Source organism: Oreochromis niloticus, linkage group LG3 (assembly GCF_001858045.2).
Source record: "Oreochromis niloticus isolate F11D_XX linkage group LG3, O_niloticus_UMD_NMBU, whole genome shotgun sequence".
NCBI classification, from domain to species: domain Eukaryota; kingdom Metazoa; phylum Chordata; class Actinopteri; order Cichliformes; family Cichlidae; genus Oreochromis; species Oreochromis niloticus.
In genome coordinates, this window is record NC_031967.2 from 52629926 (window position 1) to 52772396 (window position 142471).

General features: G+C 40.7%; 10 protein-coding genes and 1 long non-coding RNA gene across 17 annotated transcripts; 2 read left to right on the forward strand and 9 right to left on the reverse strand.

Annotated features, from left to right (window-relative positions):
• Window positions 1-5981: 5981 nt before the first annotated feature.
• Window positions 5982-9414, reverse strand: LOC109199313 (nuclear factor 7, ovary-like). The gene is made up of 2 exons (XM_019354608.2): window positions 8868-9414; window positions 5982-8649 (listed from the first exon to the last, which is right to left on the reverse strand). Exons 1-2 carry the CDS (start codon window positions 9403-9405, stop codon window positions 8465-8467), a joined length of 723 nt encoding a protein of 240 aa, XP_019210153.2. The 5' UTR covers window positions 9406-9414; the 3' UTR covers window positions 5982-8464.
• Window positions 9415-18852: 9438 nt separating this feature from the next.
• On the reverse strand, window positions 18853-23151 carry LOC112846437 (hepatitis A virus cellular receptor 2 homolog). Its single transcript, XM_025905965.1, has 3 exons — window positions 22973-23151; window positions 19466-19810; window positions 18853-19227 (listed from the first exon to the last, which is right to left on the reverse strand). The coding sequence occupies exons 1-3, from the start codon at window positions 23031-23033 to the stop codon at window positions 19121-19123; spliced, it is 513 nt and encodes a 170-aa protein (XP_025761750.1). The 5' UTR covers window positions 23034-23151; the 3' UTR covers window positions 18853-19120.
• A 6824-nt stretch (window positions 23152-29975) lies between these two features.
• LOC109199340 (programmed cell death 1 ligand 1) lies at window positions 29976-39708 on the reverse strand. Of its 5 annotated transcripts, XR_003219382.1 has the most exons (4): window positions 39399-39708; window positions 37752-37977; window positions 37515-37607; window positions 35918-36094 (listed from the first exon to the last, which is right to left on the reverse strand). XR_003219382.1 is itself a non-coding variant. In XM_025905948.1 (3 exons), the coding sequence occupies exons 1-3, from the start codon at window positions 39526-39528 to the stop codon at window positions 30015-30017; spliced, it is 666 nt and encodes a 221-aa protein (XP_025761733.1). In that variant the 5' UTR covers window positions 39529-39708; the 3' UTR covers window positions 29976-30014. The 5 variants fall into 5 exon arrangements, 3 of the variants coding, with proteins under 3 accessions (XP_025761733.1, XP_019210184.1, XP_019210183.1); XM_025905948.1 differs by lacking the exons at window positions 35918-36094; window positions 37515-37607; window positions 37752-37977 and adding exons at window positions 29976-30202; window positions 30441-30788; XM_019354639.2 differs by lacking the exons at window positions 35918-36094; window positions 37515-37607; window positions 37752-37977; window positions 39399-39708 and adding exons at window positions 29976-30202; window positions 30441-30788; window positions 33987-34227.
• Window positions 39709-39730: 22 nt separating this feature from the next.
• LOC112841623 (programmed cell death 1 ligand 1-like) lies at window positions 39731-44841 on the reverse strand. Of its 2 annotated transcripts, none has more exons than XM_025905960.1 (3): window positions 42872-43471; window positions 41019-41369; window positions 39731-40777 (listed from the first exon to the last, which is right to left on the reverse strand). In XM_025905960.1, the coding sequence occupies exons 1-3, from the start codon at window positions 43026-43028 to the stop codon at window positions 40686-40688; spliced, it is 600 nt and encodes a 199-aa protein (XP_025761745.1). In that variant the 5' UTR covers window positions 43029-43471; the 3' UTR covers window positions 39731-40685. The 2 variants fall into 2 exon arrangements, with proteins under 2 accessions (XP_025761745.1, XP_025761746.1); XM_025905961.1 differs by lacking the exon at window positions 42872-43471 and adding an exon at window positions 44593-44841 and having other exon boundaries at window positions 39734-40777.
• A 6442-nt stretch (window positions 44842-51283) lies between these two features.
• Window positions 51284-56211, reverse strand: LOC109199343 (V-set and immunoglobulin domain-containing protein 1). Its single transcript, XM_019354644.2, has 3 exons — window positions 55985-56211; window positions 52438-52788; window positions 51284-52196 (listed from the first exon to the last, which is right to left on the reverse strand). The coding sequence occupies exons 1-3, from the start codon at window positions 56043-56045 to the stop codon at window positions 52105-52107; spliced, it is 504 nt and encodes a 167-aa protein (XP_019210189.1). The 5' UTR covers window positions 56046-56211; the 3' UTR covers window positions 51284-52104.
• A 7311-nt stretch (window positions 56212-63522) lies between these two features.
• On the reverse strand, window positions 63523-67905 carry LOC109199341 (programmed cell death 1 ligand 1-like). Of its 2 annotated transcripts, none has more exons than XM_019354642.2 (3): window positions 67703-67905; window positions 64155-64502; window positions 63523-63913 (listed from the first exon to the last, which is right to left on the reverse strand). In XM_019354642.2, exons 1-3 carry the CDS (start codon window positions 67761-67763, stop codon window positions 63822-63824), a joined length of 501 nt encoding a protein of 166 aa, XP_019210187.1. In that variant the 5' UTR covers window positions 67764-67905; the 3' UTR covers window positions 63523-63821. The 2 variants fall into 2 exon arrangements, with proteins under 2 accessions (XP_019210187.1, XP_019210186.1); XM_019354641.2 differs by lacking the exon at window positions 67703-67905 and adding an exon at window positions 65982-66227.
• A 6404-nt stretch (window positions 67906-74309) lies between these two features.
• Window positions 74310-80494, reverse strand: LOC109199342 (programmed cell death 1 ligand 1-like). The gene is made up of 3 exons (XM_019354643.2): window positions 80306-80494; window positions 75526-75888; window positions 74310-75284 (listed from the first exon to the last, which is right to left on the reverse strand). The coding sequence occupies exons 1-3, from the start codon at window positions 80364-80366 to the stop codon at window positions 75193-75195; spliced, it is 516 nt and encodes a 171-aa protein (XP_019210188.1). The 5' UTR covers window positions 80367-80494; the 3' UTR covers window positions 74310-75192.
• A 5141-nt stretch (window positions 80495-85635) lies between these two features.
• LOC109199311 (programmed cell death 1 ligand 1-like) lies at window positions 85636-88345 on the reverse strand. The gene is made up of 3 exons (XM_019354606.2): window positions 88140-88345; window positions 86918-87268; window positions 85636-86679 (listed from the first exon to the last, which is right to left on the reverse strand). Exons 1-3 carry the CDS (start codon window positions 88198-88200, stop codon window positions 86579-86581), a joined length of 513 nt encoding a protein of 170 aa, XP_019210151.1. The 5' UTR covers window positions 88201-88345; the 3' UTR covers window positions 85636-86578.
• Window positions 88346-91848: 3503 nt separating this feature from the next.
• LOC109199310 (hepatitis A virus cellular receptor 2 homolog) lies at window positions 91849-97288 on the reverse strand. Its single transcript, XM_019354605.2, has 4 exons — window positions 97154-97288; window positions 93413-93766; window positions 92326-92403; window positions 91849-92232 (listed from the first exon to the last, which is right to left on the reverse strand). Exons 1-4 carry the CDS (start codon window positions 97221-97223, stop codon window positions 92222-92224), a joined length of 513 nt encoding a protein of 170 aa, XP_019210150.1. The 5' UTR covers window positions 97224-97288; the 3' UTR covers window positions 91849-92221.
• Window positions 97289-118784: 21496 nt separating this feature from the next.
• Window positions 118785-119556, forward strand: LOC102080736 (uncharacterized). Its single transcript, XR_267064.4, has 3 exons — window positions 118785-118874; window positions 119107-119256; window positions 119340-119556. It is a non-coding gene; the product is annotated as an uncharacterized LOC102080736 (long non-coding RNA).
• A 4187-nt stretch (window positions 119557-123743) lies between these two features.
• On the forward strand, window positions 123744-124465 carry LOC109199316 (low affinity immunoglobulin gamma Fc region receptor II-like; the record flags this gene model as incomplete). The annotated part of the gene is made up of 2 exons (XM_025905155.1): window positions 123744-124110; window positions 124190-124465. Coding segments are annotated over 2 exons (636 nt in total), but the record flags the coding sequence as incomplete, so codon positions are not given.
• Between the last annotated feature and the right edge of the window lie 18006 nt (window positions 124466-142471).

Below are 142471 nucleotides of genomic sequence, written 5' to 3' on the forward strand. Positions count from 1 at the left end.
AAATAAAGAGACCACAAATATAATCACATGACACATAGGTCACATGGTTGTAATGTGAGTCTCATGAGGAGGATTGCTTTTTGTAGTTGTACCTTGTCATGCCCCTTTGTTTAGTTGCTTTTTTATAATTCTGTGTCTCTGTATTGTTGTTTAGTCTCCCTGTGTTTTGTTTCATTTATTGCTCTGTTTCTGTTTTATTTTTTTGTTTCCTGTAACTAAGCCTTGTCATTCTGAAACAAGAAAAGGCAGTTGTAGGACCTCCTCAGCTGAGGTTGAGGTGGCTGAAAAAACTGCTTGCAGAAAAACAGCAACAGTCTTCAGGGTAGAGCAGCCTGTAAATAATTTGTCTTTTAAAACATTTGTCAACCCTTCATAGAAGGGTAACAATTTCACTTTATGTGTGCTTTAACTGAGATCAGCTGAGATGACCAATATTTGGATGTCTTCTTCTGATGTTTTCCTCACAGCTCATCTGACTGTGAGTCCCAGCAGCTCTCAATTTTTCGAAAGAGACTTTGTGACTCTGAGCTGTGAGGAGGACGACAGCTCTGCTGGATGGACTCTGAGGAGAAACACAAGCAGAGACACCAGAGCTGAGTGTGGAGATCACAATCAAGAATGGGGAGAACCAACTGGTTCTTCCTGTAACATCAGCTACACTGACCGATGGGACAGTGGAGTTTACTGGTGTGAGACCAGAGAGGGTCCCATCAGTAACATGGTTAACCTGACAGTCACTGGTAAGCTGAGTGTGTGGAGTTAGTGTTGATGAAGCTGTGTGTAAATGGATGAAATGCTGTAGTTTGTCTCTGTGTTGAGGTGGATCAGTGATCCTGCAGAGTCCTGTCCTCCCTGTGATGGAGGGAGATGACGTCACTCTGCTCTGTAAAACAAAGACCACTCCCTCCAACCTCACAGCTGCTTTCTATAAAGATGGCGTCTTCATCAGGAAGCAGCCTACAGGTCACATGACCATCCAGCATGTTTCCAGGTCTGATGAAGGCCTCTACAAGTGTGACATCAGCGGTCATGGAGAGTCTCCATCCAGCTGGATCACTGTCACAGGTGACACACTCACCTGTCTGTGTTTGTGTATTCAGTATTTGAACATTCAGTGTATGAAAATAACTTCATGATTTTCTTTGGTTCATTTAGAAAAACCCACCACTCCAGCTCCGCCTGCACCCACCTCTCGTCCTGGTTTACCTCATCTACTTCCTGTGTTGGTCTTTGGATCAGTCTGTGTTTTGTTTCTGCTGGTGTTACTGGTTCTACTGATGAGGGACTGTGTCTGCAGAAAACTTGAAGGTAAGACTCAAACTTCTGGATTTTGCATGTGTGGCTTAATTTTGCTAAATGGTTTGTACATTTAAACAATTTATTATATGTATATTTTTGTGTCTACATTGTGCGTGCATGTTGTCACATTACAGTTCAAACACTATGGTGTAAATTCCCAGCATTTATCATGTTTGGAATCTACAGTGTTATTTTCACTACCTGAAAACATTCACTGCTTCCTTACCCTGTTTCATATGTAGGTTACAGTAAATGCCTTTTTAACAACATATCCCTCATTTAGAAGAAACACATGGTCGCTGTTAGCAACTTACAAAATAAGTTAGTGGTTGTGTTATGAAGTGTTACTTTTATCATCATGAAATATTACTCTGTGACCTTTAGGTATGGTTAGGTACTAATACTTGCTGTGAATGTTGCATTCTAACAACTTATTATATTATAGTTTATCCTAATGTCCATTTTCACTTTGTTACTATTTGCAGTTCAGCCTGTTTTTATAGACTCTCCTAACCTCCCCTTCTTACTTTAGGATTATTCATTGTTTCAAACAGTTAAATATGTTTACTGGAATCTAAACCCTAAATTTAGAAGACACCTGTGCTACATGGTAGATTAGGGTTCTTCTAAATTGAAGGCTCTATTATAAAGTGCTAATATTATCATTTGATTCTTTTAGTTACATTTATTAAGAAAGGCCCACTCTGAGTTTTTTCAATTATGTTTTACTTTATTTTGGTTCAGCTGATCAAGAAGCTGGAGAAGATGCCATCACAGATGACACCACGTACAGCGACATCAAAATAGCACAGGAGCCTCAGCAACCAGTGAGAGAGGCCAGAGGTAGTATTGTTTTTGTTTGTCAACTTTTAGGGGATATTTTTATATCTCTGTGAGGAGCAATGCTAGTTTGAATAAATCTTGCACAAATGAGATGTGGTCATTGTACACATCTGTCCTGAGGATAAGGTTAGTAACACAGTAAAAACAAATCCTAAATGTTTGGTGCTCAGTGTGAGATTTTTGGATAAGTTAAGCAAACGAATGCATTATGTCAGCATGGGTGCTGCACAGATGCCCATTTCCTCTGCAGTATTCTACATATTATAAAACATTAATCATAGGGAATGTCTACATATTTTAAAATACCACAAAATCAAGGAAACATAACAACATCTTTAAAAAGAAAATAATAATGCTAATGTTATAATAATGATTGAAGGTATTCTGAATCTTTTTAAAAAAAAGTTTCTTAGTTATGTGTGGAGGGAAACGTGATGAAGTGAAACAAGGAAACCAGCATTTATTATTGTGAGGCCACAGAGGTCAGAGGTCACTATAATTCCTGAATCTGCACCTTAGATTGTCATGTGGGAGTATCAGGAGCTCTTCTGCCCTTAAACAATACAGATTTGTGTTGCAAAGGTTGAATTCATTTTTCTACAACTGTGTTTCATGTTGTTTGAATTGTGTGTGTCTTTGTGATCAGAGACGCCATCAAAGCCAGAGGTCATCTACTCTTCAGTGAAGAAGTTCACCCGTCCAACCACTGACGACCAGGCCATCAGACCGGAGTGCATTTAATTCACCTCGAGTTACTCTTAGCTGTAACTTCACTCTAATTTATATATTTTAATTGTAGTTTGTGTTTGTTTGAATGTGCAGTTGTTCCTGCAGCAGAGATCTGGTTTCTCTGCAGGATCAATAAAGTCTTCTTCTCACTTGCTGATTTTCTTGTGTGCCTCTGTGGGTTTTATCAGGTCATCTGATGTGATGAATCTGAGCTGCTCCTGTTTTGTTGTGGCAGGCTGATAATGATCTTGAGTGATGGTAGCAAAGATTAAAGATAAACAAAACCACAACTGTGGATTATAATGAGCGCGCACATCAGTGAGTGGCTCTAAATGTAACACCAGAAAGTTTCAGTTCAGTGTTTGTGTGTATGTGTCTACTTAACCCTGAAACCAACATAGAGGAAATGATGCGTCAACTATTTCATATTTCAATTTGTGTGTAACTTTTAACAAAAAAAAGTGAACATATAATGATTTTTTTTTCATTTTTCATCTTTTCAAACTTTAAGTGCGATTTTGACAAAATTATAATTGTATTAATCCAAATATTCAGACCAACAAAGAGCAGATTAAAGCTGTAGCTGACAGTAGGAAATCATATTTGCTGTGTTTTAAATGTTCGTCCTCCAGGGAGACGTTTACAGTCATTCACTCGGCCGTCTGACATGAAAACAGAGACCTGAGGTGTTTCGGTCTCTGACAAATATCAAAAGTGACTCAGACTGGAGTTCTGGATCTCATCAACTCTAATTCTGCTGCCATCTATTGGTAAACCTGGTGTATTACAACACAGCTGCAACTTTATGCCAAATGAAGACACTTGGACATTACTTTAAAACATCGAAATTATTGTAAATCATCATGACATCAGGACATTAGTTGTTAGCAATTAATATATTAATGATCCATATTAAAATATTTACAAATAATTAAGATTTTTTTACTGTTGTGAACTTCAGAAATCACTCAGATGTTTAATTTACTTTTTAATGAGTGTGAAGCAAACAAAACTACAGTTTCTTGTCTCCAATGAATCAGAGGAAAACTGTTCACTTTGGATCAAAGTGTTCTATAAATGTAACCAGCAGGTGGCAGCACAGCTTCAGTTTGTTCAACAACACATGATGGTTTCCACTCTGACCTTTGACCTTTGCATGGGATTCATATTTTTCTTACTCAGCCAGTGTTTGCAGGTCTGTTGAAGCCACTGCATTTTAATCCAGTCAACGCAGACATGAAAATATATGTAAAAAAAAACTTCACACACAGTTAACGTCAGGTATTTATGAACAGTGCCACTCAGTGTTTCTTCATAAACATTCATTAAATAACATAAAAGTAAATCTTAACCAGCATATAAAAATAAATATAAATGAAGCAAATTGATCACTACCGATGTTAGTCTTTTTTTTTAAACAATGTCTTTTTATTAAGAGTTTTTTTTCTTTCATACATACAAACAGGAGAAAAAGAAAAGGATTGCAGATGATCTGTACATTCGGGTTAAGTAGCCCGTACATTTAGGCTGTGAAATAAAAGGGGAAAAAAGAAAAAGAAAAAAGGGAAATAAAGAGAAGAAAAAAAGAGAAATATAAACATATGTATGATGCTTCCCAAAGTAACATAATCCCTGCCAAATAATCCCGTTCATTCCCACCCAGGTCACTGCCCTAGACCTGTACACTGTATTTCCACATCTGACATAAAACAGTTTGCTGGAAAATTCTCATAGATTTTGAAATGCATCCAGGAAGGGACCCCACATGCTTTGAAATTTCCCAGTAGAGTTCTGGAGTGAGTTTCTTATTTTTTCTAGTTTTAGACACACCATGAATTGATATAACCACTGTTTGTGAGTGGGAGGGGCAGCGACCCGCCACCTCAGTAGGATCGCCCTCCTGGCCAACAGGGAACAAAATTATAATGCCTGTCTTTTAGAAGCCAGTAGAAGCACCTCATCCCCACTGATGCCAAACAGAGCAAGAAGGGGGCCAGGGACCAACGTCACACTGAGAGTCCTGGAGAGGGGATGAAAAACATCTGTCCAGAACTGAATGAGACTGGGACAAGACCAGTACATGTGGATCAGTGAGGCTTCAGCAGTTTTGCATCTATCACAATATGGAGTGATTTCAGGATAGATATGAGATCATCTGGATTTTGAGAAATGGGCTCTATGCACCACTTTGAACTGGATTAAAGAGTGGCGGGCACATAAGGATGTTGTGTTGACATGTTTGAGTATAGAAGCCCCAGAGATTTTGTCATGTTTAAGTCTTCTTCCCACAGTGTCTTGGATGAAGAGATATGTGTTAAATTTAACATTTTATTGTAAAGCAGGGAAATCAGCCCTCTATTGGTTGGATTGAGTTGTAGGATAGTTTCTAATATTGTATGCTCTGGTGGAGGGCTTGAGCCTGAAGTCTGGGAAAAAAATAGCAATCACTTCAGGAATGCACTCACATTTTCTTTGAAAAGGTTTACTTTTTTTGTCACTGTGATTCCCAAATATGTATTTTTTTCCTTTCAACTCTGAAGGGCAAGCTGGAGAAGTCTCTCTCTCTCTGCAGCTCGTCCAGAGTCACCATGGGCCTCTTGGCTGCATTTCTGATCAGCGCTCTCCTTGTTCGGCCTGTGAGTTTAGGTGGACGGCCTTGTCTTGGTAGGTTTACAGTTGTGCCATATGATCGCTTGAACAGTGCTCCGTGGGATGTTCAAGGCTTGAGAAATCTTTTTGTAGCCTAAGCCTGCTTTGAATTTCTCAATAACTTTATCCCTGACCTGTCTGGTGTGTTCTTTGGACTTCATGGTGTTGTTGCTCCCAATATTCTCTTAGACAACCTCTGAGGCCGTCACAGAGCAGCTGTATTTGTACTGACATTAGATTACACACAGGTGCACTCTATTTAGTCATTAGCTCTCATCAGGCAATGTCTATGGGCAACTGACTGCACTCAGACCAAAGGGGGCTGAATAATTACGCACACCCCACTTCGCAGTTATTTATGTGTAAAAAATGTTTGGAATCATGTATGATTTTCGTTCCACTTCTCACGTGTACACCACTTTGTATTGGTCTTTCACGTGGAATTCCAATAAAATTGATTCATGTTTGTGGCTGTAATGTAATAAAAAGTGAAAAAGTTCAAGAGGGCCGAATACTTTTGCAAGCCACTGTATCTTGGCTAATATTTTAACGTCTGTGTTCAATAGGGATATGTGTCTATAAGAGGCACATTTCAACGGCTCTCTTCCTCTTTGTAAAGTGTAATACAGGCTTCATAAAATGACTGAGGAAGAGATCCTTGTCTGATGCAGTCCGTGAGGGTTGCACTAAGCTGCGTGAACAATAATGAAGAGAAGTGTTTGAAAAATTCTGACGGAAAGCCAACTGGACCTGGACACTTGGCAGATTGCAATGAAGCTATAGCTAAGGAAACATCTGAGAGATGGGTTCGTCCTGCCTTGTTTTAAGTTCTGGTGGAATTTCAGTAATGTCAAGTTTAGCTAAGAACTTATTAGTTGCATTGCAGTTTGGGACTCTGAGGTGTAAAGCTGTGAGTAAAAATCCCTTGTTGTTGAATTTTAACAATACTTAGCCTTGGCCTAAAACCTTTTAGAAGGCTCACCAGTAATTTATCAGGTTTGTCACCATGCATATAAAAGTTTGATTTGCCATGTAAGAGTGAACGTTCAGTTGAGTAGGTTGTGAGTAGATCAAGTCTTGTTTTAAGACTTTATATTATGCGACAAGGCTGGAAGTCTCTGGGGAAGAGTTGGTGGCAAAGTAAAAGCGTATCTCATCCTGGATAAACTTTACAAAATTTTTATCTGACAGAAGGGTTGAATTGAAACGCCACTGTGCAGCTTTAACAGGAGGATGTGGAAGAGACAGAGTAAGAGGGGCGTGATCTGAAATAACTACACTATGGTAGGCACAGGAGTCGACCTGCTGTAGACAATTAATGACAATGATAAAGTAATCAATTCTATGTATGGTGCATATGTGTGTTTATGATGATTTAGGGTACACCAAACATCACACATTCCATATTCTGATAGAAAGGCATGAATGACAGATGCAGATTTGCTTTACTCTTAGTGGAAGAGCGATCCTGGGCTGGGTCTAACCAGCAGTTAAAATCACCCCCCAGAAAAAGAGCAGATATTTAATTCGGGTAAAGAGGAGAATAGTTGTTTAAAGAAATTCTCGTCATCTGTATTAGGAGCATACACATTTACTAGGGCAATGAGACGGTTATACAGTTTACCACTGAGTATGACATATCTACCATATTTGTCTGCTAAGACATTGTGGGCCTCAAAGGGAATGTTTTGCCTGACCAATATAGGGACCCCACGTGCCATAGCTTGGAAAAGTGAGTGAAAACACTGGCCCCTCCAACGTGAGAAGAGACAGACAATATCAGAGGCCCTGACATGAGGTTCGTAGCAGTGACCCTTACCCTCCCCTGAAAATGAACAAGAACAAGCAGCTAACTCTTCACGTAACATATTTTAAGTGTTACTCCTGACTATGATAGCGACAACCTAGGTGTTGAAGCAATCTAACCACTGCTCCGGTGACCATAAGATAGTAAGGTGAAGCTGTCACAGCAGGGTGCACCGGTGTGTTTGTTATAAGACAGTCACAGAGAGAGAGGTTGCAAGTGTTAACAAAAAGCGAGGAACTAAAAACAATGAACAAAGAACACTGGACCCTTTCAAAGTAAAACAGGAAACATGGAAACGTAGACATGACACAAGGAGAACCAGAAAAACCATCAATTAAACTGCAAACTAGGCATTACCGCTTTTAACTAGATAACTGAAAAGAGACTGGAATACAGGAAAAAACAACACCAAAATAACATCAAACTCAGAAACACTGGGTCGCATGACCCAGGCCCATGACAGAAACCCCTTATCTAACTGTTAAGTTTTGAAACTGTGTATCAGCCACCAAGTTCAAATGTAATTGTTGGAGTGTTTCAGAGCAGTCCAAGTATGTAAACAAACAAACACAAAAAGGCAGATGTAGTTCAATAAGTACTGCTGGCATAACTGAATCATTGAATGAGAACAGACAGAAGGCTACGGAGAGATAACAAACCTCCCCATCTCCATGCAACAGGTATTACGTCATTATAGAGGTCAATGAGGTTAATGAGGTCACCTTCTTATTTGTCTATGAAAAAAAAATAAAATTATGGAGTTAAAGAGTATTAACCAGCATTTCAGTACTATAACATTCAGACTATATAGCTGCACTCGGAGGGGAAAAGCAGTGTTATTCATCTTGTGTACTGTGTAATAAGATTCAGCATTTATTATTTACTGTTACCTGCGCATATGTTGGATGTTGCTGTAATTTTGCTACAGCATTGTTTTTCTTTTTGCTTGCTGTTTTTGTTTTTCTTTCCTTGAGCAGGCGGTGAAGCAGATTTTCATCGTCCTTTCTCTCCATCCCCTTTCTCCTATTTTCCTTTCCCTCTCCTTCTCTTAACTTTCTTCCTAACTTTTCTTATTGTTTTTCTTTCCAGTCCCCGAGTCCAGTCCAGTCTGCCTACAATAATTTAGAATAAAAATAACTAATTCAGATCAAATAAACTATGACAATCAAGTGGACCAGTATAGCAAAAGGTGCACTTGGGAAAGTAAATGTTAGGCACATTCTTGTTGGCCAGACAGGACGAAAAGAAAGAAAGAGCGAATGAAAGAAAGAACGAAAGAAAGAAAATCATCTTCAGCTCATCTGCTCCAGTGACACTGACACCTTCAATGGCAGCACATTTAGATTATTCCAACTTTCAAAATATGGAAACATCCTGTGAGTAAAAGTGTGTGTGAAGGTGTGTATGTGTGTGTTGGTATCAGGATCAGAGAACGACAGCGTTCCTCTGTCCCAGTCCAGATTCACTCTGATCCTCTGGAGCTTCTTCTGAAATGTGAGAGGAGTGGATTGAGCTGATGGTGAGTGTGTTGAGTATTTACCTAAAAAGAACCGTATTCTCCATAATCCAGACTCTGTGTCTCTCTTCCTCTTTACAGACTTTGATAACACACCCAGGTCCCACCATGTACTGTCTCTAACCTCAACATCCCAGCTGTGAGTTCCTGAGTTAAAGCCCTCAGAGCCCAGGACAGAGCAGGAACGATCAAACCTCTCTGGAATATCAGGAAGCTGCTGCCTCTCTTTTCCTTGTCTTACGCTGGTCAGATCTTCAGACAGGATGAGGTCTGGATGAGCAGTGTTTGGGTCTAGAATGAGAGGAGTGTAGGAGACCATGTCCTTCATGTTGTTCCAGATGTTGAAGGTCAGGTTGCCCAGGTGTTTGGCCTGGTCTATCAGAGCTCCTGGGGGCAGCTGTGGATCATCCAGCAGGGGGCAGCGCTGGACTCTTTCCTCTGCAGCCTTGTAGTTGCGCAGGAGTGAGACGTCTTCAGTTTTCAGCTCCTCCTCTGTGGCTCTGACTATGTCTGAAAGAGCTGCTATCTCTCTGCTCAAAGCCTCCATCTTCTCCTTCATCATTCCACTCTTCTGCTCCTCTTCTTCTTTCAGTGCAGCCAGCCTGGCCTCCTCTTCCTCTGCTAGAAACTGGTGAAGCTTCTTAAACTGCTCCTTAATCTGCCTCTCTGTGTGTCGGGCCTGGACCTCAATGTGTTCTGCTGTTTGATCAAACTTCACTTGAACGTCTTCACAAACCTTTAACTTCTTCTTTATGGGCTTCAGAGTTTCCTGATACTTGTTCCGTAAGAATAATTCACAAGCGTTCCCTAAAAATCTGTTTGAAGGTGGATTATCCTCTGAAGATCTTCTCTTACAAACTGGACAGTCGTGTATTGTTCTCGCTCTCCACCATCGCTTCAGACATTCTTCACAGAAGTTGTGGCGACATGACAGGATAACAGGATCTCTGAAGACCTCCAGACAGACCGGACAGCAGACATGCTCCTCTAATATGGAAGCCATTGAGTCTGTGAGTTAGGCTGAAAACAGTAGAGAGGAAGTACAGTCAATCAATGCTCCCCTCCCTCCTGAAACTTCCTTTGAGTTGTGTTTTTGCTCAAACTCACATTCAGTGTGTGGAGCGTCAGCTTGAAGCAGCAGTGTTGGAGTTTTGTCTCTTGTCTCTCCTGTAGCTGGACTCACTCGGAGGAAGATGCTAGTTTGGTCCAAACTCAGTCTGATCGTCTGTGTGTCTCTCTTTACTGAGGAAGAAGATCACCTTGTTTCCTGATTTGTCTCATGTCCGTGATGTGACGGGCGGAGCTTCATTCATTTCCCTTTATAGAGGCTGTTGCTTCCCCCATAAACAAGGGTGTGATTCATTCCAGAGTTTAGTCGTTTACCTGCCAGCAGCTGTGAAACATCTCACAACATGTAGTGTGACTCAGTTTTTCACCTGTTTGTCAGCTTTTATTTTGGACTTTGTTTTTGTTATTTGTCAGGTTTCCAGCAGTGGGAGTGCAACACAGTCACACACGGCAACTAGAAATGTTTCACACAGCATTGTTTGACAGAAATGATGGAGAAATATGATTTTGTTCATCTTTTTGTTTTTATATGAGCTTCGTTTGATTTGATAAGTATCTGAGGCTGAGACCACAGGGCTGTAAAAACATGATTGTTGGGCTTCATTTCTGTACTGAACAGTCATTTCAAACTTAGCTAGTAAATAACAATTAGCTTATGTTGTTCATAAGGCTAAAGTCATCTCCCTTTGGTAATGTAAAGATAATGTGGCCAATATTAAAGTTATTATAATATTAATCATAATTGCAGCAGTAACTTGAACTCTGTGTCAAATACTGAGCGTCAAGAAAGAAGCACCAGTTTCAGTGCACTGGGATAGAAACAAGAAGCGACAAACCGTAAATCCTCTCAGTCTAAGGAGCTTGGAAAGAAAAGCGTCTGGACTTCTTTAAGTTGCTTGAATTCTTTAAGTTGCTTGAAGACGTTTCACCTGTCATCTGAGAAACTTCTTCAGTCCTCGAAAGAGTGACCTTTGTCCTTTAGATGTGATGGACAACCGAGTCTTGCCCTGTGGAGGTGCCTCTTCTATGTTGTGCCATGGATTTTTCGAGGAAGCCAATGTACATATCTTGGACAGAGACGACAGATGGTTTGAAAGACGAGTGAAAGAAGCCATCTATGTCCACTGTGAGCGACCATCTTTGAACAGAGGCGGTGGTTAAAAACACCAACTATCTGCCATCTACAATCCAGTTTTGTTTCCTAAATGAACCTCTGTCCTCCCTCACTCCCCCAGGTCTTACTGCCCGCCTACTTGCCTTCAGTGAAGAACCAGGTGAGTTTTGTACCCTCCGATCTGCAGAGAAAACCTACGCTTTTGACAAAAGGGGTTCTTCTCGTCCATGCCTTTCACAATCAAAACTCTTTACATATCTGTACTGTGTTCTTGCACTAGCAGAAAATGGCTTACAGAGGTAACATCCCCCTTGGCTTGCTGCATGTACGTTGGGGTTCTTTCCAGTGGACGAGAGGGTTAGTTCCCTGCGCCCTGAGGTAGCGGTATGCTTTATCGAGCTCCGCCGGAGATTTAACTATTTCTAGGCAATTTCTTGCCAAATAACTCATAGAGAATGTTAGAAAGGTGAGTGGTGCGCCCACTTCCAGTGTCTTCAGGGAGGACGCGGATGCTCTGACACCTACTACAGCTCTCCGGGATGGTGACTTTGTTCTTTAGCTGGCTGCTTTCTTCACGAAGAGTGCCACACATGCTATCAGTGACTCGTTGGCTCAGGTTTTCAGTTACAAGCTCCAAGGACAAAACTCTCTCGGCCTGTTCCTATAGGGCTTGTTGTAATTGGTCCAGTTTTAATTCGAGGGCGTTAAATGAAGGTTTAAATTCAGATGTTAACTCATCTTGGTGCTGCTGGAGCAGTGTGGTGATAGCCTCCAGCGTTAAGCTAGTGTCCTCCTTTTTGTTCGCTTTTGCACTCTTAGAAGCAAGTGGAAAGTGTCAAAAAGTGTTCAAAACACTAGAAAAGTGTTTGTGAGTGTTAGCGACTTAAAGGTGGCAATTGGAGGGGTGAAACTGGTCAAAGCAGAGTTAAATTCACCGTAGCAGTTATTTCCTCTGACTACTCAGGTCGCATGCTGACCAGAAGTGATGTTAGAGTCTTTGAATGTAATGCGATATTAAACATGTCAGCGTCATTAAAAGAAGCCTGTAGGTGCCGGTACAGGAAACGTAAAGGTGTAAATGGACTGGTTCTTATAGAGCACTTTTCTACTCTCACTGAGCACTCAGAGCGCTTTATACAACTCGTGCATTCACCCAATCACACAAGCACTTTATCTAAGGTCTTTAGTGCTTCTATCTAACATTCACGTGCATTCACGCTCCGATGGATGCATCCGAGACCAACATGGGGTTAATATCTTGCCTAATGATATTTGCATGCAGACTAGAATCAAACCACCAACCTTCCAGTGAGTAGGTGAACCGCCCTGAGCTACAGCTACCCCAAAGAGTTGGGGTGTAAGAGGTGTAAGGAGTAGTGTATCCTGTAAAGGAGCAGACAGAGCACTCCAGAGTCACTGAAGGTGCTAAAGGAACCAAGAGAAAAGCTCCTGATTGTTCACTCGGGGTAGAAAACAGCTGATCTTAGGTCTGTGTGTGAGTCTACTGAATGAAAGAGGTGTTGGCTCCTTGCACACAACCACTTCCTCTAACTGACATCAAATGTGAGCACTGGGAGTTTGCGAAAGCAGACCATGAGCTCATCCTCTATCATGCAGACACAGATCGCAGCCTCAGCAGTGTCTCTTGCAGAAATGTGGATCTTCTCCTGCTTCCTCATCGGCTCCATGGCCTCTTCTTTGCAAGGTGAGCTCCGTGTGTGTTCATGCTGTTTGCTTTGTTTCACTGATGCTCCTTATCAGTTGGACCATTTATAAGGAGAATCAGCACTTATTCTCAGGAGAGAAAAGTTGAGACACTAGGAAGCTAGGAGCTGCTTTTCATTGTATTTCAGTAATCTGAAGGCAGTGTGGTCTGTGCTTGATTTCAGTCAGAATCAGAAACACCACAAAGATGGAGTTCTGCACATGTTTGTGCAAGAATTCTTATTTTTTCTTGTGTTTTCACACAATGATCAAGGTTTAAGATGAAGCCGAAAATACAGTCAAAAGATCAAATATGCAGGAATAACGTTGTTATTGTGGGTCTGTATTTCTTGCTAATGCTCTCTTTGAAAACCAATTTTTCTGTGACGGAAGGTCTTGTTGATCTCTCACCTCAAACATAACTTGTTTCAGAGCGGATTCGGTTACCACGGCTCCTGTTTGTACTGAAACACTGTAACCAAATAATTTCCCCAGATCAATAAAGTATTCTGATAAGAAAATGTTTAAAATACTGAAAACAGCCCCCAGAATAAATCCTGCTTGAAAATAAAGGCAGGAAAAACGCACTGAGTAAAAGACTATAACCAGTGGAACACAAAGACATGCTGGGTTTGCTGAACATACTTTGCAGCACAGGATCAGGGATGTAATGGGCTGAATGATTTCACTACACTGACATGTGGACCGCAGCATGGAGGTTGTAAATGATATTAGATTTTTTGTAGCTTCTTAAAGCCATAGCTGTTTCGGTAACAACAACTTGTCCTCCACATTTTCATTTTGTTATTATAATAAAGTTTTGTGAGTTTTCTCTGAGAGAACTTTCTGTTGCACTTTCCAATAAGCACGAGGAGGAAACAGATGTGAGGTGTCGCAGGATGTAACTTCGTGGGTGGATGGTTCGACACAAATGAGCAATTTAGCCAGATGCTGTAATTCTACCAAGGAATTGAATTTCTACTATTTCAGCTAAGTCAGATTACAGTGATGCAGCAGCTGGTGTCTAAATTTCAGATGGCTGCAGCGATGAGCTGCACTCACTGCTGATGGCTTTGAGTAGTGTTCCCGAGCCTGTGCCATGATTCCAACGATGCAGTGCTGACTGAAAGCCTCAACCCCAACAGCATCCAATCTTAGTTTTCAGTCTTGACTCTTTTCTGCATACATACAAATTCTAAAAAAAAATCCTATTAGTGGAGAACAGAGATGGTTGTAACAAAGGGCATTGCTTTCACCAAGAAGGGATACATAAACAATTGTGTAATCGGGTCCAAGTGTTGCACTTCCCTACCCGACCTTGCATGTGAAATTGCAAAGCTCTCTAAAGAAGGTCTCATAATTTAAAGGAAAATCACTGATTTCCACGAAGATATGATGGAAGTTGTATTTTTGTAAAGAGATGTGTCATAGGTACAAAGTGAGGCATTTCATCTATGCTTATTTGAAACCATCGTGCTGTGACAGGAAGCTAAAGAGAGGCTGACAGGGGTGTGAACAGCTGTAACACCTTAAAAAAAAAAGGTTTAAAACTAATCCCAAGACAGCGAGGGGGGAGAGAAGATTACCACTGTGAAGGGGTTTAAAAATTACACAGTTCCTCTTTAAGCCAGGTGCACATTTTCCAGCAACAGGTGACCATGAGTTGAAAGTCAGAGATGATAACATCTAAGCAACATTGTCAAACATGAGGCCTGAGGGCCAAAATTGGCCAATCCGCATTTGCCCCCACAGTCTTTCACAGAATGGAGAGCCCTTCCCAAGCTTGACTTCTGTTGAGGTGGATCAGTGATCCTGCAGAGTCCTGTCCTCCCTGTGATGGAGGGAGATGACGTCACTCTGCTCTGTAAAACAAAGACCACTCCCTCCAACCTCCCAGCTGCTTTCTATAAAGATGGCTCCCTCATCAGGAAGCAGCCTACAGGTCACATGACCATCCAGCATGTTTCCAGGTCTGATGAAGGCCTCTACAAGTGTGACATCAGCGGTCATGGAGAGTCTCCATCCAGCTGGATCACTGTCACAGGTGACACACTCACCTGTCTGTGTTTCTGCAGGTTTGAATGAGACAGTTACAAAGACACCAACTGCGACGCCTTCGCCCACAGCCGCCTCCACCTCTCTTTATCTTCTGATGTGCGTGTTGTTGTCCGCTGGGTCAGTCTGCCTTGCGCTTATGCTGTTCTTAATGGTTCTGCTGGGGAGAAAGTATGTTTACGATAAACCAGGTGAGAACCAGAATAATTCATTTAAAATTTCAAAACCATTTTAGAAATGTTTAAAAGTTTTTTAAATCCGTTATTATTGTTTACAGTTTGCTGCATTTCAGCTTGTAAGAAAAAAACTCGACATCAGATAAACAACTACTGTGACATCATAAGGTCAGACTGTCAAGAGCAGCCAATCAGATGGAGCACAGGTACTTTTTCATGCACCAATGGTATCTTTGAGGATTTCTTCAGTTTTAACCAACCTGTTAAAAACGTTTCATCAAACAACACTTTACAGAATCCACTTCCTTAAATATTTCCAATCCTGCATTGGTTACATCCCTATTTTGTGAAAACCTCAAAAACAGGTGCTGGGCAGAGTCCAAAGGTCAAACTGCATCATCTTGATCATCATTTTCTTTTATTTCCCAACTTTCCCCACAAACAGCAGCTTTGAAACAGTGACATGTTTTTCATCCTGTCCTGTTCACAATGGAACAAACAATCACCGTTTCATTCAACAGTCTTTTTTTCTTTCATGTGAATAATAACTCAGATCTATCACTTTATACCCTTTAAGTCCCTCCTCCACGGATCTGCCCATGCTTTAATCAGCCTTTTGTTCACCACATATTTTATTTGTAGGTTTCATTTTGTACTTCGTGTAACATCCTGACATCCTGACCAGCTCATAAAGCCATTCCCTGATTCAAAGGAATCCCTGTGTTTGCATGTTTTTTGTTTAATTCATTGTCCTTTTTTCTACCAACACACTGACCGTTGTCTTCTTAATGTTTCCTGCAGTTTCTATACCAGTGGCCACTGATTCAGCTGCAGGTCATTCAACAGTGAGAACAGAAGATGTCAGTTATGCGGAAATCATCATAAAAGACACGGGAAACAGGTCAAAGATGAGAGGTATGGTTACTATGCTTTGTCTCCTCTGTCTGTGGCTCCTGTTGTGTGCAGTGGTCAGCTAGGGTCAGACACAGGGAGGTCAGAGCAGCCGTTCTCTGCCCGTCACTGGTATCAAACTCATTTTACATCGTGGGCCAAAAATAGTCATGTGATCATCGTGGAGCAGTGAAACTCAACTTTCTGTCAGTGTAAAGAAACTTAATTAAACAATTATACCCATACATACATACATACATACATCTGTAAAAAGGAAGCACTGAGTTTCACTTGTGGGACTTTGAAACTGTTCAGTGAAACTGTCACTGAGTTTAGAATTTAAAGTGCTGGCTTAATGCAAACCCGGCCACATAAAGAGGACCACCATATTATTTTAACTCTGGTTGGTCTGGTAACTTTTCGTTATGATGACAACTAAACTTTTTGTTATGTTTTGGTAAAATAACTGGACATAAATATAATTTTAAGAGAGCTTTTCTGCAGACCTGGTTATTTTTTCACCTCTTTCTGTTTTTTGCGTGTGTTCAGAGTTTCAGCCGGAGCCAAATGTCATCTACTCTACTGTGAAGTAATCCAACCACTGGGGTCCATGTGGTCTTCGCCGGCTCTGCCAATCAAACCAGAGGGCATTTTCTTCTTAATTTTCTGTCTGTGTTTGTTTTTAATCAACTTACCTTCATGAGCCAGTCCATAACACTCATAACACAAGACACATTTTTCACATCAATACATTTTGTAAAAGGTAGTAAAAAAATCAAATAAAACATTAAAATCTTGAGCTTTCAGTCAGCTTTGTCTCAGCAAACCTCGTGCTTTGCATTTAGCATCCTGAATAGCTCCGGCTTTCAATACAGGAGAAACGTTGCTTTCACTTCTTCTTCTGTGGTATTTTCATGAAGATGTCTGATGGAAAATGTGAGTTGTTGTGGCTAATCAACATGCATCTGCCTTTGGAACAGATAAAGAACAAAAACAAATAGTATCTGCAGCCACAGACTATACCGAGTAGAAACATCAACCAGTGTGGAAACTTCAGAAATGTATAGACTGGTATGTGGGAGGAGGCAACTTTCACATTAAAACCATGCAATATATAAAATACTATAAATACTATAAAAGCTGAGGAGCAAAATTACACATAAGCCAACTTCCATTAGATAGCATACATTTGAAATTTTATATATTCCAGGGAGGCATTTGGGGTGAGAGCTGAACAATGACTGAACAATCCCATGTTGTCTCTCATCCTTCATGCACTTCTGTTAAAAAAATTCAGTTAATGATAACAGCTGAAACTTCCTGCCATCAACTGGTGATAAATGACAACCTGACACTTTCCAGAGACATGCAGTTTGTGGGATTAGTTTAATCGGTGAATATAATTGGCACACAGCTGTGAATGTTAGTGCAAAAGCTTGTTTGTCTCTCCAAGGTAGCCCTGCTATAGACTGGTGCCCTGATCCGACTTTCAAGCTATGACAAGTGAACCAGGCACAGGGAGGGGCGGCCATCTGCTGCAACTGGATTTGATTGAGGGGAGGAAGACGGGACAAAGACCTGCAAATGTTAGTAAACAGTGTTTAAAATCATGCCAAGTCCTGAGTGTCAAATTTCCCCATGCAGGGTGATAACAAGTTGGATTACAATCACACATCAATCTTTTTCCATTGAATCCTCTAATAATATATCTTTTTTCAAAGCTGTGATTCTATCCTGTATCTTTTTTTGAATAACCAGGACAGAAGTGAGCTACAGTACATGATTAATGGAAGAACAAATCAAAACGAAAAAATAAATAAGATTATCTACTTTTATCAGAATGAAACCAGGCCTGGAGCTTCAAAACAGAATCAATGTCTGATAAAGATTCAGCAAAAAAGGAAGACATCTCACAGGATTATTTACTTTATTTATTTAACAGTCTTCCTTTGATTTGAGGCTAAGAGTGTGTGCAGTGCAACGAGACCAGATAGTGGGAAACTGAAAGGAGGGGGGAGAGACACACGTCTGGCAAGACGTGATCATCCTGGCAAGTAAATCCCCAAAAGTTGATTCTGTTCATCTGGACGTAGCGTTTTCAGTGGGAGAAACATTTTGTCACTCATCCAAGTGACTTCTTCAGTCTCAGCTGACTGCAGGTTTCCCAATCTTATAAACAGTACATTTGCATAATGACTGAAACCAGCCCACTGAAGGAACAATGGGCTGGGAGGTCAGTTCCTTAATCATAATTATGCAAATTCTCATGATCATTGATCAACAACCACTCTTTCAATGATGAGGATGTTCACATCCTGGACAGGGAGGAACGCTGGTTTGAGCGTGGAGTCAAGGAGGCCATTTACGTGAAAAGGGAAAGACCATCTCTGAATCGAGGAGGGGGCCTAAGGGTACATCTTTCACCATCTAACAATGCTGTGATTGCAGCCATTCCCCAACTCTCTGTGAATGGTACTCATGGGCTTTGATCAGTGGGTTTTGATCAACAGTTGGCTTTTTTTTTTTGGTGATTTGGCGCTTTAAAAATAAAATAGAATTGAATTGGTTATTGATCAATCGTCATTAGAATTTGCATAATTATGATGAAGGAACTGACCTTCCACTGAAGGATCAGTGGGCTGGTTTCAGTCATTATGCAAATGTACTGTTTATAAGACTGGGGAAACCTGCAGTCAGCTGAGACTGAAGAAGTCTACTGAAATCGCTATGTCCTGATGAACAGAATCAACTTTTGGGAGTTGTTTTTTTTACAGATTTGTGTTGGAAACCTCTTTTTTTATTTTAAGATCTATCAGGGATTAAATGTATAGTGAAACTATAGTGGAGTGGAGTTTCACTCATCTAATCCACTTGGGTTGTTGGGAAATCAGGGACTTCTCTTTGGTGTAGTATGAATGGCAATGCAGAAGCTTTTTATCAACACAACAACTTGTTTAAAAAAGAGTTACATTTCTATTTTCCTTCTTATGTCTAGAACTGCAATTTTAGTGCTTAAATTTTTCTTTTATATTTATATATTTATTTAACCTATAGTGTTAGTGTATTATACTCAATACTATTATTAGTGTGTATTGTATTACACTGCTCAAAGACTTGTCTTATGCTCATCTAACACATTTCATTACAGTGTTGAACCTGTGGTAACGTGCATTTCACAAATAAAGCTGAAAGCTGAAAACAAAAACAAACAGAGAAATTTCAGACATGCTGGTTCAGTTGAGTCTGCTTGTCTTCATGTTTTCTGTAGGTCAAAACCCACCAACAAGAAGCACAGCAGAAATTGAATGAGCGACTATGAGTCCAAATGGAGCATTTATCTTCTCTCCCACGCTGACCTTTTCGATTATTAGCTGACCTGTAGGTGAGAAACAGGTGTGAGGTGTCAGCTGTCAGGTAGGTGATGAGTGAAGAACAGAACAGAATCCATTTCCTCTTCAAACTGCTGTCAGACATTATCTACTGCACTCTGATCACATCACTCAGACCAGCTGCTTTCTACAAAGTCTCATCAACAACATCTTTAGAAACAAACATCAACAACCAGGAAGCAGCTTCACCTCTGATCACACACACACTCAACTCTACTCACTCACCTGGAGGATCAACAACACTCAGGGTGATGATGTTGTTGGGGCCACCTTCATGAATACCTCTGCTCTTTGACTCCCTGATGCGACACTCGTATGTTCCACTATCAGCAGTCGTCACATCCTTCAGAATCAGAGACACGTCTCCATCCTTCATCTGTCTGTCCTGCAGATCCACCCGGTTCTTGAATGATGGATGCTGACTGCCTGGATCAAAGTGCCCATCCCGGTACAAAAGGACATATTCTTCATTTAGATCAGGTCTGCTCCACTCTACACCTATGATGGTGTTTAAAGCTTGACATGGCAGAGTGACGTTCTTTCCAGACTCAGCTGTGATGTTTTTCTTATCTGAAAGAGGAAACAACACAGAGCAGAGAGACTGGAATTTTCTCTTCTAAGGCAGCCAATCAGAGTGAGATCAGTAAGAGATCATTGGCCTACAGTTTTCTTTCTTTCTTTCTTTGTGATTCAGTGTCAGTCCTGCACTTTGTCTGCAAAACATTCATCAGAATCAGAATCGTGTTTATTGGCCAAGTATATGTGCAGACACATACAAGGAATTTGGTTCCGGTAGATGGTGGCTCTCAAGCACAGCAATGTAAATCACACACACACACACACACACACACACGTGTCTATATATACATTACACATGCATAAACATACATACGCAAAGCTGTATAAACCAACAATAAATAACCAATCTAAACTTATAAAAATAAAATACATAAATGAAATGAGGTGGAATGAATTCTTCAGAATTGCAGTCTGGCAGTGGGAGCAGTGTGACAGGTCAACTGTTTAGGAGGGAGATGGCGAGGGGAAAGAAACTGTTCCTGTGTCGGGTGGTCCTGGTCTGCAGGCTTCTGTACCATCTGCCAGAAGGCAGCAGATCAAAAAGTCTGTGTCCAGGGTGTGAGGGGTCTGTGATGATTTTGCCTGCCGTTTCCTGGATTTCGAGAGGTACAGATCCTGGATGGAGGGCAGGGGGGTGCCGATGATCCTTTCTGCTGCCCGTACAGTCCGCTGCAGTCTGCTCCTGTCCTGTTTACTGGCTGCACCATACCAGACTGTGATGGAGAAGCAAAGGACAGACTCAATGAACACTGTGTAGAACTGGATCAGCAGCTCCTGTGGTAGACTGTACTTCCCCAGTTGTCTCAGGAAGTACATCCTCTGCCGGGTCTTTTTGAGGATGGAGTTGATGTTGCTCTCCCACTTCAGGTCCTGGGAGATGGTGGTACCCAGGAACTTGAAGATCTTCACAGTCGACATGTATATGTTTAGTCCACCGTCTTTCACTAAAAAGCCAATCTAGATCATGTTGGAATGGAATTATTTGAAGTGCCTCAATTCTATGCTTTATATTAACCAAACTGCCATATATTATATGGCATATAATATGCTTTGGAGTTTGTACATACTTTGTCTCAAGGGGCCACCGTATGTATTTATATATAAATACATAAATAAAACCACAGGTTTTTTTTTTTCTTTTACATTAGTAATTCCTTTTGTGCATAATTTTATATTGTTGTTGATAATTAATTAATTAAAGCAACAAATCAACCTGAAGAGCCAGTTGGGAGCCGAAGGAGCCGGCTCTTTTTAGTGAGCCGAGCCAAAAGAGTTGGTTCTCTAAAAAGAGCTGGAAATCCCATCACTACTGTCTGGCATATTGTCAGACAGACCCAGAGGCTAGTGGTTCCAGGGCTACATTGCTTAATGTTCAAGCACTACACAACATTAAAGCTGATAAGCAAATACATGAAAGCAGAGAAACTATACCAAACACACTGTGGGAATAAACAGTGAAGGGGAGATTTAGCTGGCGGCTCATGCCAGCTTACCTGATAGTAATTGTTTCTGGGTTAGCATGTGGCCCCGCCCCCTTGCTTAGGCAGAAGTATGGAAGCCCATACATCCCAAAATTGTTTGGAGTATGACATTTCGATGCCGATAGAGGATGGATATGATCAGTGTGTGTTGTGCTTGTCCCCAGACCATGCTTTATTATCCAGAGAAACCCCTGAACCCTGCATGAATTGCTCATCTTGCCAGCATGGACTGCAGAAGCCCTTGGTGATTTGCCTCTAACGTGATCCCTCCTGGGGAGGCTGTCGGGTGTCAAAGCAGTCTGATACATCAGCCGTCAAGCGTGAGTTCTCCAGCCTGCAGCACTGGCTCCTTCTCCAGTGTATTGCCTGTGGGTCGCTGGTTTGCTGACCCGGCATGGGCCCCCTCAATGAGCTGAGCTTCCTGGCTGCACCAGTTCTTATTCGAGTTTACTCTTCTGCTGCGAACAGCATGGAGCAGCTGCTGGATGCTGCGGACGGACCTTGGGTTCACATCCCTAGCTCGGCCCTCTACTTCAGCGGCTGCGCTGCTGCTGCAGGCTGTGTTCCCCTGGAGTATTGCCTGCGGTTTGCCAGTTTACGTGCCAGTCAGACCTCGCTGTGTCTGGTACATCAGCAGGCAGGTGAGTTCTCCAGCCTGAGGCGCTGGCTCCCTGTCTGGTGTATTGCCTGTGTGTCGCTGGTTTACACGGCCAGCAGGGGCCTGCTCAGTGAGCTGAAACTTCCTGACTGTCCACGAGTGTCTCGTTCGAGTTCACTCTTGCTGCTCCCCTGTCTGTAGATGGCACGGAGTGGCTGCTACGCCCTGGTGATGGACCTTTGGATCACAGCCCCACTTGGACCCTTCACTCTTAGTGGACTAAGCCACCAGCCCATCCCCAGTCTTCGGATGTTGTGGGTCGGCTGCTTGGCTCTGAGGACAGAACTTGGCCATCCACTCCGCAGCAGTGGCGGGCTGACCTGAAGTGGCCACTCAGTTACAGTCCTTGCGTCCTACGGGACTTGCTCAGGCTAGTCTTGCGTCTGGCAGACTGATGCTTCCGCCCCCCGGCTCGGCCTTTGTGTCTGGCGAAGCCCTGACCGAGGTGGCATGTATATATGTATATTTGTAAATAGTTCATTGGTACTTTCACTCTGTGATTCAGGTGCACTGTCTGCTCACAGGGTGTCTGTCTTATATAGTTACCCTGTACATATAGAATATGTGACGGAGTGGAGAGATAGTCTCGATATGAGAGAGAACGTACAGTTACATTGTAACCTTGGCTCTCTGAGTGAGAGACTCTCTCTCTCTTCAGGCTGCTTGGAGATGCATTCTGATTAAACTATCACCAGTGTTTGCACAGCTGTTTTTTATACGTAAGCTGTGGAGAGTATCCACATGCCACGACCAAGGTCATGCCCCGTACATGTAGAATGTAACGTCGTGGAAATAGAGTCTCTCACTCAGAGAACAAAGGTTACAATGTAACCATATGTTCACTCAATGCTCAGTAAACATCAGGTTCACAGAATCTGTTACTTGTTTTAAAATAGTCTACTCCATGTCCACCAAGCCTCTTACTTCCTACTTAAACACAATCAGTCAATCAATAGTTATTAGTGGTAGTGTGTTAAAAGTGTTACAAGTGAACTGCTGTTAATTTGTACTTACCTGCAGACACACAGACAAAAAGCAGCAGAGTACAGCAGAGCGACTCACTCACTGCAGTCATTTTCTCCTTTATCCAGTTCAAACTCCAGCTGTTAAAAATCCAAGGATGCTGATGTTTTCAGGAACAAAATCTGAAACTGTAGATATCAGGTAACTTGCTTTTAACAGTCTTTGTTTGATTTGAGGTTGAGGGTGTGTGTGCAGTGGAAAAAATACAGTCAGTGGGAAGGCAGGAGAGATGCATGTCTGAGCATGAAAGTTAAATAAAAGTGAAATAACAGCAGTAACTAGGAATGTGGGCTTGACTGAGGACTCAGCTCTGCTCCTGTTTTACATATATCATAAATACACAGAAAGTAACGAGGGAAGGGGAAGCACATGGGGAACACAGCTGAGGACAATTACACATGACAGAGTGGGAAGGACACGAGACTAAAAACGCTGACACCAAGACACAGATCTTAAACATAACACAGACAGTACACAGAGACAGCAGAGAACACGATTGAAAGAGCAAAGCACAATAACTCACATCACCATATACACAGTTGCACAGAGGACAACACAGGGGAGAAATCGAATAAACAATACTGAACAGAATATCCTAGGAAACCTCAACATAACGCAAAATATGACAGAAAACGCAGGACACTTAAACTGTTGGGTCAAAATGACCCAGGACCATGACAGGAACATCAATGAACGTATGTTAGGTTTTATTACACTACCCTACATTGAGAAATAACAATTCAGCTGCTTTCCAAAATATAACTGACATAAGCCCATTCAGTGATGTCCAGAAAGTACTAATAAAATATTCTATCATGTACAGTTTTGCCCCCAAAATGTAATTTTTTAGAAAGAAATTTTCATTCAAAATCAGTTTTTTGTGCTTTCTCAAATCCTAAACAGTGGCAGTTTAATAATCTGGAGACAAAACATCATCAGGCACGTCTGATTTTTTTGAGTAGATCTTTACAATATAACCCATGCTGAGATGGTTTAGGGGATTATTTGCCCATATCAGGTTACCTGGTCATTCTTAAAACTAACTTGAACAACATTTTAAACATTGCAGCAAAATGAACAGGGTCTACATGGCCTACTGTACATAAAAAGAAGGGAGACTAACTGATCCAAATGCCTGCAGGGAAATTAAAGTGATATGACTTCATTAGAAAAAGTGCACATTTCACTGGTGCCTACAGGCACAGTCCTGTCTGGGCTTGAGCTGTTCTCAGTTTCTGTAGTTAGTTTCAGTCTCTGCTGGTTTAACAAACATTAAAGGAGAGCTGAATAAAAGTTACAAATGCTGGAAACATCTCTAATAACAAGATTAAAAGAATGTTTCTTCCTCTTTGAAATCTTTGGTGTCAAAGGTCAAACTCAGCTACAGATCTGAGTACAGTACAGCCATTCACCAACTGTGACAAACGTCCAGTTTTACATTGGTACTCTTCACTCTGTAATAAGAGCTTCCTGCGGTTGTCTTTAATCACAGATGCATGTCTGAATGGTGACTTAGAGCCAAGCCGACTTCATAATCCTGGATTGATGAATCCAGGATTCAGATCTAAGTCTAAATCAGATGAAGCATTCAAGGAAAAAAAGACTTCTCACAGCATTATTCACTTTATTCAACTGTTGCTTTCAGTACACAGTAAAAAAATAAATAAATGTAGGACACAGGTAAGACTGCAAGACTTTTGATCCCATTTTAATGGCTTGGAACAGTGCACAGAATAATGAACATTAGGCTGGACTTTAAATGTAAATACAATGTAGAAAGAATCATGTTTTACTCAGTCCTGCATTAATCTGGGGACCAGATATAGACTTACATTTAGAACTACTCCTCATCTTGTAAGATTTGTACACGGCCTCGATCATGAAGCGGCCATGTTTTGTTTTTTTCAGATGTGGGAGTGTCCTGCTCAGGTTTGAACTCAGGATCAGAGCTGCTAAACTGAATATATATAAAAAATGTGTTGCTCCGCTGAATTAAAAGACAAAAATTCCACAGTTTGCTAAAAGTGAATTTTCTATTATAAAACCACCCATTGCTGGTTGATGAGCATCACAATGAGTTGGTTTGACATTCATTGGAATCTTTCCAGTTCTGGGAATATTTCAAATCCTCGATGAAAACAGTGTCGACTCAGAGTTCAGCCGGAAACTCAGAGACCTTTTCTATAGATCAAAACTCACCAAAAAGAAGCACAGTAGGAACTAACAGAGCAGCCATGAGTCCAACAGATCCAATCTTCTCTCCTCCATTCTCTGTGTGTTCTCTTGACTGATCTGCAGGTGAGAAACAGGTGTGAGGTGTCATCAATAACTTCTTTAGAAAAAGCATCAATAACCACGAAGCAGCTTCGCCTCTGATCTCTCTCACACACACACACACTCAACTCTGCTCCCTCACTTGGAGGAACATCAACACTCAGGTAAATAATCCTGATGAGGTCAGTCTTCAGATGAGTTCTCTCCCTGCGGCTTGTTCTGGCTGACACGACACTCATATGTTCCAGCGTCTGCAGTTATGACATCCTTCAGAATCAAAGAGATGTCTCCATCCTTCATCCGTCTGTCCTGCAGATCCACCCAGTTCTTAAAAGATGGATGCTGGTAATCTGAAACAAACATTTCAAATGCAGATATTCATCTTTAAGGTCGGCTCTGCTCCACTCTACAACAATGATGGGATCAATTTTATTTTGAACTCGACATGTCAGAATAATGTGTCGAAACAAAAGGGCAAGTGTCCTGCAGCTTTCGAACACCGAGTAATAAACAGACTGATTTTAAAAGTTGAAATGATTAACTTTGTATTCAAGTCTCAAAAGTATCAAACTTAAGAACACATTGACAGAATGAACATATAGAGAATTTCAGTGTTTTCAATCATATTTTGACTGATTGGGACTGTTTATAATGACCTGCCTGGACCATCAGACTGAAGCTGCAAAGTATTTTTAAAAGGTCCACTCCTTTTAAAAATAAGTAATAAAATCTTCATTTTTAAGCAATGATGAGTATATCTCCATGGTAATTGATAATTGGGAACTGATGACCAAGATGGCGGCGCGTGAACAACGCGAGGCTCAGTGTCTCTCCAGAATCTGCTATTAAGCATATATATATATATGCTTAATAGCAGATTATATATATATATATATATATATATATATATATATATATATATATATATATATATATATATATATATATATACATATATATCGCATTCCTAATATATATTTGTAATATATCTATATCATGGCTAAAGCACTTCTGGATGGATGCAAACTGCATTTCGTTGCCTTGTACTGACATGTGCAATGACAATAAAGTTGAAATCTATTCTATTCTATTCTAGTTCATTCTCCATACCAAACAGTTTAGATTCAGCATATACAGATGGGCACAGAAACAAAAACTACTTTCAACCCAGTTCACTTTAAAACAGCAATATGTCCAACTCATTTTACATCGATGGCCAGATATGGTCCACTTCAGCTTCAAGTGGGCCAAATGAGTGAAAGTCCACTTTCTGTCGCGGTACCTGTGTCTCCCCGGCCAGCTCTACTCAGAAATGCCACATGTGTTTTGTTGTTTCTCTCACTTGTTCTCTCTTGAATCCTCTCAGCCTGAGTGGAGCTCAGCACGTGTTCCCGCCTTTGGCCCACGCACCTGCAAGCGATTACTGACCTGCGGCTCGTTATCCTGCTTCTCCAGGCCGCTACTTAAGGCAGTGGCTCAGTGCTTCTCGTCGCTGGATTATTGTACAACTCATGTTAGTGTAGCCTGGCTCTAACCTTCTCTTGTGTTTCCCTGTGATGTCCTGGTTCTGGTCTCCTCGTCTGTTTGCGTACATAGATTCCCTTAACCTGTCCTTGTTTCCCTTCCTAGGATTCCGTGAGTGTTTGGCAGAGTGACGTGGCGTGTTTGGAGAAGGCCGTGCAGTGTGGCAAGAATGGAGCGATTGGTTTTGGCAGAAGTGGAGCGTGGTGTCCCTGTCCCTCCTTACCATGGATACCTGGAAACCCTAACTCCCTCACATTTGTGAATATTCACTTGGTGCTGTAAGTAAATCCTTGTTGAACTTTTTCCCTGAGTCTGCGCTTGAGTCTGTTTAGTCAGCCCAGACACTATTTGTCAGTGTAAAGAAGTTTATCTACACATTTTCTATCTTTATATCTTAATAAAAAAGGCACAATTCCAACAGCACATATGAGTTTTTCTACATGATAGATGTGTGAAATTACAGAAAAAACAATTCTAGTAGCTGTTACACACTCATGAATAAATGAAGATTTTGTAGATTGATCATTTTGTTGTTTTATGTACAGTAGACAGTAAAAAACAGGAACTTTTCTGTGATGTCATTATTTATTTCTTAACTATTTTGGTGTTGTATGAATGGCAATGCGGGAGCTCTTTCTAACTGTACAAGTTTTGCAAATAGATCTGGGACTCTCCACCCTGAGACTGAAGAAGCCTCTTGGATGAGAGGTGAAACGTCTTCAAGCAACTTAAAGAAGTCCAGACGCTTTTCTTTCCAAGCTCCTTAGACTTTTGAAAATAGAGTTCAGTCAAAAAATTCTACCATCATTCATATTTTCCAAAGCTGTCCAGCAGACAGCATTGGAGTCTATCCTGGCCCGGAGGCCTCGTCTTTGACACCCCTGCTGTCTGTTAGTGGTTCAGTGTGATCCTATCCAGCTTCTTTTTTGAACAAGTAGGACAGAAGTCAGCAGGATTACAAGATCCTACAAGAAGAAATAACAAAAACAAACAAAAAAAGAAAAAATATTTTTTTATCAGGATGAAACCAGGCCCTGGGGGCCCGTTCTTCGTACCTCGCTAAGTAAGTTAGCCGGATTTGAATGTTGACGATTTCGCGTGATCTTGGATCGTTCGGTTCTCCGAAGCTCATCTGGGACTTGCTGTCATAGCAACAGATCCGTAAGCGTTTATGTAAACAGGATTAGATCGCGGCCACTCAGGTATGTCCGCTGCAGTTATATGAAAGCAAGAGCGATATTTCGCCACTGTTTTACCATAAATAAATATTATCAATGTAACTAAAGATAATGCAGCATTTGATTCTTTTATTGATTTCATACAGATACATACAGGTCATTTCCGAAAAAAAGGGAAATGTACTATTAATCATTCTATTACATGTAGTAGATTATGTCAGATGTAATTCATATTTTAGAGTAGTAATAGTAAATTACTACGTGCAATCAAGATGAGAGACCACGACTATAAAAGCGAAGGTGGATTTGGGAAGTCTGTCGCAGCCATGTCCTGTCCGTTTGTACGCGAGCAAGGAAGGTGCAAGATTGATAAGGAGAGTTTACAGAATTTAGCGTATATTGCGGGATAGACAGGATCCTTTAGCTCAGCGCGACGGTGTGCTCATAGAGAGATATCGATTCTCCCGTGAGGGTATTATTTACTTTCTTCCTCTCTCTCTCTCTCTCTCTCTCTCTCTCTCTCTCTCTCTCTCTCTCTCTCTCTCTCTCTCTCTCTCTATATATATATATATATATATATATATATATATATATATATATATATATATATATATATATATATATATATATATATATACTTACTGTACTGTATATACTTACTCCCGACTTACTGTGCATGCTTCAGTCACCCCTTGCATGGGAACAGGTAAAAGTGATGGAGTGTTATGTCAAACTACACACAAAAAAACCCACAATGTCAATAAATGTCACAGTACAAAAAGGGGTGTGACGAGGGGGTGCAGGACCACCACCTGTCTTTATTTGCTCTGCCCTTTTCTTGGTTGCTGTTATAAACAAACAAACAGATTATTCCAGGGTCTCTCGTCATAGACTAAAAGCAATATAAGTGATAAATATTACCATTCTGTAGAATATTTTTATATTCCACTTTTACTTTTTCCCATGTTCTAGTGGGTCCTGTTGTGGCTCTAATGTGAAAGAGGATATGATGTAATATAATATAATGTGGTATAATATAATATCACATGATATAATGTAATATCATGGATCACTTACGAGTTTAATTTGTCAGCAACTTTCTGCCAGCCCTCTCTCCTTGCTTTTGCAGCCTTTGCAGTGTTCCCCTGCGTTTTAATTAAACTCTGAAACTCCTGATATCCCTCAATCAAGAGTTCTTGGTCTGCTGCCGTGAAATACTGAGCGCGCTCCTTTGACATCTTCGCCGACCAATCACAGGGTTGCCGATCAATGTTTCTACTATCGATGCGTAGCCCCTTTTAAGCCACCCAGTGATCTCAGATTACTTCATCCAGCTATACTAATCGTCAACAACAGGTGTGTTCGGAGAACCGGATTAGCGAGCTCAAAGTTAGCGCGATGATTTGATCTTGGATGTAGTAAGCGAGGTACGAAGAACGGGCCCCAGGCCTTCAGAACAAAGCAAATGTCAGATAAAACATTCGGAAAAAACAATACTTCTCACAGCATTATTCAGTTTGATTAACTGTTGTTCTTAGTACTCAGTAAAAACAAAATGTGACATACAGGTTACCTTAAAGTTTGTCACAAAACACAGAGTAATGAACGTTAAGCTGGACATTCATAGTGTTAAAAAAAAAAACAACAACAAAGAAACAAAAACATCAGAGAAATTTCAGACAGGCTGTTTCAGGTGAATCTGTTTGTCTTCATGTTTCTGTAGGTCAAAACCCACCAACATGAAGCACAGCAAAAACTGACAGAGTGATGATGAATCTAAATGGTGCAGTTATCTTCTCTCCCATGCTGACGCTTCCTAGTAGGGGTGAGAAACAGGTGTGAGGTGTCAGCTGTCAGGTAGGTGATGAGTGAAGAACAGAACAGAATCCATTTCCTCTTCAAACTGCTGTCAGACATTATCTAGCAGTTATGCTGTTTTCTGAAGAGGATGACGATGAAACGGTTCATTGTCAAATATTATAGTGAAATCGTGGATCCTTCTGAAGTGTTGGTGTCTGTTTTCAGATCATTTGTCTTTGTGTTCAGCAGCAGAAGATTCAGACTTCAGACATTTCAGTCGTTGGTTCTGCATTAGAACGATGTGAATCCAGACTCTGTTGTTTATATCGTCTGTAGATCACAAAAACAACAACAACAACAACAAGAAAAACAACAACTGACAGACCAACTATCAGTCCAACAGATCCACTCTTCCCTCCATCCTCTGTGTGTCCTCCTGTCTGACCTGCAGGTGAGAAACAGGTGTGAGGTGTCAGCTGTCAGGTAGGTGATGAGTGAAGAACAGAACAGAATCCATTTCCTCTTCAAACTGCTGTCAGACATTATCTACTGCACTCTGATCACATCACTCAGACCAGCTGCTTTCTACAAAGTCTCATCAACAACATCTTTAGAAACAAACATCAACAACCAGGAAGCAGCTTCACCTCTAATCACACACACACTCAACTCTACTCACTCACCTGGAGGGACAACACTCAGGTAGATGCTGCTGATGGGGCCACCTTCGAGAATACTTCTGACTCTCTTCCTGATGCGACACTCGTATGTTCCACTATCAGCAGTTGTCACATCCTTCAGAATCAGAGACACGTCTCCATCCTTCATCTGTCTGTCCTGCAGCTCCACCCGGTTCTTAAAAGATGGATGCTGGCTGGCTGGATCAAAGTGCCCACCCCGGTGCAAAAGGACATATTCTTCATTTAGATCAGGTCTGCTCCACTCTACTACTGTGTTGGTTTTGTTCTCATTTGGAGCTCGACACGGCAGCATGACGTTCTGTCCAGACTCAGCTGTGATGATTTTCTGATCTGAAAGAGGAAACAACACAGAGCAGAGAGACTGAAATTTTCTCTTCTAAGGCAGCCAATCAGAGTGAGATCAGTAAGAGATCATTGGCCTACAGTTTTTTTTTTCTTTCTTTCTTTGTGATTCAGTGTCAGTCCTGCACTTTGTCTGCAAAGCATTCATCAGAATCAGAATCGTGTTTATTGGCCAAGTATATGTGCAGACACATACAAGGAATTTGGTTCCGGTAGATGGTGGCTCTCAAGCACAGCAATGTAAATCACACACACACACACACACACACACATACACACACACACACGTCTATATATGCATTACACATACACACACAAAGCTGTGTAAACCAACTATAAATAACTGATCTAAACTTATATACATAAAATACAGAAATGAGGTGGAATGAATACTACAGAATGTACATAAGGTGCAGTTGCAGTCTGGCAGTGGGAGCAGTGTGACTGGTCAACTGTTTAGGAGGGAGATGTCGGCTGGTCCTGGTCTGGAGGCTTCTGTACCATGTCCAGGGTGTGAGGGGTCTGTGATGATTTTCCCTGCCGTTCCCTGGTTCTTGAGAGGTACAGATCCTGGATGGAGGGCAGGGGGGCGCCGATGATCCTTTCTGCTGCCCGTACAGTCCACTGCAGTCTGCTCCTGTCCTGTTTAGTGGCTGCACCATACCAGACTGTGATGGAGGAGCACAGGACAGACTCAATGACTGCAGTGTAGAACTGGATCAGCAGCTCCTGTGGAAGACTGTACTTCCCCAGTTGTCTCAGGAAGTACATCCTCTGCTGGGTCTTTTTGAGGATGGAGTTGATGTTGCTCTCCCACTTCAGGTCCTGGGAGATGGTGGTACCCAGGAACTTGAAGATCTTCACAGTCGACATGTATATGTTTAGTCCAACACAGCTTTCACTAAAAAGCCAATCTAGATCATGTTGGAATGGAATTGTTTGAAGTGCCTCAATTCTATGCTTTATATGAACTAAAATGCCATATATTATATGGCATATAATATGCTTTGGAGTTTTTACGTGCTTTGGAATTTGTATGTGCTTTGTCTCAAGGGGCCACCGTATATATTTATTTATAAATACATAAATAAAACCACAGGGTTTTTTTTCTTTTACATTAGTAATTCCTTTTGTGCATAATTTTATATTGTTGTTAATAATAAGTTAATTAAAGCAACAAAACAACCTGAAGAGCCGGTTGGGAGCCGAAAGAGCCGTCTCTTTTTAGTGAGCCGAGCCAAAAGAGTCGGTTCTCTAAAAAGAGCTGGAAATCCCATCACTACTGTCTGGCATATTGTCAGACAGACCCAGAGGCTAGTGGTTCCAGGGCTACATTGCTTAATGTTCAAGCACTACACAACATTAAAGCTGATAAGCAAATACATGGAAGCAGAGAAGCTATACCAAACACACTGTGGGAATGAACAGTGAAGGGGAGATTTAGCTGGCGGCTCATGCCAGCTTACCTGATAGTAATTGTTTCTGGGTTAGCATGTGGCCCCGCCCCCTTGCTTCGGCAGAAGTATGGAAGCCCATACATCCCAAAATTGTTTGGAGTATGACATTTCGATGCCGATAGAGGATGGATATGATCAGTGTGTGTTGTGCTTGTCCCCAGAACATGCTTTATTATCCAGAGAAACCCCTGAATCCTGCATGAATTGCTTATCTTGCCAGCATGGACTGCAGAAGTCCTTGGTGATTTGCCTCTAACGTGCTCCCTCCTGAGGAAGGTGTCGGGTGTCAAAGCAGTCTGATACATCAGCCGGCAAGCGTGAGTTCTCCAGCCTGCAGCACTGGCTCCTTCTCCAGTGTATTGCCTATGGGTCGCTGGTTTGCTGACCCGGCATGGGCCCCCTCAATGAGCTGAGCTTCCTGGCTGCACCAGTTCTTATTCGAGTTTACTCTTCTGCTGCGAACAGCATGGAGCACCTGCTGGGTGCTGCGGACGGACCTTGGGTTCACATCCCTAGCTCGGCCCTCTACTTCAGCGGCTGCACTGCTGCTGGAGGCTGTGTTCCCCTGGAGTATTGCCTGCGGTTTGCCAGTTTACGTGCCAGTCAGACCTCGCTGTGTCTGGTACATCAGCAGGCGAGTGAGCTCTCCAGCCTGAGGCGCTGGCTCCCTGTCTGGTGTATTGCCCGTGTGTCGCTGGTTTACACGGCCAGCGGGGGCCCGCTCAGTGAGCTGAAACTTCCTGACTGTCCACGAGTGTCTCGTTCGAGTTCACTCTTGCTGCTCCCCTGTCTGTAGACGGCATGAAGTGGCTGCTACGCCCTGCTGATGGACCTTTGGATCACAGCCCCACTTGGGGCCTTCACTCTTAGTGGACTAAGCCACCAGCCCATCCCCAGTCTTCGGATGTCGTGGGGCGGCTGCTTGGCTCTGGGGACAGAACTGGGGCTGCATCTCTACCTCGGCCATCCTGCGTCCCTTACTTGGCCATCCCCTCCGCAGCAGTGGCGGGCTGACCTGAAGTGGCCACTCAGTTACAGTCCTTGCGTCCTACGGGACTTGCTCAGGCTAGTCTTGCGTCTGGCAGACTGATGCGCCCCCCGCTCGGCCTTTGTTTCTGGCGAAGCCCTGACCGAGGTGGCGTGTATATATGTATATTTGTAAATAGTTCATTGGTACTTTCACTCTGTGATTCGGGTGCACTGTCTGCTCGCAGGGTGTCTGTCTTATATAGTTACCCTGTACATATAGAATATGTGACGGAGTGGAGAGATAGTCTCGATATGATAGAGAACGTACAGTTACATTGTAACCTTGGCTCTCTGAGTGAGAGACTCTCTCTCTCTTCAGGCCGCTTGGAGATGCATCCTGATCAAACTATCAGCAGTGTTTGCACAGCTGTTTTTTATACGTAAGCTGTGGAGTGTAAGAGTGTCTTAAAGAAATATCCACATGCCACGACCAAGGTCATACCCCGTACATATAGAATGTAACGGCGTGGAAATAGAGTCTCTCACTCAGAGAACAAAGGTTACAATGTAACCATATGTTCACTCAATGCTCAGTAAACATCAGGTTCACAGAATCTGTTACTTGTTTTAAAATATAGTCTACTCCATTTCCACCAAGCCTCTTACTTCCTACTTAAACACAATCAATCAGTCAATCAATAGTTATTAGTGGTAGTGTGTTAAAAGTGTTATAAGTGAACTGCTGTTATTTTATGCTTACCTGCAAACACACAGACAAAAAGCAGCAGAGTACAGCAGAGCGACTCACTCGCTGCAGTCATTTTCTCCTTTATCCAGTTCAAACTCCAGCTGTTAAAAATCCAAGGATGCTGATGTTTTCAGGAACAAAATCTGAAACTGTAGATATCAGGTAACTGCTTTAAACAGTATTCATTTGATTTGAGGTTGAGGGTGTGTATGCAGTGGAAAATCAGTTAGTGGGAAGGCAGGAGAGATGCATGTCTGAGCATGAAAGTTAATTAACAGTGAAATAACAGCAGTAACTAGGAATGTGGGCTTGACTGAGGACTCAGTTCTGCTCCTGTTTTACATATATCATAAATACACAGAAAGTAACGAGGGAAGTGGAAGCACACGGGGAACACAGCTGAGGACAATTACACACGACAGAGTGGGGAGGACACGAAACTGAAAACACTGACACCAAGACACGGATCTTAAACATAACACAGACAGTACACAGAGACAGCAGAGAGAGAGAGAGAACACGATTGAAAGAGGAAAACACAGAACACAAGGAGTGGGAGCAAAGCACAATAACTCACATCACCATATATACAGTCGCACAGAGGGAGACACAGGGGAGAAATCTAATAAACAACACTGAACAGAATATCCTAGGAAACCTCAACATAATGCAAAATATGACAGAAAACGCAGGACACTTAAACTGTTGGGTCAAAATGACCCAGGACCATGACAGGAACATCAATGAGCGTATGTTAGGTTTTATTACACTACCCTACATTGAGAAATAACAATTCAGCTGCTTTCCAAAATATAACTGACCTAAGCCCATTCAGTGATGTCCAGAAAGTACTAATAAAACATTCTATCGTGTACAGTTTTGCCCCCAAAATGTGATTTTTTTTAAAAGAAATTTTCATTCAAAATCAGTTTTTTGTGCTTTCTCAAATCCTAAACAATGGCAGTTTAATAATCTGGAGACAAAACATCATCAGGCACGTCTGATTTTTTTGAGTAGATCTTTACAATATAACCCATGCTGAGATGGTTTAGGGGATTATTTGCCCATATCAGGTTACCTGGTCATTCTTAAAACGAACTTAAACAACATTTTAAACATTGCAGCAAAATGAACAGGGTCTACATGGCCTACTGTACATAAAAAGAAGGGAGACTAACTGATCCAAATGCCTGCAGGGAAATTAAAGTGACATGATTTCATTAGAAATAAAAGTGCACATTTCACTGGTGCCTACAGGCACAGTCCTGTCTGGGCTTGAGCTGTTCTCAGTTTCTGTAGTTAGTTTCAGTCTCTGCTGGTTTAACAAACATTAAAGGAGAATTGAATAAAAGTTACAAAGGCTGGAAACATCTCTAATAACAAGATTAAAAGAATGTTTCTTCGTCTTTGAAATCTTTGGTGTCAAAGGTCAAACTCAGCTACAGCCACAGATCTCAGTACAGATAGATATTCAGAGTATCGTCAGAGCAACAACTTTAAAATCGATTGAGTACCAGGGCTCAATCTGTTTAACTGAAAAAACAGCCATTCACCAACTGTGACAAGCGTCCAGTTTTACATTGGTACTCTTCACTCTGTAATAAGAGCTTCCTGCGGTTGTCTTTAATCACAGATGCATGTCTGAATGGTGACTCAGAGCCAAGCCGACTACACAATCCTGGATTGATGAATCCAGGATTCAGATCTAAGTCTAAATCAGATGAAGCATTCAAGGAAAAAAAGACTTCTCACAGCATTATTCACTTTATTCAACTGTTGCTTTCAGTACACAGTAAAAATGAAATGTTACAAATAAAAATAAATGTAGGACACAGGTAAGACTGTAAGACTTTTGATCCCATTTTAATGGCTTGGAACAGTGCACAGAATAATGAACATTAGGCTGGACTTTAAATGTAAATACAATGTAGAAAGAATCATGTTTTACTCAGTCCTGCATTACAGGAAGTTACAGGAGACCAGATATAGACTTACATGTAGAACTACTCCTCATCTTGTAAGATTTGTACACGGCCTCAATCATGAAGCAGCCATGTTTTGTTTTTTTCAGATGTGGGAGTGTCCTGCTCAGGTTTAAACTCAGGATCAGAGCTGCTAAACTGAATATAAAAAAAAAAAATGTGTTGCTCCGCTGAATTAAAAGACAAAAATTCCACAGTTTGCTAAAAGTGAATTTTCTGTTATAACACCACCCACTGAAAACTTTCCAGTTCTGGGAATATTTCAAATCCTCGATGAAAACAGTGTCGACTCAGAGTTCAGCCGGAAAATTAAAGATAAACATTTTTTTTAAACTCAGAGACAATGTTCCCTCTAATTTTTCACGTGTCTGAGCGAACACACAAACTCCCTGAGCGGACACTTGGACCACTGTGAGCGACATCAGACATGTGCACTGTGGTCACGCCAGCATCAAATCCATCCAAGTTACATGGTTTATTAAAATAATCAAAATGCAGCCAAGGCGTTTTTAAATAAACATTATAAAATATTTACAGAACAATCAGCTGTTCTGCATCAAATCTGATGCCACACAAATTATTTGTGCCACTCCAAAAACTAATTTCTGTCCACTATGAGATAAAGGAGAACAACAGCCTGATACCTGCAGGCCTGACAGCAGGAGATGTATCACTCCTGTAACACCTGTAACATTCAGCAGTCGCCTCATTGTTCTGACACACACAACAAAACTATTGACTACACTACACACTAACTACACAAGATTTGCGCTAAACGTCTCAAATCTCTCACATCTCAAACACCGCCGTCACTCCTAAAACTTCCCCCCGTTTCTTAACAACTAGATGCCACGTTGCCATATCATTTTTGGATTGGTCGACATGGTACTTTTCGGACGAATAGGAAAGTGAGAGGGGGGTGGGGTTTGTGTTTGCTCACAGGCGGAGAGTGCTTTCGAGCCTTTTTTCTTATAAAACGCCGTTTTTACCGTTTCTTCCCGCAGTAAATATAAACAACGATAGTATTCAGGAAGGAAACCAAACATTGTATATATTTTTATGATAACTCTGGTTTTACGTGGCCTATCAACACAATTTAAAAACTGGTATAAAGTCCACACTTTTTCTGTCAGTTGTTCCGTCTGTCCTGCTCACATCTCCAATGGTTGTACACGTTGTCATTAATGTGGCTCCACTCCACATCAGCCACGCCGCTTTGCTAGCTAAAACACCGGTGTCGGCACATAAGGACGCTGTCATAGCCTGTCAACCACGTTGATTAGCTGCGTATATACGAATGTGAACCGCATTATTGGCTGGACTATAGGATAAGGTGGCATTGTTCTAATCCCATACGGGAGCAGCCAGTCACTTACTGACTAACACTGCAAAAAAGAATTGTTAAAGTATTAATTTTAATTTCAATTTAGGTTAGATTTTTTTTGTGCGCAACACAGATTTTCTGTGCGCAGAGACCGTGCCAGCAGTGCGCAATTGCGCATGTGCGCAGCTTAGAGGGAACATTGCTCAGAGACCTTTTCTATAGATCAAAACTCACCAAAAAGAAGCACAGTAGGAACTAACAGAGCAGCTATGAGTCCAACAGATCCAATCTTCTCTCTTCCATTGTTTGTGTGTTCTCTTGACTGACCTGCAGGTGAGAAACAGGTGTGAGATGTCATCAATAACTTCTTTAGAAAAAACATCAACTACCACGAAGCAGCTTTGCCTCTGATCTCTCTCTCACACACACACACACACACACACACACACACACTCAACTCTGCTCCCTCACCTGGAGGAACATCAACACTCAGGTCGATAATGCTGATGAGGTCAGTCTTCAGATGAGTTCTCTTCCTGTGGCTTGTTCTTCTCTGGCTGACACGACACTCATATGTTCCAGCGTCTGCAGTTATGACATCCTTCAGAATCAAAGACACGTCTCCATCCTTCATCCGTCTGTCCTGCAGATCCACCCGGTTCTTAAAAGATGGATGCTGGTAATCTGAAACAAACATCTCAAATGCAGATATTCATCTTTAAAGTCGGCTCTGCTCCACTCTACAACAATGATGGGGTCAATTTTATTTTGAACTCGACATGTCAAAATGACGTGTCGAAACAAAAGGGCGTGTGTTGCTGCAGCTTCCGAACGATCTTCTGATACACTGGTCTTTCATTCATCTCTCTCCCACATGGGATTTTTTTTCTAAAGGTCCAACTTGGACAAAGTTGAAATGTCCCTTCCTCTCCAGTTCTGTTGCAGTTTCTTTCTTTTAAAAATACTTTTTCCTTCCCACTGTTGCCAAAGTGCTTGCTCTTAAGTGGTTATCGGATGGTTTTCTGTGTATTATTGTAGGGTCTTTACCTTCCAATATAAAGCACCTCTAGGGGACGATTGTTGTGATTTGGTGCTATATAAATAAAACAGAACGTAACCATTGGACCCAACAGTCCCAAGATGGCCATCAGTACCCTGAGGGGAGATTACATCCTGACGATTCACCCATCAGTATCCCTGGACTTACTGACAGGCTATATATATAGGCCTCTGGAAAATGGCTCACCCCGATAAAGTCTGCTACTGACCTGCTACTGAGTCAGCCCAACAACCTGAGACAAGCCTGAGAGTAATTTACACTGAGATGTAAAAGATTGGGGGAGGGGGGCATCTTACTGAACTGTAACAAAGAGAGAGTAATAAACAGACTGAGTTTAAAAGTTGAAATGATTAACTTTGATACTTTTGAGACTTGAATATAAACTTCAGAACTCATTGACAGAATGAACATAAAGAGAATTTCAGTGTTTTCGATCATATTTTGACTGATTGGGACTGTTTATAATGACCTGCCTGGACCATCAGACTGAAGCTGCAAAGTATTTTTAAAAGGTCCACTCCTTTTAAAAATAAGTAATAAAATCTTCATCTTTAAGCAATGATGAGTATATCTCCATGGTAACTGATAATTGGGAATTGATGACCAAGATGGCGGCGCGTGAACAACGCGAGGCTCAGTGTCTCTCCAGAATTTGCTATTAAGCATTTTGGTTTTTTGTTTTTTTTTAATCTATTTTTGACCGGATTTATCTTGATACCATGTACATTGTAACGTACCCATAATAGACCCATTTTTGTAATATATCTATATCATGGCTAAAGCACTTCTGAATGGATGCAAACTGCATTTCGTTGCCTTGTACTGACATGTGCAATGACAATAAAGTTGAAATCTATTCTATTCTATTCTAGTTCATTCTCCATACCAAACAGTTTAGATTCAGCATATACAGATGGGCACAGAAACAAAAACTACTTTCAACCCAGTTCACTTTAAAACAGCAATATGTCCAACTCATTTTACATCGATGGCCAGATATGGTCCACTTCAGCTTCAAGTGGGCCAAATGAGTGAAAGTCCACTTTCTGTCACGGTACCTGTGTCTCCCCGGCCAGCTCTACTCAGAAATGCCACATGTGTTTTGTTGTTTCTCTCACTTGTTCTCTCTTGAATCCTCTCAACCCGAGTGGAGCTCAGCACGTGTTCCCGCCTTTGGCCCACGCACATGCAAGCGATTACTGACCTGCGGCTCGTTATCCTGCTTCTCCAGGCCGCTACTTAAGGCAGTGGCTCAGTGCTTCTCGTCACTGGATTATTGTACAACTCATGTTAGTGTAGCCTGGCTCTAACCTTCTCTTGTGTTTCCCTGTGATGTCCTGGTTCTGGTCTCCTCGTCTGTTTGCGTACATAGATTCCCTATTTGTCAGTGTAAAGAAGTTTATCTACACATTTTCTATCTTTATATCTTAATAAAAAAGGCACAATTCCAACAGCACATATGAGTTTTTCTACATGTTAATGTGTGAAATTATAGAAAAAACAATTCTAGTAGCTGTTACACACTCATGAATAAATGAAGATTTTGTAGATTGATCATTTTGTTGTTTTATGTACAGTAGACAGTAAAAAACAGGAACTGTTCTGTGATGTCATTATTTATTTCTTAACTATTTTGGTGTTGTATGAATGGCAATGCGGGAGCTCTTTCTAACTGTAAAAGTTTTGCAAATAGATCTGGGACTCTCCACCCTGAGACTGAAGAAGCCTCTCGGATGAGAGGTGAAACGTCTTCAAGCAACTTAAAGAAGTCCAGACGCTTTTCTTTCCAAGCTCCTTAGACTTTTGAAAATAGAGTTAAGTCAAAAAATTCTACCATCATTCATATTTTCCAAGGCTGTCCAGCAGACAGCATTGGAGTCTATCCTGGCCCGGAGGCCTCGTCTTTGACACCCCTGCTGTCTGTTAGTGGTTCAGTGTGATCCTATCCAGCTTCTTTTTTGAACAAGTAGGACAGAAGTCAGCAGGATTACAAGATCAATGGAAGAAATAACAAAAACAAACAAAAAAAGAAAAAATATTTTTTATCAGGATGAAACCAGGCCCAGGCCTTCAGAACAAAGCAAATGTCAGATAAAACATTCGGAAAAAACAATACTTCTCACAGCATTATTCAGTTTGATTAACTGTTGTTCTTAGTACTCAGTAAAAACAAAATGTGACATACAGGTTACCTTAAAGTTTGTCACAAAACACAGAGTAATGAACGTTAAGCTGGACATTCATAGTGTTAAAAAAACAACAACAACAACAAAGAAACAAAAACATCAGAGAAATTTCAGACATGCTGTTTCAGGTGAGTCTGTTTGTCTTCATGTTTCTGTAGGTCAAAACCCACCAACATGAAGCACAGCAAAAACTGACAGAGTGATGATGAGTCTAAATGGTGCAGTTATCTTCTCTCCCATGCTGACGCTTCCTAGTAGGGGTGAGAAACAGGTGTGAGGTGTCAGCTGTCAGGTAGGTGATGAGTGAAGAACAGAACAGAATCCATTTCCTCTTCAAACTGCTGTCAGACATTATCTACTGCACTCTGATCACATCACTCAGACCAGCTGCTTTCTACAAAGTCTCATCAACAACATCTTTAGAAACAAACATCAACAACCAGGAAGCAGCTTCACCTCTGATCACACACACACTCAACTCTACTCACTCACCTGGAGGAACAACACTCAGGTGGATGATGTTGTTGGGGTCACCTTTGACAATACCTCTCCTCTTTGACTCCCTGAAGCGACACTCGTATGTTCCACTATCAGCAGTTGTCACATCCTTCAGAATCACAGACACGTCTCCATCCTTCATCTGTCTGTCCTGCAGCTCCACCCGGTTCTTAAAAGATGGATCCTGGCTGGCTGGATCAAAGTGCTCACCCCGGTGCAAAAGGACATATGTTTGATTTAGATCAGGTCTGCTCCACTCTACTACTGTGTTGTTTTTGTTCTCATTTGGAGCTCGACACGGCAGCATGACGTTCTGTCCAGACTCAGCTGTGATGATTTTCTGATCTGAAAGAGGAAACAACACAGAGCAGAGAGACTGAAATTTTCTCTTCTAAGGCAGCCAATCAGAGTGAGATCAGTAAGAGATCATTGGCCTACAGTTTTTTTTTCTTTCTTTCTTTGTGATTCAGTGTCAGTCCTGCACTTTGTCTGCAAAGCATTCATCAGAATCAGAATCAGAATCGTGTTTATTGGCCAAGTATATGTGCAGACACATACAAGGAATTTGGTTCCGGTAGATGGTGGCTCTCAAGCACAGCAATGTAAATCACACACACACACACACACACACACACACACACACACACACACACACACGTCTATATATGCATTACACATGCATACACATACGCACACAAAGCTGTGTAAACCAACTATAAATAACTGATCTAAACTTATATACATAAAATACAGAAATGAGGTGGAATGAATACTACAGAATGTACATAAGATGCAGTTGCAGTCTGGCAGTGGGAGCAGTGTGACTGGTCAACTGTTTAGGAGGGAGATGTCGGCTGGTCCTGGTCTGGAGGCTTCTGTACCATGTCCAGGGTGTGAGGGGTCTGTGATGATTTTCCCTGCCCGTTTCCTGGTTCTTGAGAGGTACAGATCCTGGATGGAGGGCAGGGGGGCGCCGATGATCCTTTCTGCTGCCCGTACAGTCCGCTGCAGTCTGCTCCTGTCCTGTTTAGTGGCTGCACCATACCAGACTGTGATGGAGGAGCACAGGACAGACTCAATGACCGCAGTGTAGAACTGGATCAGCAGCTCCTGTGGAAGACTGTACTTCCCCAGTTGTCTCAGGAAGTACATCCTCTGCTGGGTCTTTTTGAGGATGGAGTTGATGTTGCTCTCCCACTTCAGGTCCTGGGAGATGGTGGTACCCAGGAACTTGAAGATCTTCACAGTCGACATGTATATGTTTAGTCCAACACAGCTTTCACTAAAAAGCCAATCTAGATCATGTTGGAATGGAATTGTTTGAAGTGCCTCAATTCTATGCTTTATATGAACTAAAATGCCATATATTATATGGCATATAATATGCTTTGGAGTTTTTACGTGCTTTGGAATTTGTATGTGCTTTGTCTCAAGGGGCCACCGTATATATTTATTTATAAATACATAAATAAAACCACAGGTTTTTTTTTCTTTTACATTAGTAATTCCTTTTGTGCATAATTTTATATTGTTGTTAATAATAAGTTAATTAAAGCAACAAGACAACCTGAAGAGCCGGTTGGGAGCCGAAAGATCCGGCTCTTTTTAGTGAGCCGAGCCAAAAGAGTCGGTTCTCTAAAAAGAGCTGGAAATCCCATCACTACTGTCTGGCATATTGTCAGACAGACCCAGAGGCTAGTGGTTCCAGGGCTACATTGCTTAATGTTCAAGCACTACACAACATTAAAGCTGATAAGCAAATACATGGAAGCAGAGAAGCTATACCAAACACACTGTGGGAATGAACAGTGAAGGGGAGATTTAGCTGGCGGCTCATGCCAGCTTACCTGATAGTAATTGTTTCTGGGTTAGCATGTGGCCCCGCCCCCTTGCTTCGGCAGAAGTATGGAAGCCCATACATCCCAAAATTGTTTGGAGTATGACATTTCGATGCCGATAGAGGATGGATATGATCAGTGTGTGTTGTGCTTGTCCCCAGACCATGCTTTATTATCCAGAGAAACCCCTGAATCCTGCATGAATTGCTTATCTTGCCAGCATGGACTGCAGAAGCCCTTGGTGATTTGCCTCTAACGTGCTCCCTCCTGAGGAGGGTGTCGGGTGTCAAAGCAGTCTGATACATCAGCCGGCAAGCGTGAGTTCTCCAGCCTGCAGCACTGGCTCCTTCTCCAGTGTATTGCCTATGGGTCGCTGGTTTGCTGACCCGGCATGGGCCCCCTCAATGAGCTGAGCTTCCTGGCTGCACCAGTTCTTATTCGAGTTTACTCTTCTGCTGCGAACAGCATGGAGCACCTGCTGGGTGCTGCGGACGGACCTTGGGTTCACATCCCTAGCTCGGCCCTCTACTTCAGCGGCTGCGCTGCTGCTGCAGGCTGTGTTCCCCTGGAGTATTGCCTGCGGTTTGCCAGTTTACGTGCCAGTCAGACCTCGCTGTGTCTGGTACATCAGCAGGCGAGTGAGCTCTCCAGCCTGAGGCACTGGCTCCCTGTCTGGTGTATTGCCCGTGTGTCGCTGGTTTACACGGCCAGCAGGGGCCCGCTCAGTGAGCTGAAACTTCCTGACTGTCCACGAGTGTCTCGTTCGAGTTCACTCTTGCTGCTCCCCTGTCTGTAGACGGCACGAAGTGGCTGCTACGCCCTGTTGATGGACCTTTGGATCACAGCCCCACTTGGGCCCTTCTCTCTTAGTGGACTAAGCCACCAGTCCATCCCCAGTCTTCGGATGTCGTGGGTCGGCTGCTTGGCTCTGGGGACAGAACTGGGGCTGTGTCTCTACCTCGGCCATCCCGCGTCCCTTACTTTGCCATCCCCTCCGCAGCAGTGGCGGGCTGACCTGAAGTGGCCACTCAGTTACAGTCCTTGCGTCCTACGGGACTTGCTCAGGCTAGTCTTGCGTCTGGCAGACTGATGCGCCCCCCCGCTCGGCCTTTGTTTCTGGCGAAGCCCTGACCGAGGTGGCGTGTATATATGTATATTTGTAAATAGTTCATTGGTACTTTCACTCTGTGATTCGGGTGCACTGTCTGCTCGCAGGGTGTCTGTCTTATATAGTTACCCTGTACATATAGAATATGTGACGGAGTGGAGAGATAGTCTCGATATGATAGAGAACGTACAGTTACATTGTAACCTTGGCTCTCTGAGTGAGAGACTCTCTCTCTCTTCAGGCCGCTTGGAGATGCATCCTGATCAAACTATCAGCAGTGTTTGCACAGCTGTTTTTTATACGTAAGCTGTGGAGTGTAAGAGTGTCTTAAAGAAATATCCACATGCCACGACCAAGGTCATACCCCGTACATATAGAATGTAACGGCGTGGAAATAGAGTCTCTCACTCAGAGAACAAAGGTTACAATGTAACCATATGTTCACTCAATGCTCAGTAAACATCAGGTTCACAGAATCTGTTACTTGTTTTAAAATATAGTCTACTCCATTTCCACCAAGCCTCTTACTTCCTACTTAAACACAATCAATCAGTCAATCAATAGTTATTAGTGGTAGTGTGTTAAAAGTGTTATAAGTGAACTGCTGTTATTTTGTACTTACCTGCAAACACACAGACAAAAAGCAGCAGAGTACAGCAGAGCGACGAACTCACTGCAGTCATTTTCTCCTTTATCCAGTTCAAACTCCAGCTGTTAAAAATCCAAGGATGCTGATGTTTTCAGGAACAAAATCTGAAACTGTAGATATCAGGTAACTGCTTTAAACAGTCTTTGTTTGATTTGAGGTTGAGGGTGTGTGTGCAGTGGAAAATCAGTTAGTGGGAAGGCAGGAGAGATGCATGTCTGAGCATGAAATTTAAATAACGGTGAAATAACAGCAGTAACTTAGGAATGTGGGCTTGATCGAGGACTCAGTTCTGCTCCTGTTTTACATACAGGGAGTGCAGAATTATTAGGCAAGTTGTATTTTTGAGGAATAATTTTATTATTGAACAACAACCATGTTCTCAGTGAACCCAAAAAACTCATTAATATCAAAGCTGAATGTTTTTGGAAGTATTTTTTAGTTTGTTTTCAGTTTTAGCTATTTTAGGGGGATATCTGTGTGTGCAGGTGACTATTACTGGGCATAATTATTAGGCAACTTAACAAAAAACAAATATATACCCATTTCAATTATTTATTTTTACCAGTGAAACCAATATAACATCTCCACATTCACAAATATACATTTCTGACATTCAAAAACAAAACAAAAACAAATCAGCGACCAATATAGCCACCTTTCTTTGCAAGGACACTCAAAAGCCTGCCATCCATGGATTCTGTCAGTGTTTTGATCTGTTCACCATCAACATTGCGTGCAGCAGCAACCACAGCCTCCCAGACACTGTTCAGAGAGGTGTACTGTTTTCCCTCCTTGTAAATCTCACATTTGATGATGGACCACAGGTTCTCAATGGGGTTCAGATCAGGTGAACAAGGAGGCCATGTCATTAGTTTTTCTTCTTTTATACCCTTTCTTGCCAGCCACGCTGTGGAGTACTTGGACGCGTGTGATGGAGCATTGTCCTGCATGAAAATCATGTTTTTCTTGAAGGATGCAGACTTCTTCCTGTACCACTGCTTGAAGAAGGTGTCTTACAGAAACTGGCAGTAGGACTGGGAGTTGAGCTTGACTCCACCCTCAACCCGAAAAGGCCCCACAAGCTCATCTTTGATGATACCAGCCCAAACCAGTACTCCACCTCCACCTTGCTGGCGTCTGAGTCGGACTGGAGCTCTCTGCCCTTTACCAATCCAGCCACGGGCCCATCCATCTGGCCCATCCATCCTCACTCTCATTTCATCAGTCCATAAAACCTTAGAAAAATCAGTCTTGAGATATTTCTTGGCCCAGTCTTGACGTTTCAGCTTGTGTGTCTTGTTCAGTGGTGGTCGTCTTTCAGCCTTTCTTACCTTGGCCATGTATCTGAGTATTGCACACCTTGTGCTTTTGGGCACTCCAGTGATGTTGCAGCTCTGAAATATGGCCAAACTGGTGGCAAGTGGCATCTTGGCAGCTGCACGCTTGACTTTTCTCAGTTCATGGGCAGTTATTTTGTGCCTTGGTTTTTCCACACGCTTCTTGCGACCCTGTTGACTATTTTGAATGAAACGCTTGATTGTTCGATGATCACGCTTCAGAAGCTTTGCAGTTTTAAGACTGCTGCATCCCTCTGCAAGATATCTCACTATTTTTGACTTTTCTGAGCCTGTCAAGTCCTTCTTTTGACCCATTTTGCCAAAGGAAAGGAAGTTGCCTAATAATTATGCACACCTGATATAGGGTGTTGATGTCATTAGACCACACCCCTTCTCATTACAGAGATGCACATCACCTAATATGCTTAATTGGTAGTAGGCTTTCGAGCCTATACAGCTTGGAGTAAGACAACATGCATGAAGAGGATGATGTGGACAAAATACTCATTTGCCTAATAATTCTGCACTCCCTGTATATCATAAATACACAGAAAGTAACGAGGGAAGTGGAAGCACACGGGGAACACAGCTGAGGACAATTACACACGACAGAGTGGGGAGGACACGAAACTGAAAACGCTGACACCAAGACACGGATCTTAAACATAACACAGACAGTACACAGAGACAGCAGAGAGAGAGAGAACACGATTGAAAGAGGAAAACACAGAACACAAGGAGTGGGAGCAAAGCACAATAACTCACATCACCATATACGCAGTCGCACAGAGGGAGACACAGAGGACAACACAGGGGAGAAATCTAATAAACAACACTGAACAGAATATCCTAGGAAACCTCAACATAATGCAAAATATGACAGAAAACGCAGGACACTTAAACTGTTGGGTCAAAATGACCCAGGACCATGACAGGAACATCAATGAGCGTATGTTAGGTTTTATTACACTACCCTACATTGAGAAATAACAATTCAGCTGCTTTCCAAAATATAACTGACCTAAGCCCATTCAGTGATGTCCAGAAAGTACTAATAAAATATTCTATCATGTACAGTTTTGTCCCCAAAATGTGATTTTTTTTAAAAGAAATTTTCATTCAAAATCAGTTTTTTGTGCTTTCTCAAATCCTAAACAGTGGCAGTTTAATAATCTGGAGACAAAACATCATCAGGCACGTCTGATTTTTTGAGTAGATCTTTACAATATAACCCATGCTGAGATGGTTTAGGGGATTATTTGCCCATATCAGGTTACCTGGTCATTCTTAAAACGAACTTAAACAACATTTTAAACATTGCAGCAAAATGAACAGGGTCTACATGGCCTACTGTACATAAAAAGAAGGGAGACTAACTGATCCAAATGCCTGCAGGGAAATTAAAGTGATATGACTTCATTAGAAAAAGTGCACATTTCACTGGTGCCTACAGGCACAGTCCTGTCTGGGCTTGAGCTGTTCTCAGTTTCTGTAGTTAGTTTCAGTCTCTGCTGGTTTAACAAACATTAAAGGAGAGCTGAATAAAAGTTACAAAGGCTGGAAACATCTCTAATAACAAGATTAAAAGAATGTTTCTTCCTCTTTGAAATCTTTGGTGTCAAAGGTCAAACTCAGCTACAGCCACAGATCTCAGTACAGTACAGCCATTCACCAACTGTGACAAACGTCTAGTTTTACATTGGTACTCTTCACTCTGTAATAAGAGCTTCCTGCGGTTGTCTTTAATCACAGATGCATGTCTGAATGGTGACTTAGAGCCAAGCCTTCACAATCCTGGATTGATGAATCCAGGATTCAGATCTAAGTCTAAATCAGATGAAGCATTCAAGGAAAAAAAGACTTCTCACAGCATTATTCACTTTATTCAACTGTTGCTTTCAGTACACAGTAAAAATGAAATGTTACAAATAAAAATAAATGTAGGACACAGGTAAGACTGTAAGACTTTTGATCCCATTTTAATGGCTTGGAACAGTGCACAGAATAATGAACATTAGGCTGGACTTTATATGTAAATACAATGTAGAAAGAGTCATGTTTTACTCAGTCCTGCATTACAGGAAGTTACAGGAGACCAGATATAGACTTACATGTAGAACTACTCCTCATCTTGTAAGATTTGTACACGGCCTCAATCATGAAGCAGCCATGTTTTGTTTTTTTCAGATGTGGGAGTGTCCTGCTCAGGTTTAAACTCAGGATCAGAGCTGCTAAACTGAATATAAAAAAAAAAATGTGTTGCTCCACTGAATTAAAAGACAAAAATTCCACAGTTTGCTAAAAGTGAATTTTCTGTTATAACACCACCCACTGAAAACTTTCCAGTTCTGGGAATATTTCAAATCCTCAATGAAAACAGTGTCGACTCAGAGTTCAGCCGGAAAATTAAAGATAAACATTTTTTTTAAACTCAGAGACAATGTTCCCTCTAATTTTTCACGTGTCTGAGCGAACACACAAACTCCCTGAGCGATCCCTTGGACCACTGTGAGCGACATCAGACATGTGCACTGTGGTCACGCCAGCATCAAATCCATCCAAGTTACATGGTTTATTAAAATAATCAAATTACAACATTTACATTTATGTTAGACTACTTTTAATTAACTGCTTTAGCCCACTTACAATGAAAATGTAAAAAAAAAAATCTATTCATTGACCTGTGTAGTATGTTAACACTATTGGAAGTAAAAATAACTTGAACTCCAATTTTGAAAACACAACTTTCTTTCTTTTTTAAAAAAACCTCTGACTTGTATTATGAGTCTGTGGTCTGGGAGAGAGTCCTGTAACTCTCTGTCTGCAAAATACAGTATATAATGACCAAAGTTGGGCAATTAATTATATAGTTACTACTTCAAAAAAGTAACTCAGTTTGGCAAACAAAGTTTTTTGCAGCTATTTATTTTTTTTAATGCAGCCAAGGCGTTTTTAAATAAACATTTCAAACTATTTACAGAACAATCAGCTGTTCTGCATCAAATCTGATGCCACACAAATTATTTGTGCCACTCCAAAAAATAATTTCTGTCCACTATGAGATAAAGGAGAACAACAGCCTGATACCTGCAGGCCTGACAGCAGGAGATGTATCACTCCTGTAACACCTGTAACATTCAGCAGCCGCCTCATTGTTCTGACACACACAACAAAACTATTGACTACACTACACACTAACTACACACTAACTACACAAGATTTGCGCTAAACGTCTCAAATCTCTCACATCTCAAACACCGCCGTCACTCCTAAAGCTTCCTCCCGTTTCTTAACAACTAGATGCCACGTTGCCATATCATTTTTGGATTGGTCGACATGGTACTTTTCGGACGAATAGGAAAGTGAGAGGCGGGTTTTGTTTTTGCTCACAAGCGGAGAGTGCTTTCGAGCCTTTTTTCTTATAAAACGCCGTTTTTACCGTTTCTTCCCGCAGTAAATATAAACAACAGCTCTTAAGTGGTTATCGGATGGTTTTCTGTGTATTATTGTAGGGTCTTTACCTTCCAATATAAAGCACCTCTAGGGGACGATTGTTGTGATTTGGTGCTATATAAATAAAACAGAACGTAACCATTGGACCCAACAGTCCCAAGATGGCCATCAGTACCCTGAGGGGAGATTACATCCTGACGATTCACCCATCAGTATCCCTGGACTTACTGACAGGCTATATATATAGGCCTCTGGAAAATGGCTCACCCCGATAAAGTCTGCTACTGACCTGCTACTGAGTCAGCCCAACAACCTGAGACAAGCCTGAGAGTAATTTACACTGAGATGTAAAAGATTGGGGGAGGGGGGCATCTTACTGAACTGTAACAAAGAGAGAGTAATAAACAGACTGAGTTTAAAAGTTGAAATGATTAACTTTGATACTTTTGAGACTTGAATATAAACTTCAGAACTCATTGACAGAATGAACATAAAGAGAATTTCAGTGTTTTCGATCATATTTTGACTGATTGGGACTGTTTATAATGACCTGCCTGGACCATCAGACTGAAGCTGCAAAGTATTTTTAAAAGGTCCACTCCTTTTAAAAATAAGTAATAAAATCTTCATCTTTAAGCAATGATGAGTATATCTCCATGGTAACTGATAATTGGGAATTGATGACCAAGATGGCGGCGCGTGAACAACGCAAGGCTCAGTGTCTCTCCAGAATTTGCTATTAAGCATTTTTGTTTTTTGTTTTTTTTTAATCTATTTTTGACCGGATTTATCTTGATACCGTGTACATTGTAACATACCCATAATAGACCCATTTTTGTAATATATCTATATCATGGCTAAAGCACTTCTGAATGGATGCAAACTGCATTTCGTTGCCTTGTACTGACATGTGCAATGACAATAAAGTTGAAATCTATTCTATTCTATTCTAGTTCATTCTCCATACCAAACAGTTTAGATTCAGCATATACAGATGGGCACAGAAACAAAAACTACTTTCAACCCAGTTCACTTTAAAACAGCAATATGTCCAACTCATTTTACATCGATGGCCAGATATGGTCCACTTCAGCTTCAAGTGGGCCAAATGAGTGAAAGTCCACTTTCTGTCGCGGTACCTGTGTCTCCCCGGCCAGCTCTACTCAGAAATGCCACATGTGTTTTGTTGTTTCTCTCACTTGTTCTCTCTTGAATCCTCTCAACCCGAGTGGAGCTCAGCACGTGTTCCCGCCTTTGGCGCACGCACCTGCAAGCGATTACTGATCTGCGACTCATTATCCTGCTTCTCCAGACCGCTACTTAAGGCAGTGGCTCAGTGCTTCTCGTCGCTGGATTATTGTACAACTCATGTTAGTGTAGCCTGCCTCTAACCTTCTCTTGTGTTTCCCTGTGATGTCCTGGTTCTGGTCTCCTCGTCTGTTTGCGTACATAGATTCCCTTAACCTGTCCTTGTTTCCCTTCCTAGGATTCCGTGAGTGTTTGGCAGAGTGACGTGGCGTGTTTGGAGAAGGCCGTGCAGTGTGGCAAGAATGGAGCGATTGGTTTTGGCAGAAGTGGAGCGTGGTGTCCCTGTCCCTCCTTACCATGGATACCTGGAAACCCTAACTCCCTCACATTTGTGAATATTCACTTGGTGCTGTAAATAAATCCTTGTTGAACTTTTTCCCTGAGTCTGCGCTTGAGTCTGTTTAGTCAGCCCAGACACTATTTGTCAGTGTAAAGAAGTTTATCTACACATTTTCTATCTTTATATCTTAATAAAAAAGGCACAATTCCAACAGCACATATGAGTTTTTCTACATGATAGATGTGTGAAATTACAGAAAAAAAAATTCCAGTAGCTGTTACACACTCATGAATAAATGAAGATTTTGTGGATTGATCATTTTGTTGTTTTATGTACAGTAGACAGTAAAAAACAGGAACTGTTCTGTGATGTCATTATTTATTTCTTAACTATTTTGGTGTTGTATGAATGGCAATGCGGGAGCTCTTTCTAACTGTAAAAGTTTTGAAAATAGATCTGGGACTCTCCACCCTGAGACTGAAGAAGCCTCTTGGATGAGAGGTGAAACGTCTTCAAGCAACTTAAAGAAGTCCAGACGCTTTTCTTTTCAAGCTCCTTAGACTTTGGAAAATAGAGTTAAGTCAAAAAATTCTACCATCATTCATATTTTCCAAAGCTGTCCAGCAGACAGCATTGGAGTCTATCCTGGCCCAGAGGACTCGTCTTTGACACCCCTGCTGTCTGTTAGTGGTTCAGTGTGATCCTATCCAGCTTCTTTTTTGAACAAGTAGGACAGAAGTCAGCAGGATTACAAGATCAATGGAAGAAATAACAAAAACAAACAAAAAAAGAAAAAATATTTTTTATCAGGATGAAACCAGGCCCAGGCCTTCAGAACAAAGCAAATGTCAGATAAAACATTCGGAAAAAACAATACTTCTCACAGCATTATTCAGTTTGATTAACTGTTGTTCTTAGTACTCAGTAAAAACAAAATGTGACATACAGGTTACCTTAAAGTTTGTCACAAAACACAGAGTAATGAACGTTAAGCTGGACATTCATAGTGTTAAAAAAAACAACAACAACAACAAAGAAACAAAAACATCAGAGAAATTTCAGACATGCTGTTTCAGGTGAGTCTGTTTGTCTTCATGTTTCTGTAGGTCAAAACCCACCAACATGAAGCACAGCAAAAACTGACAGAGTGATGATGAGTCTAAATGGTGCAGTTATCTTCTCTCCCATGCTGACGCTTCCTAGTAGGGGTGAGAAACAGGTGTGAGGTGTCAGCTGTCAGGTAGGTGATGAGTGAAGAACAGAACAGAATCCATTTCCTCTTCAAACTGCTGTCAGACATTATCTACTGCACTCTGATCACATCACTCAGACCAGCTGCTTTCTACAAAGTCTCATCAACAACATCTTTAGAAACAAACATCAACAACCAGGAAGCAGCTTCACCTCTGATCACACACACACTCAACTCTACTCACTCACCTGGAGGATCAACAACAATCAGGGTGATGATGCTGTTGGGGCCACCTTTGAGAATACCTCTGCCTCTCTTCCTGATGCGACACTCGTATGTTCCACTATCAGCAGTTGTCACATCCTTCAGAATCAGAGACACGTCTCCATCCTTCATCTGTCTGTCCTGCAGCTCCACCCGGTTCTTAAAAGATGGATCCTGGCTGGCTGGATCAAAGTGCCCACCCCGGTGCAAAAGGACATATGTTTGATTTAGATCAGGTCTGCTCCACTCTACTACTGTGTTGTTTTTGTTCTCATTTGGAGCTCGACACGGCAGCATGACGTTCTGTCCAGACTCAGCTGTGATGATTTTCTGATCTGAAAGAGGAAACAACACAGAGCAGAGAGACTGAAATTTTCTCTTCTAAGGCAGCCAATCAAAGTGAGATCAATAAGAGATCATTGGCCTACAGTTTTTTTTTTCTTTCTTTGTGATTCAGTGTCAGTCCTGCACTTTGTCTGCAAAGCATTCATCAGAATCAGAATCAGAATCGTGTTTATTGGCCAAGTATATGTGCAGACACATACAAGGAATTTGATTCCGGTAGATGGTGGCTCTCAAGCACAGCAATGTAAATCACACACACACACACACACACACGCGTCTATATATGCATTACACATGCATACACATACGCACACAAAGCTGTGTAAACCAACTATAAATAACTGATCTAAACTTATATACATAAAATACAGAAATGAGGTGGAATGAATACTACAGAATGTACATAAGATGCAGTTGCAGTCTGGCAGTGGGAGCAGTGTGACTGGTCAACTGTTTAGGAGGGAGATGTCGGCTGGTCCTGGTCTGGAGGCTTCTGTACCATGTCCAGGGTGTGAGGGGTCTGTGATGATTTTCCCTGCCCGTTTCCTGGTTCTTGAGAGGTACAGATCCTGGATGGAGGGCAGGGGGGCGCCGATGATCCTTTCTGCTGCCCGTACAGTCCGCTGCAGTCTGCTCCTGTCCTGTTTAGTGGCTGCACCATACCAGACTGTGATGGAGGAGCACAGGACAGACTCAATGACCGCAGTGTAGAACTGGATCAGCAGCTCCTGTGGAAGACTGTACTTCCCCAGTTGTCTCAGGAAGTACATCCTCTGCTGGGTCTTTTTGAGGATGGAGTTGATGTTGCTCTCCCACTTCAGGTCCTGGGAGATGGTGGTACCCAGGAACTTGAAGATCTTCACAGTCGACATGTATATGTTTAGTCCAACACAGCTTTCACTAAAAAGCCAATCTAGATCATGTTGGAATGGAATTGTTTGAAGTGCCTCAATTCTATGCTTTATATGAACTAAAATGCCATATATTATATGGCATATAATATGCTTTGGAGTTTTTACGTGCTTTGGAATTTGTATGTGCTTTGTCTCAAGGGGTCACCGTATATATTTATTTATAAATACATAAATAAAACCACAGGGTTTTTTTTCTTTTACATTAGTAATTCCTTTTGTGCATAATTTTATATTGTTGTTAATAATAAGTTAATTAAAGCAACAAGACAACCTGAAGAGCCGGTTGGGAGCCGAAAGATCCGTCTCTTTTTAGTGAGCCGAGCCAAAAGAGTCGGTTCTCTAAAAAGAGCTGGAAATCCCATCACTACTGTCTGGCATATTGTCAGACAGACCCAGAGGCTAGTGGTTCCAGGGCTACATTGCTTAATGTTCAAGCACTACACAACATTAAAGCTGATAAGCAAATACATGGAAGCAGAGAAGCTATACCAAACACACTGTGGGAATGAACAGTGAAGGGGAGATTTAGCTGGCGGCTCATGCCAGCTTACCTGATAGTAATTGTTTCTGGGTTAGCATGGGGCCCTGCCCCCTTGCTTCGGCAGAAGTATGGAAGCCCATACATCCCAAAATTGTTTGGAGTATGACATTTCGATGCCGATAGAGGATGGATATGATCAGTGTGTGTTGTGCTTGTCCCCAGACCATGCTTTATTATCCAGAGAAACCCCTGAATCCTGCATGAATTGCTTATCTTGCCAGCATGGACTGCAGAAGTCCTTGGTGATTTGCCTCTAACGTGCTCCCTCCTGAGGAAGGTGTCGGGTGTCAAAGCAGTCTGATACATCAGCCGGCAAGCGTGAGTTCTCCAGCCTGCAGCACTGGCTCCTTCTCCAGTGTATTGCCTATGGGTCGCTGGTTTGCTGACCCGGCATGGGCCCCCTCAATGAGCTGAGCTTCCTGGCTGCACCAGTTCTTATTCGAGTTTACTCTTCTGCTGCGAACAGCATGGAGCAGCTGCTGGGTGCTGCGGACGGACCTTGGGTTCACATCCCTAGCTCGGCCCTCTACTTCAGCGGCTGCGCTGCTGCTGCAGGCTGTGTTCCCCTGGAGTATTGCCTGCGGTTTGCCAGTTTACGTGCCAGTCAGACCTCGCTGTGTCTGGTACATTAGCAGGCGAGTGAGCTCTCCAGCCTGAGGCGCTGGCTCCTTGTCTGGTGTATTGCCCGTGTGTCGCTGGTTTACACGGCCAGCGGGGGCCCGCTCAGTGAGCTGAAACTTCCTGACTTTCCATGAGTGTCTCGTTCGAGTTCACTCTTGCTGCTCCCCTGTCTGTAGACGGCACGAAGTGGCTGCTACGCCCTGCTGATGGACCTTTGGATCACAGCCCCACTTGGGCCCTTCACTCTTAGTGGACTAAGCCACCAGCCCATCCCCAGTCTTCGGATCTTGTGGGTCGGCTGCTTGGCTCTGGGGACAGAACTGGGGCTGCATCTCTACCTCGGCCATCCTGCGTCCCTTACTTGGCCATCCCCTCCGCAGCAGTGGCGGGCTGACCTGAAGTGGCCACTCAGTTACAGTCCTTGCGTCCTACGGGACTTGCTCAGGCTAGTCTTGCATCTGGCAGACTGATGCGCCCCCCCACTCGGCCTTTGTTTCTGGCGAAGCCCTGACCGGGGTGGCGTGTATATATGTATATTTGTAAATAGTTCATTGGTACTTTCACTCTGTGATTCGGGTGCACTGTCTCCTCGCAGGGTGTCTGTCTTATATAGTTACCCTGTACATATAGAATATGTGACGGAGTGGAGAGATAGTCTCGATATGATAGAGAACGTACAGTTACATTGTAACCTTGGCTCTCTGAGTGAGAGACTCTCTCTCTCTTCAGGCCGCTTGGAGATGCATCCTGATCAAACTATCAGCAGTGTTTGCACAGCTGTTTTTTATACGTAAGCTGTGGAGTGTAAGAGTGTCTTAAAGAAATATCCACATGCCACGACCAAGGTCATACCCCGTACATATAGAATGTAACGGCGTGGAAATAGAGTCTCTCACTCAGAGAACAAAGGTTACAGTGTAACCATATGTTCACTCAATGCTCAGTAAACATCAGGTTCACAGAATCTGTTACTTGTTTTAAAATATAGTCTACTCCATTTCCACCAAGCCTCTTACTTCCTACTTAAACACAATCAATCAGTCAGTCAATAGTTATTAGTGGTAGTGTGTTAAAACTGTTATTAGTGAACTGCTGTTATTTTATACTTACCTGCAAACACACAGACAAAAAGCAGCAGAGTACAGCAGAGCGACTCACTCGCTGCAGTCATTTTCTCCTTTATCCAGTTCAAACTCCAGCTGTTAAAAATCCAAGGATGCTGATGTTTTCAGGAACAAAATCTGAAACTGTAGATATCAGGTAACTTGCTTTTAACAGTCTTTGTTTGATTTGAGGTTGAGGGTGTGTGTGCAGTGGAAAATCAGTTAGTGGGAAGGCAGGAGAGATGCATGTCTGAGCATGAAAGTTAAATGACAGTGAAGTAACAGCAGTAACTTAGGAATGTGGGCTTGAAAAAAAACAAAACAAAAACAAATCAGCGACCAATATAGCCACCTTTCTTTGCAAGGACACTCAAAAGCCTGCCATCCATGGATTCTGTCAGTGTTTTGATCTGTTCACCATCAACATTGCGTGCAGCAGCAACCACAGCCTCCCAGACACTGTTCAGAGAGGTGTACTGTTTTCCCTCCTTGTTAATCTCACATTTGATGATGGACCACAGGTTCTCAATGGGGTTCAGATCAGGTGAACAAGGAGGCCATGTCATTAGTTTTTCTTCTTTTATACCCTTTCTTGCCAGCCACGCTGTGGAGTACTTGGACGCGTGTGATGGAGCATTGTCCTGCATGAAAATCATGTTTTTCTTGAAGGATGCAGACTTCTTCCTGTACCACTGCTTGAAGAAGGTGTCTTACAGAAACTGGCAGTAGGACTGGGAGTTGAGCTTGACTCCACCCTCAACCCGAAAAGGCCCCACAAGCTCATCTTTGATGATACCAGCCCAAACCAGTACTCCACCTCCACCTTGCTGGCGTCTGAGTCGGACTGGAGCTCTCTGCCCTTTACCAATCCAGCCACGGGCCCATCCATCCGGCCCATCAAGACTCACTCTCATTTCATCAGTCCATAAAACCTTAGAAAAATCAGTCTTGAGATATTTCTTGGCCCAGTCTTGACGTTTCAGCTTGTGTGTCTTGTTCAGTGGTGGTCGTCTTTCAGCCTTTCTTACCTTGGCCATGTATCTGAGTATTGCACACCTTGTGCTTTTGGGCACTCCAGTGATGTTGCAGCTCTGAAATATGGCCAAACTGGTGGCAAGTGGCATCTTGGCAGCTGCACGCTTGACTTTTCTCAGTTCATGGGCAGTTATTTTGCGCCTTGGTTTTTCCACACGCTTCTTGCGACCCTGTTGACTATTTTGAATGAAACGTAGTGATGGGTCCAGCAACACTGATGCACCGGCGCATGTATCAAGCTCACCTAGCGATGCCTGTATCGGTGCGTGCGTCGCTTTAAGAAAAAGTCACGTGATCGATACAGCTGCTGTATCGCTCATTACCAACGCGCCAAGCTGTGTTTAAAAGGTACCGCATCCGCATCTGTCAACGGAATGAGTCGCCACCAAAAAAACCCCACAAATTGACTCTCGCAAAGATAAATAAAAATACACATCTTTCCATAACAAAATGGAAATGTTTCTGCTGTGTGGGATCATTTTGATCTTTTAACTGCAAATAGTTTGTCTGTCTTTGTTTCAGTGTAATCTATCAGAATAGGAAAAACAGCAATGTGACCTGCAGTGTAAATTATTTATTTCATTTTATGCAGGATAAATGTCGCATCTGTTCTGCGGAGCTTTCTTACAAACAAAAGCACCTCCTCAGTGTTACAGAGGCATTACAGAGCCAAACATGAAAATGAGGAGACAAACACACTGAGAATGAACTCAGGCAGGCCTATATTGACACTGAACAGCTTTATCAACACTTTTTTTTTATTAATATGTGTTTTATTATTTTGAAATCAAGCATCTAGGAAGACTGTTCTGGACCAGGCAGTCCTGAATTTTATTATAAAGGACTGCCAACCCCTTAGTATTGTGGAGAGTGTCGGAGAGAAACATTCCAAGATCAGAGGATCCTTTAAGGTACTGGGGGAAAGGAAGACATCTTATCTGAACCTTTTCCACCTGGCTTTACAGTGTTTGTGTACCCCAGCTTCATCTGTGCCTGTGAGTTTTCCAAAGCTGGGGAAATGGTGTGAAAACCCCCCCGCAATAGACTGAATGCAAAAACATTGGATAAACTTATTTTTCTGAATAGAAATTTATAATAAACTCTGAGTCAATTACATTTAAATGGGTAATGTTATATTCACAATACTTTCATTTTAATTTTTACTTTATGTCATTCACAATATATTTTAAAGATGTCTACAATATTTGCAATGTAAAACATATAAAATGATTCCATGGAAAGTACAATACCTTACAGTGTATACACGTATGACTATGTCATTGAATCAGTGTCTGTTGTGAGTCTCAAGTAAGTTCCCTGCAATGATATTTAAGGTCCAGCAGGTGTCAGTATGGAGCAAAACAGCAACACTGTGTCGACACAGCATCGATACAGTTTGGGGAATGTGCTGAAACGCTTCACGAGGCCTCATCTACTCATCACTAATGAAACGCTTGATTGTTCGATGATCACGCTTCAGAAGCTTTGCAATTTTAAGACTGCTGCATCCCTCTGCAAGATATCTCACTATTTTTGACTTTTCTGAGCCTGTCAAGTCCTTCTTTTGACCCATTTTGCCAAAGGAAAGGAAGATGCCTAATAATTATGCACACCTGATATAGGGTGTTGATGTCATTAGACCACACCCCTTCTCATTACAGAGATGCACATCACCTAATATGCTTAATTGGTAGTAGGCTTTCGAGCCTATACAGCTTGGAGTAAGACAACATGCATGAAGAGGATGATGTGGACAAAATACTCATTTGCCTAATAATTCTGCACTCCCTGTATATCATAAATACACAGAAAGTAACGAGGGAAGTGGAAGCACACGGGGAACACAGCTGAGGACAATTACACACGACAGAGTGGGGAGGACACGAAACTGAAAACGCTGACACCAAGACACGGATCTTAAACATAACACAGACAGTACACAGAGACAGCAGAGAGAGAGAGAACACGATTGAAAGAGGAAAACAAAGAACACAAGGAGTGGGAGCAAAGCACAATAACTCACATCACCATATACGCAGTCGCACAGAGGACAACACAGGGGAGAAATCTAATAAACAATACTGAACACAATATCCTAGGAAACCTCAACATAATGCAAAATATGACAGAAAACGCAGGACACTTAAACTGTCGGGTCAAAATGACCCAGGACCATGACAGGAACATCAATGAGCGTATGTTAGGTTTTATTACACTACCCTACATTGAGAAATAACAATTCAGCTGCTTTCCAAAATATAACTGACCTAAGCCCATTCAGTGATGTCCAGAAAGTACTAATAAAATATTCTATCATGTACAGTTTTGTCCCCAAAATGTGATTTTTTTTAAAGAAATTTTCATTCAAAATCAGTTTTTTGTGCTTTCTCAAATCCTAAACAATGGCAGTTTAATAATCTGGAGACAAAACATCATCAGGCACGTCTGATTTTTTTGAGTAGATCTTTACAATATAACCCATGCTGAGATGGTTTAGGGGATTATTTGCCCATATCAGGTTACCTGGTCATTCTTAAAACTAACTTAAACAACATTTTAAACATTGCAGCAAAATGAACAGGGTCTACATGGCCTACTGTACATAAAAAGAAGGGAGACTAACTGATCCAAATGCCTGCAGGGAAATTAAAGTGATATGACTTCATTAGAAAAAGTGCACATTTCACTGGTGCCTACAGGCACAGTCCTGTCTGGGCTTGAGCTGTTCTCAGTTTCTGTAGTTAGTTTCAGTCTCTGCTGGTTTAACAAACATTAAAGGAGAGCTGAATAAAAGTTACAAAGGCTGGAAACATCTCTAATAACAAGATTAAAAGAATGTTTCTTCCTCTTTGAAATCTTTGGTGTCAAAGGTCAAACTCAGCTACAGCCACAGATCTCAGTCCAGATAGATATTCAGAGTATCGTCAGAGCAACAACTTTAAAATCGATTGAGTACCAGGGCTCAATCTGTTTAACTGAATACATGAGCAACCACAGGAAATAAAATCACACAGAGAGGAGAGCTCTGAGCAAAGGATATTATTTGAATAATTAATAATGCATTATAACTCATTACTGCAGGACTTTGTCTGTCTTTATAAACCCATATATTATAAACTTACATTGATATGTATGAGTTGGTAATCACTGTGCAAAAACAGCCATTCACCAACTGTGACAAACGTCCAGTTTTACATTGGTACTCTTCACTCTGTAATAAGAGCTTCCTGCGGTTGTCTTTAATCACAGATGCATGTCTGAATGGTGACTCAGAGCCAAGCCGACTTCACAATCCTGGATTGATGAATCCAGGATTCAGATCTAAGTCTAAATCAGATGAAGCATTCAAGGAAAAAAAGACTTCTCACAGCATTATTCACTTTATTCAACTGTTGCTTTCAGTACACAGTAAAAATGAAATGTTACAAATAAAAATAAATGTAGGACACAGGTAAGACTGTAAGACTTTTGATCCCATTTTAATGGCTTGGAACAGTGCACAGAATAATGAACATTAGGCTGGACTTTATATGTAAATACAATGTAGAAAGAGTCATGTTTTACTCAGTCCTGCATTACAGGAAGTTACAGGAGACCAGATATAGACTTACATGTAGAACTACTCCTCATCTTGTAAGATTTGTACACGGCCTCAATCATGAAGCAGCCATGTTTTGTTTTTTTCAGATGTGGGAGTGTCCTGCTCAGGTTTAAACTCAGGATCAGAGCTGCTAAACTGAATATAAAAAAAAAAAATGTGTTGCTCCGCTGAATTAAAAGACAAAAATTCCACAGTTTGCTAAAAGTGAATTTTCTGTTATAACACCACCCACTGAAAACTTTCCAGTTCTGGGAATATTTCAAATCCTCAATGAAAACAGTGTCAACTCAGAGTTCAGCCGGAAAATTAAAGATAAACATTTTTTTAAACTCAGAGACAATGTTCCCTCTAATTTTTCACGTGTCTGAGCGAACACACAAACTCCCTGAGCGGACACTTGGACCACTGTGAGCGACATCAGACGTGTGCACTGTGGTCACGCCAGCATCAAATCCATCCAAGTTACATGGTTTATGAAAATAATCAAATTACAACATTTACATTTATGTTAGACTACTTTTAATTAACTGCTTTAGCCCACTTACAATGAAAATTTTTAAAAAAAAATCTATTCATTGACCTGTGTAGTATGTTAACACTATTGGAAGTAAAAATAACTTGAACTCCAATTTCGAAAACACAACTTTCTTTTTTTCTTTTTTTTAAATAAAGCTCTGACTTGTATTATGAGTATGGGTCTGTGGTCTGGGAGAGAGTCCTGTCTGCAAAATACAGAATATAATGACCAAAGTTGGGCAACTAATTATATAGTTACTTCTTCAAAAAAGTAACTCAGTTTGGCAAACAAAGTTTTTTGCAGCTATTTGTTTTTAAAATGCAGCCAAGGCGTTTTTAAATAAACATTATAAACTATTTACAGAACAATCAGCTGTTCTGCATCAAATCTGATGCCACACAAATTATTTGTGCCACTCCAAAAACTAATTTCTGTCCCCTATGAAATAAAGGAGAACAACAGCCTGATACCTGCAGGCCTGACAACAGGAGATGTATCACTCCTGTAACACCTGTAACATTCAGCAGTCGCCTCATTGTTCTGACACACACAACGAAACTATTGACTACACTACACACTAACTACACAAGATTTGTGCTAAACGTCTCAAATCTCTCACATCTCAAACACCGCCGTCACTCCTAAAACTTCCCCCCGTTTCTTAACAACTAGATGCCACGTTGCCATATCATTTTTGGATTGGTCGACATGGTACTTTTCGGACGAATAGGAAAGTGAGAGGGGGGTGGGGTTTGTGTTTGCTCACAGGCGGAGAGTGCTTTCGAGCCTTTTTTCTTATAATACGCTGTTTTTACTGTTTCTTCCCGCAGTAAATATAAACAACGATAGTATTCAGGAAGGAAACTAAACATTGTATATATTTTTATGATAACTCTGGTTTTACGTGGCCTATCAACACAATTTAAAAACTGGTATAAAGTCCACACTTTTTCTGTCAGTTGTTCCGTCTGTCCTGCTCACATCTCCAATGGTTGAACACGTTGAATAGCAGAATCTGCTATTAAGCGTTTTTTTTAATCTATTTTTGACCGGATTTACCTTGATACCATGTACATTGTAACATACCCATAATAGACCCATTTTTGTAATATATCTATATCATGGCTAAAGCACTTCTGAATGGATGCAAACTGCATTTCGTTGCCTTGTACTGACATGTGCAATGACAATAAAGTTGAAATCTATTCTATTCTATTCTAGTTCATTCTCCATACCAAACAGTTTAGATTCAGCATATACAGATGGGCACAGAAACAAAAACTACTTTCAACCCAGTTCACTTTAAAACAGCAATATGTCCAACTCATTTTACATCGATGGCCAGATATGGTCCACTTCAGCTTCAAGTGGGCCAAATGAGTGAAAGTCCACTTTCTGTCGCGGTACCTGTCTCCCCGGCCAGCTCTACTCAGAAATGCCACATGTGTTTTGTTGTTTCTCTCACTTGTTCTCTCTTGAATCCTCTCAGCCTGAGTGGAGCTCAGCACGTGTTCCCGCCTTTGGCCCACGCACCTGCAAGCGATTACTGACTTGCGCCTCGTTATCCAGCTTCTCCAGGCCGCTACTTAAGGCAGTGGCTCAGTGCTTCCCGTCGCTGGATAACTGTACAACTCATGTTAGTGTAGCCTGGCTCTAACCTTCTCTTGTGTTTCCCTGTGATGTCCTGGTTCTGGTCTCCTCGTCTGTTTGCGTACATAGATTCCCTATTTGTCAGTGTAAAGAAGTTTATCTACACATTTTCTATCTTTATAGCTTAATAAAAAAGGCACAATTCCAACAACACATATGAGTTTTTCTACATGATAAATGTGTGAAATTACAGAAAAAAAATTCTGGCAGCTGTTACACACTCATGAATAAATGAAGATCTTGTAGATTGATCATTTTGTTGTTTTATGTACAGTAGACAGTAAAAAACAGGAACTTTTCTGTGATGTCATTATTTATTTCTTAACTATTTTGGTGTTGTATGAATGGCAATGAGGGAGCTCTTTCTAACTGTAAAGGTTTTGCAAATAGATCTGGGACTCTCCACCCTGAGACTGAAGAAGCCTCTCGGATGAGAGGTGAAACGTCTTCAAGCAACTTAAAGAAGTCCAGACGCTTTTCTTTCCAAGCTCCTTAGACTTTTGAAAATAGAGTTAAGTCAAAAAATTCTACCATCATTCATATTTTCCAAAGCTGTCCAGCAGACAGCATTGGAGTCTATCCTGGCCCGGAGGCCTCGTCTTTGACACCCCTGCTGTCTGTTAGTGGTTCAGTGTGATCCTATCCAGCTTCTTTTTTGAACAAGTAGGACAGAAGTCAGCAGGATTACAAGATCAATGGAAGAAATAACAAAAACAAACAAAAAAGAAAAAATATTTTTTATCAGGATGAAACCAGGCCCTGGCCTTCAGAACAAAGCAAATGTCAGATAAAACATTCGGAAAAAACAATACTTCTCACAGCATTATTCAGTTTGATTAACTGTTGTTCTTAGTACTCAGTAAAAACAAAATGTGACATACAGGTTACCTTAAAGTTTGTCACAAAACACAGAGTAATGAACGTTAAGCTGGACATTCATAGTGTTAAAAAAACAACAACAACAACAAAGAAACAAAAACATCAGAGAAATTTCAGACATGCTGTTTCAGGTGAGTCTGTTTGTCTTCATGTTTCTGTAGGTCAAAACCCACCAACATGAAGCACAGCAAAAACTGAAAGAGTGATGATGAGTCTAAATGGTGCAGTTATCTTCTCTCCCATGCTGACGCTTCCTAGTAGGGGTGAGAAACAGGTGTGAGGTGTCAGCTGTCAGGTAGGTGATGAGTGAAGAACAGAACAGAATCCATTTCCTCTTCAAACTGCTGTCAGACATTATCTACTGCACTCTGATCACATCACTCAGACCAGCTGCTTTCTACAAAGTCTCATCAACAACATCTTTAGAAACAAACATCAACAACCAGGAAGCAGCTTCACCTCTGATCACACACACACTCAACTCTACTCACTCACCTGGAGGAACAACACTCAGGTTAATGATGCTGATGGGGACACCTTCGAGAATACCTCTGCTTCTCTTCCCGATGCGACACTCGTATGTTCCACTATCAGCAGTTGTCACATCCTTCAGAATCAGAGACACGTCTCCATCCTTCATCTGTCTGTCCTGCAGCTCCACCCGGTTCTTAAAAGGTGGATGCTGGCTGGCTGGATCAAAGTGCTCACCCCGGTGCAAAAGGACATATGTTTGATTTAGATCAGGTCTGCTCCACTCTACTACTGTGTTGTTTTTGTTCTCATTTGGAGCTCGACACGGCAGCATGACGTTCTGTCCAGACTCAGCTGTGATGATTTTCTGATCTGAAAGAGGAAACAACACAGAGCAGAGAGACTGAAATTTTTTCTTCTAAGGCAGCCAATCAGAGTGAGATCAGTAAGAGATCATTGGCCTACAGTTTTTTTTTTCTTTCTTTCTTTGTGATTCAGTGTCAGTCCTGCACTTTGTCTGCAAAGCATTCATCAGAATCAGAATCAGAATCGTGTTTATTGGCCAAGTATATGTGCAGACACATACAAGGAATTTGGTTCCGGTAGATGGTGGCTCTCAAGCACAGCAATGTAAATCACACACACACACACACACACACACGTCTATATATGCATTACACATGCATACACATACACACACAAAGCTGTGTAAACCAACTATAAATAACTGATCTAAACTTATATACATAAAATACAGAAATGAGGTGGAATGAATACTACAGAATGTACATAAGATGCAGTTGCAGTCTGGCAGTGGGAGCAGTGTGACAGTTCAACTGTTTAGGAGGGAGATGTCGGCTGGTCCTGGTCTGGAGGCTTCTGTACCATGTCCAGGGTGTGAGGGGTCTGTGATGATTTTCCCTGCCCGTTCCCTGGTTCTTGAGAGGTACAGATCCTGGATGGAGGGCAGGGGGGCACCGATGATCCTTTCTGCTGCCCGTACCGTCCACTGCAGTCTGCTCCTGTCCTGTTTAGTGGCTGCACCATACCAGACTGTGATGGAGGAGCACAGGACAGACTCAATGACCGCAGTGTAGAACTGGATCAGCAGCTCCTGTGGAAGACTGTACTTCCCCAGTTGTCTCAGGAAGTACATCCTCTGCTGGGTCTTTTTGAGGATAGAGTTGATGTTGCTCTCCCACTTCAGGTCCTGGGAGATGGTGGTACCCAGGAACTTGAAGATCTTCACAGTCGACATGTATATGTTTAGTCCAACACAGCTTTCACTAAAAAGCCAATCTAGATCATGTTGGAATGGAATTGTTTGAAGTGCCTCAATTCTATGCTTTCTATTAACTAAAATGCCATATATTATATGGCATATAATATGCTTTGGAGTTTTTACGTGCTTTGGAATTTGTATGTGCTTTGTCTCAAGGGGCCACCATATATATTTATTTATAAGTACATAAATAAAACCACAGGGTTTTTTTTCTTTTGCATTAGTAATTCCTTTTGTGCATAATTTTATATTGTTGTTAATAATAAGTTAATTAAAGCAACAAGACAACCTGAAGAGCCGGTTGGGAGCCGAAAGAGCCGTCTCTTTTTAGTGAGCCGAGCCAAAAGAGTCGGTTCTCTAAAAAGAGCTGGAAATCCCATCACTACTGTCTGGCATATTGTCAGACAGACCCAGAGGCTAGTGGTTCCAGGGCTACATTGCTTAATGTTCAAGCACTACACAACATTAAAGCTGATAAGCAAATAAATGGAAGCAGAGAAGCTATACCAAACACACTGTGGGAATGAACAGTGAAGGGGAGATTTAGCTGGTGGCTCATGCCAGCTTACCTGATAGTAATTGTTTCTGGGTTAGCATGTGGCCCCGCCCCCTTGCTTCGGCAGAAGTATGGAAGCCCATACATCCCAAAATTGTTTGGAGTATGACATTTCGATGCCGATAGAGGATGGATATGATCAGTGTGTGTTGTGCTTGTCCCCAGACCATGCTTTATTATCCAGAGAAACCCCTGAATCCTGCATGAATTGCTTATCTTGCCAGCATGGACTGCAGAAGCCCTTGGTGATTTGCCTCTAACGTGCTCCCTCCTGAGGAAGGTGTCGGGTGTCAAAGCAGTCTGATACATCAGCCGGCAAGCGTGAGTTCTCCAGCCTGCAGCACTGGCTCCTTCTCCAGTGTATTGCCTATGGGTCGCTGGTTTGCTGACCCGGCATGGGCCCCCTCAATGAGCTGAGCTTCCTGGCTGCACCAGTTCTTATTCGAGTTTACTCTTCTGCTGCGAACAGCATGGAGCAGCTGCTGGATGCTGCGGACGGACCTTGGGTTCACATCCCTAGCTCGGCCCTCTACTTCAGCGGCTGCGCTGCTGCTGCAGGCTGTGTTCCCCTGGAGTATTGCCTGCGGTTTGCCAGTTTACGTGCCAGTCAGACCTCGCTGTGTCTGGTACATCAGCAGGCGAGTGAGCTCTCCAGCCTGAGGCGCTGGCTCCCTGTCTGGTGTATTGCCCGTGTGTCGCTGGTTTACACGGCCAGCAGGGGCCCGCTCAGTGAGCTGAAACTTCCTGACTGTCCACGAGTGTCTCGTTCGAGTTCACTCTTGCTGCTCCCCCTGTCTGTAGACGGCACGAAGTGGCTGCTACGCCCTGTTGATGGACCTTTGGATCACAGCCCCACTTGGGCCCTTCTCTCTTAGTGGACTAAGCCACCAGTCCATCCCCAGTCTTCGGATGTCGTGGGGCGGCTGCTTGGCTCTGGGGACAGAACTGGGGCTGCATCTCTACCTCGGCCATCCCGCGTCCCTTACTTTGCCATCCCCTCCGCAGCAGTGGCGGGCTGACCTGAAGTGGCCACTCAGTTACAGTCCTTGCGTCCTACGGGACTTGCTCAGGCTAGTCTTGCGTCTGGCAGACTGATGCGCCCCCCGCTCGGCCTTTGTTTCTGGCGAAGCCCTGACCGGGGTGGCGTGTATATATGTATATTTGTAAATAGTTCATTGGTACTTTCACTCTGTGATTCGGGTGCACTGTCTGCTCGCAGGGTGTCTGTCTTATATAGTTACCCTGTACATATAGAATATGTGACGGAGTGGAGAGATAGTCTCGATATGATAGAGAACGTACAGTTACATTGTAACCTTGGCTCTCTGAGTGAGAGACTCTCTCTCTCTTCAGGCCGCTTGGAGATGCATCCTGATCAAACTATCAGCAGTGTTTGCACAGCTGTTTTTTATACGTAAGCTGTGGAGTGTAAGAGTGTCTTAAAGAAATATCCACATGCCACGACCAAGGTCATACCCCGTACATATAGAATGTAACGGCGTGGAAATAGAGTCTCTCACTCAGAGAACAAAGGTTACAATGTAACCATATGTTCACTCAATGCTCAGTAAACATCAGGTTCACAGAATCTGTTACTTGTTTTAAAATATAGTCTACTCCATTTCCACCAAGCCTCTTACTTCCTACTTAAACACAATCAATCAGTCAATCAATAGTTATTAGTGGTAGTGTGTTAAAAGTGTTATAAGTGAACTGCTGTTATTTTGTACTTACCTGCAAACACACAGACAAAAAGCAGCAGAGTACAGCAGAGCGACGAACTCACTGCAGTCATTTTCTCCTTTATCCAGTTCAAACTCCAGCTGTTAAAAATCCAAGGATGCTGATGTTTTCAGGAACAAAATCTGAAACTGTAGATATCAGGTAACTTGCTTTAAACAGTCTTTGTTTGATTTGAGGTTGAGGGTGTGTGTGCAGTGGAAAATCAGTTAGTGGGAAGGCAGGAGAGATGCATGTCTGAGCATGAAATTTAAATAACGGTGAAATAACAGCAGTAACTTAGGAATGTGGGCTTGATCGAGGACTCAGTTCTGCTCCTGTTTTACATACAGGGAGTGCAGAATTATTAGGCAAGTTGTATTTTTGAGGAATAATTTTATTATTGAACAACAACCATGTTCTCAATGAACCCAAAAAACTCATTAATATCAAAGCTGAATGTTTGTGGAAGTAGTTTTTAGTTTGTTTTCAGTTTTAGCTATTTTAGGGGGATATCTGTGTGTGCAGGTGACTATTACTGTGCATAATTATTAGGCAACTTAACAAAAAACAAATATATACCCATTTCAATTATTTATTTTTACCAGTGAAACCAATATAACATCTCCACATTCACAAATATACATTTCTGACATTCAAAAACAAAACAAAAACAAATCAGCGACCAATATAGCCACCTTTCTTTGCAAGGACACTCAAAAGCCTGCCATCCATGGATTCTGTCAGTGTTTTGATCTGTTCACCATCAACATTGCGTGCAGCAGCAACCACAGCCTCCCAGACACTGTTCAGAGAGGTGTACTGTTTTCCCTCCTTGTAAATCTCACATTTGATGATGGACCACAGGTTCTCAATGGGGTTCAGATCAGGTGAACAAGGAGGCCATGTCATTAGTTTTTCTTCTTTTATACCCTTTCTTGCCAGCCACGCTGTGGAGTACTTGGACGCGTGTGATGGAGCATTGTCCTGCATGAAAATTATGTTTTTCTTGAAGGATGCAGACTTCTTCCTGTACCACTGCTTGAAGAAGGTGTCTTCCAGAAACTGGCAGTAGGACTGGGAGTTGAGCTTGACTCCATCCTCAACCCGAAAAGGCCCCACAAGCTCATCTTTGATGATACCAGCCCAAACCAGTACTCCACCTCCACCTTGCTGGCGTCTGAGTCGGACTGGGGCTCTCTGCCCTTTACCAATCCAGCCACGGGCCCATCCATCTGGCCCATCAAGACTCACTCTCATTTCATCAGTCCATAAAACCTTAGAAAAATCAGTCTTGAGATATTTCTTGGCCCAGTCTTGACGTTTCAGCTTGTGTGTCTTGTTCAGTGGTGGTCGTCTTTCAGCCTTTCTTACCTTGGCCATGTCTCTGAGTATTGCACACCTTGTGCTTTTGGGCACTCCAGTGATGTTGCAGCTCTGAAATATGGCCAAACTGGTGGCAAGTGGCATCTTGGCAGCTGCACGCTTGACTTTTCTCAGTTCATGGGCAGTTATTTTGCGCCTTGGTTTTTCCACACGCTTCTTGCGACCCTGTTGACTATTTTGAATGAAACGCTTGATTGTTCGATGATCACGCTTCAGAAGCTTTGCAATTTTAAGACTGCTGCGTCCCTCTGCAAGATATCTCACTATTTTTGACTTTTCTGAGCCTGTCAAGTCCTTCTTTTGACCCATTTTGCCAAAGGAAAGGAAGTTGCCTAATAATTATGCACACCTGATATAGGGTGTTGATGTCATTAGACCACACCCCTTCTCATTACAGAGATGCACATCACCTAATATGCTTAATTGGTAGTAGGCTTTCGAGCCTATACAGCTTGGAGTAAGACAACATGCATGAAGAGGATGATGTGGACAAAATACTCATTTGCCTAATAATTCTGCACTCCCTGTATATCATAAATACACAGAAAGTAACGAGGGAAGTGGAAGCACACGGGGAACACAGCTGAGGACAATTACACATGACAGAGTGGGGAGGACACGAAACTGAAAACGCTGACACCAAGACACGGATCTTAAACATAACACAGACAGTACACAGAGACAGCAGAGAGAGAGAGAGAGAACACGATTGAAAGAGGAAAACACAGAACACAAGGAGTGGGAGCAAAGCACAATAACTCACATCACCATATACGCAGTCGCACAGAGGGAGACACAGAGGACAACACAGAGGAGAAATCTAATAAACAATACTGAACAGAATATCCTAGGAAACCTCAACATAATGCAAAATATGACAGAAAACGCAGGACACTTAAACTGTCGGGTCAAAATGACCCAGGACCATGACAGGAACATCAATGAGCGTATGTTAGGTTTTACACTACCCTACATTGAGAAATAACAATTCAGCTGCTTTCCAAAATATAACTGACCTAAGCCCATTCAGTGATGTCCAGAAAGTACTAATAAAATATTCTATCGTGTACAGTTTTGCCCCCAAAATGTGATTTTTTTTAAAAGAAATTTTCATTCAAAATCAGTTTTTTGTGCTTTCTCAAATCCTAAACAGTGGCAGTTTAATAATCTGGAGACAAAACATCATCAGGCACGTCTGATTTTTTTGAGTAGATCTTTACAATATAACCCATGCTGAGATGGTTTAGGGGATTATTTGCCCATATCAGGTTACCTGGTCATTCTTAAAACGAACTTAAACAACATTTTAAACATTGCAGCAAAATGAACAGGGTCTACATGGCCTATTGTACATAAAAAGAAGGGAGACTAACTGATCCAAATGCCTGCAGGGAAATTAAAGTGATATGACTTCATTAGAAAAAGTGCACATTTCACTGGTGCCTACAGGCACAGTCCTGTCTGGGCTTGAGCTGTTCTCAGTTTCTGTAGTTAGTTTCAGTCTCTGCTGGTTTAACAAACATTAAAGGAGAATTGAATAAAAGTTACAAAGGCTGGAAACATCTCTAATAACAAGATTAAAAGAATGTTTCTTCCTCTTTGAAATCTTTGGTGTCAAAGGTCAAACTCAGCTACAGCCACAGATCTCAGTACAGTACAGCCATTCACCAACTGTGACAAACGTCCAGTTTTACATTGGTACTCTTCACTCTGTAATAAGAGCTTCCTGCGGTTGTCTTTAATCACAGATGCATGTCTGAATGGTGACTCAGAGCCAAGCCGACTTCACAATCCTGGATTGATGAATCCAGGATTCAGATCTAAGTCTAAATCAGATGAAGCATTCAAGGAAAAAAAGACTTCTCACAGCATTATTCACTTTATTCAACTGTTGCTTTCAGTACACAGTAAAAATGAAATGTTACAAATAAAAATAAATGTAGGACACAGGTAAGACTGTAAGACTTTTGATCCCATTTTAATGGCTTGGAACAGTGCACAGAATAATGAACATTAGGCTGGACTTTAAATGTAAATACAATGTAGAAAGAGTCATGTTTTACTCAGTCCTGCATTACAGGAAGTTACAGGAGACCAGATATAGACTTACATGTAGAACTACTCCTCATCTTGTAAGATTTGTACACGGCCTCAATCATGAAGCAGCCATGTTTTGTTTTTTTCAGATGTGGGAGTGTCCTGCTCAGGTTTAAACTCAGGATCAGAGCTGCTAAACTGAATATAAAAAAAAAAATGTGTTGCTCCGCTGAATTAAAAGACAAAAATTCCACAGTTTGCTAAAAGTGAATTTTCTGTTATAACACCACCCACTGGAAACTTTCCAGTTCTGGGAATATTTCAAATCCTCGATGAAAACAGTGTCGACTCAGAGTTCAGCCGGAAAATTAAAGATCAACATTTTTTTTAAACTCAGAGACAATGTTCCCTCTAATTTTTCACGTGTCTGAGCGAACACACAAACTCCCTGAGCGATCCCTTGGACCACTGTGAGCGACATCAGACGTGTGCACTGTGGTCACGCCAGCATCAAATCCATCCAAGTTACATGGTTTATTAAAATAATCAAATTACAACATTTACATTTATGTTAGACTACTTTTAATTAACTGGTTTAGCCCACTTACAATGAAAATTTAAAAAATCCTGTTCATGATCTGTGTAGTATGTTAACACTACTGGAAGTAAAAATAACTTGAACTCCAATTTCGAAAACACAACTTTCTTTCTTTCTTTTTTAAAAAAAGCTCTGACTTGTATTATGAGTCTGTGGTCTGGGAGAGAGTCCTGTAACTCTCTGTCTGCAAAATATGCTGGGCAATTAATTATATAGTTACTACTTCAAAAAAGTAACTCAGTTTGGCAAACAAAGTTTTTTGCAGCTATTTATTTTTTTTAATGCAGCCAAGGCGTTTTTAAATAAACATTTCAAACTACTTACAGAACAATCAGCTGTTCTGCATCAAATCTGATGCCACACAAATTATTTGTGCCACTCCAAAAATAATTTCTGTCCACTATGAGATAAAGGAGAACAACAGCCTGATACCTGCAGGCCTGACAACAGGAGATGTATCACTCCTGTAACACCTGTAACATTCAGCAGCCGCCTCATTGTTCTGACACACACAACAAAACTATTGACTACACTACACACTAACTACACAAGATTTGCGCTAAACGTCTCAAATCTCTCACATCTCAAAACACCGCCGTCACTCCTAAAACTTCCTCCCGTTTCTTAACAACTAGATGCCACGTTGCCATATCATTTTTGGATTGGTCGACATGGTACTTTTCGGACGAATAGGAAAGTGAGAGGGGGGTGGGGTTTTGTTTTTGCTCACAGGCGGAGAGTGCTTTCGAGCCTTTTTTCTTATAAAACGCCGTTTTTACCGTTTCTTCCCGCAGTAAATATAAACAACAGCTCTTAAGTGGTTATCGGATGGTTTTCTGTGTATTATTGTAGGGTCTTTACCTTCCAATATAAAGCACCTCTAGGGGACGATTGTTGTGATTTGGTGCTATATAAATAAAACAGAACGTAACCATTGGACCCAACAGTCCCAAGATGGCCATCAGTACCCTGAGGGGAGATTACATCCTGACGATTCACCCATCAGTATCCCTGGACTTACTGACAGGCTATATATATAGGCCTCTGGAAAATGGCTCACCCCGATAAAGTCTGCTACTGACCTGCTACTGAGTCAGCCCAACAACCTGAGACAAGCCTGAGAGTAATTTACACTGAGATGTAAAAGATTGGGGGAGGGGGGCATCTTACTGAACTGTAACAAAGAGAGAGTAATAAACAGACTGAGTTTAAAAGTTGAAATGATTAACTTTGATACTTTTGAGACTTGAATATAAACTTCAGAACTCATTGACAGAATGAACATAAAGAGAATTTCAGTGTTTTCGATCATATTTTGACTGATTGGGACTGTTTATAATGACCTGCCTGGACCATCAGACTGAAGCTGCAAAGTATTTTTAAAAGGTCCACTCCTTTTAAAAATAAGTAATAAAATCTTCATCTTTAAGCAATGATGAGTATATCTCCATGGTAATTGATAATTGGGAATTGATGACCAAGATGGCGGCGCGTGAACAACGCGAGGCTCAGTGTCTCTCCAGAATTTGCTATTAAGCATTTTTGTTTTTTGTTTTTTTTTAATCTATTTTTGACCGGATTTACCTTGATACCATGTACATTGTAACATACCCATAATAGACCCATTTTTGTAATATATCTATATCATGGCTAAAGCACTTCTGAATGGATGCAAACTGCATTTCGTTGCCTTGTACTGACATGTGCAATGACAATAAAGTTGAAATCTATTCTATTCTATTCTAGTTCATTCTCCATACCAAACAGTTTAGATTCAGCATATACAGATGGGCACAGAAACAAAAACTACTTTCAACCCAGTTCACTTTAAAACAGCAATATGTCCAACTCATTTTACATCGATGGCCAGATATGGTCCACTTCAGCTTCAAGTGGGCCAAATGAGTGAAAGTCCACTTTCTGTCACGGTACCTGTGTCTCCCCGGCCAGCTCTACTCAGAAACGCCACATGTGTTTTGTTGTTTCTCTCACTTGTTCTCTCTTGAATCCTCTCAATCCGAGTGGAGCTCAGCACGTGTTCCCGCCTTTGGCCCACGCACCTGCAAGCGATTACTGACCTGCGGCTCATTATCCAGCTTCTCCAGGCCGCTACTTAAGGCAGTGGCTCAGTGTTTCTCGTCGCTGGATTATTGTACAACTCATGTTAGTGTAGCCTGGCTCTAACCTTCTCTTGTGTTTCCCTGTGATGTCCTGGTTCTGGTCTCCTCGTCTGTTTGCGTACATAGATTCCCTGAACCTGTCCTTCTTTCCCTTCCTAGGATTCCGTGAGTGTTTGGCAGAGTGACGTGGCGTGTTTGGAGAAGGCCGTGCAGTGTGGCAAGAATGGAGCGATTGGTTTTGGCAGAAGTGGAGCGTGGTGTCCCTGTCCCTCCTTACCATGGATACCTGGAAACCCTAACTCCCTCACATTTGTGAATATTCACTTGGTGCTGTAAATAAATCCTTGTTGAACTTTTTCCCTGAGTCTGTGCTTGAGTCTGTTTAGTCAGCCCAGACACTATTTGTCAGTGTAAAGAAGTTTATCTACACATTTTCTATCTTTATATCTTAATAAAAAAGGCACAATTCCAACAACACATATGAGTTTTTCTACATGTTAATGTGTGAAATTACAGAAAAAACAATTCTAGTAGCTGTTACACACTCATGAATAAATGAAGATTTTGTGGATTGATCATTTTGTTGTTTTATGTACAGTAGACAGTAAAAAACAGGAACTGTTCTGTGATGTCATTATTTATTTCTTAACTATTTTGGTGTTGTATGAATGGCAATGCGGGAGCTCTTTCTAACTGTAAAAGTTTTGCAAATAGATCTGGGACTCTCCACCCTGAGACTGAAGAAGCCTCTCGGATGAGAGGTGAAACGTCTTCAAGCAACTTAAAGAAGTCCAGACGCTTTTCTTTCCAAGCTCCTTAGACTTTGGAAAATAGAGTTAAGTCAAAAAATTCTACCATCATTCATATTTTCCAAAGCTGTCCAGCAGACAGCATTGGAGTCTATCCTGGCCCGGAGGCCTCGTCTTTGACACCCCTGCTGTCTGTTAGTGGTTCAGTGTGATCCTATCCAGCTTCTTTTTTGAACAAGTAGGACAGAAGTCAGCAGGATTACAAGATCCTACAAGAAGAAATAACAAAAACAAACAAAAAAAGAAAAAATATTTTTTATCAGGATGAAACCAGGCCCAGGCCTTCAGAACAAAGCAAACGTCAGATAAAACATTCGGAAAAAACAATACTTCTCACAGCATTATTCAGTTTGATTAACTGTTGTTCTTAGTACTCAGTAAAAACAAAATGTGACATACAGGTTACCTTAAAGTTTGTCACAAAACACAGAGTAATGAACGTTAAGCTGGACATTCATAGTGTTAAAAAAAAAAAACAACAACAAAGAAACAAAAACGGAGAAATTTCAGACAGGCTGTTTCAGGTGAGTCTGTTTGTCTTCATGTTTCTGTAGGTCAAAACCCACCAACATGAAGCACAGCAAAAACTGACAGAGTGATGATGAGTCTAAATGGTGCAGTTATCTTCTCTCCCATGCTGACGCTTCCTAGTAGGGGTGAGAAACAGGTGTGAGGTGTCAGTTGTCAGGTAGGTGATGAGTGAAGAACAGAACAGAATCCATTTCCTCTTCAAACTGCTGTCAGACATTATCTACTGCACTCTGATCACATCACTCAGACCAGCTGCTTTCTACAAAGTCTCATCAACAACATCTTTAGAAACAAACATCAACAACCAGGAAGCAGCTTCACCTCTGATCACACACACACTCAACTCTACTCACTCACCTGGAGGATCAACAACACTCAGGTAGATGATGTTGATGGGGTCACCACTTAGATTAGCTTTGTTCTTTAACTCATTTTCTCCACTGACACGACACTCATATGTTCCAGTGTCATTAATCGTCACATTCTTCAGAATCAGAGACACATCTCCATCCTTCATCTGTCTGTCCTGCAGATCCACCCGGTTCTTAAATGATGGATGCTGCTTGGCTGGATCAAAGTGCCCATCCCGGTACAAAAGGACATATGTTTGATTTAGATCAGGTCTGCTCCACTCTACTACTGTGTTGGTTTTGTTCTCATTTGGAGCTCGACATGTCAGAGTGACGTTCTGTCCAGACTCAGCTGTGATGTTTTTCTTATCTGAAAGAGGAAACAACACAGAGCAGAGAGACTAAAACTTTCTCTTCTACAGCAGCCAATCAGAGTGAGACCAGAAAGAGATCATTGGCCTACAGTTATGTGATGTTTTTCTCTTAAATAGAAAACAACACAGAGCAGAGAGGTTGAACTCTTCTCTCTACAGCAGCAAATCAAAGTGAGAATAAGAGAGAGGTCATTGTCCTACAGTTGGTTTTCCTTTCCGTCTTTGTAATTCAATTTAATTAATTTAATTTAATTTAATTTGTAATAGCTGTGATGTTTTTCTCGTCTGAAAGAGGAAACAATACAGAGGAAAGAGGTTTAAGGGTCAAAGTACAAATGTTCTCTTCAACAGCAGTCAATCAGAGTGAGAGTCAGAGAGAGAGAGCACTGCCTGCAGTTGTTTTTCCTTTCATCCTTTGTGATTCAGCGTCAGCCCTGCTCTATCTGCAAAGCATTCATGTATACATTTAATCCATCTGCTTTCACTAAAAATGCACACTACATCAACAGCTTCTGTTATTTGTAAATGAAACAAAAAGGTGTGTGTCGCTGTAGATTCCAAATTACAAAAATCTTCACAGTATCTCCAATATGTTGATGTTGTTAGATGTTTTAGTGCCGGGACACTTACTGCACACCAAATGGGAATTGAACTTGCGACTCACACTCCAAAGGTGTGTAGTTTTTCCACTACACGATCCAGCTGCTCAGAGATGAGATGAACTGTCTCAGTCTGGTGGATAACCTTGGCCGATAGCAGGACACTGGGGGCTGACAGGTGGGCCAAACACTTCACCAGCTAAATGCAGAGCAAAAGCACTTGCAATGACAAACTATTGGACTCAGCGGTCACAACATGAGTGCTGGTAGCACGAGGGGAAGATTACAGCCTGAAGACTCCCACATCAGTATCTTCACACCTACTGACAGGCTAGGGACTATAAGAGAGCATACTTCTCCTACATTGGCTCCCTGTTAAATCCAGAATTGAATTCAAAATCCCGCTTCAGACGTACAAGGTCTTGAATAATCAGGCCTTATCAGGGCTGTAGACTAACTTTTTGCCACGGTTGCACTGATGCACCTAAAGTTAAGCGCCCCCAAATTTTTCAACCGCATTTCTTAACACCGCAGTTTTACATGTGCACTTTTTGGGGTGGGAAATTGCTGTCCACACGGACAATATTAATTTGTAAATGATTAACTAACAATCTTATCAACACAAAGTTCTTTATTTGGAGCACATTTCTACAAGAAGGATAAGTTACTGAAAAAGTGCTTGTGCTTAAAGTGCTTTGCCACTCTTTGGTAATATTGTAGACAATATTAAACATAATTATCACATCAGCCTCCTCTGACGACCTGTTTGCTGTTGCATGCTGCTGAAAGGCAGTGGGGAGAGGGGACACTTGGGCAGTGCATTTATCGCAGCATATAATGTGTTTTCTGGATACACTGCTGCTTTTTCAGCGTTCAAAGATTGATGGCACTGTGTCAGAGCTGGCTATGAATTTCAGACGGATCAGTCCTTAACTTAACAAAAAATTTATCAATAGTTCTTTTCATCTTTTCTTATTACCCACAGCTACATCCACTTCTGTCAGGCGTAGGCTGCTCACAAGGGCTGGGTATCATCACTGATTTCTATAATCCATTCGATTCTCATTCACGAGGTCCCGATTCGATTCAATTTAGCCTCAGACACACAGAAATATTATAATTCTGATTATTTATCAGTACTGATACATGTGAGACTTCATCAGAATTGTGAGCATCACAGCAGATGCCTTTAAGTCAAAGTAACTGAGAATAAAACACAGAAAAACATGAAGGAGATTTTCCTGGCCTGACTTTATATAGCAGATAACCTTAAAAATATTCTGCAATTTTGCATAATTTTAAGAAGTTTAAATTTCTTCAGTATTGAACAGCAGAAATTAGACTTTCGTGTCCGAGGATATTTAAGTTAAAAAAAAAAAAGACACCGGCCGACTGTAAAAAACAGTAGACTGATGGGTAATAAGCGAATGAATAATGCAGAAAACAGAGATTTGAGATGGGAAACTGTTCTTGAAAGACGGAGAGAGAGAGAGAGAGAGAGAGAGAGCTGTGCATGAAGTGTGGTTTTTATCATGGTGGAAGCAAAACTGCTAACCTTAACCTGAGAGTCTGGCGTTTCGGGCAAAATACATTTATATTTAAAAGTCGATTCAGGATTTACTGAATCGATATCGCTTTATTTAACCTCTTAAGCCCCAACGCCTAACCTATCTCCTGCCCTTTGCCCCCGTATCTGGGGGCGTTGGGGCTTAAGAGGTTAAGCTACTCACCTCTCTCTTCCACTTCCATTTTCAACCGTTAGTGATGTGCGGATCGATACTGAAATATCGATTCCTCCGATACCAGTCAGTTATGTTCTAGAATCGATTCTCATATTAAAATATCAATATTTTAGTAATTTAGGGTAAATTGGTGAGTTTATCATAACAGGAACACAGTGGAAAGAAACTATATCATCCAGATCGTCTAAATTGGAAGGAACTACTTCCTCTTCCATCTTTCATAGTCATATGCGAAATACGGCTGTATAAATGTGTTGCAGCCCCTTGGCGTGCGCACTCACAACAATGGCTGGGTGCAAATGGAGTCAGATGCGGATGTATTTTACCTCCACAAACAACCGAGAAGTGCGGTGTTGTGGCAACACCACTAACCTCGTCAAACACCTCAGAGTAAATCATATCACAGAATATGACAAGCTTATTTTGAGGCGAACTGAAGAGAAGGAGTGGACAGGGACAGGTGCTGCTAGGCAGGCAACGTGTTCAAATAGCGCACAACTTCAGGTTTTTTATGTCTATATGATAATTCTGCATTATTAAGCAATAAGAACAAGTAATCTGACATCCTGTAATCATTATGAAGCTATAATTTGAGATTTTGTACAAAGTATCGGTATCGGATCAGTATCGTAAATACCACCCTGAATTTTACTTGGTATTGGATCGGAAAGGATATCAGTGGTATCGCACATTACTATCAAACGTACACACAAGACTACAGGACAACTGCAGGACCACGGCCAATCATGGAGGTCCCGCCCCTGACTATCTCTGATTGGGACACACGATAGGGGCATGATATGTGTCAGTTTTTGACCACACAGAGACTTTCAGAGTTGTGGAGACTTTTTTTTTCTTTTCTACCGGAACAGCTGGTTGCACCGGTGGGACCAAGGATTTTTTTTAGTCACGCCATTGAAAAATTTGGTCTCATTTGTGACCAAATTGGTCGCACTCTAGAGCCCTGCTTTTAGCACCATATCGGCCCATTAGAGCACTTCGCTCTCGCTCTGCAGGCTTACTTGTTGTTCCTAGAGTATTTAAAAGCAGAATGGGAGGCAGAGCCTTCAGTTTTCAGGCCCCTCTTCTGTGGAACCAGCTTCCAGTTTGGATTCGGGAGACAGACACTATCTCTACTTTCAAGATTAGGCTTAAAACTTTCCTTTTTGCTAAAGCATATAGTTAGGGCTGGATCAGGTGATCCTGAATCATCCCTTAGTTATGCTGCAATAGGTGTAGGCTTTAGGCTAAGTGTTATTAATCGCTAGCTCCCTTCCAGAGCAAGTATATTGTCCTCTCTTCCTCCTCTCACCCCACCCGGTCATGACACAAGGCAGCACCTCCATGAGCCTGTTTCTGCTGAAGGTTTCTTCCTGTTGAAAGTAATTTTTCCATCCCACTGTCGCTGAAGTGCTGGCTCATTGGGGGTCTTATAATTATTGGCTTTTTCTGTATGTATTATTGTAGGGTCTGCCTTACAATATATAGTGCCTTGAGGGGACTGTTGTGATTTGGCACTATATAAATAAAATTGAACTGAATTGATTTGAATATATAGCCTTCCCTCTCTAGGTTTCTTGAAAGATGGGTCACCCCAATAGACTCTGCCCCAGGGGAGAAACCTGCTACTAAGCCAGCCCAGCCTGAGCGTAACTAACAATGAGAAATGGGAGAGAGAGAAAAAGAAAAGATTAAAAAAAACAGTCTGGCCAAACTATAACAAAGAGAGAGTGAGATTCAATCTTGATTATCTTTATATTCAAGCCTAAAGAGTGTCTAAAAACGTCTAGTGTTTTTGATCATGTTTTGATTGGGAACATGATTGAGACTCCCACTCCCTTTTCTTGAGAAATCCACCAAAAACACCTAACCACAATGTGCTTGAAAAGATAAACGTTCACTCCAGGCTCCATAAACGGCAGGTTCAAAGTATCTGTTACTTGGCTTATGACATAATCTAATCCATTTTAACCCAACCTCCTACTTAAACGCAATCAATCAGTCAATCATTCAATTGTTATTAGTGTCATTATTGTGTGAAGTGTTATTAGTGAGCTGCTGTTTGTACGTACCTGCAAACACGCAGACAAAAAGCAGCAAAGTGCAGCAAAGCGACTCAGTCATTGCAGTCATTTTCTCTTCATCCAGTTCAAACTTCAGCTGTTAAAAATCCAAGAATGCTGATGTTTTCAGGAACAAAATCTAAAACTGTAAACGTCAGGTAACTGCTTTAAACTGTCTTCCTTTTATCTGAGCTTGAGAGTGTGCAGTGCAATGAAACCAGATGGTGGGAAGAGGGGAAGCTGAGAGGAGGAAAAGACGCATGTCTGAGCATGAAGGTGAAATAACAGCAGCAACTAGAAATGTGACTAACAAGTGAACTTGACGGAGGCCTAAATTCTCAGCTCAACTGTTTTACATATATCCTCTGGAAGTTATCTTGACAGTAGTCCTAGGGAGGCCATGGTGACAAGCCAGCAGACCCTGAAAACTGGCTACACTTGAGGAGACAGAGCCCCTGGCCCAGGGACCCAATTGCCCCCCACCCCCAACAGGGCCCCATAGAGCCAGAGGCACCAGGCCCCGCAATGCAGCTGTCGGGAGTGAGCCAGTACCCACCATGCAAGTATTCCAACACTCGTGCACACATATACAGATACTCACACTTTCGACTAACATAGAGACACACAATGAATGCAGTAAACAGACTCACACTCCCAGACATACTCTATACACCCAGGTCCAAGCATCAATACACCCAAAGGTACATTGTACTTCCAGGCCTATAAGATTCCCTTTATTCTGGGGGGAAGAAAAGCTAACCACCACTTTAGCGTTTGACCAGAGCGTTTCTCTCCATATTGCAATACGTAATTAAACCCACTTCAAAAAGATGCTCACCAGGTGTTTGCACTTTACTTTAAAACTTCCATTACAGGGGTCTGAAGAGGAATACCTCTCTTACAAGTTAGTGACACACAGCACCCCAAGGCCCTGCATGAGTGGTGGTGTGATGGAGTGGGAGGAGGAAAGCAGGGAAAGGGTCAGAGGTAGCCAGCTCCCCCACTGACCCATATAATCACCCAGTTTCCCAAAATCCATCAAAGGCAGATTGTCATGGCCCATTCAGACCTGGGTGCATAACAGCAGCACCACCAGGCCCCACAAAGTGCAGGGCAGGGTAGATCCTCCCCACCTATGGAGTGGCTTTCTCTAAAAGCAGAGACCACCTGCAGAGGAAAAACTATGCCCACCCCAACATTCAGTCATTTCCCAGACTATATAATAATGGATTGCATTTATATAGCGCTTTCTGGGGCCCTCAAAGCACTTTACATTATTCATTCACACACTGGTGGAGGCAAGCTACAGTTGTAGCCACAGCTGCCCTGGGGCAGACTGACAGAAGCGAGGCTGCCATATCGTGCCATCTGCCCCTCTGGCCAACACCAGTAGGCGGTAGGTGAAGTGTCTTTCCCAAGGACACAATGACTGAGACTGTCCAAGCTGGGGCTCAAACCAGCAACCTTCTGATTACAAGACGAACTGTCAAGTCTTGAGCTATATAATGCTGGGCTTACACTGTGCGATTTATGGCCCATTTTGAGCCAATTTTTCAGTCGTGCGACCGTTTTGGTGATCGGCCCGAGTTTGGCCTTCATCGTGCATCGTTCATCGTGTAGTATACGTGGGGTAATGAGAAGCGATTAACACCTCACGACCAGCTCCCGATCATCAATCGCTTGGTCAGGAGGGTGTCACTGCAGCTTCTCACACTGGGCACGCGCAAGCACATAAATGTCGGTGAAAAAGACGGAGTAGCACAGCAGTGCAGCGTGTGATCTGGACACAAGCGATGGAGGCACTTGTAGAACTTTGGAAAGCTCATCTGAGTCTTTTCGATGTGGCCTCACAAAATTATCACGACCACAACAACCGTGAAAATAGTTGGATCTACATTGCTGCTCAATCACAGCTGCCTGATCAATGTTTTTCATTAGCAATTTAGCAAAGTTGATGGTGGTGGTGTGTGTGTCTGTGTGAGTGAAAGACAGAGAGGGAGAGCGAGCGACAGAATTTCCGTTATAACCTTCATTTTATGGACGCACAGTGTGAGCACTCAGGTCGCATCAGAGCATCGGGCCGTATAGTGTGAGACCCTGCATCGTGACCTGCGAACTTCTAATCCCTGCGAGTCAATCGTACGGTTTGAGCTGAAGCTGAATAACGCGACTGAAAAAAAAAGCGCACAGTGTATGCCCAGCTTAAGACAATAGACAACCAGAGTCCATCCTCCACCTCTCGTAGATCCCACCCACCTACAGAGTGGCCTCCACTAAAAGCAGAGACCACCTGCAGAAACATGGTTTCAACCTCCCTGCCAGCCACCAGAACCCCATGTCCCAAACCCACCCTGGACACGCCTATAAACAGCACAGCTACCAGGCCAGTAACTTGCGTCTGCTGGCAAAGACTCCTTCAGCAGTGCTGCATGAAACCGTCAGAAAAACACCACCCAAGAGCCACAAGAGCCCCATCCAGGTCAGGACCACCATCCCTGCGCCGATTATCTAGGTTGCCCAACGAGCATGATCTGTATAGTGCACTTTATGTAGTATTTTGTATTGTATTGATTGTAGATTGTGATTTCTAATCAAATGTACGTTTTTTTTAAACACACCAGAAAACTGTTCTCCAAGTAGACAGATCAGTCTCCCAGTTCACAATAAGAAGGGATATTGATTCATCTATTTTGGGGAGTGTCCTCAATATTTTACAAAGTAATTTGGGAGTTTCGAGATTAAGCAATTGTACCATACTTGGCATACTTGCCAAGTATGGTACATTTGCCATTTTGTTGTCCGGGTGGAAATTCGGGAGAATGGTGGCTCTGGGAGATTTACGAGAGAGGCCCTGAAATTCAGGATTCTCCTGGAAAAGTCGGGAGGGTTGGCATGTATGCATACTTGGTGGTGTTTGTAATTTGACTTGAGTAGGCTTTAATGTCTTTTTGATATTGGTTTAATTTGTTGATATTCTAAAAATCAATTCTAACTTAACTGTGTCAAATAGGATAAAGTCTGTTCCCTTGAATACATGTTCCAAGTATTCAATTTCTTTAAAACTGCAATTTGGGAAGTTTATCATATTATTGATCTGTACTAAGTCATGGTTGTTCAGATGGGTGTACATTTGCATGGGATTAATGAAAACTACATCAGTTGTAGAAACTCCCACCAAGCTGTCAGAGAGGAGCTGATGCTGATAATTTTAAAGCATTCATGTTGTTGGATGTTTGAGCTGATAAATGGTAGGTCTGCAATCTCTATATTATTGCATAGTGCTTGTTCTACATCTAGCCAGGGCTCATCTAAGAGGGTATTTTTTAACTATGCTATGATTGTAGCCTGTTGGCTAAGAAGTAGTGTTGAACGTTAAGCAGATCTGGTCCTTTAGTCTTGGTCCTTTTTAGCATTTTTAGACTGATACATGTGGGTTTGTCTTTCTAAAAGAATTTATAAATGGATGTCAGAACAGATCTAAACCTGTCTAGTGATTGTTTATTCGGGATCACTAAGAATAAATAATTGATTCTTGGCAAGACAATAATTTTTACTGACACAACCCTTCCCATGAGTGATATGGGTAGAGATTTCCACCTAGACAGATCATCTTCTACTTTCTTTATTAAGTGTGATGTGGTTTCATTTAATTAAATCTGCAAGCTTAAGAGAAACATTAATACCTAAATATTTAATATTTCCAAATTGCAGCGGGGTAGAAGAAGAATTTTGGAAGGAGCAATTAATGGGAAGAACTATAGATTTAACCAGTTTATCGAATAATACGAAACACTTGAGAATAAGTTTATTAATGTAATTACCTCAGAGAGTGGTTTGTGAGTGTTGGAGAAAAAGTAACAGATCATCCGCATAAAGACTGGTCTCATGTTTTACATTCTTGCATTTTTTGCCCTTAATTACTGTAGCCTGTCTGATTGCTGCTGTTAGTGGTTAAATAAAAATTGCAAACAGTGAAGGGGAGACAGAAGCTGGGGGATGTTTGGTCATTTGGTCTGACACAGGCTGTTGGGCAATTATGTAATATTTACAACAAGTTTATGAAAGAGTGTCCAAAAACATTTTTTGTGTAAAGTTGCAAATAAAAATAAAAAATGTAAATTTATTTTCTTCAGCTAGAGACAATATTGTGGTTTCAATGTTTTTACTACACAAATAGTCTATAAAATTAAGTATTCTGCGTGTATTTGTTGATGAGTGCCTGCCTTTTATGAAACTGGTTTGGGCCGGTAGTTCTTTAAGGGGGGGTTTTGTTCCAACACACCTGAATCAAATGAATGGCTTGTTATCATGCCATTGCCAAACTTGATAGCCTGCTCAAGAGGTAATCCAACCATTTGATTCAGCTGTGTTGGAGTAGGGATGCATCTAAAAGCTGCAGGACAGTAGTTCTCGAGGACTACATTTGGACACCCATTACTTAAAAGATAATAGTCCAATTGTGATGAATCTGGGACTACGTCATACGTACACGGGTATTTTTGAAAACATAGATTTTACGTGTACGTTTTTTTTAAAGTGTCACGTCCATAGGTGCAGTTTTGAAAAATATCTCTGTCCAATTTAAATGCCAAAAACGCATTAAAATGTTGTCAAGAACATGCCAAATTCTAGCCATGTGGAAATGTTGTCCAATAAGAAGTCTAGAAGCCTGGGAGGGAAAGAGTGTTTTATGCAGTACTTCTTACTTAAATACTTCTGAAAAGTTTTTCTGTCTTTCTGGAAAGGCAGTTAATTGTGTGTTACTTTTCAAGTGTCTTCATCATTTCAATTGTTAATAACCAAAGACAGTATTTTGGCTGGTGTAGACTCACAACTTAGGAATGAACAAAATCCATACAGCAGGCATAAATTTAATTAAAAAAAATCAAATTAATTAAAAACCGACGTCGACATTGGCGGCGTCGGGATTTAGGTTGTGAGAGCGTCTGTGTTCAATGTAGAAGTTCACTCTGACGCCTCTGTCTTTCTAAATGGAGCGACAGTAACTGTGTGTGTATATGTAAGCGTATAAAAACTGCATATAGTCAGATTAAATCTCCGTTTTCTTCGTCCACACGTAAAAACTGTGTTTTCGAAAATCTCCACCCTGGCAGGAGTTAATAAGAATCTCTGTTTTCAGTGATTGAAAATGCAGTTTACGTTTGGACAAAAGGTGCATAGAAAAATCTGCGTTTCCCAAAAAAACCCATGTACATGTGAATGTATCCTTGGAGACTGGTGGAGCTTTGATGAAGGATACTCCCTTTTAGGTTTTACTTTTTTTCTCTGGGCCAGCAGTGACTGAACACAAGAAAAGAAACAGTTTACAGTCCGGTCAGTTCAATTCAATTTTATTCATTTATAGAGAACCAAATCGCAACAGCAGTCAGTACAGAGAAAACCCCAAAAAACAGATGACACACTGTGAGCAAGCGTTGGATGACAGTGGGTAGGAAAAACCTTCCTTCAAACAGGATGAAACCTCCAACAAAACCAGAGAGGCACAATAATCTGCTGCGACTGGTTGGGGTGAGGGGAAGTCAGGAAATATTCATGGATAACGGAGCAAAGCACAGACAATGGTAGATTCAAAGGATCTCAGCTGATTTAAAGCTCAAACACATACAGCAGCATTATGATAGAGACACAAAGCTGCCACCATGAGGTCAAACTGGAACACCGCCATCCATAACTTAAAAAACATAATTTCACTAGCTGGGCCCACGTCCTCACTTTAGGTTTGACTGCGTTTTAGTAGGTATAGGTGAATTCTTGGACATGAATTGAGCTGCGGTTTGTGGAAGGCCTTGAAGTGGTTTGGCGTCAGCTCCCGGGCCTGGCAGATTCCCATGTACTAAATAGAAGTGAAGAAGTTACAGAATTGAGGAAGGGAGGGTGAGGCACGTAAATGAGAATGAACAGCTTGCAGAACTGGGGGAACCTATCTAGATGAGAACCGGAAGGAGTGTGTTGGAGGCGTGATCCTGCTTTTGAGATTCCGATACTTAATCTCCAGTTATTACCTCCACACACTTTCTGAACATATTTAAAAAAGAAAACCTTCGAATCATTTTGAACATTTTGACTACAGAGCATTGTTAAAGATTAAGCAGCATCTTGAAACAAAATACACACACGAACACACTGAAGCTCACACAGCCACTGACAAACACAACAAAACAGGAAGTTTGACAGAAATGAAACACATTTTACATGATTGAAGTCTACAGCTCATTCTCTACTGCGTGCCCAGATTGGTATAAATCCGGACCTTGTTCTTTATCAAAAAACAACAACAGCAGCAGCAATAAGTAGCACAACTAAAAGTGGCAGACCAACTTTCAGTCCAACAGATCCATCCTCTGTGTGTCCTCCTGTCTGACCTGCAGGTGAGAAACAGGTGTGAGGTGTCAGCTGTCAGGTAGGTGATGAGTGAAGAACAGAACAGAATCCATTTCCTCTTCAAACTGCTGTCAGACATTATCTACTGCACTCTGATCACATCACTCAGACCAGCTGCTTTCTACAAAGTCTCATCAACAACATCTTTAGAAACAAACATCAACAACCAGGAAGCAGCTTCACCTCTGATCACACACACACTCAACTCTACTCACTCACCTGGAGGATCAACAACACTCAGGTAGATGCTGTTGATGGGGTAGGTCTTCAAAAGAGCTCTTTTTGGACTTACGGCAACACGACACTCGTATGTTCCAGTGTCATTAATCGTCACATTCTTCACAATCAGAGACACGTCTCCATCCTTCATCTGTCTGTCCTGCAGATCCACTCGGTTCTTAAAAGATGGATGCTGCTCTTCTGGATCAAACTGCTCATCCCGGTACAAAAGGACATGTTTTGAATCCAGGTCAGGTCTGCTCCACTCTACAACTATAATGCTTTTGTTGTTTGGAGCTCGACATATCAGAGTGACGTCCTGTCCAGACACAGCAGTGATGTTTTTCTGGTCTGAAAGAGGAAACAACACAGAGCAGAGAGGTTGAAGGGACCAAAGTATATACAGTAAAGTATGCTGAGCTGTATTTCATTTTTTGTTATTATCATATTTTATATTTAAATCTTAGTGTTTTATTCCCTTCTCAAAGCATTTTTTAATATACTCTCTTTATTAATCTCTCTGCCTTTGTGGAAAAGTACTTTGGGTCAATCCCTCTTGTTTTATATTAAATAAAATTGTGTGTGTGTGTGTGTGTGTGGGGGGGGGGTGATCTATTTGTTAATGCAAATATCTAATCAGCCAATCACATGGCAGCAACCTAATGCATTCAGGCACGTAGACATGATCAAGACAACCTGCTGAAGTTCAAACTGAACATCAGAATGATGAAAAAACGGTTATTTAAGTGACTTGTGGCATGGTTGTTGGTGCCAGGTGGGCTGGTCTGAGTACTGAAGACACTTCTGATCTGCTCACAATCATTGCTAGAGTTTACAGAGAATGATCTGGACAAGAGGAAATATTCAGTAAGCAGCAGTCCTCTGAATGAAGAGGCCCCAAACCTCTTCTTCTACACCTTTTACATTTTTGTAAGTTGAAAATGTGTAAAAAAAAATAAACCCAAAATGATTGTAATTCCTTTGAGTTTATTGCAATTTTCGCAGTTTATGTGGTTTCTATCAACGTAATACATACAAAGTAATAAAATGTGTAATAACATCCTGTAGAGCCAGCACTGTGGTGGACTTGTTCTATGTTAGGACTGCAGAATCTGTTTTAGCTACAAGATATAGTCTACTCCATTTCCACCCTGCTTCTTACTTCCTCCTTAAACACAATCAATCAATTGTTATTAGTGGGAAGCTTTTTGTTTTAACTTACCTGCAAACACACAGACAAAAAGCAGCAGAATGCAGCAGAGCGACTCAGTCACTGCACTCATTTTCTCTTCATCCACTTCAAAGTTCAGCTGTTAAAAATCCAAGGATGCTGATGTTGTCAGGAAGAAAATCTAAAACTCTAAATGTCAGGTAACTGATATAAACCGTCTTCCTTTGATTTGAGGTTGAGGGGGTGTGTGTGGTGTAAAGAAACCAGATAGTGGGAAGAGGGAAGCTGAGAGGCGGGAGACGCATGCCTGAGCATGAAAGAGAAATAACAGCAAAATAATGAAGTAATTAAAAATATGACTAAGAAGTGAGCTTGACAGAGGACTCAATTCTCAGCTCAAATGTTTTACATATGCTGACAATCCTTGCTTTATTAGTCATTAGAACAGCCTTGTCAAGTTTAGGGTGGTCTGAGCACACCTGGCAAAATGTTTCAAAAGGAATGAGCTGTTTCAGATCCTCTATTTGTCTGTGACATGACATCTTCTTGAAGAGATTGAGGACTTTTCTGTAATATAGCAATGCTTTTATGAGGGGATGATCTTCATGGGTTTGCACAAGCACAATGCCAGATAATAGTCTGAGCATTGTAAGTCACAAATATTCTGCCAAGAAGCCAGAAACTGTATTTGAGGCTCAAGTACAGAGAAACATATCTGTGTTGAGGATCCACCAAAATCTACCCTCACACAAAGTGGAGCATGTGTCATCTGGGCAGCTTTCTGTCTCCTTATACATGCTGAAGCCTTGGCCTCTCCAAAGAATTTCAGGACCACCATTTCCATCAAGACAGCCTCTTGTTGAAATGCCTCTTTCACAGTTTCTCTAGAGTAATCTAGTGAGCGAATGTGCTCAAATTCACATTCACGTCACAGCTGAAGCCTAGTCTGCTCTGCTGAGCCAGCAACTGGTATTGCTGACATTCCTCCAGCTCACATCTGATATTGTGAGATCTCCTCCATGTTTTCCTCTGAACATAAACCCGTTTTCTCCAAAGCAAATAAGCCAGTAGTCTCATCTACACAAACACACTGCAGATCACAGGCCAGATAAACATCTAATGATCTGTTTGAATGCCTCTTCATCATGTGAGCCTTGAAGGTTTTTTTTAAGAAGACTAAGACAACAGTGGAGGCATTTCATTTTCATTTACTTTCCATAAGCCACAGTTTCATTCAGCACAGAGGGTAGAGCATATTGAATGTTCTACCAAAGATTCAGAAGACTGTTTAGACACTGGATATAGGACATCGGGAGGGAAACGGGGCTACTCGGAGAGTGCAGCGGGGAGCAGTCCTGACAGTGGTGGCTGACTTGGCATTGAAGAATGCTGACATGACAATAAATGCCTGTTACAGACAGAGCAGTGCAAGTTTCTTGTTGTCCTACATGGCAGCCTGCACCAGTATATCATTTTGTCTGTAAGAGAGAAAAAAAACACATGTAATTTAAATGTATTTATATAGAATGGAATTCATCTAACAATCAGAGTGTACATGTTAACAAAAACATAAACAAAACAATGTTCATCCAATCCTCTATGATGAAAGCAAAAGGGTATAGATCACAAGTGCCATCAAGCAATGTGGTGAACAGGAAAGAAAAATATATTTAATGAAAACAAACGTTTTCTCTTGCTGATGAATGCACTGAACTGGGCAATGGGAATAGCAACTATTAAGTCAAAAAAAAAGACTGCAGAATTGCACATTTATAACTATAAACTATATTTAATACCAACATAACTTTGAAAGGCAAAGCAACAATTTAAAAAAAAAAAGAAGAACAGAACAGAATCCATTTGTTTGATTTGTTCCTGATGGGTGATGGGCACTGCCAGGGCTGCCCTTTGTCACTGATTTTGTTCGCAATTTTTATGGACAGAATTTCTAGGCGTAGCCAAGTGGCGGAAGGCGTTCACTTGGGTGGTCTCAGAATCTCATCTCTGCTTTTCGCGGATGATGTGGCTCTGTTGGCTTCATCAGGTGATGGCCTCCAGCTCGCACTGGAACGGTTCACAGCCGAGTGTGAAGCGGTGGGAATGAGGATCACCACCTCCAAATCTGAGGACATGGTCCTGAGCCGGAAAAAGGGTGGAGTTCCCGGGTCAGGGACGAGTTTTTGCCCCAAGTGGAAGAGTTTAAGTATCTCGGGGTCTTGTTCACGAGTGACGGGAGGAGGGAGCTGGAGATCGACAGATGGATTGGTGCTGCGGACGCAGTGATGCGGACACTATACCGGTATGTTGTGGTGAAGAGACAGCTGAATATAAAAGCGAAGCTCTCAGTTTACATGTCAATATACGTTCCTACCCTCACCTATTGTCACGAGCTGAGGTGGTTCGGGGATCTGACAAGGATGCCTCCTGGGTGAGGTGTTCCGGGCATGTTCCACTGGGAGGAGGCCCCGGGGCAGACCCAGGACACGCTGGAGAGATTATATCTCTCGGCTGGCCTGGGAACGCCTTGGCATTCCCCCAGATAAGCTGGAGGAGGTGGCTGGGGAGAGGGAGGTCTGGGCTTCTCTGCTTGGGCTGCTGCCCCCGTGACCCGGCCCCGGATGAGCTGAAGAAGATGGATAGATGGAAAAAAAATACAAGTTTAAAAATGACAATTTTAAATATTTCCATGTTGTAATGAAGTGCCAACCTTTACAATCCACTTGTGCGGTTGTGAGGTTAATTGATCATTCTTAAACTAACTGAAACATTTTAAACATTGCAGAAATATGAGCAGGCTTCATGTGGCCTACTGTTTATGAAAAACTCAGACACTGCCTGATCCAAATGTCTGCAGGGGAATGAAAGACTGGAGTATTCATGCATAAGTGAAATGACTTAATTAGAAATAAAGGAGCATATTTCACTGGTGCCTTCAAGCACAGTCCTGTCTGGGCTTGAGCTTGAGTCAGTTTCTGTGGTTAGTTTCAGTCTCTGCAGATTTAACAAACATTAAAGGAGAGCTGAATAAAAGTTACAATTGTTAAAACACCTCTAACAACAGGATTAAATGAACACTTCTCCCTCTGGTGGCAAAGGTCAACCTCAGTTACAGACACAGATCTGTGTACAGAAAGAAGTTCAGAGTATCTTCAGAGTAACAACTTTAAAGTCATGTTAGTACCAGGGCTCAGTCTGTTTAACTGGACACACGAGAAATCACAGGAAATAAAAGCACACAGGGAGGAGAGCTCTGAGCAGAAGGTATTATTTAAATAAATAAAAATGTGTTATAACTCATTACTGCAGGCCTGTGTCTGTCTTTATAACCTCATATAAATTTACATTTATGTGTATGTTGTTGGTAATCACTGTGCAATAACAGCCATGCACCAACTGTGACAACCCTCCAGTTAGGCAGTGGTACTCTTCACTCTGTAATAAGAGCTTCCTGGGATTGTCTTTAATCACAGGTGCATGTCAGAATGGTGACTTAGAGCCAAGCGCACTACACAAACATGATAAGAAGCCAGATTTATAAACCTTTTTCTGTCAGACAGTTATAAGCTGTAATTGTGTTTTTCCCTTAGTACTCACTTTTTTGATGAATCCGGGGTTTAGATCAAAGTCTAAATCAGATTAAACATTCAGACAAAAAAAGACTTCTCACAGCATTATTCACTTTATTCAGCTGTTGTTTTCAGTACACAGTATAAAATTCAATGTTACAAATAAAAAATACAAAATAAATGTAGGACACATGTTACTGCAAAACTTTTCATCCGATTTTTAATGGCTCGTGACATTGCACAGAATAATGAACAACAAGCTGGACTTTGTAGTTCAACAAATAAAGGTCAAGGGTTAAAAGTTACAGTGAATTAATATTTGTTTGCACTGGTGGGAGTGTCCTCCTCAGGTTTGAACTCAGGATCAGTGCTGCTAACCTGAATATTATCAAAGCGTGTTGCTTCTCTGAATTAAAACACAAAAATTCCACATTTGCTATAACTGAATTTTCTATTATCACATCACCCCCTGCTGGTTGATGAGCATGATGACGAGTGGGTTTGACATTCATTGGAATCTTTCCAGTTGTGGGAATCTTTCAAATCCTGGATGACAACAGTGTTGACTCAGAGTTCAGCTGGAAAATTAAAGATAAACATTTTTTTTTAAATTCCAAGACATTTCAGCTCCAGGCAAGTGTTGTTTATGTTTTCTGCAGATCAAAACTCACCAACAAGAACAAACAGACCAGCTATAAGTCCAACACATGCAATCATGCTTCCTCCATTGCTGACGCTTCCTTGTAGACCTGGAGGTAAGAAACAGGTGTGAGGTGTCAGCTATGTGATCACAGACCTGAGGCCTGTACTATTTGCAGATCATGTCTATTTTGGGTCCATCGACCCATGAACGAGTTTGGACATCTACATGACATCCAAGCATTGTTGTTATCAACAAGATGCATATTACTAAGGATTATTTATAAACAAACATGATTTGTTATGTGTTAGGTCATTATTTTATTTTTATTTCACATGTTCCTGTTTTTCTTTATCTGTTTTTTTTTACTTAATTTTTTAATTTTTTTTAACTTAATTAACGTAGTTGTTTGTAACCAGGTTACAAAACTGTCATTTTAAATGTTGAAATCTTTGTTAAAATGTAAAATAAAAATAGTTAAAGTATTTGGAAATTTTGTGAAATTTCTTTACATGGCTAATTTTTTTTAAGTATCCTATTTTATTGTGAAAAACTTTGTAAAAGGAAGTGAATGGTGCTGTGATTGGTAGCCCGCTCTGAAGTGTGTATGTATGAACTGGACTAGCTACTCGACAGTCTTTGTCGATGTGCACATTTTGCAAACTGTCTGTGAGAAGTTCAGGACATTTCTGCTCCAAATGCACCGAGCAGCTGCTCAGTTTTGTTTTAGTTCATGAGCACACGCCATCTTGGAGCTGTCTGCTGATAACTCTGCATTCCTTCACACAGAAAACATCCTACAGCAGAGCCTATAATGAATCAAAGTTTGACATTGAAAAGACATCCACAACAGCCCCTTCAGTGGACCAAAACTGGACATCCAAAAAATATCATATAAAACAACATCACTCTGGTGTAACCCCATCCCGTACACCCCCTCTGAACACGCTCTCAGCTGAACTGATAAAACCTGGGTAGATGTTTCAACAGACAGTATACTGGGTAAGTTCAGCTTTCTTCATAGTACAGTAGACCAAGCTCCTTTCTACAAAGTCTGATCAACAACCAGGAAGCAGCTTCACCTCTGATCACACACATACTGAACTCTACTCACTCACCTGAAGGATCAACAACAGTCAGCTGGATGCTGCTGATGGGGGGACTGTGAATATTAAGACGTTGACGGCATTTAACGACACGACAATGGTACGTTCCAGTGTCGTTAGCCGTCACATGCTTCAGAATCAAAGACACGTCTCCATCTGTGATCTCTCCATCCTGCAGATCTACCCGGTTCACAAAGGATGGATGCTGGTTGTCTGGATCAATTCGTTTCTCTCTGTAGAAAAGGACATAATCTGTCCCGAGGTCAGCCCTGCTCCACTCTGCTACGCAGATGGACGTGGTGTTGTTTGGAGCTCGACATGGCAGAGTGACGTTCTGTCCGGGCTCAACTGTGATGTTTCTCTGGACTGAAAGGAAACAACACAGAGCAGAGAGGTTAAAGGGATCAAAGTACAACTGTTCACCTCTCCAGCAGCCAATCAGAGAAAGGAGAAAAAGGTTTTCCTTTTATCCTTTTATTATCAGATTATCACCACATCATGACGATGACCAAAAGACTTAATAATGCAAAGGAATTATCAATATAAAACTTTTTTTTTTTTTTTTTTTTAATTATGTTAGTGTCAAATTCATCTTTAATCCCTTTTAATGTGGGTTTGTCTCTTTTCCTTGAAATTTTCATTTGATGAAAAAGAACCAAGGAGGCAGACAGAGTGTCTGTGATAGATTACAACCTGTAACTGTCAGAGTGATATTTTATGGTTGTCATTTGTACTTTGAAACATATAATCAATAATGCTTAGAGGTATATAATCGATTGCATATTGATAGAATGTCTCATCCTTAGTAGTCTGCAAAGACTCTGTGTGCGTTCCAGAGTGCTCTGGCATACACACACATCCTAAGGTCATGAGAGAGGTCGTACCTTCTCTTTCTGATTTATAGTATAGGAGGGAACCTACTCTGTATCTGTTTAAGTATAAGTGCCTTTTGTTTAGGTGGTCTGCTGGACTCCTAGCACTAGCTTTGGAGAGTCATTCGCAGGGTCATATTTTGACCCACACACACACACACACATATATGCCTATACGTGCACACAGACAGTACTCTTTGTTCACATATATGCCTATTTGAGATTCCACATGTTAATGGACCTATGCATGTTCATGTAACCACAATAAAGAGCAGTGCTACGGGGGGGCTGAATGAGAGTGACTGGGGTTCGAGCGGAAGGAACAGCGCCGGTCTTGGTCATCTCCCTCGTGCACGAGATCACACAAAGAGCTCTGGTGACTTGTGTCTTGCTTTTGCTAGTTGGAGTAAATTGCCTCGGCTGTTCCAGCAATAGGTTCGTGCCTAGACAGACCTATCAGTAACTTTTTAAAAACTATATCCTTTCAGTCAATGCAATGATGCCTTTATCAAAAAACCAAACAAACAGGTTTTTAAATGTGTAACTCAAACACTAAAAATTGAGAAAACCAAAGCCATGTACATGTCTGTTTGTCATGTAACACTGTGTGGCAGGCAGGAGATTGGACCCAAAATGCAGGACTCACTCCACACGTGGATGAACTCAAAGCACGGCTTTATTAACAGAAAGGCAAAGGGCAATACAAAACTACACTGGGATGAACTAAAACTAACTCACAAGGAGGCACAGGGAAACCACGGGAAAAAGAACACAACACTGAGGGACGACGCGACATGGAACAGAGGGAGACTCTGACATAAATACACAGAAGGTAATGAGGGAAGTGGAAGCAAACAGAGCTGAGGAATTTACACATGACAGGAGGGAGGACACGAAACTGAAAACACTGACACCAAGATGCGGACCTTAAACATAACACAGGAGGTACAGAGAGAATACAAGAAACTCAAACTAGGACGCTACGGCAACTAAGTGAACTTAGACCAAATCATAATAGAAAATCACAAGGACACAAGAAAACTCAAAGCGCAAGATCCTGACACTGTTAATAAACATACTTATCTCGGGAGCGAGTTGTGTGTTTAATGTGCAGTGTAGATATATTTATATTTCACATTTGAAAACAAAGCCACTCCGTAAAAATACCCCTGCATTCAAAATGTTGCTGAAATATGGAAACATGCAATCTTGAATAAAAGATGTCACTGAAGGAAACATTTTATAATTATATAAAATTATGTAACATTTAAAAGATCTCATTGATATTTAGGGCCATATTTACAAAGAAACAAAAAACTTGTAGGCTGTTAAAAAGCTGTTGTCTGAATGCACTAAAGGCATGGACAGAGGTGTGTTGCGGCATTCCTCGTTAAATATGCGTGGGTGGGTGTTCCCTTTAAGAGTGATTTATATAAATAACACAAATGCATTTAACATCCGCCCCTCTGTTTATCTTCTGCTTAACTTCTGTTTGAAGTTGTAGTCACACGGAAACCGCTCCACAGATAATTCAGTTCAATTCAATTCAATTTTATTTATATAGCGCCAAATCACAACAGTTGCCTCAAAGCGCATAATATTGCACAGTAGATCGTACAATAATACATACAGAGTATGTAAGCTAAGTTCTTCTAGTTCTGGAGTAGTATTGTGAGGTCTAAACGTTGGTTCTTTTAAAGAAGAATAACCCATATAATTTAAGGATTCTAATGACTTAGTGCAATGCACTATACCTTTAAGGCTGTCAACCACAACACATCTAAGGCAGGTAACTGTGAATTAGTGTGCAGATATTTTGACCTTGATATCAGCAAAGTCCTTGCTGAGCATAATACCTGCACCTTTGTAAAGTGACCATCAGAGTTCAAAGTGGCAGTAGGCGACAAAGCAATGAAGATCTTGACTGATGTAGAAATCTCTCACAGCTGACACACGGACCCAGCTCGACAGGCACGGGCCGCACTTATCTGGCATGGGGGCTAGCAACTAGCCTTCATATTAAGCTACAGAGTTGTCACTGTAACAGTCCCCCGGACCAGGGACAAAATAGAGAGAGCTTCGACAGGTGCAGAGTTTTTACTTCAAGATTCATTCAGAATCTAACAGTGCTGAGGTGCGCCGATACACCATTAAAACTAGACAGAAACGCAAAAATACATCTTCTTAGGTAGTTCTTATTATTATAAACTCAAATATAAATCAAATAAAGTAGAAATACAACAAAATATCAACTAAGCAGTCAAGTACAGCTTAAAACATGTACCTTGCTCTGCCTTCCAAGGGCTGCAATTTCTTAATTTTGTCAGAGTCTGGTATCACGCTGCTTCACGCTTCATTGTGGCACATGTGCACCACAAAATTCGGTCTGAGCTGGAAGTGCAGCTTGTGGCTAACTACGTGACAGATCCCTCTGCTGGACACTACCCATAGCTATGGAGGCTTATATCAATAAACAAAAACTGACCTGTACAAAAATAATGTTGCTGTTTACATTCTCTTAAATATTACAAAAATACGTTGTTATAAATAAATAATACATAAACTATAAATTATTAATTCAAAACATCATTTACAACTTTTTAAAATGTTTATTTATTTATTTATTTTTTTGTGTAGATGCCTCACCCTGCACACCTGAATTTCCTCTCGTGTTATAAAAGAGTTCTTTTTTTCTTAACTTTTTAAGTTAACTTAAGTTTTAAAGTATCCATGAACACAGACTGACAGGCATTTTCAAAAGACCGGAAAATAAAAAACAGCAGTGTTATCGCATATTCACTCCTGCAGCTTAAAGCCTAACAGTTGCAAACACACTTGCGGAATGAACTGATTTCCTGTTCCAGACCCTGCTCAGACTCACCTGCAGAGACCAGCAGGACGCAGGCAGACAGCAAACCGCAGCAGAGTGACGCAGATGTACCAGCAGACATCTCTCCTCCTTCAGCCTTGAAAAACTTTTAACTTCCTTGATGACAGACGATTTAACCTTCAAGGGGGCGTGGCCACTGATAGAATCTAGAAACAGTGCATGAGGAGGAACAGCTAATCTTTTACATTGATCGGTTGTTTCATTTCTTTAAGATGTTCAAATTTTGTCCCCTTCACTGTTTCTCTGTGTGATTAAAAACCTCTGATATCTGTCACCCTCTATGTTGCTGTGTAAAAGTCTTGAGCCATAGGTCATCTCTATATTTTGCCTCCAAGCAGCCAGACTTTGTTGTGATGTTTTAAAGTGGCCTTGAGGAATAGTTCTTCAATCGTTCTTCCTCACCATTTTCAGCTGTTGTTGCTTGTTAAGCCACTTAAGACTGACCCATCACTAGCACACTGTCGCCAAAACACATAATTTGTTTTGCAGCTGCATTAAACAGATGCCATGATGTGTGCTTATTTGACTAAGCACTGATGATACTGAAAGATTTACTTGATTGGTGCTTGCGTTTCAGTAAAACCATGAAAACACTATTTAAACATAGTTTTGTCATTTCTTATTATTACAAAAAATAGTTTTGTTGTCCTGTTTTATTCATTCGGGCTGTTTGCACTTTCTTAGCAAACACCGCAGCTGGTGCAGAGGAACCTGCATTCAGGTTTGAGTGTTTATTCAGACAGACAGAGAGCAGCAACAGAGTGAAGCAGAGTGAAGTGCACAGGTCTGCAGGTAACATATAAACACATATTTGCAGTGTAATGTAATGCTGCGGTGTCACCTGACTTCTGTAGAAATAAAAAGTGGAATGTGTACATGTTATCAGCGGACTCATTGTTCTGCTCCTTGAGATGAAGTCGTGTCTGAACTTGAGCTGAATTTTTCCACTATGGCAAAGTCACAAAAAAACACGTATGCTCTTTGTTTGTTTCTCACTTTAACTCAACACACAGTCAGACAAACAGGAGAAACTGTTCTTTAGTTTAACCGAAATCTGAGAAACTTTCTGTGGGCTGAATAAGAGATAAAAAAATTGTAACTTCAATTAAATTCAGTGTTTGTTTTGGGATTTTTTTTTGGTTTGTCCCTGAGTGAACCTCGTGCAGCAGGTTCAAAACGATGGAGTTATTATGAATCATGACTCGGTGGAGCAGCCCTGTGTGTGACTTATAGCTGTCCCTATAAACCTGTTACCTAGGCGGAGGAGGTTTTCTAGTGTTGATGGTAATATTTTTTCCAAGTTGGAGCACATTCCACAAACCTTCACCTTCAGTTTCACCTTTCAAGTTCAGACCGTCCTTAGCATCAGCTTCAGCTGTCGCTGCTTTAGGGACGTTGACCTTTTTATATCATGTATCTTCTGTTGGACTGTTTACTAATTATTGTATTTTTGTTTTCCTTCTTATTTATTTTGTACTGCTTGGGCTTCCATAAGAGAAACTTGTTCATTGCACTTTGTTAGTGCATTGATGTGAATAGAGCGCTTCACATCACAGGACTAATATGAGGTGAGATAATGGTTAATCAGGGCAAGCAAATCATTTTCATTAGTTATATGTTTGTAACCAAATATAGTCATTCTGTCAGAGGCCTCAAAACAACTTTGGGAAGATCTTACAGCGGAGGCTTTTAAAAGGAAGCTGGCCCAGGCTCATCAAGGACAGGTGGAAACATGGTCGGCTCCATCCTGTTGGCTAGTTGATCCACAGTGCCCAGCAGTAGAGCTCGGTCTGTTGTTCTGAGGGGACCATACAGAAGTACAGCCACCAGGACTACAACAGGAGCAGAAGAGACAGCTGCCAGTTGGCTGTGGGTTACAAGTGGTGGTGATTGGGTAATGCTGCTGAGACAGGGCTGGATCATCTAGGTAAGGACGTCTAATGTTGAGAGGCCCGAAACACCCAGTGAACCCAGGAAACGTCACTTATGATGTGTACCAGTATAACTACTGGATGCGCTTTTCACGAACATTTCAGTCTTTCAACAGATCAAAGCTCACTGGTGTCAAGTTTGTCAGTGTGGCAGGCAAGGGTAGGACCCAAACACAGGACTCAGAGGAGGAAGTAATTAACTTAAGCGACAGCTCTATTTACTGTGAAACTGAACTAAAAAAATAAAGCACAAGGAAACACTAAAAGAAGCAAACAAAAGATAAACTAGAAACAAGGACTCTTGTAAGCAAGGAACTCGTGACTTAGCATAAATGAAGGAAAATGAAAAATGCAGCAACAAGCAGAGGGAGACTGAGGCCTTAAATATACACATGATAACGACAGGATGGGAAACATGTGGAAACACAGGAGAAACAAATCAGACATAACGACAAAGGGGAAGTGAACCTGAACACAGTGCATACAGGACAAGAGACAATAAAAATAAGACAGGAAACACTGACAGAGACTCTGACATGCAAGCTGGACAAAGATACTGGGGAGACAAGAGTAAACACAAGGACAAGACTGACTAAATATAGGAGAAGATTAGACAACTAAGGTCACTAAGAATGGAAGGCTAACAGAAACACACTTTAAACTTGGCAAATGAATAACCAGGAACCTAGGAATTATAATAATTTTTTTAAAATGAACAGCACAATGCCCAGAACTAGAAAATACTGAGTCACAGACCTAATGAGACTGGCAGTTTGTCTGCTACTCCCGGCACCCAGCAAGGCTGTTTCAATCTGGGACTGATGGGTCTCGCTCCACCCACCGGCAACCCAGAACACGTGCAGAGGGAAGGCTGAGTAAAGGGCAGAGGTCATCGCATCATGTGATTAATCAAAACAAAGATCGATAGCTGACATCATTACATTTTTATCGTGATTTCTTCAAGATTCACAAGGTTTATTGTCATATACACCAAAAAACACAAGTGGTTACGCAGAGCAATGACATTCTTACTTTGCAGGTTCCCTTCACAAAACTAAATAACAACTAAACCCAAAGTAAACTTAACTCTGAACATAGAAAATAATAAATAAAGTAAAACAAGTGCTTTGTAGCACTTGTAGCTTATCTGTAGGTGTGGTCAGAATTTAAAGTGCAATAGTTGCAACACTGTCGCAGTGGTAACCTATACAGAGTATGCAATATTTAAAATGTTTATATTGTCTAAAGTTGTGTTATGTTGTATATAATGTACAAAATTGCAAATTTACAGGTCAAGGTTAATTGAGTTCCACAATAAGTCAGTGATTCAGTAGCCTGATGGCCTGTGGATAGAAACAGTTTTTTAGTCTGGTTGTGCTTGCTTTCACACTACTGTAGCATCTGCCAGATTGCAGGAGTGTGAACAGTGTGTGCCGTGGGTGGGTGTGGTCCTTGATGATGTTGCGTGTCCTTTTTCTGACCCGAGTGTTGTAAATGTCCTGTAGTGGTGGGAGGGGCAATCCACAGATGAATTGTGCCCTTTTAATGGCACGCTGGAGAGGCTTCCTGTCCTGAGTGGTGCTGTTCCCGTACCACACTGTGATGGAGTTTGTCAGGATACTGTTGTGGAAGTTTTCCACTTAAATAAAGCCTGCAGATGAGCGGTGAGCTGTAGCTAACATTCTTTAATCAAAACACACACAGAACAGAAAACCAAGCTTGATGGAGAGCCTACATGACCACGGGGCAGGGTCAGCAGAGTCTCTCTGAGCCTAGCATGGCTCTCAGTTAAATACCTTCTCCAGGAACAAAAGGCAGTACACAGCTGTTTCATACCTTAAGGTTCACACTCCCTTGCTACCTCCCAGAGTCCTCGAAGAGACAAAAGACTCTTCCTCTGGAGTGGTCTGCTTCCCCCCAACTTCCTTCTTACAGTATGGGTGTCAGACATGTTAAAATCCAGTGGCACCAAGGCATTATACAATAAAATAATGTGATTAGCACATAAGTAAAAGAAATTCCTTTACAATACTCTCACTGTGCATCCGTAAAAGCTGCTGAGCAGTTTGGAGGTTAATCCAAATTTTCTCAGCTTCCTTAGGAAGAAGAGTTGTTGCTGTGCCTTCTTGATGATCTGCTGTGTGTTATGGGTCCAGGTGAGATCCTCAATGAGGATGTTGGTGCCGAGGAATTTGAAGGTCTTCACTCTCTCCACTTGAGTACCGTTGATGTACTTGGGGCATACTGGTCTCTTCCAATCCTCGGGTCAGTAATCATTTCCTTAGTCTTCTTAGCAACTTTCATCTGCTGTGGAGTAACCTTTAGGAAGCAGTGAAAAGAAGGAGTGGACACGCTGAACATTTCATCAGCTGATAAAATTAAATGAATCAAACAGAATTCAAATAAACCTGAGACAATCAGGACTCTCACACATGTAAGCACATGTTCTTTAATGCTAGCATCCTTCAACTTCTTCTACTTAAAAAAAACTAATTAAATCCATGTTTTATGATCATTTGTACTTCAAATATAAGGAGATTCAGGTCATGCTGTTTCCTCTGAACATTGCTGGGAGTTAAAGGCAGACTGTGCTGGTGTTTTCATCTGCAGTTACTTTAACAGGTCTCTGTCTGTGCAATCTAAGATACAGTATTTTTGATATTTTTGAGCCCCAAATTTGTGCAATTCATTTGTTTCATAGTTGTTTGTCAGTTGTCTATCCAGTTTATGTGATCGTCTGCCAAAACTGCAGATCTATTTTTAAACCTAATGTATAACAGCACTACAGCAGATTTATGCCACCATTAGAAAATTATCAAATTCTTTTAAAACTGTCCAAAATGCTTTGTCAGTTCATCATGACTTTAATAATCAACATATTAATAATCCTTATTGTGCTTTGCTGCCAAACATTTCAGACTTTTCACCATTTAATGACATATACAATATGTATGGACAGATATGAAATCTTTTTTCATTTCTTTACTGAACATAATGTTTTTTTTCTTCTACATGTGATTATTATCAGCTATGACATGAATATAAACTATAAGCTATTTTAATTGCTTGTTTTCATGTGAATGTTTAGGTTTGATTTTTAAAAGTGTCAACATCAGAAAACCCTGAAACCGTTCATTTGCTTTTTATTTGGTAGTAAACAACACCAAAATATGACCTCTTTCTATTCTCCCAAATAGTATCACAACAACTTTATACGGAGGCTCTGAGGTGCAAAACAGAACCTCTTTTTAAACTTGCACCTCCTGCAGCACCTGAACTGCTCCAGTGAACCGCTGCAGCTTTAATGTTGGTTTAAACAGTCACTGCTGTGTGAGTGCGAATCAGAGGCTGACTGAACGAACTGTGGATGAAAAGGTTGGATAAATACAGCCAGCAGGGGCCAGCACTCTGACTTTTAGCCTTTGGTTAGGTTCATGTTGTTGTTACTCAGCTACATCACAGCAGGTCTTGTGGAGCCGCTGTATATGCGGTTTGAGAAAACACATTTATCCTTGGCAAACATAAATAGAAAGAATAATCTATTCAATCTATTCATGCTGACTGTATAACACATTTCTGCTATGTGTGATGCATTTGTACTTCTTGCACTTTTTATATGTATGCTGCGTCTCCCTGCACATTCTGGAAACACACACTGCAGCTCTTCTTCTTGTTGCTGCTGGATCTAGAATACATTTCTTCTGATCTGGATGAATTTTTAGGTCGGATCTGTGATTAAGAGTTTGAAGTCCTGCATATGTTGCCTGCACATGAGTAACCATCATTAGTGTTGGCCCTGCTTGCAAAACATTGGAAGGGGTGGATCATTCCTTGAAAACCATCCAGTTTCACCATTTATTAACTTTTTTTGGTTCTTTCCTTGAGGGGCTTGAAATATAAACAGGGACTATCACTTCTTTAATATTTGTTTAAGTGATTTTCTGAAGCACAGAATATTATATGCACATTTATATACCCAAATATTATTAGTTCCTTGATCTAAGTGTTCTTTCACAGCCCTGCAGACTCATTGAAGGTGTAAAAAACAAAACAGTCAAAAAGTAAAGTATAATTTCTTCACTCAGAGCAGAGAGCAGCTGGCCTCAGGCCTGTGTCTGAGTGCAATGAGTGAAAGAGGTGTTCCTAATAAACTGGCTCCTCCCTCACAGCTGTTTGCAGACTAAAAGTGAGCTCTGGGTGTTTTGTAAATACAGAGTCTAAGCCCGTCTTACTCAGTCCTCCTTTATCGTGCAGACACAGATCACAACCTCAGCAGCAGCTCAGCACTGAAATGTGGATCCTCTCCTGCGTCCTCATTGGCTCTCTGGCCTCTTCTTTGCCCGGTGAGTTCCCTGTGTGTTCATACTGCCCACTTCATCATTTTAAAACTTGAATCATGATATTTATTTATTTTTATTTTGAAAATAGAGTGTTTATTTAAACTACTAACATAATTAAAAAAAAAAATCAATATTAATTTGCATATTTTAATTTTAATCATATTTGTTAACATCTGGCATTTTTTTAAAAGTCTATTGCTTAAAAAACGGATGGTGTAGAAGTCTCAAAAAAATAACAAAAACTTAACTAAGAGTTAAGGAGTTATTTTTCTGAATGGCCGGGTCATTCTTCAGGACACTCAGCAATTATTTTTATCAATAAATATCTTTAATGATATTAAGTAAAGAACAAATTCAGGAGACAGAGTCTCCAATAAAAACAAGTTAGGAAGCCAGGAGCTCCTTTGCATTGTTTTCTAACCAGGTTTAGGATTTAAGCCATAAGATTTTAAAAATGCTCAAATAAAGTTGTTTCTTGTTCCATTTTTTGCTTTCTTGCCCATCAATGTACAATGAAGACCGTTTGTGTTTGCTCCATGTGGTCTGTGGAATCTTACAGATCTTGGTTCTGAAGTACTGATTGGTCAGTGAGGGGTGGGTTTGGACCTATTTATCACTGACCTCAGGCGTAACTTGTATCAAAGAAGAGTAGGTCTGCAGCATTTGTTGTCATGGTGAAAGTCGTTTAAAATGCTGAAAACACTCAAAAAAAGAAGATTTTCTGCTTCAAACAGAAAAAAATATTACTCAAAGACTGAGACCAATTGAAAACCACATATAATTCTCTAAAGGTCGATAACAATGAAAGAAAAGACACCCTGGCTTCATGTTTTCACTACATCAACATGTGGACTGCTTTGTGGACGTGACTCATATTCAATGCTTTCTGTAGCCTCCATAAAGCCACAGTGGTTTCTGGTAACGGATAATTCTTTTTAATCTATGCCTTTATTTTACATTTTCTTTCTTTATTACTTGTAATTGTTGCTCATTCAGAAAGAAGCTTTTTTTTGATGTTCTGTGTGAACTTTTTAGTAAACGTGAGGAGGAAACTGTGTCAGGTTTATCTCACAGGATGCATGTTTCTGGTTTGGTGGATGGATGCACATGAGTGATTTTCACAGACACTGTCATTTCTCCAGGAACACGAGATGCTGCAGCAGTTTGTGAAAGTCACATGACTTTGATAGAAGTGACTGGTGATTTGGAGTGTCATATGTAATGGATCTAGGTATACGCAGTAGCCGTTTTAGATACGGGCGACACGGGCGGTTGCCCGGGGCGGCATCGTGATGGGGGGCGGCATCACAGGCATCGGCAAAAAAAAAAAAAAAAAAGCTCGTACTCATGCTGCCCCGACGGCAGCCAGCGCATATTGGGAATGTCATAGGCACCGATCGGTTTTCTATCGCCCATTTGCTGGGAGTAAGGGCGCCCTCCGTTTGCGAGGTGCGCCTGCTGCTTGCGGCACAGGGAGGAGAGGGCGGGCGGCGGGGGATTCTCTGGCTGGCTGGAGCAGCATATAATAACCAACTCGCAAAATAAAACAAAATAAAAACAAACCAACAAACACGAAAACACCAGACATCATGATACAGACTTATAATTTGCACCGATGTTTTTTCGAAATTCTATACGCGAAAAGTGAGCGCGAGAGCCCTCGGTGCGCCTGCTCGCTGCTGAAGTCAAAGTAAACTTTATTGGCATCTCCGCTACATACAGTCCAGTATACAAAGAGACGAAATGACGAGGCTCCAGTTACAGCAGTGCAAATAAACGAAGAATAAATATAGTAGAGTAAGAAAATAAATATACACTTTAGGACTCGGGGTAAAGGGATCAATAACAATTTAAAATTTATAATTTACAGTTTGAGGATTTAAAGTCTCACACATAACCCGTCGAAAGGGGAGGGGAGCCTGCTTCTTCCAAATAGAGCACATTTCATTCATAATGTTGTAAATCCAAGCCCATTATGTATTCATGATTTGAATCCTGGGTTGTGTGAAATCTCAGAAATGCACCCTAGACAAAGTTAATCTGTGAACTAAGGTGTAGGTCTGTTAGGTTATGTTGTGGTGATCCTCTGGTTGAGGGATGGGTGTTCATACTGGAGTGCAAAATTAAAACCAATGGAAGATGGACAAGAAAAGTTCAAAGTCATCAGGTGCTCAGTTTAGAAAAAAGAGAAAAGAAGAGGAGGAGAAACGAACAAAAGATCCAGGTAAGCAGATGTGTGATTGGATAATGGCAGGTCATCGTGAAACAATCAGAATCAGAATACTTTATTAATCCCTAAGGAAACAATGTGTGTTACAGCTGCTCCAAGAAGAAATGGTGAAAATAGTAACAGTAACAGACTAAACTCCAAACAATACATTATGTTACAGATTTTAATATTAATTAGTCATTGTCAATTGTTGATTTGTCCTGTTCTCATTGTATGACGAATTATGATGGCTGTTTGGTAGCTGTTTGCATACTATGCATACTCTCTCTCTCTTCATATGTGTGTGTGGACAACAGTTTTATGTTAATGTACAATCCTTAACATGTTTTGTGTGTGTGTGTGTGTGTGTGTGGTGGTGGTGGTGGGGGGGGCGCCAGAGAGAGTGTTCGCCCAGGGCGCCAAACAGGCTAGGACCGCCACTGGGTATACGCACTGTCCCCTCAGTTCTTACATGTGCAGTGTTTGATAAAGTGAAACATTCAAGTGTGACAAATATGCAAATAACTAAGAAAAATGAGGAAGTGGAAAAACAATTTTAATTTTAGTCAAAGATAACACGGGTAAATACAAAATGCTTGTGGAGGAATTTTGGCCCACTCGTGTTTGCAGAATTGCTTGAATTCAGACACATTGGAGTGGTTTTGAGCATGAAGAGCCAGTTTGAGGTCATGCCACAGCATCTCATTTGGATTTGAATCCAATTCAATTCAGTTTTATTTATAGAGCTCTAAATCACCTAAAGGTCACCTCATGGCACTAAATATTGTAAGATAAAGACGTTACAATAATACAGAGAAACCCCCCCAAAAATCAGACGACCTCCTATGATCAAGCACTTTGGTGACGGTGGAAGGAAAAACCCCCGTTTAACAGAAACCTACAGCAGAACCAGGCTCCAGGAGCTTCAGGGAACAAACTGATGGACGGACATTCTCCTTCGGAATTTTCTGTTCCATCATTTACGCCAAGTCATCTAGTTCCTGAAGCAGCCAAGCAGCCCCAGGTCACCACGCTACCACCACCATGTTTGAAGTTGGGATTATGTCTTTTTATGAAATGCTGTGTTAGTTTCATACCAGACATAACGAGACCCAAACCTTCCTAAAAGTTCAACTTTGTCTCAACAGTCAAAAGAACATTTTCCTAAAAGTTTTGGGGATCATTAAGATGGGTTTTCTGGCAAATATAAGATGAGCCTTTGTTTTCTTTTTGGTCAGTAGGTGTTTTTGCCTTGAAACTCCCATGAATGCCATTTTTTCCTGGTCTCTTTCTTAGCGTTAACTGAGGCAAACGGCGCCTACAGTTCTTTAGATGCTGTTTTGGGTTCTTTTCTGACCGGATGAGTCGTCGATGCACTTTTGGAAAAATGTTGGTAGGCTGGCCACTTCAGGCAAGGTTCTCTGGTCTTCCAGCTTCACTGATGTTCACTGGAGTCCCAAAGCCTTAGAAATGGCTTTGTTACCTGCTCCAGACTGACAGATGTCAAAAACTTTTTTTCTCAGCTGTTCTTGAGTGTCTTTAGATCATGGCATGATGCATACGTTTTTGTGATCTTTTAACGTGCTTCGCTTAAAAGTGTGACAAATATGGAAAACATAAGAAATCAAGAAGGGTCCAAATACTTAATCACAGTGCTGTAACAGAGTATGAATACAAATCTTTGACCGACCAGCAGCCTTTGGCAGACATGAGCCCTGGTTTTGAAAAGTGATGTCTGAAAATGTCTGGAAAGTTTTCTCAGTTGTTTACTTTTAAAGCCAAATATCTCCAATATTTGCTTGATATAAGATTTCCACTGCTTAACAGTCTGTGTGGAGCGATTTCTCTTCATTATCTGAATCTTTGAATGTGAGTTTTGAGTTTTTGGAGGTTTTTAGTTTAAGAAACATTATTGTTAAATTGCTTTAGTACTTGCCCACACAGTCTTTTGCAGTGTGGTGAAATCTTCTCCATCTTTACCCCTTAAAGAGACAGCCATTATAGCTGATCACGTTTCTACTTAAACTTGTTTGAATTTGAATTTGAATTTATTTATTTAAAAGGGACAGTGCAGTTTAACATAGTTCAAGTGCAAGACATGATACTGATGTACCGCACATAGGTTTATAGCTACTGCTAATTTTCAACAATTGTCCCTTGTTGGGCTTACAGTCTAAATAAATACATATTACAATAAAACATACATTTTCATAAAACCAAATTACATTATAAATACAATTACAATTAATAGACAGTAATTTAAAATAAAATTAAAATCATCAGATAAAATGACTACAACTTTGGTTTCCCTTTAACCACACTTTAACCTTCAATGTAAAGGATCTAATGTCTGTAATCAGTTTGATATCGGTTGGAAGTGTGTTCCACAGATGGCAGGCCTTTATAGAAAAAGCTGACTGACCGAATGTAGAGCTGTGATATAATATCTTGCAGTTGCCGTTCACCTTACTCCTAGTAACACGATTACTGTCTTGTCTCTGAATGTATCTATTGAGACACTCTGGGGCCATCCTATTTATACATTTAAAAACTAATTTAAGATAACACCAATGATTAAAACTCTTAAAACTAAATAAGTTATATTTCTGTAAAATGTGACAATGATGCCACCGAACCGATTTTCTATCCATTATTTTTAAGGTTTGATTATATAAGGATACCACAGGCTGAATTGTAGATGGTGCTGCTTGAGTCCAAACTGTCATACAATATGAAAAATGCGAAAATATCATAGAATGCATAAATAACTGAGCTGCTGAAGTGGGTGTATAGTGCCGAATTAACTTAAAACAATTCAGGTTAGCCTTGACCGTCTTAGAAATCTTCTTTATGTGCTTGTCAAATTTAAGATGTGAATCTAAGATTATTCCTAAAAACTTAAAATCTTTGACCTCCTTTATTTCTTCGTTCCCTAGGTTGATTTTAAAATCATCAGATGAATTTCGTTTCCTAATCGAAAAGCACATAGAAACAGTTTTTTTTAAAATTCAGTACAAGATGATTTTGTTCCAGCCATTTTTGGACACCATTTAGATGTACCGTTAAGGTGTCTGCTGCTTCACCAGGTGACTTAGCTGGTACGTGTATAACTGCATCATCTGCATAAAGTTGGCAGTTGGCTTTTGGGCAGCTGGTAGGCAAATCATTTATAAACAAACTAAATAGCAATGGGCCAAGAACAGATCCTTGGGGAATACCGATTCTGTTTTCCAACATGGATGACTTTTCTTTATCAACCCTCACACACTGTTCTCTTTTGTAGAGATAGGACTCAAACCAGTCAACTGCTTGCTTTGAAAAGTCAAATTTTATCAACTTAGAAAGAAGTATGTCATGATTGACAGTGTCAAAAGCCTTTTTTAGGTCAAGGAACACTGCACCCACAACATTACCATTATCCAGATTACCCTTAATATTTTCAACAAAATAGCAATTTGCCATTTCTGTGGAAAATTTTGGTCTAAAACCAAACTGCATTGGATGAAGCAGTTGATTAGTCTCTAAATAATCAATTAACTGTGCTGCCACAACCTTCTCAAGCACCTTCGAAAGAACAGGGAGTATGGAAATTGGACGATAATTACATATCAAATCACGCTCGCCTCCTTTAAAGACTGGAGTAACTACAGCCCTTTTCCAGTCAGTTGGGAATGTCCTATTTCTTACTGATAAATTTATAAGATGTGTTAAAGGTTTTGTCAAGAAATCTCTATATTTTTTAATAAAACAAGTGTCCAAGCCATAAATATCCTTTGCCCTAGAATCTGATAATTTCTCAATAACCTCTGTGACCTCTGCTTCATTAACCTCTTCAATAAAAAATGAGTCTGATGAATCGATAGGTCTGTTTTTAATAGTGACCTCTGGAGAGCTGAAATTTTGCACTAATTCTTCTACAGATTGTATAAAATATTTGTTAAATTCGTATGCCATGGAACCCTTATCTATAATAATTTTGCCATTTATATTGACTTGCTCAATTTCCTTCCTGCTAGATGATCTGTTAATTAAATCGTTTAAATGCTTCCAAAGGGAGACATTATGACCTTTAGCTTTTTCTATAATATGAGTGTAATATAAAGCCTTAGCTTTACGCAATTCCATGACTACTTTATTTCTTAGGCCTTTATAGATCATATAATCCGTATTACCTTTAGTAGTTAAGGCTGTTTTTAACGCCAAATCTCGTCTTTTCATAAGTTTATGTATTTCACTATTTAACCATGGTAGATTTTGCTTCTTTTGCTTAATTTTGATACTTTTGGTATATTTAGATATTACTTCAGTCAGGCAGCTAGTCATGGAATTGCAACACAACTCCAAATCATCTATTTTTATAAGATGATCCCAGTTGCAATTCGCAAGCTCCTGTTCAAGCTGTACAATTTCAGACTTGGGAATAAATGTCTTTACATGGACAGGGCTGTTTGTACTATAATACTGCAATCGTTTTTTAGTCAATTTCCTAACAGTTAAAATCATATTATGATCAGACAGACCAGTTAATAAGTTATATGTTTTTGTTATCCGATCTATTTTATTAGTGAATACCATATCAATTAGAGTTCTACTATTTTTGGTGACTCTTGTGGGTCCTTTAATTATTTGCTTAAATCGAAATTTTGACATAATAATTTTTAATTTTTGGTTATTAGTTTTATCCAGCCAGTTGATGTTAAAGTCACCATAAAATATTGTTTCTCTACAACAATTCAATTCTTTTACTGCATCTTGTAACTGATCATAAAATGAGACACTATGTGATGGCGGGTTATATAGGACAACAATATTAAAACACATTTGGGGGGAAAGAATCACCTGTAAAGCTAAACATTCAAGAGGAGTATTCATTTGTATTTCACTACATTTATACTTTTCTTTAATGAAAATCAGAACCCCCCCACCTCTACCATACAGCCTATCCTTTCTAAAACAACTGTAGCCAGGAATGTCAATCATGTTTTGCTGGAATATTCACATGAAGCCATGTTTCAGTTAAACAAAGATAATCCAAGTTTGAGTCACAAAGAAGAGTATAAATCTGATCTATTTTTGGAATAACACTCCGAATATTTAAGTAGCCGCCAAGAATACCTTTGGGTTTAGATTTAGCTCGCAGATGTTTTTGAGGCTTTACAAGTGTGACATCAGCGGTCATGCACTGTAAAAACTGTGACTAGAGGTTACTTAAAAAACCTGTGGCAACAAAGTGACACTTAATTTACTTAAGTAGATTTTAATTTCAAGCGATTTATGTAAAATTTATATAAAATCTTAATTAAATTTCAACAAAAAACAAAAATAGATATTAATAACATTCACTTGTAAATATGTGTTGGATTTAGGGACAAAATCTCAAATTGAAGGTTAAAATTGCCTAATTGTAACAAAAAATTAATTCATTTGAAATAAATCTCTGAGAAAAATTACTTTGAATTTACTAACAATCTGGCAAAGGTTTAGTAAAAAATGACTAAAATATCCATTACAAAGAAATGAAAACTTTTTGTTTTTAAGTAAAACTCAAATTGGATTCAATAATTTTCCAATTAAACTTTATAAATAATGACTGAATGATAAGAGAAAATCAAATTAATTTAACTTCTTTTCTGAGTAAAATGAATCAATTTCACAAAGAGAACATTCAAACAGTAATTGTTTTTATTGTGGAATATAAAACGTATACAAAATTTATAATATAACATTTTTCTGATTAATTTAGATTGTATGCACTGAAATCTTTCACTAGTGCTTGCCCCAAAATAATAGGAAGAATAGGCCATAATTGAAAATACAGTTTCAGCCAACTTCTCAAGAATGTCAGTCTTTACTTTGGAGATGGGCAGAAGATTTCCATTCTTTTTATACTCTCAGTGGCTCTTTCCAGTTACATTTCAGTTTCGTATGCTGACTGTGGAATGGGGATCAGCAGGGCTCACAATGTTCTGTGAACGTCTGCCTTTTGAGAATAATGGTGTCCTGAGAAGTGGTTGCAGCAGAGTCTGCATTGGATACAACTGGATTGGATGATGAGTCATAATCGGTTGACAGTTGATCAGAGGAGCTGCCGAATACTGGCAGGATGACCAGGGTGATGCCAACAACCTTCACAGTGTCTTTGTCTTTTATCTGGTCACTTCTGCGAATAGTGAAGTAGTCCTGAAATTTTGGTTTGAAATATTGAAGACTGAAGTCGTTTGAAATCCCAAAGGTATCCTTCACAACACTTTGCAGCTCCTCTACTTTTGGTGGGATCCCTGATGGAAGAACCAACTTCTCGATTTGGTCATCAGTGATTACATGGAGCTCTATCTCGTTCAACCCAGAATAAAATGTAAAAGGGCAGAGTTAAGTTAGATTAAGTAGGGTCAACTTAGTCATTTTCTGCTGCTTCAATTTCAAAACTAGTAGTTTAATTCAATACAATCATCCATCACAACCTATTTAAAATGCATAGTCTACATACTGATCAGCTGAATTTAAGTTGAGGGATCTTCCAACAACTAAAAAGAACACAACATTAATAACAATCGCACTCTCCGAAGTAAAAATTTTACACACACAAATTGTTAAAGACAAATTTGAATTAATACTAAATTTTTTAAAGGTGAGGTTCACATATAAAACAATGAAACTCTTTATTAGATTAAAAAGGGGATAGACCCTATTTTCTGTACTGATTTGGTGACAGATCATGACATGAAATAACACTATTTATGTATTTATATACTGTATATATCTTCCCATATTTGAAAAGACGTCCTTTTAAGCTACACAATGTCATCTCTGTATCCAAACACCATTGGGTGTTAAACATAGAAATTATGAAAGACATGTCAGATTAAACACGTATTACTATATTATTTCCTGAATGTACCTTTGTCTTGAAGATTGTTCTACAGAAACATAAACATCGTGACTGAGCATGGGTCTCACTGATACACCGACCAAGTTTAACTGGAAACTCGCATCATCCCTCTATGTGAGCTGTGCCTGCACTAAAGTCACAGGGCTCCAACAACATGAAAATGAAAACCAGTTATGTTGCTGGACTGAGCCACTTTAGCTTAATTACCACAACTGAAAAACACTGCATGGAGACAAAAGCTTCAAAAAACTGTGACTGACAGAATCCCGCACAAATGATTTTAACTACATCACTGAGTGCGAAACTTTTTCATAAAATTTTAAAAGTAAATGAGGGAGGTTACAGCACATCAAAATATATCATTGATATATTTTTTTAATATGGTAAAACATGTGGTTAGTCAAAGCTCTGAAGTAACACAGCCGCGAAGGCTTGGAAAGTCACCTTATGCTAACAGTCCACTTCATGCCATTTTGCATAAAAATGCAATACTGTCATTACAGTGGTCACTCTTAATCTAATTTTGATGTATCATACTGTTTAGAACTTTTACTCAAAACTGCTATAAGTTATTGTTTAAAACATGTCGTATATTCGTACAAATTAAGATAATCTTACCTCGGACAAAATGGAGATCATCCGCTGCTGAAATGTGTGTGTCCTGCACGTGGCACAACTGACTATGGGCGGAAGTGTAGAATGATTGAAATGAAAATGCTTTCATTAGTTAAATCTATTAGATTTCTTAATTTTTCATGGTACTCATACATTTTTGTTAAATCTGCTCAACAAACTATTGCTTAATTTACCCCAAACAAAACTGTGTAAATTTAAATAAATAAATAAATAAATGAATGAACATCTCAAAAATGTTTAATTTTGCTTAGATTTAATTAAAACAACACATACATGTTTTTACTGAGTAATAGTTACTATTACTTTCCTGTTAGATACTAATTAACCCAAATCACAGTTTTTACAGTGTGGAGAGTCTCCATCCAGCTGGATCACTGTCACAGGTGACACACTCACCTGTCTGTGTTTCTGCAGCTTTCAACATTCACAATGTGACGACAACTTAATGACTGTGTTTGCTTTATTTTAGAAAATCACACCACCACACCTCCACCTACATCAAAACCTTCACTGACATCCACACATCCACCTACATCCGCCTCCGTCACTCCTTCTCCATCACTCATTCCTGTGTTGTCATCAATTGGATCAGTGTGTGCTGTGGTTCTGCTGATGTTAGTGGTTCTGGTGGTGAAACGATGGGTATGTGGAAAACCCAAAGGTGAGATTATTACATTTTAAAAAATAATAATTTTCAAACATTTTATAGATTTATTTTTAAATTTGTAATAACAAACATGTCCAACATTTTCATGTCCAAGCAGTAAAAGACATTGCTGTTCATTTTCTTCATTTCAGAGGATGCAGAAGAAGTTAGAGAAGATGACATGACAGATGGCATCATATACAGTGAAATCATAACCTCAAATTATCAACAGCAGCCAGCCAGACAGAGCCCAGGTAGTGTTTTACACGCTGAGGGTCCATGTTGGTGTCTTTATGAAGTCCAGTGTCACTTTAAATAAGTTACAGGGAAAGTTAAAGAAAAGAGGAAAGAGAAAACTTGATTTAAACATTAAACGAATTCTCCACCAAAACTCTCTGAACATTATAAGCAAACGCCATCAAACAACCAATTCATTATTTCAGATCATATATTTTCTGCATTCTTGTGTTAAAGCCTTGGAAACAGTTACACTCACAATGAATTAAAAAACATTCGAAGTTTCATTAAATGGTATTTCAGTTTATTTTATGTGATTAATTAAACTTACATCAATACTCTGTTTTTCACTTTAACTCACTCCTCTGCTGTTCTACCAACAAGCCAGGAGGGAAACACAGCTGTCACTAGTTAAACAGACAAGCTGGGGAAAACGCGTGTTGCAACTTCTTATCTGGTGAGCATCTTTTATTTTGAAAGCGCATGCACACCTGCGGACCACTTATGTGCACCTCTGGTCATGAAAATGGTATATTACCCACCATTTTTATTGATCTTCTTCAAACACAACATTATACTGGGCCCTGGGTGACATGAGTCATGACACAATGACGCAGTAAAGTTTCCAAAAATCACAGTCTGCATGAACACATGTTAAAATCTCAAGTTTATACAGCTTATAGATTTCTGCCAATTGTGCTCCAATCATTTGGATAAAGATAATAAAATATACAGTTTTCATATATAATTCTTCAAGATCTTAGGTCAAAGGTCAGGGTCAGATGAATTAGGAAAAAGCTTTAGTTTCCATTTGGTTATCGGTTTTGTTTTCTGTTATGTTACTTTTCATTGTAAGAATTGAACAAAAAGGCTGCCAGTATGACCTGTAAAGACCTGCAGCAATTTTAAAAATATGCTTCATTGTGCAGAGAGTGATCCAGCTACAATCTACTCAGAAGTGAGAACCAGTTATGAACAAATTGGCTTCAGAGCAAACAGACCTGCAGGTACAGTTGTTCTTCATTCACTATAAGATGGTTAGTTTGTTTTCTAAAAGGCTGAAATGATCCTTTAAAGTGAAAAGGAAGTTTATCTGTAGCATAAGATCAGAGCAGGTCCTGATCTGTGGTTTCTGGGTGGGTAACTATAAGATAAAGGTTGGGTGACAGAAATACAGTCAGCACTCTGCTGAGGCTCATTGTTTCTTTTCCATAAACTACCAAACTAAACATTTCCTGCTGGCTTTCTTTCAAATTAAAAGTTAATTTATGACAGAAATGCTGGAAAACCTTTAAGGTGAACATCCTGGATGAAGTACTGAGCTTCATTCATGGTGTTTTGACATTGATAAGGACAATGAGAAAGAATAGACGCCCTGCTCTAAAATAATAACATTTATATTATTTAAACTGTCTGAGCTCTAATCACTAACATTTCATTTTGATGACACTCAACAGTTCTTTTGTTGTTTTGTTGCGATTTAACTGCATATAGGTTTGGTTTTGTGCAGAGCTGTGGGTTGAGCTGTGTATGTTTGTGTGCTCAGATTTTCTGGAGCCAGAGGTCATTTACTCCAATCTCCAGTAGTCGACCAGTCCAGCCAGTGGGGTCCAGCTGCTCTTCTCGTGTTGTCCTGTGGTTTTCATGAACATGTTTGATGGAAAACTTGAATTGACTGATAAAACATCTGTCTTCTGATCAGATAGGAAACAAACAAATTAACTGCAACCACAGACTATAAACAGCATGAGCATCGCTACATTGTGTGGGTTACAAGCAGCAATTTATATGTTAGCTTTCAGAAACTCAATGAACTGTTTCATTATTAAATTAAAAGCATTCTGTGCTTTCAAACTCAGAATTGTGACTTTTGGTTTGATGAAAAAGAAAACATTTCATCATGTTTAGTCAGTTTAATTGAATTCATTCAGCTCAGTCAATTTAGTTGCATTTGTACGGCAAATAAAAAGATCACAGCAACAGGTGGTGCTTAAACTGGACAGCTCCCCTGATCCAGTTGATTATAGGAAGTGTCAACATCTTTCACAATAAGAGCATGGAAATTATGAAAAAAATTATAGAACCACAGTTAATCATGCTTCCATTAGATAATATGTATTTTAAATGTGAAACATAGAGACAGCAAACATAAAGGAGAACATAGACATGACGTTAGTTTTGTGGTTTACAAAGGCCTTCAGAGTCTGCTGCCATCTACTGCTAATACTGGGTATTAGCAAATGACAACAAGAAAAAACCTGTAAACTACTTAATGTTTATATGTTATGATAAGTTTATAGTTAGTTATTCAGAGTTAAAATGTTTTTATTGTTGATGAAGGATTACCAGACTGAAAATACATCATATAAACTCTTACACATTTTTCTGTGTCTCTCCCACATGTGATGAATGCCTGTTACTGGATGAATATGAACATTCTTTGTTTAAATGTGACTCTTTGTTGGGGCAAAATAAACAAAAGGAACTCAACTGTTATCGAATGTTGTTCCACATTTTGCTTTAAGATAAATTTCTGGATCACATCCTACTGCCTGCTGAGGGTAAGGGTGGGTGGGTTGGACATTCTTTCTTTTATTCCCAGTTCTAGGAATGTTTGAAATATGGGAATGAAAACTAAAATAACTGGAACAGCAGCAGGAGACTGAGCTGCTATTCAGCTGAAGGCTGCTGTGAATCCTAAATCTGTTGTTTTTTATGTTTTGTTTTTATTTGTTTTTGTTTGACGAATAACAAGCAGGCCACTATCAATCCAGCAGATCCTTTTAACTCCCCTTCAATATTAACCGCTTTTAATAGGCAGTGTTGGGGAGCGACGGAATACATGTACCAGCGTTATGTATTTACAATACAAAATATGAGTAACTGTATTCTGTTCCATTACCATTTAAATAGGTGATATTCAGAATACTTTGTTGAACTAAATACAATACACGGCGGTCACTTCCTGTTCCATATGTTAGGCTATCCCCTCTCTATGCCTTCTCCAATTATGTTTTTTGGGGGGGGGGTTGTATTTTTTTGCCTGTCCCGTTTGGTTCTTTAGCCATCAGAATTATTGTCTGAAGGCCAAGAGAGATGCCCAATGGATTTACTTTACCTAGACCCAGGAGATGTTACCCTTTCCCCTCGGGTGGAGACAAGCAGATCGCCCCCGGCTCAGTAGTACCAGGGAGGCTCGCATCTCAGACCCCGACCGGATGGCCAACACCTCCGCCCAGCCCCGATGGCTAACAGAGAACGGGGGTGTGTGAAGACCCCAAACCTCCCTCCGCCTGCTCATATGTAGTGTTGCTGCTTGCTGTTCTAAAGTGCATTTAAAACATGGGAGAGCAGCAGGTGTCAGCACAGCCCCTCCCGAGAACCCTCAGTGTCTACGTGCATTTAAAATTGAGAGGTGGGCACCAGCGCCAGAGGTGAGTTTCAATTCACAGACCGTCCTCTGGACGCCGTGCAACGTGCCCACCCCCAAGGTCCCATATGTAAGTATTATGAGAGTGTGGGTAATGTGGATGTCTAAGTTGTGGAATAAAATTGAGGCACTGGTGGCCAGAGGGGGACAGAAGGAGGATGCCTCCCCTGCACCCTGGTGACACACCTGCACCCCAAGGCCCGAAGAGGGAGGCAGTTCTCCCTTCTGGTGATTAAATGCAGTTGGGCGCAGGTTTAGCTCAGCTGGCTGAGTATGTATGTAGTCATATATCACATGGCTGAGAGCGGCCAGCCCATGTTCAAAAACAACGCGTGGCTCTTTCTTTTTTCTTTTTTTAAAATTCTTTTTAGACTCAATTTCCATCTGGGATTAATACAGTTTCTCTGATTCTGATTACTGGAAATCCAAACAAAACAAGCAATAAAGGCTCTAATGTAAGTGTCCTGTTAATGTTGGTGGCGTCAGTTACACAATGGACCCAGAGCCAGCAGTGCACGGGCAGGAATCCATTTCCGACACCACTTCATAAGTAGAATGGGATGGGCGAAACTTCAGCATCTTCGATGTTCTATTGCTGTTTGATTTTTATTACTATTAATGATGAATGCTCAGCACCGAGCTAACATTGTTAGCTGGGGTTTGCTGAGGTTAGACTGCAGACTGTTAGGCTGTATCTCAATAGTCATGTACATGAGTCCGTACTCACCTTTTCACTAGTCCAGACTTCGTAAGTTCACACGGGAGTCCGGACTTCCTAAAAACGCAGCACAACTGTTCTACAATTGGAACGGGAGTGTACTTACTGACATCACAGCTATTTTTATTTTTTATTTCACAGCTTTGGAAGTGAAGACCTTAAATGTTTCAAATGAAATGACATCAACACAATCAAAATAAGACAACACAAAGAACTTTAAGTTATTGCTGAGGTTCAGTAATACAGTCCATGTTTTCTATCAGCTCTGTGTGACCTTTAAGCAGGAAACGTCCTTTAAAAGTCAACAAATAACTGATTTATAACCATTTTTGTTTCAGCTATAAAGAGACCCATGTCACACCGTCTTACCTGAACATTATGGGGAGATACTCACTGACTCTGGTGTACAGTTACACATGCTCTGTGTGTGATGTAGTTTCTCTCAGACACATTCAGCTGGATTTCAGTCATATTAACCTTGTTATGCATGCAGAGTTAATGTTTTGAGGATTTGCAAAAAAATATCTGGTAGTGTGAGAGCAGAAAGAAGAGATCTCATAGCAGCACCTCAGCCAGAGTAAGACATGTGGTCTGATCTCGTGCATTCACACGGTTTCTGTCCACGTGTCAGAGATTAAAACACAGAGAAGCTGGAACCTCTTGGTACTGAGAGCAGGTCAGTTATCAGATACAGAAAAGAATGAAATACTTGCCTCTATCAACCTAAATAATATAAATTTATTTATTTTAATTGGAAAAATGGGGTGGTTGATAAGACGTTGTAAACAAAACTGCTGTCAGTTGTAGATTTTGCTTCAATCCAAGTCTTTCAGTTTCAGCACTTAAATTTTCTTTCTGGTTTGTTTCAACCAAAAACTGAAACTTTCTCATGGTGTTCGGTGGAGAAGAAGCCACGACTCTTGAGACACAGTCAAAGAGAAAGAGGAAGATGAAAAGGAGAAGGACGAAGACGAGGGTTTTACTGTGAGCTGATATCAGTGTTGGTCTGATATCACTGAGCAGCAGGATGGAGGAAACGTCTCTGCTGTGTCTGCTCTGTAAGTTCACTCTGTGTTTTTCATGCCTCTGCTGTCTTGTTGAACGTAAACTCTGAACTAACCTTTGTTTAATTTCTCTTTAGTTCTGATCTCACTGCTGAGCTGCACCACAAACCAAGGTCAGTAACCTTCTTCTGTCACACTGTAAACCTGACTCACTCTCAAGAGCCTGCAAGAGGCTATTAAGATCATGGTGAAAGAAAATGTATAAAATCAGATCAGTGTTATCTCACTCTTATCACACTCACTGACTGTCTACATGATTTATGTTTTATTTAAATAAGTGACTTAACCCTTTAAAACCGGTCGGAGCGGGCACGCTCCATTTTGCGTAACTATTTTAAAATCCCGGTAGCACTGCAACCACGTAAGCTAGCGCAATAATGTTTTTTGCATATGAAACCGGAGAAGTTGTACTTCTTATGCCATCAGCTTGTCCTATGAGGGGCCGTACAAGCCAAAATTCATTCTTTCACTCTCACACACATACATTCTTCTCTCACACGCATATATATTTTCACTCTCACATACATATATTTTCACTCTCACATACATATATTTTCACTCTCACATACATACATTTTCATTTATGCATTCCTACATTTTGCTCTCATTTACATGCATTCAATATGCATTTAATCTCACAAATAATATATGTATGTAAGCAGAGAATGCATACATGTCAGAAGAAAATATATGTATGCAAGAGAATAATGTATGTGAATGAAAGAGTATAGTGGAAACGGAAGGAGTTTAATGAAAACGGAAGGCTGGGTGTCTGTACCGCTGTGATTGGCTGAGAAGCACGCGCGGGTCACTTTCAAGTGTCTGACAGCATGGAGGGGGGAGAAGAAACTCGAGTTCTTCAGCAAGCTATCGGGGTGTTAAGAAATATTTTATCATCTCCTGAAACGGTCACATCGTTGTCCTCGTCACTTGATCGAGATGGGACGGGCTCAACTTTTTTTTTTACGTGCGCTCAGAATAGTGGCACAAAATAACGCCACAGTAACCCAGAAAGAGTAATATTTCAAACTCCGCCACTCTGTGCTTCTCTGCCACTGCCTCGTTTGAGTTTTGGACGAAATGGATTCTGAGATATTGCATTTCGTCATTTCGAGCTGATTGGAGACCAGAAGAGCCAATCAGATATTTTTGCATCCAAGTCTGTGATTGGCTGGTTTTGTGGCACAAAAATAACGCCATAGGTCACAAAATAAACTTTTAAGATATTTTCATGCAAGAATGGTGCTGTGTAAACTTCAAATATCTGGTTGATTCATCAAGACATCACATATTTCCATAAGTGCTCTAACATTTTCGGAGATGCCTGTTACCTATGGCCTTATTTTTGTCCCACTATTCTGAGCGCACCTAAAAAAAATTTGAGCGCACGTTAAAAAAAAAGTTGAGCCCGTCCCATCTCGATCAAGTGACGAGGACAACGATGTGACCGTTTCAGGAGATGATAAAATATTTCTTAACACCCCGATAGCTTGCTGAAGAACTCGAGTTTCTTCTCCCCCCTCCATGCTGTCAGACACTTGAAAGTGACCCGCGCGTGCTTCTCAGCCAATCACAGCGGTACAGACACCCAGCCTTCCGTTTCCATTAAACTCCTTCCGTTTCCACTATACTCTTTCATTCACATACATTATTCTCTTGCATACATATATTTTCTTCTGACATGTATGCATTCTCTGCTTACATACATATATTATTTGTGAGATTAAATGCATACTGAATGCATGTAAGTGAGAGCAAAATGTAGGAATGCATAAATGAAAATGTATGTATGTTAGAGTGAAAATATATATGTGTGTGAAAGAAGAATGTATGTGTGTGAGAGTGAAAATATATGTGTGTGAAAGAAGAATGTATGTGTGTGAGAGTGAAAATATATGTGTGTGAGAGTGAAAATATATGTGTGTGAGAGTGAAAATATATGTGTGTGAAAGAAGAATGTATGTGTGTGAGAGTGAAAATATATGTGTGTGAGAGTGAAAATATATGTGTGTGAAAGAAGAATGTATGTGTGTGAGAGTGAAAATATATGTGTGTGAAAGAAGAATATATGTGTGTGAAAGAAGAATGTATGTGTGTGAGAGTGAAAATATATGTGTGTGAAAGAAGAATGTATGTGTGTGAGAGTGAAAATATATGTGTGTGAGAGTGAAAATATATGTGTGTGAGAGTGAAAATATATGTATGTGAGAGTGAAAATATATGTGTGTGAAAGAAGAATGTATGTGTGTGAGAGTGAAAATATATGTGTGTGAGAGTGAAAATATATGTGTGTGAAAGAAGAATGTATGTGTGTGAGAGTGAAAATATATGTGTGTGAAAGAAGAATGTATGTGTGTGAGAGTGAAAATATATGTGTGTGAAAGAAGAATGTATGTGTGTGAGAGTGAAAATATATGTGTGTGAGAGTGAAAATATATGTGTGTGAGAGTGAAAATATATGTGTGTGAGAGTGAAAATATATGTATGTGAGAGTGAAAATATATGTGTGTGAAAGAAGAATGTATGTGTGTGAGAGTGAAAATATATGTGTGTGAAAGAAGAATGTATGTGTGTGAGAGTGAAAATATATGTGTGTGAGAGTGAAAATATATGTGTGTGAGAGTGAAAATATATGTGTGTGAAAGAAGAATGTATGTGTGTGAGAGTGAAAGAATGAATTTTGGCTTGTACGGCCCCTCATATTGTCCTAGGTCACGGTTTCCTTCCACATATAACTTTGCAAAAACTGCATAAAAAGCGCTTGCAGCAACAAAAACTTAATATTCCAGAAACACGCTTTGCCGATCTGATCAGCTGTTCATAACACTTCCTACGTTGGAATAGACATCAGCACGACCTATCGCATGTCCTCCATTACCTGCCTGAAACCGGAAGTGACATCATTTTCGCGGAAATGTAGTTGTTTTTGGGGTTTTTTTACCTTCAGAGCCCTATAAGCCTATACTGGTGTTTTTAAAAGTTATCTTTGACTTTATGACTTTCTGTGTCGTTTCTGGGATGCTTAGAACTCAAATTGCACTGCTGGAAATAGTTTATTTTGATGCATATGCTGTTTGTTTGTTTTTCAAATTTGCATTATAATATTTATTTTCGTTTTTCCTGCAGTATATAAAAATTGGTGTATTTCAAAAATAAAACTATGAAGACACTCAAAACAAATTTCCTGTGGTGGGAAACTATTTTGTGCAACTTTTTTGTATTTACAGTTTTGAGGGATAAACCTCTTAAATTTCTCTAACTAGAAATACATGTTAAAAAAACAAAAACGATTTTCAATTTTTTCTTGTAGTTTATTGCACTTTTTTGCAATTTATGTAATAACTATGCACTTAATGCATACATATTATTAAAATTTGGGCTATTATGGTTGTATTGATGTATAGCAACTTGAAATGCTCCCAAAAATGGCACTACAGCATGTAAAAATATAATATAAGCTCTGGCAGACTTGGTTCTATGGTAGATCTTAAAGGGTTAACTTGTATCCTTGATGGGGTGCTGGATAATTCTCCATCCAGGCACTCTATTGTTCTGAGGGTGCACTGGGAACATCCGGGAGAGACCTTACTCCACAAAATTTCAACTCCCACCTCCAGCATTGGTTTGATTGCTTAATAATGGAGGCTGGGGGAACTGAGCCAGAGTGGACAATGTCCTGCACCTCTATTGCTGAGAATCCTGCAAGGTTGTTGGCACCTGTCTCTGCAGTAGTCCCATAACCAGATGATGGACACTGGAGCTGAAGGGAGCCGTCATGCAGGAGGAGTCTTAACCAGGGTTGTTTAGTCTGTGGGACTCCAGAAGGAGATAACAGATGCTGGCGGGACAAGCGGAGTGCGGCTTTGTAAAAACTTAGGTATAAGAGTTCAGTGGGACAATGAAACGTGACTTTTGGTCAGCGTCAAAGCGATTCTGGCATATTGTCAGATGATGCAGGAGAGGGAAGCAGTATTCTACAAACATTGTTTACAGTGTTGGTGGAAAGCTGCTAACCTTGACTGGGGTTGATGAGATTCACCCTGAGCTCCTGAAGGCTCTGGATGTTGCAGGGCACCTCTAGGCTGCCTCAGGAACATGTTGATGTCCCTGGGAAATTTCAGCTGAGAGTGTTTCCCCAGCAACCCAGATAAGCAGCATGAATTGGATGTACAGACGGACTTAACTTGTATTTGATATGAAAATATATGAAAATGTAACAGCAGTAAATGCTAACTCTTAAAAAAACGAACATAGAAAAAAAAGGATAAACATTCCAGTTATTCAGTTTGTCTGAATATTCAATTTTACTGAGAAACATGACTTTTCCTGCCTTGTCTGCACCACATTGCTTTCTTTTGCCCAAATTTCAAATCTCCCTAAAAAAGGAAAGTTAAGACGCTCATTCATTTACTGACATGAACAGGAGATTTTCAGAATTTCAGAGTCAATAAATTTGTGAACTTGGCTTTGTTCTGTAATGTGTTTCAGCTTCGCCATCATGGGCCACAGGTTCAAGTACTCGTGTATTGATTCAATCAAGCAAATCACACGCAAATATTATATATTCTCCCCCTTTCCTCACAGCTCGTCTGACTGTGAGTCCCAGCAGCTCTCAGTTCTTTAATGGAGACTTTGTGTCTCTGAGCTGTGAGGAGGACGACAGCTCTGCTGGATGGACTCTGAGGAGAAACACAAGCAAACAACAGAGGACTCAGTGTGGAGATGGGTGGGGAGAAGGTGCTGGTTCTTCCTGTGACATAAACTACATCTACCCATGGGACAGTGGAGTTTACTGGTGTGAGTCCAGAGAGGGTCCCATCAGTAACATGGTTAACCTGACAGTCACTGGTAAGCTGAGTGTGTGGAGTTAGTGTTGATGAAGCTGTGTGTAAATGGATGAAATGCTGTAGTTTGTCTCTGTGTTGAGGTGGATCAGTGATCCTGCAGAGTCCTGTCCTCCCTGTGATGGAGGGAGATGACGTCACTCTGCTCTGTAAAACAAAGACCACTCCCTCCAACCTCCCAGCTGCTTTCTATAAAGATGGCTCCCTCATCAGGAAGCAGCCTACAGGTCACATGACCATCCAGCATGTTTCCAGGTCTGATGAAGGCCTCTACAAGTGTGACATCAGCGGTCATGGAGAGTCTCCATCCAGCTGGATCACTGTCACAGGTGAGGAGCTTCACTCTGATTAAACCTCTAATTTCATGCACACATTCACACTAACAACTAGGATTTTCTCTTCAGATAAACCTATACCGATGGCTTCACCCACCACAACAGCTTTGCTCACATCCACATCACTGTCCACCACGACAGCTCCAACCCCTGGCTGCTTCCTCTGCCATCCTAATTTCAGACTCGTCCTCCACCTGGTGGTATTCTGTCCATATTTGATCTCCACTCTCCTCTTGGTGTCTTTATATCAACACAGAGCCAAAGGTAACACTGATCAATCAATATGCTGATGATTAATTCCTCTCTTTGTTTAAACACTGTGTTCTCTTGGCCCACTCCACCAGGCTGAGCAGGGACTGGATGATGACTGTAATTACAACATCACTGCCATCAACAAAGAGCACCACATCTGAACCTCCCTACATTAACTTAAAATTAAATGTCTACTGATGTTTCGAGCTGTGAATCAATTTGTTGCTTTTCCTGCGTGTTTTTGTAACAATTAAGTTTTTTACAGTGTGTGAGAACATCTGCCAGCACAGACACCAAAAGTGAAGGAGGACGTGCTCTTTCTGATGTTTTTGGTGTGCCAACAGCATGTGACTGATGTTTACTCACACGGTAACCATATTTTGTGTAATAAACTGATTATCTTTGTTAGTCCTTAATTCTTCATGTTAAATTTGTGTATATGACACAGGGTTGATGAAGACTGTGGTTTAGATGGAGCTCTGACTGAGGTATCTCTCGAAGTGGAGATGTGGAGGAGGTGGATTAAATGAATTAGAGTCTAAAAAGGAAAATGACAGAAGAGCACTGAGAGTTTAACCATGCAGAGTGGCAGCTGATTGGCTCAAAAAAAGGTTAAAAAGAAGATGATTGGACTAGAGTAATGATGTCAGTATTGAGACTGACTGTGTGCATGCAGAAGTTGCAGTAAGCTGCAGTACCAGCAGAGGGAGATATTTTGTTTCAAGCCAACATGAAAATAGTCAATGGCAAATCTTTAACCAGACATTATCAAAACATTAGTAAGGTCAAGTAAGGTCCCTAAAATGTAATCGTGCATTATTTGCTCACTTCTGACTACTTTGTTATAAATGTATTCTTCTCCTATCTGCATTGCAAGTTCTGGATGTGTGTCCATTTCACGTTTTCTCCTGGATGCAGTTAGTGGGGTTAGGTTTACTGGTGATTCTAAATTGCCCACAGATGTAAATGTGAGTGCAAATTGTTAAGCATTTAACCTATATATTTAGGTCAAGTATTAGCCACAGTTATATCATAAGTTTATGCCACTTGTTGTATGAGCATCTGTTAATGCATACTGCAGGGTTAATGTGTGTGTTAGGGTGTGGCTGCTGCTGTTATGTAAGTCACCTAAAGGAGTGGTTGTAAGGAAAGGTGGAGAAGATAGAACTAATGCTGCCATCTACAGACTGAGTGACTTAAACACACTGAGTGTGGATGTAGCTTATGCACAGTTTGAGGGTATTGTAATTTACTTCACTGCATTTTCTTATTGTTCAATGAAGTTTTTGAGTTTTTGATGGTGCACCTACAGTCTGAGCACATGATGAAACCTCAGATTCAGACAGCAGCAAAGTGCTATACTGGAGGGATATGATGGGGCCTCATAATTCAAGACCTTTTACTGTATCAGGCAAGAGGGGGGAAATGTGGGAGCACAATTTTTTAGGGAAGGAAGCTGTTGAAATGGTGAAACTCAGTGAAGCAGATGAGTGCAGCTGCCTTACTGGAATAGGGTTTTCTTTACAGCTGTCTTCACTACTACAGTTAGTGACATCATTCTTTGAATGGAAATAAAAAAAAATCCATTTTCACATATAATGAATTTTAAATGTAAATGCAAATACTTAATATATCCTTCCAGCAACTTTGACAAACAAACAAATAGTTTAAAAATCTATCATAGAGCAGCACTATCGCATTCTATTGTAATCACTATTGGAGCTTACAAAGTCAAAGTTTAGGTATGTATGTTTATGTAATAATTGAAATAACGTACCAAAAATTGGTTTTGATGGTTTCATGTAAAACAAAGGTGTGCTGAGAGAGACTTCGTGCAAATGCTTCTCTTTACATGTTACCTTGTGATTAAAACTATTGTTCCACTTGTCTGGGAGCAGCTGCAGAGTAAAGCAGACAGGCTCGCAGCTAACACCTAAACAAATATTTCAAGTAGAATGAAAAGCTGCTGTGTCACATGACTTCTGTTCAAACAAAAGGTGGAATGTATACATATTATCTATGAACTCGGCTTTCTAATGGCTCCTTTGGACACAGTCATGTTTGAACTTGAGCTGAATTTTTCCACAATGGTATAGACACACAATATGTTTGGTGTTTTGAATAAAAGTGATAAACTTTTTTGTGGGCTGATTAAAACCTACTGTGTGGACCAAATTCTACATGGCAAGAATCTAATTCAAAGGAAACATGTCTATAGCTCTATTTTTTTAGATTCACATTTACATTTATTGTAGCACTGTTACCTCACAGCAAGAAGGTCTTGAGTTCAATTCCACCATCAGGCCCGGGTCTTTCTATGAAGAGTTTGCATGGTCTCCCCGGGTACTCTGGCTTCCTCCCACAGTCCAAAGACATGCAGTTAGTGGGGATAGGTTAATTGGAAACACTAAATTGCCCATAGGTGTGAATGCGAGAGTGAATGTGAGTGCAATTGGTTGTCTCCTGTCTATGTGTTAGCCCTGCGACAGACTGGTGATCTGTCCAGGATGTACCCCGCCTCTCACCCTAACACAGCTGGGATAGGTTCCATTGCCCCCCACGACCCTGAAAAGGATAAGCGGAAGAGAATGGATGGATGGATTTTTGTAACACAGTGAAAGAATATGGATCTCTAATGCCTGGATTATTGGTCTTGACTGTATTACAAACTGCTGAGAAAATGCTTTGAGCTACTTGATTTACAGATGAGTCCATATCCTTTCAGTCTGATCCACAAACAGTCAGTCAGTACAGATGTGTTTATTTATTTGTGTTATTTGTTAAGCTATGTTATAACATTACTTTTATAATTAAACTGAATATCTGAAAATTTAAAAACAGTTAAATAATGTAGTGGAGGTCACACACACTTATGTGGTATCTTTCTCTTACTACAGTGTAATTCTGGAACTACTGTCTCAAACCTGAAACTGCTTAGCATAGTGTTTCATTTTGGCAAAAACATGCCCAACAAGAGACAAGGAGGGCAGGTTACCACCATGATATAGCGGAGGAATTGGCAGTAAGCAAAGGACTGAGCTGGCGTAAGTATCACCTCCATGATTGCCTCTGATGGATTGCAGCTGGGAAAAACAAACGAGAGCCCAGGAGGGGCGGGCACAGGAAAAACGCAGGAGCTAGGCGGAAAAACACCAGACACTTACCCCAGTCATGACAAAAGCTGAATTGCCATTGCTGGAACGAGCCCAAATGTATAACATGTTTTAACACATCACAGCATCCCTCTGTGTTTACATATAGACTCAAACTGGTTACATTTTCATTTGTAATGGAGCTGTAAACCATACTTGCCAACCTTGAGACCTCAGAATTAGGGAGACATTCAAAAGGGCTGTTCGTTATATGGGTCGTTATATACATATACACACAAAAAACTTGACAGTGTTTATTTATCAGACAAAATAATTTAAATTATATAGCTGTCCAGTACCTGTGCAACAGATGGTAGTCATGGTTCAATATTTGCAGGCAGCATACCCCTTTCCCTTCGAGATGTCCTGGACGATATCAAATTGTTTTTCCCAATCATTTCAGAACTTGCACGCATATTTCCTTCTCTTATTGGTCATTGTCATTTCTCTTCTGGTTCCTCTTCCTTTGTTCTGATTCCCGCGCTTGACTTCGAGGTCTCACCGTTATTATTGTCCAGCCAGAAACAGGAGCCCAGTTAATGATATTTTTGTTCCCAAATTTGGACATCCAGCCACTAAAATTACTTTTTCTGTTCATGAATGCAAGTTAACAACTGTAATTTGGCATCAAGGATTAGTTTGCTTTGTTGTAAAAATAAAATAATTTTAGGGCATCTGTGACATAAACCTTACACATTACACTACCTTACACTAAATTTGTGTGTATAAGAAAAGTCGCCATTAACACTCAGCCACACGGGCGGGCGGTGTGGACACCCAACATTGTGAACATGATAACTTCAGAATGTGGTGATGTAGGATTTTCAAACTGATAGCATAGGTGCATCACTAGAAAGTCTCCTAAACAATGTCAGATAAGTTTGAATGACAGTGACCTCGAGGTCAGAGGTCATGTTTGGGGGGTTTTTGTGACGCTGTGTGAATTCTCTATAACTATTTATCTCCCTGTTAAGTTTGATTATGCTTATCTGTTGTCTGTCTGACCAAATCTACCTACGCGTACAAATAAGGCACCCTGAACCTGAATTAATCCCCCAAACACATATTCACTCTAAATCGGCTATTTATGCATTTGATCATTCAATTATTAATTACCGTCTTTACTTGTATGAGATAGGTGGAGTGAGACAAGATGAAAATATAAAACAAATATTTTGTGTCTCTGTCTTAGGAAGCAGCCTTGCTATGACACATGTTACAGCTGATGAATAGAAAGCATCTAGTTCTGCCGTTGGGGCTGATGGAAATAATATAATTGTTATTTATATTAAAAAAATGTTTTCAGCTCACCCAGTGCAACATATTGCCCTCAATCACCTAATTAGTCAAAAGTCCTGTTGTTCTAAAAGTGTTTTGATTAAAATATGAGCCTGAATTTGTTGAAGGTGATCCAGCTGAAAATCTTTTCCTGTAAAAGTTTTAACAATTGGATTCAATGGGGATACTGTGAGAATACATATTTAAAATCTAATGAAATACGGGATTCAGTTGTTGAACACAAGATTTAGTCGAAAAAAAGAAACTAGTTATTGTTTGCGACTATGAAGAGTTAGATGCTTTTTTAAAATTTGTGCAAGGTGTGCAAGTCTACTTTGAGCAGACTTGCACACCTGCACAACACCACAGCTGTTTTACTTTGAAAGAATGTGGGAAACAAACAACTGTGCTGAAACGTGAAGAATAAAATGTATAAAATTGATTTGGGTACTTTGTGTCATTCAAGGACCCAGTTGATTATTTCTTTGTAATATTCTGTTACGTCCCTCTGCAGCCTCTAATCTCTTCAGTGGGTTCAGCTGTTGCTAATTGACCACACCTAATCAGGTGTGGATAAAAGGTGACCTGAGGCAGGCTTTCAGGGAAGCTTGCTAGTCTTTGCCTTGGAGGTACCAGCTGTTTTAGCCAACCTGCTATGCCATTTTAAGATAAAACCGCTTCTCACTAACATTCTGGTATTCATCTCCTTTTTTATGTTGCAGCTTTTGAGCCGGGACATAACATATTTGTAAAACAAGTCTATAAAAAACTATTTGTTTTTAAGCAATTTGAATATTAAAAAGTTAGTTTCAGTAGAAGCAACCAAAACACTACAGACATAAAGCACATACGTAACACTTTGCGAGAGGACTGTAAATTAGATTTTCATGGATGTCTGTATTATTGTTTTCAAATTATATATTTGCAGTTTTTTATTTAACACTCTCTCATAAAAACACAAGGTATGCTATCCAATGAGTCATAGATCTACTAATTGGAGCCTTTGTCTTAAAACAATGCCAAGGATAATGCAATAATATTAATTCAGCTCTGCTCTGAAAAATGGAGGTAAACTCTTTCAGACAGCAAACGTGTCATCAATAACAATCTGAGTTTATCAGACAGCTACAACAAAAAGAAAATATGAAACCCGCATGGACTCTGCCTGTTCTTTGTCATGAAACAGAAAGAATAAACTTTAATAAAGAACTTGGAAAGAAGCCATTTGAATACTGGGACCAAGAGAGATTTGTTTTGCTTTGATATGCCCCGGCGTATTTGGTATTATTTCCTGATATGGAATCAAGGAGGTGGGAGCGAGTTCATACCTAGTTGCCTGAATACAACAAGTGCACTGTAATTACAAGTGTACCAGAATAAATACTGATGACTGCCAATAACTTCCAGTTTTGAGAAGGCAGGGAAAAAAGGGAAATTCTAGTATGGTATCAATCAACAGGACACTATGAAAAATCACAAAAGTTTAAAAAAAAAACGAAACAGAGAACTAAAATGTGGATGTGTGTGACTTGAACACAACACTTTTATAAATATAAAGAGATAACAATAAAGAAGACGTTGCACTGTTGGCAGGTAGCTCACCTCTGTGTTAACATCTGGGCAGTGCTTCTCTGCCATATAATCAGGTGGTTTCTCTTTTTTTTTTTTCATTCACTCCTTTGTGTGTCTGGGATCTGGTGTCCTTGTTAGCAACAAGCTTTCAGTGCATTTTAAGCTGGTTTTCAGTCGAGATTTCAAAGAAACTAAAAGGTAAGCTGCATGTCTTCTCCTCAGATCCTGCTCATACACAGTGATGACTTTATTGCATTTGTTGGTACTTTTGTGTGCAGTTTGATTGGCTGTTTTCAGCTCATATCAGACAGCACATGTGCCATGCTTCTAGCTGCAGTTGTGATAAAGCATCTCTTTATTTTTTAGGTAGGCTGCCTCTGACTGTGCTTCACTGAGTTTGTTAAATTTGGTTAAAACAAAATTCCAAGTCTGTACCTGCCTCGGGCTTTTTGCTGCACCCATTCTGGCAGGGGCATGTTTAAAGTGTGGGCTGAGAAACCTTTAAGAATTCCCTTAAAGTGTATTCAAAAATTGAAAATAAAAGACGGCCTGAAATGCATAGGCAGAAACACTTACATTCACAGGTTTAAACTGTGATGATGTGCTCTATAGATTTCTAAAGTCTGCAATATTTCACACTATGACACTTGTTGTTCCGATCTTGTTTGTTACTCTTGCTTACCTAAGAGGCAAGGCATAGGTCTGTAGTATGTATGTGTTTCTAATAAGTTTGCAAGTCAACCAAAATCTGACAGTACTGTCGCATACACAGTTCTAACAATTTTAACAAGATCCTTAACACCACCAGCTGACATCCAATCCCAGAGTTATTCCTATTATTCATTTGAGTCATTTCAGTGTACAAATGCTGTATTTAAAAAAAATTTCAATTTTCTATGATTATTTTGTTATTTCACATAAAAGAGGGCATATTAAAGCATTAGGAAAAATACACAACTCAGCGCTGCCACATCAGGATATTATGCTATAACAACTTGTCCAAATTCTTCCATTTTAATTGTGGAAAAAAAAAAAAATTAGTGGGGTCAGCATTAATCTCGTTAAAATGACTTTAACGTCATAGCGACAAATCTCCATTAGCAAGTTAACGCGGATCGCCCATGCGTGGGGCTGGCCGATGTCGATCCGTGTCAATTTAACGAGATTAACGCTGATAGCACTAAAATAAATTCAAATAACAGCTGGATAGGATGTAACAGGGGTGACATCACAACAGTGAAAGCTTGCTCCTTCAACTGCACATTCATGTCCCAAATGTTGGTAAATCCAATGTGTACAAAAAACTAACAGAGTTTAGATAGGCAGAGCCATAATAAAATGACACATTATGCAAATTAAGAAAACCATGAAGAGTAGTTACAGAAAAATGTAACCTCTTAAAATGTTACAGTGAAATCAGAATGTAACTTCAGACTTTTTAATAGCTCATTCCATTTATACACGGTGAAATACTCAAAAGTTTTTCAAAGTCGAGTACAGATAATAAGAGGTGCAAATACTGTAAAAGTGTCCTGTGGTCACAGCTGGGCTGTCCATCGGGCATACTGCGCATTTGCCCGGTGGGCCGATGGTGATTTTTCGATTTTATGGGCCGATGTGTTTTTTTGTTTTTTGTAACGGTATAAACAATTAAAGGTGGGTGGATTGGCCAATTTGTCATGATGGACTCTGGGCTGGACCAATTACAGCCGAGGAGGTCAGATGCACCCTCCCCCTTGCTTGGGCAACGGCTCTGAAAGCAAGCTTATCACAGCCAAAGAGAAGAAAATAGTACTGAGGTGAAAAGGAACGCTATTTGTCCCATACTTCAAGTAGAATGAAAAAAGACACAAAGGTGAAGTTATTCTGTGTCTTTACGTTGTCAGCTGCCTCTTCTTCTCTCATTCAATCATGAAACTGATCAATGATCAGCTGATCGGCTTTTCTCTCTTGCTTGTTTATCGCCCACTTTGCGCCAGAAAGAGGAAACCAGCAGATGTCGCGTTAAACAACAGCAGCACGTTTAAGCTTGATCAGCTGTTGAATTTATTTAATATTACTTTCTAGTATAAGCTGATGTTTGCTGGAGCCACAGCTGTAAAGCTGCTGGTCATGATATCGGTTTGTATATCTGGTGAGAGGGAAACGTGAAGATGAAACCAGGAGATGTTCTTACTGAATCATCAGAGCTGAACAGGTGATGGAGAAACAGGTTTACCTTTTAGGTGACATGAATGAGTTGAAGGGAAGTTATGAACTGTTTCTGAGAGACAAATAACATCAGGATCCTTTTCTACGTAGCTGACAGCTGGTAACTGTGCAGGGGCGGGTCTAGCAAAGTTTTGCCAGGGGGGCAGGTAGGGCATTAACAGGGAAAGGGGGGCACAAAGAAATACTTTTCTTTCTTATTCTCATTTAAAATATCTAGCTTTTATTAAATAATTATCTGAATCTTACAACCAAAGTTTTCATCTGATGTAAAATGTTTAGAAATCATACATATACCAACAAACACTGTTGTGACAGTGTACATCACTGTCACAACAGTGTTTGTTTTCATTCAAAGGCTTTATGGCTTTTTCCTATAATACCTGGTGGGCGGGTCTCTAGTCAAAATGCCTGGGCCAATATTTTTTTGTCTGTGATGTGATATTGTAAATACTATGGTTAAATTCAATCAAGGATCAGAGGTGAGGTGGCAATCTTAGGAGTAGAGCCTTGTAAATAAACATCATACAATGCTCCTCTCTCTGATTTACTAGAGAGCACAGTCTCAAATTTTTATATAAGATGCAAACGAAAGATATGCCTGTGATAAATGGCAATGCATGGTGACAAACAGAATCAAGAAGCTTTAAGGCGAATGTAGCATGCATATAAACAATATCATAGTCCAGCGCAGGCAAAACTGAAGATTGCACAATGATCTTACATCTACATTTGTGTCTATATAAAAATAAGATCTCCATGTTTAATTTTCTTAAAAGATGCTCCACATGGTTTAAAAAAGTGAATGTAGCTTTCAGTCAAAGTATTAATACACGTTTGATTTGGCAAAAATTTTGTACTGGATGCCCTTCCAGACACAACCCTCCCATCCCACAGGTAGTGCGGCGCATGTGCAGCTAAAAGAGGTGTTTCTGTATATACAGAGAGACAAACTCTGCCACGCCTACACAGCAAGCTACCATCTCGCCTGTTTGTCATGTGATTTGATAGGAGGGAAGCAAGACTTGGATTCTCACTGGATGAAATTAAAGAATGACTTTGGCATGCACCGAACAATCATTCAAATGGGGGAAAAAAAATAATTTCTAAAAAAAGTATATTAATGAATGACAAATCGCCAAGCTGAAGGATAAGGCGCATCTCTCAGCTCCTGTGTGAGGGCTGTGCTGGAATTTTTTGTTAAAGACATTTTTTGATGGTTGTCTTGCTGTCTTAGCCATGCAACAGATTGGCGACCTGTCTCCGTTGTACCCCTCTCAGTCTGTGACCTTTGAGATAGGCACCAGCACAATCGTGGCCCAGACCCACTTTTTTCATGTGGTAATCAGTCCATGACTTGATGTAGTCAAAGCTATAGGGACTGTCTATACAAAAGAGTTGGATGCACAGGGAGGCTACGCGCAAAGAAAAAAAAAATTGGAGACAAACTCTTCTACTGTCTGTATTTAATGTAACTTCTTTTTCTTCTGCATTATTTATGCAGAACACCTCCTGATAAGGTTTGCATCAGAGAGCAGCAGGGATGGTCATGAGCATGAGACACACTTTGCTGGGGTTATCGTGTAAGTATTTTCTGTGAATGGCAATAATTAAAAGAAATGAAGTGCAGAAGCGCTGTTTAAGTGCTATGTCATGTGTGTGTGCGTGTGAGAGAGAGAGTGATTGTTGACTATGAGTTTGATTTTCTGTCAGTTTTATAATGTCTCAATTTAATCCTTGCTCCAGTGCTTGTATTACTCTTCTCTGGCAATGCGCAAGGTAAGAGTTTATCTTTTTGTCATAATATATAAACGATCCTCACTCAAAGTTACATCTTCTCTGTATTTCTATTTTACATATCAAACTATTATTTCCATGTATCTGCACTATATTTTAAGTAGGCTAGCTTGTTTCCAGAATTGTGGTTACATAAGCAGACTGCACTCAGCTATGAGGCTGGTTTTGGTGCAGAGTTTGTTTTTTCTTTTTTTCTTTTTTGCCTTCATGCAGACTAGTTTTTTGTGCATTTATCTGAACAGCTTAATAGACTAAGGTAGTTACCCAGCAGAAGTCACTGGTGGAGAAACAAGTGCAATCACAGACACATAAAATATTCCTATTTGTAGTGATTATATCACAAATTTAGATTACTGGTATTTCTACTGGGTACATTTTCTAACAATACTTCTAACACTGGCTAAAGTGTGCTATTATGACAATGAGACCATACAGTAAGCCTCAGGAAAGATGTCTTCCTGTCAGATAAAGGCTAATACTTGGGCAAAGTGTGACATGAAATAAAAAGAAAATTATCACAAAATAAAGACTATAAACTTAAGTTAATAGTTTGTGAATGTGTTGTTGTGTTACAGTTTGTCTATGATCCAGCTAGCTTTCTTGCATTTACTTTATTCATAAGTTATAAAGACCAGAGTTTATTTGTTTTATCTCCCAAATGTATATTTTCATGTGAACAGTTCATATTCAGTTTATTGTGGTCCTTGAGCCCAGCTGGACTCAGATATGCTGAGATGAAACAGTTACACATACCTCCAATATTCAGTGAACACAGGATATTCAGTGTTCATCAGATGTTGATGATCTTTTTCCGTTTTTACTAAATCCTATGGGAAAAGTGAAGTACCTTTTTGAAACACCCACTGCCATAGTGAGACCAACAAGGTATGAGATACCATTAGGGGGCAGCGTGACACTGAGCTGCTCTGTGGATGGTTCTGACAACTGGACGATTCTGTGGTACAGAGGTGAAACATATGGTTCTATAGACGAGCCCATGACAGAATATGAAGGGAAGAAAGCTATTAATGTGTCACAAAGTGGTATCTACCGCTGCAGAGGAAGAAGTGATTCAGGTCGCCTCACATCCAAAAGTAATGATGTCATGATTAAAGACACTCGTGAGTTTAGCTATTTATCTCTTGGTCATGCAAGTTAAAGTTATGCAATCTGTCCTTCTTCTTGTCTTTCTCTCTGTAATATTACATTAGCAAAGTGTGACATGGAGAAAAGGAAGAATACAAGGCCACAGACAGAGAGACAGACTGTTTTTTACTGGTTTCACAGAGTTCTTTTGTAATTTGAAAGATATAAATTTAAATAGTTTACATGTTTCCCAACTGCTGTGCTGCAGCACAGGTGTGCCATGAGAAATGATCAGGTGTGCAGTGGAAGATTATCTGATTTCAACTGATTGGTTCTCTAAGCAACTTGACTTGACTAACCGGAAGAACAATTGCATTCTCTTCCACTAGAGGGCAGTTCAACGTGCTCCAATTAAATGGGTTGCCAACTGCCAGTAAAACAGAAGAAGACAAAGAAGAAATCACATAATAGTCATCTATCTATCTAGAATGATGCTTTTGTTTGTCTCCTAATTTAATATTTTATGTGAACAGTTCCTGTATTGACTATACAGCCCAAATGGACTCAGATATACTTGGGTGAATCATTCACTGTCAGATGTGAGATCCCAGGAGGAAAAGGAACTTACTGGAGCTATGATTGGAGACCAGAAAGGTTCACCACATATTACACAACCAATGAAAGAACATTCTACAATGTTGGGTCATCTGAAGATGGAGATTATCAATGCAGGGGCAAAAGGGGGGGTTCCTTGACAGAATGGAGTAATGTCATTCCAGTAACTGTATCATGTAAGTTGGACATCTTTCATCCCTTTAAAAGCTAACTAACAAACAAAGAAGAAAACACTCTTCTTTTTGCTTTTTCGGCTACTTAATATCTGTTGTGCTTTTTTTTTTTTTTTTTTTTAAATAAGAAAGATTCAGTGAAAAAATCAAGATAAAAACAGACATATAATGGTAACTTTTCTGTGTTGCTTCTCATTTATCCAGGTCATGGTACTCTAAGGGGCTTGGAAAGAAAAGCAACTGGACTCCTTTAAGTTTTTTGAGAATTAAAGAAATCCAGTCACTTAATAATTAATCAAATACAACCGAATATAAAATTGTTTTGTCATGGTCCTCTACTCTGTGCCCTGTGTCTATGGTTGTCTGGTCTCCCTGTTAGTCACATGTTTGTGTTAACTTCTTCACCTCATCAGTTTGTCAGTCTAAAGTCTGGGTCTCTGTTTGTTTCCTGTCCTGTTTTTACAGTCTCTTGTCCTGTGTGCATTTCGAGTTCTTCTTCACCTGTTTCGTTAGTCTGGGGAACACAAGTGAACAAGATCAGTGTGTTCTTTCTCCCTGGTTACCTCATGTATGCAACACACAGCGTATTGTGACATGTTGTGGTTCAAATGACAACAATAAAATTAGTCTTATGTATAACAATGGTACAGCTTGTAATTTTGTAGCAACTTTTGGTCAAAAGTGAACAGAGACCAAACCAGACTGATGATAAGATGGCTGTTCAAGAGGGCAGAGTGACCCTGAGCTGATATGTTAATCCATCATCTAGCAGTATTTAAAAACATAAAATAAAATAAAAACTCTTCTTTCAACAGATAAACTGAATCCTGTCCTCATTGTGTCTCCTTCATGGCTGAGTCCTGGAGCCTCAGTAACTCTGAGCTGTGATGTTGAATATCCTTCTGAAGGATGGCTCTTCTCCTGGTATAAAGCTGTTCCTTATTATAAAATAACAGAGGAGCCCTACACTTATGAGCTGCTACCTGATGGCAGCAAGACTGCTCAGAGTTTGCACATCATTAATGGGCAGACAAGCACAGCAGGGTATGTGTGCAGAGTGGAAAGAGGAAGCAACTTCTACCACAACTACTACAGTAAACCAAAGTTTGTCTGGTCTGCAGGTCAGTTTGTTTCTGCTTATTAAAAAGAGACAGAAACAATGTCATTGATTCTTAATTATGGCAGGTAAATGACTGTACATTTGAGCTCCCTGCAAACAAGGACTACATTTAATGTTTTCCCTTCTTTCCATTAACAAGCAAGACTGAATTCAGTTCTTTGTTTCTCTTAAGTTTTTTTTAATATATTAATATAAAAATAAAAAAAGATGCATGTTCTTTTACTTGCATTTCAGCTCATGTCAGTACTTGTAATGATACTTAGTTAGTTTTTATGTGTTGTGCCTGTGCTTGCACTTATCAATCCATGTTGTTTTTCAGATGTTTATTCAGCAGCATCTCTCACAGTCGGCCCTGTAGTGCAAGAATTTGGTTATGACTATGTCAAACTGACCTGTCAGGGAAACGGTGTTACATGGAGAGTGAGGAAGTTCCCTGAGAATAGCGTGCCATATTGTAGTAACTTTTGGAATTTGGGAGAATCCATATGCACAATCTACACAGCATATTCCGATGATGGAGTGTACTGGTGTGAGTCTATCTCAAAAGAGTTCAGCAATGCAGTCAACATCACTTTACAGGGTATGTGGAATTTTTTTCCGTGTCTGTCAATCATTACAACATTTCATGAATATTTCTCCCAAAACTCTGTATGTTAAACAATTCTTTTGTGGAAAACAGGGAAAAATGTCACATCTTCATGCTACAAGACATTTGTGAAATCTATTATTATTACACAAAAGCACTTTTGGGTCTTTTGTTTTTTTCTGAAAGCCTGCACAAGCTGATCCAGTTGAAACAATATCATCTGACGGCTTTTCAGATTTTTATTCTGGTCCTATCATGGTGATCCCTGATGATCCTGTGAAAAAGGGAACTTTCGTTAGTCTTAGCTGCAAGTTGAGAAGAAAAAAAATCTTTCCCAGTGTGGCTTTTTACCACAATAACAAACTTATCCAAAATGACTCCCGAGAGGACCTGAACTTCTTGGCAGTGTCAAAGTCTGATGAAGGTTCCTACAAGTGTCAGTACTCAGGAAAAGAGTCGCCATCACGTTACATGTCGGTTAAGTGTGAGTAACATTGAAACATTATTTAAACATGGCTTTAAAAAAAACCATCTTAGCATTTGAGAAGGAACTCAGTCCTCATGTATTGTTTTAGCAAATATGTATAGCAGATAGAAATCTGTGCCTGTTTAAGTGAAGTAAACTTACTCTGTTTTATAGTTTATTAAATTATATTTTGTAAAAATGTCTCATATAAAATCTGTTAATTCTGTTTGGATGTTTATTATCCCACTAGCTGCTGTCGGACCTGAAAGCTCTTCATTTCCTGTTGCAGCTGTTAAAATCTCCCAATTCTTTTAATCTTTGGGCTGAAGGAAGGACAATACTCGGTGTATAAATGCTCAATCAACAATACTTTATTTCCATATAATTCAACACTTAAGAGCATAAGAACGTCCGGACGGGAGAGATGCTTGCAGAGGGTCACAGCATGTCTCAAAATGGTGGCAGATTTCACAGCCGCTTATAGCTTCTGGCGACCCCCACCTAGTCATAAAAGCTACATCTTCACATGTTTTTCTAATTCTTAGCGAGACTGGCTCCTGACCTTGGCTCCCTGTTTTTCTGCTCTAAAGAAGGTGGGGGTATGGAATGTGGTCTATCTCCCCTGTCCTAGACACAGAGTCTCCTGCATATAACATTTCTTTTTATGATTCAGCAGTAAAGCATGTCAAGAAAACAGTGTAAGACATTCACAGCAGATCAAGGATACAGAGTGATGCACACTTATCTAATGAACTACAAAATGATTATATTCTTTTAACCCAAAAGTATAATGAGGACTAAACTACATACACAGCACACCATCTAAACTAAAGGATAATATATGTCCTACAGCTGTTATCATAATTCAACTACCTTGACTACGGGCATAAAACAACATATGTTTTACTAATGATCTCACAATTCCCCCTTTGATCTCTTTTCTCAAAGAGATCACTTACAACACGCACTCCAGGGTCGCAAGATCCACGTCTCCCCGATCCTCAGGCCCATCCCTCAACAGGGGCATCATGACCCCCGGGCCCTCCGGCCCTGAGGCTATGGCCCTGTCAATAAGACGGATTACCAGTGCTCTGAGGCAAGGGATAAAACAACAACCACATGTTGTTAGGACTGCGGTGAAAACAGACAGTGAGACCATGATTGACATAACAAAACCTTTCAATTGCCCAAAAACAGAAGTCATCCACTCCTCCAGCGGGTTCTCAATACCTGAGTGTTCATGCATATTATGGGCCAGAGTTCGCAGCCCCTCCAGAGCCTTGGTTATCGAGCCATCTGGAGCAGTATTATTGGGAATAAAAGTACAACACATTTGTCCGAACATCGCACAGACCCCCCCTTTTTCAGCCAGAACCATGTCCAGCGCCATCCGGTTCTGCACTGCCATTAGAGGCGCCATCCGGTTCTGCACTGCCATTAGAGAGGTGGGACCTAATTGCTCCGCTAACCCCTCAATCGCATCACGCGTCAAGTTTGCCAGCCGGAGAATGTTATAATGCACATAATTAATTCTATCCACGTTTTTGTTGGGGGTGATGGGAAACAAGGCAGAAATCACTGGGATGTTTTCAAAACCGGCTGCTATTTGATCTACTAATTTATACTCATTTGGGACGCCGCGCGGAATACTGATAGAATCTATATACGTGGGTGAATTAGCAGTTAGATCAAACGACCAAGAAGATCTTTTAGACAACACCTGACGTCTGCGCCTAATCGTGAGTCGCGCATTACCATCCATCGCCACGGGTTTAACCTTTTCCCCTATTATCAGCAGAGGCGCTCCTAGTCTGACCATGGCACAAACACCAAACGCTTCTCTTGGTATTCGCACATGCAGACTCCCACCTCCACAATAATAGTACAAACCAGCTCGAGCCCAAGTCCCAACGGTCGTGGCGCCCGCACGCGAGGCATCCCCTCTTCCTGGATACGTCACCGTACACCAGTCAGCCGGGATCTCTCCAGCGTCATACTCCTGCTCTCCAGGATCGTCTGCTGTAAAATTAAAACAAGTGTAATTAGCTTTCCTGGGTGTGAACAGTCCGGGGACAGTATTATTATCTATGGGGGGAAATAAAACAGACAATGGAGCACATTTTCCTGAAGATACTGCTCTCCGAGTGAGTCGGAGCATGCAATCAAAACCCCACTGGTCCTCTGGATGCAGAGGTGCTGGTTCAGTGAATAAATGTGGGCGTGCCGTAGCGCATGCCACACAATCAGACACATTTTGCTCTTTTGCATTTGCAATCAGCCAATCCAACCACAGGTTGCTGTCTACATACCCTGTGGCACGAGACATCAGCTGTCGGGGTTTCCATTTTGTATAGTCCACTTTCGTTACCTTAGAGTCGGAAGGGGGGGCTCTCACAGGTGCGGTGTCAATGCTGGATACATTACCGGGTGGATCTTTAAAATTTATCTTTATCACGCCCATCGGGTCTCTTCCTGAAACATCTACGCCTAACAGTAAATAAAATACTTTATCGGCTTTCCTGTAGCGCTGAGGTGTAACCCGCCACCCACCAATAGACATTGTAATTGGATTTTGACTGTTACTGAAATCACGCTGAATAGCAAACCCTTCCCATCGGCCCGGTGAGTCCCACCCTGGGGCCGTGTAGGCTGTCACCATATCCCACACCGGACACGGGTAACGCCCCAAGGCAGTGGGATGGCCTATAAGACAAGCACCAGTTAGTTGCAGGTCATGACATATCCAAACTTCATACCCACGCCAACTAGCACTATCATCCCCACACTTTATCACGGAACAAAGATCAAAAGTGAAGGCTGTTGTGGATCCTCTAACGTAATCCACCTCTATGCCTCCATAATGTAACAAACAAGGATCCGATCTCTCACCTACATTGCTCTCAGGTCTGGTCACCTCAGGGTCCGCTAAGGGAAGAGGTTTCGGATGAGTTCTGAAGCTGGGCAACTCACATAACAGAAAAATAGTAGTTACCACACCAATAATAATTATAGTTAACACTCCCATCACTCCCCAGTTCTCCCAAAGCTTTATTTTCACGTTAGACTTTCCCACCCGCATTTCAGTAATACCTAATAGCTTCTAGACTAGAGCTTCTATCTAAGGCACCTTTAATTTTATTATTACTGCAGCTATCAATATCTTCCAGTCGGGTGATTCTCAACTTCTTTCTTCAACCTCCGGGGTAGACTACCCTTTGGTCGTTGCACAGATCAGGGGATTATTCTGCCCCTTCTTTAGTAGGATCTGCGTGTTTTGGGGTCACGGCCGTGTCCCCCTTTTTCACTAAGAGCCTCTCCGACTGCCTAGGCTCCTCCGCCGCCGCACACTGGCTCCAGTGATACCAAGTGTCGCCTTTCCCTTTCAGCTGGACTGCATGAGAGGTTCGAGTGGTCACCTCGAAAGGTCCCATCCACCTCGGCTCGTCCCACTTTCGCTTATACACCTTCAGCCACACCCACTTCACCTCCGGCGTGGTCACCTCCTTTCCGGTCGGGTCTCCCACCTGCGTAGTGAAACTAGAGACAAGAGCTTTTAGTGCTTTAAACTGTTTCAGATGTTCAGACACATTTACCTCCTCTCTTAATTCTCTTACACCTGCTGCAGGACCTGGAAACTGTCTCCCTGTCAGCAGTTCATATGGGGTAAACCCGGTGCGCTGATTAACGGAGCACCTTACACTCATTAGGGCTATGGGAAGAGCGTC

Excerpts from the sequence above, each read along its gene's own strand:
- LOC109199313 (XM_019354608.2), bottom strand. The coding sequence starts at position 9,405 with ATGATGAAGGAGAAGATGGAGGCTTTGAGCAGAGAGATAGCAGCTCTT. Across the intron at positions 8,650-8,867 it reads GAGAATACGGTTCTTTTTAG|GTGTCAGTGTCACTGGAGCA; the intron begins GTAAATACTCAA and ends CTGCCATTGAAG.
- LOC112846437 (XM_025905965.1), bottom strand. The coding sequence starts at position 23,033 with ATGACTGCAGTGAGTGAGTCGCTCTGCTGTACTCTGCTGCTTTTTGTC. Across the intron at positions 19,811-22,972 it reads TTTTGTCTGTGTGTCTGCAG|ATAAGAAAAACATCACAGCT; the intron begins GTAAGTACAAAT and ends TTCCTCTTTCAG. Across the intron at positions 19,228-19,465 it reads GAGTGTTGTTGATCCTCCAG|GTCAGCTAATAATCGAAAAG; the intron begins GTGAGTGAGTAG and ends TCTCACCTACAG.
- LOC109199340 (XM_025905948.1), bottom strand. The coding sequence starts at position 39,528 with ATGTGCGTGGGCCAAAGGCGGGAACACGTGCTGAGCTCCACTCGGGTT. Across the intron at positions 30,789-39,398 it reads AGCTGGCCGGGGAGACACAG|ATCAGAAAATCATCACAGCT; the intron begins GTACCGTGACAG and ends TTCCTCTTTCAG. Across the intron at positions 30,203-30,440 it reads CCTGAGTGTTGTCCCTCCAG|GTCAGACAGGAGGACACACA; the intron begins GTGAGTGAGTAG and ends TCTCACCTGCAG.
- LOC112841623 (XM_025905960.1), bottom strand. The coding sequence starts at position 43,028 with ATGGTCTGGGGACAAGCACAACACACACTGATCATATCCATCCTCTAT. Across the intron at positions 41,370-42,871 it reads CCAGAAACAATTACTATCAG|ATCAGAAAATCATCACAGCT; the intron begins GTAAGCTGGCAT and ends TTCCTCTTTCAG. Across the intron at positions 40,778-41,018 it reads CCTGAGTGTTGTTCCTCCAG|GAAGCGTCAGCATGGGAGAG; the intron begins GTGAGTGAGTAG and ends CACCCCTACTAG.
- LOC109199343 (XM_019354644.2), bottom strand. The coding sequence starts at position 56,045 with ATGACTGCAGCGAGTGAGTCGCTCTGCTGTACTCTGCTGCTTTTTGTC. Across the intron at positions 52,789-55,984 it reads TTTTGTCTGTGTGTTTGCAG|ATCAGAAAATCATCACAGCT; the intron begins GTAAGTATAAAA and ends TTCCTCTTTCAG. Across the intron at positions 52,197-52,437 it reads GATTGTTGTTGATCCTCCAG|GAAGCGTCAGCATGGGAGAG; the intron begins GTGAGTGAGTAG and ends CACCCCTACTAG.
- LOC109199341 (XM_019354641.2), bottom strand. The coding sequence starts at position 66,138 with ATGGTCTGGGGACAAGCACAACACACACTGATCATATCCATCCTCTAT. Across the intron at positions 64,503-65,981 it reads CCAGAAACAATTACTATCAG|ATCAGAAAATCATCACAGCT; the intron begins GTAAGCTGGCAT and ends TTCCTCTTTCAG. Across the intron at positions 63,914-64,154 it reads CCTGAGTGTTGTTCCTCCAG|GAAGCGTCAGCATGGGAGAG; the intron begins GTGAGTGAGTAG and ends CACCCCTACTAG.
- LOC109199342 (XM_019354643.2), bottom strand. The coding sequence starts at position 80,366 with ATGACTGCAATGACTGAGTCGCTTTGCTGCACTTTGCTGCTTTTTGTC. Across the intron at positions 75,889-80,305 it reads TTTTGTCTGCGTGTTTGCAG|ATAAGAAAAACATCACAGCT; the intron begins GTACGTACAAAC and ends TTCCTCTTTCAG. Across the intron at positions 75,285-75,525 it reads GAGTGTTGTTGATCCTCCAG|GAAGCGTCAGCATGGGAGAG; the intron begins GTGAGTGAGTAG and ends CACCCCTACTAG.
- LOC109199311 (XM_019354606.2), bottom strand. The coding sequence starts at position 88,200 with ATGAGTGCAGTGACTGAGTCGCTCTGCTGCATTCTGCTGCTTTTTGTC. Across the intron at positions 87,269-88,139 it reads TTTTGTCTGTGTGTTTGCAG|ACCAGAAAAACATCACTGCT; the intron begins GTAAGTTAAAAC and ends TTCCTCTTTCAG. Across the intron at positions 86,680-86,917 it reads GAGTGTTGTTGATCCTCCAG|GTCAGACAGGAGGACACACA; the intron begins GTGAGTGAGTAG and ends TCTCACCTGCAG.
- LOC109199310 (XM_019354605.2), bottom strand. The coding sequence starts at position 97,223 with ATGTCTGCTGGTACATCTGCGTCACTCTGCTGCGGTTTGCTGTCTGCC. Across the intron at positions 93,767-97,153 it reads CGTCCTGCTGGTCTCTGCAG|TCCAGAGAAACATCACAGTT; the intron begins GTGAGTCTGAGC and ends GTTTCCTTTCAG. Across the intron at positions 92,404-93,412 it reads GACTGTTGTTGATCCTTCAG|GTCTACAAGGAAGCGTCAGC; the intron begins GTGAGTGAGTAG and ends TCTTACCTCCAG.